This window comes from Podarcis erhardii, assembly GCF_964252035.2.
Source record: "Podarcis erhardii genome assembly, chromosome: 1".
In the NCBI taxonomy this organism is placed as follows: domain Eukaryota; kingdom Metazoa; phylum Chordata; class Lepidosauria; order Squamata; family Lacertidae; genus Podarcis; species Podarcis erhardii.
In genome coordinates this window covers 126,536,480-126,658,375 of record NC_138497.1, presented here as the reverse complement: position 1 = coordinate 126,658,375, position 121,896 = coordinate 126,536,480, and the positions used below count along the sequence as shown (strand labels likewise).

Genomic DNA, 121,896 nt, shown 5'->3' with positions numbered 1-121,896 from the left:
ATAAATCAGCTTTGTAGCACATGGTTTGAAGGTGGCCTGTTTCAAACAAGCCATAGCTTAAGCGCCTCATAGTTTGCTGGGTTCAGATGAGATCGTAAACTGCAGTTTATCAAAAACGAACACAAAGGCTTCCTCAGCTGCGCCAGAAGGGGAAAAGAGCACAGAAGCCCACGGCTAATTATTTCTACACTGTCTTTCAATCAATAATAAAACAGTTAAAGTGCCAATACAAAAAGAAAAAAACAGGACGAAAATTGCATCTTAAAAGTTCTGAAAGTAAGAAGGCCTTTGCTTGTTGCCAAATGGACAATTAAGTTGGTGAACCTCTGAGGAGAGCATTCCGTATACAGGGGAACCTCACTGAAATTGCCCATCTCATATGTCATGGGCACCTACACGATTGTTGCCAAATACTGCTTTAAAATCTTATGTTTAACCTTTCAAGTTCTTCACAAACTTCGTTAACAGCTGTGTTCTGGGGGGAAAGTGGGGTGTATTTTTAAAACCCTCTTATTGCAAATAGTTCCTAAAGTTTAAATGCATTTGTGTTGGATTCTTCTTCAACTGTTTGCTTCCAACATTTCTTTTAAATACTAAGCTTATTTATTCTCTTCATTTGTCTCCTTTCTCTATAAAACAATCCCTTTCAGTGTTTCATCTCTTCTAAGCATCTTTTTTAAAGTAGATATTCACTAAAGATGCGCATGTTCATTCTTATATCTGAAATAATTAAAAGAAATGAATGGAACAACAACAACAACAAACACTTTTGCCAAACTATAATATCATTCCATTTTATTAACTTGATAATTTTCAATACAAGAATGAATTAAAGATGTATGGTTATTTAGTGGAGTATCCAGGAAAGAGTTGTGGCAGAAATGATCTTGAAACATTTTGATGATAATTTCAGTTTTAAAAAGCTGACGTGATTCCTTTCAAAATTATTTTTCCATACAATTTAAAGACAATCATTGGCTTGGAAGCAGCAATGTTCTTGTGTGACCAATGGTGTCTTCTACTTGTCTAAGATCCAAGCTCCATTCCACGCCTCCAAATTTCTTCCAGTTCCTTCTCTCTGCAGTCAGCCTTGCGTTGCATCCCACACGATTGTGTGGCGTCTCTCATGCTCTACTTAACATGGTCGAAGTGACCTGGGGGAACAGGTCAACTTGTGGGGATATCAAATCAGTGTAATTTTGCAAATTTATATTGGGAGCGGGGGAGTTGGTATGAATGTTGATGGAATTGGGCATAGGCACAATCAGTTTGACTGATGTGTGTGTGACTCTGTTGATGAACCTACATGAAATGGTAATGAACACCTTTTGCACTAGTGGAAAACTGCACATGCGCTTTGACACTGATTTTGGGAGTGAACCGTTCATGTGTTCCATAACAGGCTTACTTCTACTGTATACATGAACATTCATTTTTTAAGATGTGCATACATTATACAAAATTTTGTACAATCTGTTACGACAAAACATTCATGCTCTCTTCGTACTGTATAGTGATACTTGTCATAAATTATACTGTTTTTATTTGAAAAGTGTCTTTCAACTGACCATATGCTGTTGTCTGAATATTATTGACTGTATTTCTACTTTGCTCAAGTGCTTTTAGGTGTCATAATGTACATTTTTTTGCCTTCAGTCTTTGCTCAGGTACTTTGTGTTGGAGCATTTGGGTGCTTTTCTTTTTCTCATATGTGGTATTTTGTGTCATGAGGAAATAAAATACCGAAAAGGAAAGAAGTGTGTTAACAGCATTGTTAAGCTATTTTATTTAGAAGATTCTATAGCACACCATAAACACAGCATCTAGTTGGTGAACACGGCACATTCATAAAACAGCATACAAATATTTAATCAGCATTTAGACAGTATTACACAGTAACAGATAATTGTGCCATGCAATACGATTGCATCTTACGTGTGTAACTTGCAATGTTTCAGCCATACATAGTTGAAGGCCGCTGGTTAAAATCTGACAAGTTAAATGCAAGCGAGGCATGGAGCTTTAAAGCTCTTTCTGTGCTGGGCAAACCTGGTGCAAAAATAGCTTTCAAGTTCTCTGCTTTGCTTGTGGGAGAACAAAGCCCTATTGGTGTGCAGGCTTACTTCCAGTTCACCTCTGCCAAAAAGGAACTAATTCCATTCCAGTTCAATGCATTAATGTGGTCCTCCACATTTTTTCACAGCCTTCAGTGTGTTACAAGCAGCTCTGCTAAACTATAAAATGTCAAGACGACCATGGGTCGGCAAACTAAGGCCCAGATCCGTTCCAATAGCCTTCTAAATCTGGCCTGCGGGCGGTCCGGGAATCGGCGTGGATCTGATCGTTTGGGCTGCACCAGCACGCGCGTTCTTTCCCTCGTGACGGTGGCACCTCCTCCCTCCCTCCCGGCTTCTCCCCACCCTGCGGAGGAAGGGGGCTGGGCTTTGATTGGTGCCAGCAGATACAATGTGTGCAGTGGGCATAGGGATTCGTTCATTTCCCCCCTTCAAAATATAGTCTGCCCCCCCCCCACAAGGTCTGAGGGACAGTGAACCGGCCCCCTGCTGAAAACGTTTGAGGATCCCTGAAGAAGACGGAGAAAACATCATTGCACACTTAGGGTGCTATTCACCTAATGAACTTCAGGTGTCCTAGGCAAGAATTTCTGTTTGTGCAATGCCCCCCCCCCCCGTCCAAAGCACCTATCATGCGTTCGTGCAAAGTATATAGAAGTACAGTGGTGCCCCGCAAGACGAATGCCTCGCAAGACGAAAAACTTGCTAGACGAAAGGGTTTTCCATTTTTTGAGGTGTTTCGCAAGACGAATTTCCCTATGGGCTTGCTTCGCAAGACAAAAACGTCTTGCGAGTCTCCCCCCTTTTTTTCCCTTTTTCTAAGCCGCTAATAGCCGCTAAGCCGCTAATAGCGCTAAGCCGCTAATGGCCGTGCTTCGCAAACGAAAAAAACGCTAGACGAAGAGACTCGACTCGCGGAACGAATTATTTTCGTCTTGCGAGGCACCACTGTAATGTTAAAATGTGTCCATCTTTACCGTTTGTGTCCCTAAAGGTAGGTAAAGGGACCCCTTTTACATCTTCAGTTTTCTCATTCAAACCTCTGAAATTAAAATGTTCCTTATTTCCCCCCCACAAAAAACACATCTGTATGATTGTATAATAAATCTCATCCTTTTTCCTGTTGACTATTACCTTGCTCCAAAATTGTGAAAGCCATATTTATGTTTTCTGTCTTCTACTGCTTTTTCAGTTACATTTTCTTTTTTTAAAAAAAACTATCCATATTTATTCTCGGACTATAAATTGATTCTCCAATATTGCCAGTCTGTTACCCAGTCTGTTTTCTGCTGCCTTAATCGTTGTGACGGTATCTTGCTTTAAAAAATAATTTTCAAAACTCTGAAATTCCCAAGAAATTAATTTCCTTGTATTTTCGCTAGTGTTAATCTGTTTCCATATCTCCTGTTACTTTTCAAATATGTCTTCTTGCCATCTTTATTTTTCCGGGGGAAACAAATCTGTTGTGTTGTTGCGTTCTCCTTCTACTCATTCCTTGCAGCAGTCAAGCCGAAAAACAGCAAATGTTGTCTGTCCCCTTTCTTTCACTTCTCGCACAGGAATGGTGGGGATGATAGCATTAATCAGCAAGGCAAGCAATGAAAATAAGGGGCAGGCGAAAACCCACACAGGGTCCTGGTTTACTCTTCTCAGCCCTGTGTGTCCCAGTCTCCTCCAGCCATTTCTTGAGGGCCACCTTCTAGTGGTCTGGACAGAAGCAGTAAAATGTGTCCCCCTTTCCCAGAGGGATGGTGGGATTACATTTACTCAGCCAGCAAGGTGATGAAAAATGCTGCCAGGAAGCCACATTGGAGCTGATGGGGCGGAAGGCAAGGAGCCCGACAGTAGGTGGCGCCAGAGCCAACGAAAGGCAGAGCCAGCTGATTCTAGTTTTGTCCCCATCCTCCACTACACGAAGTCCTACAGTGGCAACACAAAGGAGAAATAAGTTTCACAGGAAGTACCATCACTGGATTAAATGTACACAAGAAGACAGGCAGGTGGCTGCTGGCTAAGGGCAGACTGAGATTAGTTGGACAGTTCTTGCCCTAATAGACCAGCCGCCTCTGGGCCCCAACTGAGCATAAGAAGTGGATATCTGCCCCTCTTCTTTCCAGAGGGATGGTGGGGCTACCTGGATCCAGCAAGCAAGGGATGCTTTTTGTTTTGCCCCTATGCACATCAGGCTTTTTCCAGAAAGCAACTCTGAATGTGACCCAGGAGGAGGAAGAAGCAGCAGCAGCAGCAGCATCCAATATGCTAAAAGGTAAAGGTAAAGGGACCCCTGACCGTTAGGTCCAGTCGTGGCCGACTCTAGGGTTGCGGCACTCAGCTCATCTCGCTTTATTGGCTGAGGGAGCCGGCGTACAGCTTCCGGGTCATGTGGCCAGCATGACTAAGCCACTTCTGGCAAACCAGAGCAGCGCACGGAAACGCCGTTTACCTTCCCGCCGGAGCGGTACCTATTTATCTACTTGCACTATGATGTGCTTTCGAACTGCTAGGTTGGCAGGAGCAGGGACCGAGCAACGGGAGCTCACCTAGTCACAGGGATTCGAACCGCCGACCTTCTGATCGGCAAGTCCTAGGCTCTGTGGTTTAACCCACAGAATGCCCATCCTAGAGACTGGACGTTTGGACACCTCCCACAGAAGGGATGAAACACTCGCAAGCCAAAAGATGGGAGAGAAAAGTCTCACCTCTTCCCAAAAGGAAGCTGTTCCATCTGTCCAGAGGGAAGAAAATCCATCTCCATGGAGAATAGGGGAAATGTTGTTTTTTTCTTTTAAGGGAGCTCTGGAGATCCTGTGAAACCCAAAAGCTCTGGCCCCACATAGCCACCTGGAGAAAACATAAGGAAGAGGGAAAGGGGAAGGGAGAAAGGAAGAGGGGAGGGGGACAGAAAGTAGAGAGATGTGGGCGGTTGTTTTACAACTGTACGTAATCATCAAGATCCTCCATCAGCACGTCACCTGAGTGGAAACGAAGAGAAGGCAGATTGAATGATACCAGCTTCATTTGACTTAGGAAAATGTTTGGGAGGGGTCCGTATAGATCGTCAACATCATCCCAACCCTCCAAGGAGATCACAAGCAGTAAATTAGGTGGAGAGAGAATGATTGGCCCAAGGTCACCCACAGACTTGATTGGAGGTTTGAACCCGGCTCTCCTTGGTTCTAGTCCAAACCTCTAACCAGTTGGCCACCGTGGATTGGTGCTAAAATGTGGACGCGTCTGTTATGGGTTGATGTTAGCAGGCATGCATTTTTATGCACACTTTACCTGAGTGCATACCTTTTTGTACACATTGCGTGGTGTGATAGGAATTTTGAGGTCTTAGATATATGGTAATGTTCATAACCGCACATACATAGATCAGCACAGGAAGACCGACCTGAAGCCATTTTGATTCCTAAAATGAGCAAATGTTTTCTCTGCAAGGTCAAAGTGGAAAAGCCTCCCCATTGTCTTTTCCTTCACAAATCCTGTCTTAAGGGTATGTCTGTATTTGAATAGGGCGTGAGCCTGTGATCTGGCCCAGGAACTAAGTATTTATCGTTACAAAAGACTGGCCAGGCTCCCCAGGCAATCCAATCAAGTAACCTGCTAGACAGGAGATAAACAAGGACAGGAGAAAAACAACATTCAAATTTCTGTTTAGACCGCCTTTTCTGTGATGTAAGTATGATGTATCTGAGGGGTGGTCTTAGGTTATACCCCTTCTGTGATGTATGTATGATGTTTCTGGGGGTGGTCTTGATCTACAGGGTGGCAATTTCAAAAGTCTTTATAAGGCCTTGCAGCCATTTTTCTGGGTTCCTCCTCTCTCCTGCGGGTGAGGGGAGCACCCTGTTGCAACAGATCAATAAAGATCAAGCTTACTAGCTGCTTTTCTCTGGTTGGCCTCTGTTATTTTCTCCTACCAATAGGGAACCTATGTAAGGACTCTATATGGGCTCCTGGATACCCCATAAGGGAAAAGGGCAATTTTTATTTACAACAGTGGCTAGAAAATGGCACTGCAAAATTTGGAGAAACTGAATTTCAACTGTTTTGAAAAGTGTGAATTAAATAGATTCGCCTTTAATTGCACACCGAACCTAATTCCTCCTCTATCTGGCTCACACACAATACAACAATAAATGTAGGCAATTTGTGTCTTAAGAGACTGGTTGAAGCTATGGATAGTGGTCTTTTATAAGTAGATAATTACAGCTTGTAATTATTCCATATCTTTGGTAGTGTTCCCCGTAACTGGAAATAGACATTACCTTTGCTTGCAGAGAGGCTTTGTACCGCCACAGGCAACTCATTGCAAACTCGAAATTTGTGGAGCTGATGCCATATTTTTTTCTTTACTTGTTTTTCCTGGAGAGATTGAGGGGTGAGGGGAATCCCAAAACAGTCAGAAGTCTTTTTTTCACCATCATCCTGAAAGAAGACTTGTCCTTTATAATATACTTTTTCACAGAAAGCTTAATTTAGTAACTTACCTCCACATCCATTAGTTCTTCTGCATTCCCAAGGATAGAATAAACAAGGAGGATCCCTGCTTCGCTGACCCTCCGGTCCGGACTATAAATAGCTAACAAAGCTGTTCTTAGAAAGGATCTTCTTTGCTGTTCATTGAAGAACGTCCCAAACACCTAAAAGCAAAGAAACCAAAATGAAGCAATCTTTGGATTGCTGCATGTTCATTAAACGATCCCTGCTTCTTCTTTCCCCCTCTCTGTTATCACAACTTTGACATCCTTGAGACAGGATACTGTCATGATACTGTCAAGGACTGCATTGCAATTATATCTCCCAATGTGTCTCTTCACACAATTCTGCCAACAACCCCTTAAGCTGATCCTGGTATTTCCTGGAGGCAGAGAAGGGTAAAAGAAAACAACCCACATTTCTCAGGTGGAGCAAGAAATCTATCAGACACTTGAGTGGTTTCGTATTGAAAGGGGGGCTTCTAGCATCGAAGGGACACCTTTACCTCTCCAACTTTCATCATGTTTATGTATGAGAGCATCTTCTTCTCTTCTTGGTACCTTCTGCACCAGAGTTCTTCGGCATTATTCATGTGTATCCCTGACAGTAAGACACCAGGAGTTAAAAGCTTTGTCGTTCCATACTTAAAGGTTTGGGGCAGGGCTGGGGAATCTGAGAGCCTTCAAGTATTTTATATATATATATATAATTTTTATTAGTTTTTTTTAACATATCATTTTCAACAGTAAGTAAACATACTTTTACATCTTATTGAAATTTTTGACTTCCATCAATCCTGTCTGGAAATTTTCCAATCTAATCTCTCAGTATGCATTTCTTATCTTCCCTATTACATTTCAAACTCATAACCAATATCGCTATCTTTTTCTACTTTGTAACACTTCGTATATTTCTGCTTACAAAACTTCTTGTAGTCCTACTAGCGTAATTTGTTGATTACTGTTGCTCTCCAAATAATTCATATACTTCTTCCAATCTTCTGTAAATCTCTGGTCCTGCAGGTTTTGAATCCTTCCTGTCATTTTGTCCAATTCTGCATAGTCCATTAATTTCGTCTTCTTCAAGTATTGTTGAGCTACATGTTGCGACTGACCACTGGGCATGCTGGCTGGGGTTCCTGGGGATAGGACTCTTAACAATATCTGAAAGAGCCACAAGCTCCCCATTTCTGGGTTTAGGGCTTTTCAGACCTATAATTTATTCTGATGGCTTTGGAAACATTTTTTAGACTGGTGGGATTACCGTATTTTTCGCTCTATAACACGCACCTGACCATAACACGCACATAGTTTTTAGAGGAGGAAAACAAGAAAAAAATATTTGAAACGAAACAGTGGATGTATGATTTTTGTGGTTCATGCTGTGGCCACAGACATGTGATCTGACGGTGAGTTTGGGGTAGCCCAATGCAAAAATCCTGAGGATCCATGTGGATCCATGCTTTGTAACCACGTTTTTGCGCCATTGCGGCCCCATGAAACAGTGGGTGCGTGTGTTTTTTGGTGCAGGCTGTAGCCATGGATATGCTATGTGATCTGATGGTGAATTTGGGGTGACCTAGTGCAAAAATCCTGAGGATCCATGTGGATCCGTGCTTTGTAACCATGTTTTAAGTGGGGAGGGAAGGAAAAGAACTCAAGGGACAAGGAGCACGCGTGGGGGGTGTGGAGAAGGATGCTGCTGATAATGCAGGAGAGGCTCCTCTCCGGCTTTGCTCCTTTAGAACAAGCAGGCTCTGCGTCTCTCCCTCCTCCCCGGCAAGGAAACCATGATAGTAACCACTCTGAGACAAATCAAGAAAAATTGCGACCAACACTCTCCCCCAACAAGCGCAGTGAGGTCAAAACACTCACACAGAGAGAGAGAACTGGCCCTAAAGTCGCAGGGCGCTGGAAGTCGCAGGGGCGCTGGGGGAGTGAACGGGAAGCAAGAGAAGGAGAAGGAGCCCTCACACACACAGAGACACACAGAGTGTCAATTCTAAAGTCGGAGGGAGAGCGCAGGGGCGCAGGGAGAGTGAACGGGAAGCAGGAGGAGAAGGAGCCCTCTCACACACACACAGACACACAGAGTGTCAATTCTAAAGTCGGAGGGAGAGCGCAGGGGCACAGGGAGAGCGAAGGGGAAGCAGCAGGAGGAGAACGATAGCTCAAGCACACACACACAGACACACACACAGAGTGTCAATTCTAAAGTCGGAGGGAGAGCCAGGGAGAGTGAATGGGAAGCAGGAGGAGGAGAACGATAGCTCAAGCACACACACACACACAGCCCCTATAGTGGCTAATCCAAAATCGGACAGCAAAAAACTGCAGGCAGGGACAGAGAGCAGGGGGTTGTTTTAAAGCAGCCAACCCCGCTCTGCTTCTCTCCCTCCTCCCGGCTAGGCTGGCTGAAAAGCTTTGCTGCTACTTAGCAGCTCAGTGGGGAGGAGAGAAGAACATAGAGGACGGGGTTGTTTTAAAGCAGCCAAGCCCGCTCTGCTTCTCTCCCTCCTCCCCAGCTCGGCTCGCTGACAGGAGCCGCTTACACCCGCTTTGCTGTTTCAAAGCGAGCCAAGGACTGCTCACAACTGCAGCAGATTCCCCCGCCATCTGTAGGCATTCGCTCCATAACACGCACAGACATTTCCCCTTACTTTCTAGGAGGAAAAATCTGCGTGTTATGGAGCGAAATTTACGGTATATGTTAACGTCAGGTGGTTCCTTAAAATCCTTTTTTTATTGTATTGTATTTTTATGAGCAGTAGTCAACAAAGTAGTCCCATTAGAACAAGGATGTCTTGTTGCGCAACAGGACTTCCTCCCCTCTCTCTTTTTCCTGTACACCCCTTGTGCCCTCCCCAATCTCCTCTGGAGCATTAGGGAAGCCCTGAGAAAGAGATTTAGGGGGCACACAGGTAGAGGAGGTGAGGGAGTCCTGTAGAGCAGGCAGAAGACTCTGCCAGAGCACAACTACGTACTTTGGTGGATACCTGTTCTTACAATTTGTTCACCACCTTGGGTGCATTTGGTCAAGATTATAAGTATTTAAATGAATTAATGAAAATGAATTTAGTCCTTTCTGTTTCCTTTGGGTAATATTCTATAAAAAATTTTATGAAAATGTTTGCAGGATCCACCTTGAGAGTTCCCCCCACTAGGGAATTTCTCTGGCAACCTTGCTTCTCATTTTGGTATCAGCCTCTGAGGCAAGTCTCAAGAAATGAAGGTCAAATTCTGGCTTATATGGAGGAATGTCAAATGTTCTTGCATGCTGATCTCCCACCAGCTTTGCTCAAAGGGTGGGCTCTTTTACTGGTAAAGGGAAGAGTATAGCATTGTGAAATACAACTGAACAAGACAACAGCTTCTTCCTTGCCAGCTGAGTCAACTTTGCGGGAAATGCACCATTACCAGAGAGTCAACATGAGACTCAACTGATATTAATGGGAAAACACACTATGAACTGAGACCAGAAGTTCTAATCTTATTTCACTAGCGCGTAAAACTAAGGTGTTTAATGTATTCCATCATGTTTAAGCATGGAACTGCTGTTGCAGCTTTTCCAGCTTACTTGCCTTTCTGGTGCAGGAGCAGCTCATAGAGACGGAAGATACTCTCCCTGGCATGTCGGTTGACTGCTGCTTGGGGATCCCCAATACAAATTGCCAGCTCTGCCACATGGTGCCCCAGTTCTGGGAGTTTGCAGGTAGCCTAGCAAGAAGGAAAACCAGAGAGATCTTTGTCCCCCGCTTCTTTGTCGGATCCTCTCTGTCTTTAATGGGTACGCCTAGCCTCAAAATCGAAACCCTTCTCAGAAACTCTTAAAATAATACTTTGCATCTCCAAAATGGACAGACTAGGTCATAGCTGTCAACAGATTTGAAAATAAGGGACCAGCAGCCTCGAAAATAAGGGATCAGCAGCCAAAATAAGGGATTTTCCCAGCACAGGTATGTTCAACTTCTGAGCCCCTCCGAGACAAAGGCAGAAAGCCCAGCCAGCAGCCAAGCGAAGCCTCAAGCGGTGGTTCCCACAGCGCAGTAAACCAGCAAAGGGGATTCAGCAAGGAAAACCACCGTCACCTCTCCGCTGGGAAGCGCTGAGCAAAGGCGAGTCCCCAGGCAACGCGGCTGATTTGATCGGCACAAGGCATGCAAGCTCCACCCCCAGTCGTTCTTAGACTCCTTATTGGGTGAGCAACGCAGCCAAGCAACACAGTTGGCGCCTCCCTGGCTGGCAGGGAGGGAGGGAGGGAGAGGAGCTGCTTCCTTTGAAACCCGGGAAATTTAAGGGACATCATCAATAAGGGACAGCAGCGGGACATGGCGCTGGGATAAGGGATAAGGGATGGTTGACAGCTATGGACTAGGTTAGACAGATACTTCCAGAGAACATAGCCTCCTCTCTGTCCTTTGGATGGGACTCTGAGAAGATGGATGTAGGGCCTCTGTATATTTTGCCAGAACAGCAAATCCACACAGTTCAAGCCAAAAGAGGAACCCCAATGCACCTATCAACAACCTGGAATGCCAGGAACAACCCAGTGGTATGGATGGGAGCAGAGAGGTAAAAAGGTAAAGGACCCCGGGACAGTTAAGTCCAGTCAAATTTGATTATGGGGTGTGGCACCCATCTCCGCTTTCTGGCCAAGGGAGCCGGCGTTTGTCCACAGACAGCTTTCCGGGTCGTGGCCAGCAGGACTAAACCGCTTCTGGTGCAACGGAACACTGTGATGGAAACCAGAGCGCACAGAACCACCAATTACCTTCCCGCCACAGCAGTACCTATTTATCTACTTGCACTGGCGTGCTTTCAAATTGCTAGATTGGCAGGAGCTGGGACAGAGCAATGGGAACTCACCCCATTATGGGGATTCAAACTGCCGACCTTCTGATTGACAAGCTCAAGAGGCTTAGTGGTTTAGACCCCAGCGCCACCCGCATCCCTGCGAGATACGGGCTATCACTCAAAGGGACCCAAGAAGAGCATACTAGTTTCATGCAAACAAAGCCATTCCTAGCTGCCACCACCCCTTCTATTATTGGCTTTCCCCTCTCCTATTCCTCTAAGACTAAGATACTGAAAATAACATTCAGCTCTCAATATTAATTGGCTCTGGAGGGTGGGATAAATCTAAAAATCAGTTGTAGCGACAAAGACCAGCTCTCACATTTGCTCCCTAGAGCAAAAGGGGGCAGCATATGAGGTCACACTTACATCAAAATCTGGCATAAGGACAGCAAAACGTAGGAGCGCAGCACTGCTTTTGATAGCTCTGATTCTCTCCACTTTGTATTTCGAGTGTATCCAAAAATGGATGTGCTGCAGGAGGAAGCAACACCTCAGGAATATCGCACTGGTACAATGTCTCACGCAACCCTTTTGCTCAAAACAAAGGAAGCAGCAGTGATCCATAATCCAAAATCCACAAGCAGTGGGTTTTTTTGGTTTTGTTTTTAAGGTAAAGGTAAAGGGACCCCTGACCATTAGGTCCAGTCGTGGTCGACTCTGGGGTTGTGGTGCTCATCTCGCTTTATTGGTCAAGGGAGCCGGCGTATAGCTTCTGGGTCATGAGGCCAGCATGACTAAACCGCTTCTGGCGAAACCAGAGCAGCGCACGGAAACGCCGTTTACCTTCCCGCCGGAGCAGTACCTATTTATCTACTTGCACTTTGAGGTGCTTTCGAACTGCTAGGTTGGCAGGAGCAGGGACCGAGCAACGGGAGCTCAGCCCGTTGCGGGGATTCAAACCGCTGACCTTCTGATTGGCAAGTCCTAGGCTCTGGGGTTTAACCCACAGCGCCACCCAGTTTTGTTTTTAGGACCAACCAAAATGTCTCAAGATGGAAGATTGTGCATTTGACACATGAGTTCTCCTAGGATTAATTGTTCCTCTTCATAGATATGCCTTAGTTCAGGAATGGGCAGGAAGTAGATCAGGATCTACTGTTTTATCTCTGGACGATTTGTGGTGGACTTGCAATGCTTCGTGCCTGATGAACAATGTGGCATTTTAGCTTGGATGTACCCTATTAACATGAAATATACTCGGAATCCAGAGTGGATTTCATGCTCTTTATTCAGCTCATAGTGGTGAGGAGGAATGGAAGTTCCCCCAGGATGTCTGCTTTATATACATTATTTACACAATGGGCCCACATGATTGGCTAATTGCGGGATTCACCTGTAGGCCAATCAGGTTGCGGATTCACTTCCACCTGGAGCTGGATTGGGTGGCTTCTGAGGACCAATCAGACTGCTGCATTCTGAATCCTATTGTTCTAGGGCCAATCAGACTGCTGCATTTTGGATCCTATTCAACTCAGTACATAACACAGCATGTGGCCACATATGCCAGGGATAAGGCTTGGCAGAATCCTCGTAAACCCACTAATTTTCTGTGTTCAAGCATTTTTTTTTAAATAAATATTATAGGAGAGCAGCTATTTGGTTGCCCGAGGTGGGGCAGCAGATAGTGCTGTCCCACTCAGTCAAGGTAGAAAAGAACGAGTGCCCTTCCCTGGCAACAAAAATAGAATAATCTTAATTGTTAATTTAATGTGCCATTAAGGTAAGCCGGGGGATATGCCAAGAGCATTGATTTTGAGGAGATATGGAGGGTGTTTGTAGAATATGTACTGTTAAAACGGAAAGGGGTGTTGAAATTTTGAGAGGTGGGATAATTACAATGGAATGGTCTCTTAGGTGGGGTGCTCATTTTTATTCTCATTTATGTATGGTTATTACTTTGTGAAAATAAAATAATAATAAATAAATGAATAGAATAGAATAAAAATAAATTAAATGACTAACTATTCGTTGCCATTCTGTGAAGGCCAAAGCCAGCTGCCTGAGGCAGCTACTTCACTCTACCTAATGGCAGGGCCAGCTCTGCTAGGGTATAATCTCTGCACCCTGAAGCTTCACCACCGTTTGATTCTGTGAGTGCATGAGTGGCCCTGAGTGCCCAAGGGAGAAAATAATACCTCCTAATAGACTGGACTGGGAGATATTAGTCTACTTGGTTGTTTCTCCCCTGAATCTTTGTTTTGAAACCTGTCTTGGTTCAGTCAGTTATTCATGGGCCTGGAAATCACAATATTATGCCCAAACTCTGCCAACGGAGGAATGCATGGTGGGTGATTTTGCAGACCAAGTTGCTTAGGTTGCGATATCTCCCTGCCAGGCCTTCCTTTGCCGCAATTTCTCTTAGACACACTCAGTGGCGTAGCGTGGGGGGTGCAGGGGGGCCAGCCGCACCGGGCGCAACATTTGGGGGGGCGCGCGCTCGCAGCTCTCTGCCCCTACCTGGCTCACTCACTCTCTCTCACTGCAGTGCTGGCTGTCCGAATCCGATCTGAGCTGCCGGGTCGCCGCCCACTGTGGAGGGGGAGGGTGCCAGGCGTGCGGAGAGAGAGCGAGGGAGGGAGGGACTATCTGGGGGAGGGACAGTGCAGCGGCCACCCAGCGCAGTGCTGAGCGCGGGAGAGAACCACACCCGACCAGCCCAGGCAGCAGCAAGAAGAAGCTGGCAGCGGCGGCAGGTTAGGGGTTAGGGGTGCAAATTACTTGCCTTGCCCCGGGTGCTGACAACCCACGCTACGCCGCTGGACGCACTTACTTTTAAGATCCTCAGCAGATGCTTGGTGGTCGGATCCTCTGCTAATAATGACCTGAGCAGGATTTCGAGTGTCGCTGAAGTTGTTCTATACAGCGCCTGGAAGAAAAGGTAAATCCCTGCGTGAGAGCTGGATTTTCTCCCCCAAAAAACATGCCTGCAAATAGGCTTCATCCCAGAGCCGTTGAGGTCCGGCCATCAAAGGGAGAACCTCTCACTAGAAGTGGTTCCACAGATAACATGCTGTTATTGTTCAGCCCGGACACTGAGATCCAGGGCCGAGGGCCTTCTGGTGGTTCCCTCATTGCGAGAAGTGAGGTTACAGGGAACCAGACAGAGGGCCTTCTCGGTAGTGGCGCCCGCCCTGTGGAACGCCCTCCCTTCAGATGTGAAGGAAATAAGCAGCTATCTTCTCTTTAAAAGACATCTGAAGGCAGCCCTGTTTGGGGAGGTTTTTAATATTTAATGCTGTATTGTTTTTAACACTTGATTGGGAGCCGCCCAGAGTGGCTGGGGAAACTCAGCCAGATGGGCGGGGTATAAATAATAAATTATTATATTATTTATAACTATAACCAAGACCCTCTTTTTAGCCTCTTTGTGCCTTTTTGAGGGGCACAATACTTTGCCCACTGCACCCCGAGGGCAAACTACGAGGGATTCAAATAAGATAAGGAATCAGAGCACACATTTAAAGAAGACTGGACAATGTTTATTGAATTTTTGGCTGAAAACTGTGCCCATGTGAAAACGCTGGTAGTGTTAAGATAAATTCAACAGTGCAAATAAGTTTGATGAATGCAATATTGGAATACTGAATGGTTTGGATTATGTAAAATATGCAGGGATGTACCACGGAACCAAACTGAACCACGGAAGGAGAAGAAGGGAAGATGTTGATGTGAGATTGTTTAAAGAAGAAAGAATCCCTACCAGAGAGGAATGGCAAAACTGACCGGAAAACTCAGGGACCAAGACAACAAAAAGGATTTATTTACTGGGATTTTTTTAAAAATTTACTTAGGAGATCACTGCAAACAGATGAAAACATTACCATCATTTTAATCTCACTTGTACTGTAACAAATACTATGGACAATATGAACAGATATAAAATAAGACTGATATAATACGTAGTTGAAAATGTTGACATTAGGACCCATGGAGGGGATAGTGGGGGTTCGTGAGTTATATGGATACCTATTTGGTTTTGTTATAAATTTATATTTGTAAAATTAAATAAAAACGATTTCAAAAAAAAAAATGTTTATGGGAATATTTTAAAATGTAAATTAGAAAATTAATAAAATTTATTATTAAAAAATGAATAAGATAAGGAATCAAGTATGTATTTGACATAGTACTATAAAGGTAAAGGTAAAGGTACCCCTGACCGTTAGGTCCAGTCGTGGACGACTCTGGGGTTGCCTGCTCATCTCACTCTGTAGGCCGAGGGAGCCGGTGTTTGTCCGCAGACAGCTTCCGGGTCATGTGGCCAGCATGACTAAGCCGCTTCTGGCGAACCAGAAGTGAACCAGACAGAGGGCCTTCTCGGTAGTGGCGCCCTCCCTGTGGAACACCCTCCCTTCAGATGTGAAGGAAATAAGCAGCTATCCTATCTTTAAAAGACATCTGAAGGCAGCCCTGTTTAGGGAAGTTTTTAATATTTAACGCTGTACTGTTTTTAACACTTGATTGGGAGCCGCCCAGAGTGGCTGGGAAAACTCAGCCAGATGGGCGGGGTATAAATAATAAATTATTGTTGTTGTTGTTGTTGTTGTTGTTGTTGTTGTTGTTGTTGTTGTTGTTGTTGTTGTTGTTGTTGTTGTTGTTATTGAGTAACAACTGTGGGAACAACACACACTGCAGCCTATTCTGTTGGGTACAATAGAATGCTTCTTTCAAGTCTAATTTCAATAAGGGGCCGAGGAGATGACCCTGTGGGTACCAGGGAATGCCATGCTGGCCACCCCATGGTTCGTGGGTTCAACAAGAATTTACATACATAAGAGCATAAAAAGAACCTGCTGAATCAGGCCTATGGCCCATCTAGGCCAGTATCCTTGTGCTCACAGTGGCCAACCAGATGCCTGTGGGAACCAGGGAGCAGAACATGAGCACAAGTGCACTCTTCCCCTTTCCAGCAGTTGGTATTTGGAAGCATGGCAGCCTCCAACTGGGGAGGCAGAGCCATAAAGGTGGTGGCCCATCGCTGCCTACCTGTTTGGTGGCGTCCCCAGTCCCAAAGTCCATTGTGAAAACCCCATGCATAGCCAACCGCAAGACACACGACTCCAGTTCTGGATCAAGTGGAGGCTTGATTTTACTGGCGGGGTGGAGGAAAAAGGATTAGATTATGCACTGCCAGAATTTCCTAATCTCCCGCAGGGAGGCTCCTCCTGGGACTTGAGAAGCAGAGGACTTCAGATCCCAAATGCCAGGATGAGCACTGAGGATGGGAGGAGAACAGGCTCCCCTCCTTGGCCTTGGAGACTACCGTATTTTTCGCTCCATAAGACGCACCAGACCATAAGGCGCCCCTGGGTTTGGGAGGAGGAAAACAAGAAAAAATTATTCTGAATCCCAGAAGCCAGAACAGCAAGAGGGATCTGGCTTCTGGGATACCGTGTGGCTGTTCTGGATTCTAGGATAACCGTGCCAAGCCTCTTCAGGGCACCGGGATGAAGGCTCCCCCTGCCCGAAGAGGCTGCCTGTGGCTAAGGCAGAAGCCAGGACAGGCACGTCGCTGAAGGGGCGCTGCGCAGTTCTCTTTCTCTGTGCAGCACCTCTCCTTCGCAGGAGAGGCGCTGCACAGAGAGGGAGAGCTGCGCAGCACCCCTTCAGCGAAGCGGGAAGAGGAACAGAAGGGTCTCCTTCTGTTCCTCTTCCCACTTCACTGAACGGGCGTTGCGCAGCTCTCCCTCTCTGCACAGCGCCATTCGCTCCATAAGACGCACTCACATCTCCCCTTACCTTTTTAGGAGGAAAAAAGTGCGTCTTATGGAGTGAAAAATACAGTATATTTCCCAAGGTGTGGAGAAAACAAATGCCTTCTAAGATCTGTGTGGGCACTTCCAAGGGGAGTCAGTTGCTCCTTTCTGGAGCCTCAGAGTACCGGCCTCTCCACTTCTTCTTTCAACCATTTCTGTTTCGAAAGTCTTTGACCTATTGTATTCGATTGTCTGGGCTTCTCCCGGGCCGTTTACCGTGTTGCATCTGCTTTCCTGGAAATACATTATTTTCTACCCTCATTCATCACAAATACAACGGTCTTCGCACGCGCTAATTGCTTCTTAGTAGGATCAGGAATCCCTGGTCTTCAAGAGGCATACCTCAAGTTGTAAATGGCCACCATGCAGCACGGTAGAACTGATGTGGGCACAGAGTGAATCGGGAGTTTCTCCATCACCACCTGGAAGAGACCAAGGGCCAGAACAGAGCAGGTGAATGACCTCTTTCTACAGATTTCAATGGGGCACTTTCATCCCAAATGGTTTCGTCTAAGCTCTTTCTCATTCACGAGCCTGTTACCAGCATGCTCCCATATTGTCCCCGCACCTCTATCTTGTCTCACGATCCGTATTAGCCCAACAGGCAAGCATAAGCCTGCATTCCTTTCCGGCCATTTACCCAAGGCACGCATAAAACATCAGATGCTCCCTTTACAAAGAGGGTGCCTAGAATCTCCATCTCCTTTCCCTGGAAAATCTCCTGCCTGGCTCTAAGCCTGCCGTCGAGAATTCCTCATTTCCCGGCTTCCCTCTATGCATTTTAGTAGACTTAAGGATATAGAAACTCTCTCTGTTTCTCCTTTCCAACCATCTGATCTTTCATCTCCCTCCCTCCCTCCCTCCCTCCCTCCCTCCCTCCCTCCCTCATCAATGCAGGAATGCTGCTGAATAGGCTTAGAGTCACTGTAGGCCTCCCCACTTTTTAAATTCATTTAAATAACTTATACCCCATCTTTCTATCAAATTATTATCAAGGCAACTTAGAAGCAAAAGGAAATACCCCCACCCTCTCTCTCACACACATTTTGTCACCCACCCACCACTCATTTTATTTTTTCTTTTAAAATCATTTTTATTGATTTTCCAATAAAAACAGCCAATTAACATATCCATATCATAATTCATCCTTGATGAGTGAGAGAGAGGGCTGAATGGATGTCTAGCAACCCCCCTTCTAGGGCCCAAAGGGGGGGGGATTGTGTGGTCTCCGGGAAGGCTGATCGATCGCCAGATAACTTATATCTGTGGAATACAGTTCATTTACATTGCAATATTGCAAACAGTATGCTCAACAATTTACAGTAACAACAACAAGGTGGAAGTTACTACGCCATTAAATTTCAAACGAAAGGCTTGGACAACAGCCCGGAATAGAATGATTTAACAACTTGGGAGATGCTGAGTCATTAAACTTCAGACGAAAGACTTGGACAACAGCCTGGATTGGAAGATTGGAGTAATAAATAATAATAATAATAATAATAATAATAATAATAATAATAATAATAATAATTTATTATTTATAACCGCCCATCTGGCTGGGCCTCCATGAAGTCAGGAAAAGCTGCACTGGTAAATAGACAGCTGAAATAAATATATATACACAAATAAAGCTGTACTCAATGGATGAAAGGATATATGATTTCTGACATGATTGAGAATCACATAGCCAGGGACGGAGAACTTTAAAGTGTTAAGATCGGAATGTGGAAAATATGAAAACAACAAGAAGAGGCAGGAAGGAAGATATTGGAGATACACTTCAGAGGTCCAGACTATGGGAAGCCCGAAAAAAATTCATAATTAATAATTTGGACTGTAATTTGGTCATTTTTTTTTTAGTTTTTTTTTTTTAATTGGCTCATTTTCACCCCTCCTTTCTGGGATGGTTTTCAGAAACATGGCTGTGCTTTGCCTTGTTCTTCTTTGAATAGAAATGTCTTTGGGGAAGTCCTAGCTTTGTTTTCCCACCTTCAGAACTTGAGGGGAATGCTTCACTATCCAAACAAAGACTGGGCCAGCTCTGCCATGCCGATTAACTGTCTGTCCTCTGTCAGGAAGAGAGCCAAGAGCTGCACGGAGCAGAGGTTTCTCTGGCAGCCAACTCAATTTCCCCCAGCCACCTATTACCCCAGAAGGGCTTGTTGCTGAAACATGGGTTTCAGACACAGAGACAAATACAACTACAGAGAAATACAGAGACAAGGGAGTCCCAAGAAAGCTTAGCAAGGGGGTCCTCTGCAGAACACCTTGGGGAAGGAATTACAACTGCATGCTTGTAGGGTGTGGTGTTTTCAAGAGGATTTAGTGACCCTATTCCTAATGGTTTCATAGTCCTTCCACACTTGCCAGGTTTATTTCCACAGAACTAACCCCAAATCCAGACCTCGTGCCTCTCATCTGCTAGCTAGCTGCCACCTCCTGACTGGATTTCTGATGCTGCACCTCACTTACCACGACAGCCTCTGTTAATTCGTCTTTGGTGTACAGAAGTTTCAGTTTGTTCCGTCGTTTATGCTGTGTAGCGATGCATAAAGCGGAGATGGCGCTGAGGAAACTAATGTCCCCGTTCTCATCCTGTTTGCTCTGTAAGTTGAGAGAGAACCGGGGCTGTTAGGAGAGGGCATTATCAAGCCTTTCTTGATGTGTCCTAGACATCCTTCCTGGTTGGCTCGGAATGAGAACTGAACTGCAGAATTAGCCCACCTATTTCACAACTGCTCAGAGACGCTACAGAACTAGAAAAGTGATGAGCTCCAAAGAGAGCAACTGGGATCTTGCATTCCCACTTTGTAGCGAAAACAGTTCATTCCTTTTTTGATGGTTATAGCTACACAACCCTCCATGAGAAAGGAAATAAGTCCGTGTCACTGTGCATTCCTTGGGAGGCCAGATCTACTGCCACCTGAGGCAGTCGCCTCATCTTGCCTGCCGGGTGGGCCGGCCCTGTATCTTCCTATGTTTCGGCCCAGTGGAACTCCTGCTATGGCTAGATTTATTTTCTCCTGCATGGTGGATGCCCCACTGCTGCCTGGGATTCTTGACCTTCCTGCATGGGTCCAAGCCTGCCCCTGTGGAGCCTGCTCATCCTCCCTCCCTCTGTGCATCTCAGCAAACTCAGGGCTAGGTAAAAGCTCTCTCTTTCACTCATCCTCCCTCCTGCCCCATCTTTCTGGTCACTTCTCACCCAAACCCCCTATTCTCATCCTCTCTGGGTGTGGCTGTTTCACTCTCTCCCTTCTGGGAGAACCTTCAGTAAGGTGAATGTAATCTTGTAGAAGAAGAGCTTGGATTTGATATCCCACTTTATCACTACCCTTCAGGAGTCTCAAAGCGGCTAACAATCTCCTTTCCCTTCCTCCCCCACAACAAACACACTGTGAGGTGAGTGGGGCTGAGAGACTTCAAAGAAGTGTGACTGGCCCAAGGTCACCCAGCAGCTGCATGTGGAGGAGCGGAGACGCGAACCTGGTTCACCAGATTACAAGACTACCGCTCTTAACCACTACACCACACTGGCTATTGTATACTATTTCCTTTTAGCAAGTACTCCTTTCCTGGTTAAGTCCTCAGATCCCGGCTCCGTTTTCTGTCCCAAGACTCTACATTACTGGTGATGTGTTCGTGTTCATTTGGCCAAAACATGCTTGTTTCTGGGCCAGCTCTTCCAGACTTGACAACAGCCTGGCAAGGATATTACAGTAGGAGCTGCTACTAGCATCCAACTGAAGTCTCCCAAGCAGCTGCTATTTGTGAAGAACTCACTGCATGAACAAAGAAATAGGCTTCAGACATCTGTAGAATCATGTTTCCTAAGCAAGCGCATTAGTAGTACTATAGAAGTACCATGTGCAGGAAGCATCATGTGCTGAGGGGTTTTGTACCTTGTCTTCCTCCTCCATGCGCTTGAGGATGATGTTGACGGCATCACCATCTAGTTCAATGCTGTCATTCACATCCGACCCGTTGGAAGTAGATGAAAAGACAGAGGAGGTGGAGAAGTGGTTGAGGCTTGTTGATGTTGAATCTAGGAATTGAGAGAGGTAAACAGAGAACAGGAAGGCATATTAGTATCTCCTACCTTCTTATTAGTATCTCCTACCTTCTTGAAATGGGACATGGGTGGCGCTGTGGGTTAAACCACAGAGCCTAGGGCTTGCCGATCAGAAGGTCGGCGGTTCGAATCCCCGCGACGGAGTGAGCTCCTGTTGCTCGGCCCCTGCTCCTCCCAACCTAGCAGTTCGAAAGCACATCAAAGTGCAAGTAGATAAATAGGTATCGCTCTGGTGGGAAGGTAAACGGCGTTTCCGTGCGCTGCTCTGGTTCGCCAGAAGCGGTTTAGTCATGCTGACCACATGACCCAGAAGCTGTCTGCGGACAAACGCCGGCTCCCTCGGCCAATAAAGCGAGATGAGCGCCACAACCCGAGTCGTCCACGACTGGACCTAAGGATCAGGGGTCCCTTTACCTTTACCTTCTTGAAAGAGACCTAGCTTCTTCTCGTTGAATAATTTGCACATTCCTGACAACACCCTAAGCCTCTGGCATCTTCATAAAATCCTCCACCTCACCCACCCTAGGGATGGGTGAATCAATTTCAGTTTCTCTCAGTTTCTAATTTTTCTAATCCTAAATTAGGTTCCCCAAATTTCCACACCAGTTTGCAAATTTTGTTTTTAAAGTCCTTGGGGAAATTTGTTAACGTTATGGTGCAAATATCTCCTAATACAGTCGTACCTTGGGTCTCGGACAGAATGCGTTCCAGGAGTTTGTTAGACTTCCAGAACTGTTTGAAAACCAAGACGTGGCTTCCAATTGGCTGCAAGAGCATCCTGCAGCCAATAAGAAGCTGCAGAAGCCGCACCAGACGTTCAGTTTCCAAAAATCGTTTGAAAACCTGAACACTCACTTCTGGTTTTCGGTCGTTTGGGAGCTGAAACGTACAAGTTCCAAGGCGGCAACCAAGGTATGACTGTAGACACATCTTTTTAAAGGAAGTTACTGTAACACAATAGATTTGTATCTTATCTCCACTAATATATACATTTGTATACACACTTTATCCTAGTACATGCATTTTTGTACACTTTACTGCAAAATTCAGAGAAGTGTGAATTTCAAAAGATGGTTGTGTTCCAGTTCACATATTGTTTCAGATAAGTGTGAATTAGGTAATTCCATTTCTCTTCCAACCCTCTCCTCCCATGCAGAACCCCTCTCAAGAACCCTGGGCACCTCCTCACCTAAAACCGTGGACAAGCTCCTTGACTCTTGCTTAGTTTCCAGAACCTTACATTCTTGGGACCAGACCTTTTGGGTTCCACAGCAGCTCCAGAACGTGCTTAATTTATCCCAATTCCTCAGCGTGATAGAATTCTTTCTCCTGGACAGATGGAACCATTTCAGCTTGGGAAGGGAAGAGAACGCAACTTTGCCCACATTGCTTTCCTTATGGCTATAGAAATGTTCAAACCTCCGGTCCTGGGACTTGGCTTTCGATGAAGCTGCAGCATCTTGGCTGTCGCTTCCTCCTTTCCCCAGATCTTGCTTGGAGTTGCTCTTTGAAAACAACTTCTGCAGCTTTGACAGCCTAAAACAGAGTGGGAGAAGATAGGCAGTATCCTCGTACTCTACACACCTAGACTGAACCGGGGCCACATGTGCTTGCTATCATAGGCAAATAGGCTATCTTGTGAAGGAAGTGCTTGAAGGTCTAGAGCAGGGCAGCGGGGAGCTAATACATTGTTGGACTACAACTCCCATCATCCCTGGTCGTGCTGGCTGGGGATGATGGCAGTTGGAGTCCAACGACATCTGGAAGGCACTGTGGTGGTAACCATGGTTAGGATTATTGACTATTTGCTGTCGCTAGCTATGCTGTGCACAGAACCTGCATTGCCTGGGGAGAAAGGAGCTCCCCTCAGACTGCCCTAGACAAAGCTGGAACCAGAAGACAGAATCAGCTAAGAAATCCAACTTACATTTCCACCCCCCTCACACACTCAGTCACACACACACACTCTGTCTCAATATAGAAATGTTAGAAGCGGTCACAAAATGGCCAACAGAAGCATGAAGCTTCTCTCTTGCCAAATCACCTTTGCTCACCTGACACGTTCATGAGGCGTGTAGGGTGTGTCACAATGACCTTAGCAACCTAGCAACCGTGGCCATTGTTCCTCTGACATTACATTCATTGATACAGTGAGGGGGGGGGGAAAGTATTTGATCCCCTGCTAAAATTGCCCGTTTGCCCTCTGACAAAGAAATGACCGGTCCATAATTTTAATGGTAGGTTTATTGTAGCTGTGAGAGACAGAAGAACAACAGGAAAAACCCCAGAAACCCAGAAAACAAAAGTAAGAGTTTGATACACTGCTGTATGTATCAATATGGAGAACTGCAAGAAAGTTGAGAAAAGAAGAAAGGGGAAAGACAAGAAAAAACAAGAGGTAAAAAAGAAGGACTCCTGTTTCTCTATGAAATCTAATAAATGTTAATTAATTGACAAGCCACTATTTTCCCTAAATATACTACATATAGAAGCCTACATTTTGCTTATGGTTTTTATTTGCTTGACTTTAAATAAAGTAGAAATTCAGATTATACCCACCAAAGATCTGTGACTTGAATATAAATAAATTGCACCTCAGATATAGTAAATTGCTATGCGAATGAATGTTTTTAAACAGATATCACCCGTTTCATAATTAAGTTACAGTCCAGATGCCTTCTGACTATAAATCAAAACATCTCTGTCCAAATTGTTGAGTTTTACAATTCCATAAATTTTTGTGTGTGGTGACAAAACTCTTAACAGGAGAGCAGGGGTGCCAACTTTAATAAAATATGGGGGGGCCAGGCCATGTTCACATGACACCATGCATGCACACCATTTGAATGGCAGTGCCCATCAACTTTGGGGGGGCAGTCCCCTCAAATATTTTATAGGTGTGAAGCCCCTTGATCCCTAGAAGTTGACTCCTCTGCATGGGAGAAGCTTCCTGCCCTTGCACCGCGGCACAAAGGCGTGCTTATTTTTTGCCTTCACTCCAGATGCTTCAAGGACTTGGGCCGTGTAAAAGGTAACCATTTCAAATATGGTTGTTGCATAAAGTTATCTATTCCCCCCCCCCCAGGACAAGACACCAATACAACTCCTAGGTACACCTCTGTGCTTGGTTGCACTGTACCATTTTTTTTGAATTTTCTGTTCTACATTTTAGAACATTCATCTAAACTACCTTAAAATATTATTTATTATTAAAATTAATACCCACCCATCTGGCTGGGTTTCCCTAGCTACTCTCCTTCTCTTTCCATGGTTCATTTTGCATAACATAAATCTCAGCATATTTTATATAAACTAAACCACGGCCTGTGACATTTCTGCCCAGGTCAGGTCATTTCTGCCCAGGGGGAAAAAGGTGGCCATTCTCTTGGGGAAGGGGAAGAAATGGAGGCAGTGAGAGATTTTACTTTCTTGGGTTCCATGATCACTGCAGATGGTGACAGGAGTCACGAAATTAAAAGACGCCTGCTTCTTGGGAGAAAAGCAATGACAAACCTAGACAGCATCTCAAAATGCAGAGACATCACCTTGCTGACAAAGGTCTGTATAGTTAAAGCTATGGTTTTCCCAGTACAGTGGTACCTCGGCTTAAGTACTTAATTCGTTCCGGAGGTCTGTTCTTAACCTGAAACTGTTCTTAACCTGAAGCACCACTTTAGCTAATGGGGTCTCTTGCTGCTGCTGCACCGCCAGAGCACGATTTCTGTTCTCAGCCTGAAGCAAAGTTCTTAACCTGAGGCACTATTTCTGGGTTAGCGGAGTCTGTAACCTGAAGCGTATGTAACCCAAGGTACCACTGTAGTGATGTATGGAAGTGAGAACTGGACCATAAAGAAGGCTGATCGCCAAAGAATTGATGCTTTTGAATTCTGGTGCTGGAGGAGACTCTTGAGAGTCCCATGGACTGCAAGAAGAACAAACCTATCCATTCTTAAGGAAATCGGCCCTGAGTGCTCACTGGAAGGACAGATCCTGAAGCTGAGACTTCAACAAAGAGTCGGACACAACTAAACGACTAAACAACAATAGAGCTGTCCATGGCTTGGCCATCCTTGCCTCTCTATCCATATTGCCCTTTCACTCCTCCTCCTAGCCTTAGTAACTTGGTTGTCTCCTGCCCTCTGAAACAACAAGTCAGTGTGGTGTAGTGGTTAGAGTATCAGTCTAGGACCTGGGAGACCAGGGTTCAAATCCCAATGAAGATCAGTCAGTGAACTTGGGCCAGTCACTACCTCTTGGCTTAACCCTACCTCACGGGGTTGCTGTAAGGAGGGGAGGGGAGTGGAGAAGCATGTGTGTCACCTTAAACTCTTTGAAGGAAAGGTTGGGATATACAGCCACACCTTGGGTTGAAGTAGCTTCAGGTTAAGTATTTTTGGGTTGCGCTCCGTGGCAACCCGGAAGTAACAGAGCACGTTACTTCCGGGTTTTGGTGCTTCCGCGCATGCGCAGACGCTCAAAATGAGACTCCAATACTTTGGCCACCTCATGAGAAGAGAAGACTCCCCGGAAAAGACCCTGATGTTGGGAAAGATGGAGGGCACAAGCAGAAGGGGACGATAGAGGACATGATGGTTGGACGGTGTTCTCGAAGCTACCAGCATGAGTTTGACCAAACTGCGGGAGGCAGTGGAAGACAGGAGTGCCTGGTGTGCTCTGGTCCATGGGGTCACAAAGAGTCGGACACGACTAAACAACAACAACAAATTTAACTTTCATCCCACCATGAGTGGGGCCAAGAACTCAACCAGCAGAGCTGACTTAGAATAGATGGATGGCAACCCAGCCAGATCAGTGAGGTATTAATTCTTCTTCTTCTTCCCCTTCCTCCTCCTCTTCTTCTTCTTCTTCTTCTTCTTCTTCTTCTTCTTCTTCTTCACTGTCACTCTTAACCTCTACCAGCATTGATAGCCCTGTTTATGGCTGACTGTGGAGAAAAGGCGTTTTGCAAAAGTCTTCATAAGAGTAGCACGACTAAACAACAACAAAACCACGGCGTGTGACATTTCTGCCCAGGGGAAAAAGGTGGCCATTCTCTTCCAAACACCAAGCTTCAGTAATATAAACGTTGATCGCGATGTGCTACTGACGTCCCCATCCTCCCAGGGCAGAGAAAAGCTGCCCTCTTCTCTCTTCCTAGCGCAGGTTTACAGAACTGCGTGAAACGACGGCCCTTCACGTGCAGTAGTGGCGCATGCGCAGACAGTCGCCGGCGTCCTCCACGCTCCCGGCGTCCTTCCTTGTTTCAGCCCGGACTATTTTCAGTGCCGGACCGTTTGGTCCCTCGCATTAATAACTCCCCCAGCCTCCCCGCTCTTTGCGGAAACCAGGCTTTCTGGATTGTTGTTTCCTTCGCCCCTCGCTGCAAAAATGTCGGGGTTCAGCCCCGAACTTATCGAGTACCTGGAAGGGAAAATCTCCTTCGAGGAGTTTGAGAGGCGCAGGGAAGAGCGCAAAAGCCGAGAGAGGAAGGTGAGATTTCACGACACCCCCCCCCCCCGCCATCTGCAGCTGAGGAGAAAGAAAGGGGTCCATTACCTTCATGGCGCTCTCTTCTCGTGTTTTGGTTGGGGTGGGGTTTTTTTTTTTTTGGGCGGGGTGGACTCCTCCTTTCTACCCCCGAGTCCCCTCCCTCAGTATTTTCAGCTATCGTGGGAACTTTTAAAGTCACTCAAGGCAGACAGTGGTTTGCAAGCAAGTCTTGCAATAAAACCCAGCTAAAACACTGTCCCCCAAAAAACCGGGGGTGGGGGGAAAGGATGATGATGATGATGATTTTTGGTAAATTTATTTATATGTGGGTTTTTCAAATTAAATTTTTACTATCACAAATCAACATAAAATATAGAAACAATATTCCACATAATCTCCTGGACTTCCCTCTTCTGCTTTGTGGGTCCTATTGTTACTCATTTCCCCCTGCATCTTTTATAATGATCCATATCTTTTGCATCTCCCTTATGTCCAAAATTCACCATTAAACTGTAAGTGTTATTCCGTTCCCCCAAACGAATTTTGGCTGTTTACAATGGTTTTTAAGATAGATTATAAATTTCCCCAAAATGCATTGTACCCATCATAATTTTTTTAATTATCTGCATTACAGATACAAAGTTGCACACTTGTACTTTGGGATAACGACTCCTGTTTTTATACTGGCAATTACAGAGTGGTTTTCAAATCCCACTTCATCTGCTAGGAACACACATTGAAAGGATTAGTAAAATACACTCACTCACAGCTCTGATTGCATTAAGTGCCTTGATTACAACTACCTGCTTTTTGCCCAGCTACCCACCCCAATTGGGTGATTTAATTTGAAGTACCTTATTTATCTGACTGCAAGCAAGGTGATAGCTTTTGGGTTCTGGCTTTTTAGGATAATACAACTGAATAGTAGGGAAACCTTGATAAAAGGCACTGTTTATGATACTCTGTATTAAATGTAATACACAGGGTAATGGACTGTGCTGATTTGTTTGTTGCAACTGAGTCTTGCAGAAAGTGAGCCTCCAGTTTTTCCCAGCCTAAGTGGGCAATGTAGTTTTAAATTTTAAAATAGATAAAAAGTGGTAGCTGAACTGGCCTGCTGGGGGGGGGCGGGAATGAAAAGTAACTAGATATTCCCCTTACAGATATACATATGAATAGCATCATTCAATATGCTGAAAAGACAAAATATACAACACACTATCCAGAAGCAAATATAGTATTCTAGGATCAAAAACTTTTGGTTAAGAGGGGAGGCAATATGCTTACCAATTTATGCTTGTATCAAAGATAATGGACTGGATCTCAAGCATATGGGTTTTGTCTTGGAAACAGAAATCTGTGTGGCAAGTCTCATGTTATTTTTTTCACATAGATTTATGCAACTAGCTACACTAGTGTACACAGTGTTTTTTTCTAAAAAAAGTTTAGGGGTACTCTCATTTTCCTTCTTATATGGAAATACTGCCCCTCAATGAGGCCAAACTTGGATTCACAAAATGTTTAGGGGTATGCATGCCCCTGTGTCCCCCCAGAAAAAGCACTGAGTGTACAAGTTTTTAATGATATACAGTGGAGTAGAATAATGTGTGTTTAAAAATTTGTAGGGCTACATTCATACAACTGTCTTAAAGACTAGTGATACGTAAGCTTATATGATTTATTCTGGGGAGCAAAAAACCCCAGCAACTATACAATGAAAGAGGTGGGAAAGGGAAATGTGTATGTCTTACCCATATATATTTCCTGGAAGTAAAGGTACCCCTGCCCGTACGGGCCAGTCTTGCCAGACTCTAGGGTTGTGCGCTCATCTCACTCTATAGGCCGGGAGCCAGCGCTGTCCGTAGACACTTCCGGGTCACGTGGCCAGCGTGACAAGCTGCATCTGGCGAGCCAGCACAGCACACGGAACGCCGTTTACCTTCCCGCTAGTAAGCGGTCCCTATTTATCTACTTGCACCCGGGGGTGCTTTCGAACTGCTAGGTTGGCAGGTGCTGGGACCGAACGACGGGAACGCACCCCGCCCCGCTGCGGGGATTCGAACCGCCGACCATGTGATCAGCAAGTCCTAGGCGCTGAGGTTTTACCCACAGTGCCACCCGCGTCCCTTCCTGGAAGTAGTTCACTACAAATTTTTGTTCACAATTTCAATGGAAAAATTTATTCCAGTATGTGCAATGTATACCTTTGATAAATGAGTTTCAATTTAATCTTGAATAACATTCCCTGATTCAATTGTACAACAGCAAACCAAAGTCTAATTGCCCAAAATCAGTCCCATCGCCTATGCAGGTAAGTTGTTTTGGAACTGCAGTAATGTTATAAAGTTCATATTTTCTCTTCATCGCATTTTGCCGATCTTTACAGGATGGAGAAAATGCACTTACTGAAGAAAATGTAGAAGATCCTGACGCTCCTTCTACATCTGCACAAGGACCATCAGTTGGACCTCAGGGTCACAATGAAGCAGAAGGTACATGTTAAACGAAATGTTTAACTGGAAGGATTTAAAAATGCCATACCTGTTCAGTGGTAGCTTTTAGGTGTAACATTAAGCATTGTTAAGCAAAATATTGAGTGTGCAAGCTCTCCAGCTTTGCTTCTCCTTTAGGCAAGCAGGAAAACAAACCCAGGAGCAGCTTGCTTAAACCAATGTACCAGCCAGTACTTATGGTTTATTTTTCTCCAAGCAAATCATGATCCAAAGTCAAGGTTTGCTCTTGGCTTTCCTATAATGATTTGTGTGAGAGAAACAATGTTTGCTGGTACATGCTTTGTATACAAAAGCACCTAGGTTCAATCTCTGCTGTTCAGTGTGTAGTAGAGAATACTTCTACGGGAACCCTTAACCAACAACACTACAGCATTTGATGCTTCCAGACTATTCACTGATTTTCTTATAAGACTGGAGTGGGGGTAGGTCTTCTTAGGCATGCTTTCAGGTGCCAAGTTGCCTTTAGCTACTGGTGAAGAAGGCATTACTTGTTATTGACTATAGCCAAAAGTCTTCCATAGAACCAGATTGTTTGGAGATTCAGTCACAAAAGATCTTGTTACCGTACTTTTCTGTGTATAACACGCCCCCATGTATAAGACGCAATTTTCAGGACAAAAAATTAAGATTACCCAGAGTTTTTGAGCTTTTTTACGGAAGATTGCAGAGAGTTGTTGAGCCTTTTTTTTTGGGGGGGGGGGATTGCCAAAAATCACTCACTCACCCGCCTGGCCAACTCTAACCCTCACACACGTCGCAACAGCCTCCTAACATCTGTCACCTCGCCAGCAGAAGCAGCCTATTGCCCGCCCCTTGCTGCAGACACCAAAAACACGCAGCAGACCGTCTCCGGCTCACGGCATCAACCAATCCCATTTCCCCCCAGGCACTACCCTTGTATAAGACAACTCCCTATTTTAAATATAATTTTTCAGTAAAAAAAAAAACCCTAGTCTTATACACAGAAAAGTACGGTCCGTTTCATGAAATAGATATTTGTTGGTTCAATCACTGTTTCTACTAATTGGCTTCTCCATTATTTTCACAGACTTAGGAAATATATCAGTGGGCCCTCTGTAATTATTGAAAAGGTCTTAATGGCTCAGGCTGTATACAAATAATATTTTTCAAGCAAAGGGAGCAATTTCTTCTCAACTACTACCCATATTTCTATCCCTGGCGTGGTAGGACCTACACGAATGCAATGTGGCAATTTCCCCAAATACAGGCACTTCAAATAACTTCCACGAGTCTATGGAATTGATGGCAGCAGATTGTAGGAAGTGCCAGTTGCAGTCAATTTGTGCAACTTTTTTTTTTTAAAAAAAGAAAATGTTATTAAATAGGGAAAGATTGCTGAGAGGGGGAGGTAATTTTGCATGATTTCTCATTGTAGAACATTGTAACCTTTTCTCCCTCCCAACCAGAAGAGACATCGGATGGAGTCAGTAAATCTGTCCATCGAGTTTTTGCTTCTATGATGGGAGAGAATGAAGAGGAGGAAGAGGATGAGGAAGAAGAGGATGAAGATGAAGAGATCTCTGAACAGCCTACAGCGGGAGATGTTTTTGCCCTGGAGATGGTGCTTAACAGAGAGACGAAGAAAATGATGAAGGCAAGTGTTTTCAGACTGAAGAACCTCCCGGGGACTTGGCTATTGCTGAAATGCAGCGGTGAAAGTTACACTTTGAAAGTGATACTCCAATTCAGCGAGAAATGTCCTCAAGAGATGAAAGGGGGCTTCTCACACAACTGTTGCATATATTTTTGTTTTACTGGACATGTATTTTGATAGTCATTTCAGCTCCATTGAATTCATTCTGTATTCTGAGGGGAATTCTCATTTCTCCCCCCAAAGTTACTAATTGTTGCGTATGACTCAGGTGTGGTCAGGCCACAGTATCTAATATTAATTTCCCAATGAAAATTTTATCATATAACATCTCCCCTGAGCCTGATAGGTTCACGTTTTAAAAATTAAATGCTGATTGCAGGAGTCTGATTAAGGTGGGGCTGGTGGCGGTCAGAATCACCCTAAATTTTTGTTTCGTTTTCTGAGTAATTTGTGGCGTCAGCCCAAAATACCAGAATTTAATTAAGGGATACTCTTGGTTCATGCGCTATTCTTATTAGGAAAAAAAATAACTTACATACCATTGCAAGTTGCAACTTAATGCAAGTTGAACTCTAATGTCTAGTCGCCTTATTGATATAAAAAACTGTTAATCTTTTTACTAGGAAAAACGTCCCCGCAGTAAATTGCCCCGTGCCCTTAGAGGCCTGATGGGTGAAGCAAACATCAGGTTTGCTCGAGGCGAGCATGAAGAAGCCATTCTGATGTGCATGGAAATCATAAGACAAGGTATAGTTTGGGGAGGGGTGTTGAGTGATGTTTTTGAACTGGCGACAACTTGAAAGGACCAATGAAATAAATTTAATACATAAAGTGCAGTGTATATGAGTGTAAACATTAGCAGCAGATACAGTGGTACCTTGGCTTAAGAACAGATTAGTTTATGAACAACTTGGATTAAGAACACTGCAAACCCGGAAGTAGGTGTTTTGGTTTGTGAACTTTGCCTTGGAAGCACAACATGTTCCGCTTCCTGTTGAGTGTAAATTGAGTCCCCTGCTGCTATGGGAAAGCACGCCTTGGTTTAAGAATATTTTGGTTTAAGAATGGACTTCTGGAACGGATTAAGTTCGTAAACCAAGGTACCACTGTACTGTGTTTGAACATCTTTCTTTGTTTAGCATATATTGTATTGGCTTACCTAATTATATTAGTTAGGATCTAAGGAGATCGTCAGGACGCGGGTGGCGCTGTGGGTAAAACCTCAGTGCCTAGGACTTGCCGATCGTATGGTCGGCGGTTCGAATCCCCACGGTGGGGTGAGCTCCCATCTTTCGGTCCCAGCTCCTGCCCACCTAGCAGTTCGAAAGCACCCCTAAGTGCAAGTAGATAAATAGGTACCGCTTTATAGCGGGAAGGTAAACGGCGTTTCCGTGTGCTGCGCTGGTGCTGGTTCGCAAGAGCAGCTTCGTCACGCTGGCCATGTGACCCGGAAGTGTCTCCGGACAGCGCTCGCCCCCGGCCTCTTAAGTGAGATGGGCGCACAACCCTAGAGTCAGACATGATTGGCCCGTACCTTTACCTTTAAGGAGATCATCAGTAGCATGCTGTGAGCACCTACAGATAATCTAGGACTTTTCAATTTTATTTTCTGCCTATAGCTTCCTATATTTAATTGGATACCTTTCCCAGAGATTACCTTAAGAAGAAACTGAGTTTAAAACCTCTAGTTGGTGTGTGTGCATTTTTTTGGGTGGGGGCGAGTTTTCTGCACAACCTTATAAATTTTTAAATTGACTTTACACAGATTTCTTCTTATGTATGTTCTTTAGTCATATATTCTAGGATAAGAAACAGGAACTGACTTAGGTTGTCTTGCCATATTATTATGCACCAGTTTGTAGGCCCATCTGTGAACTACTTATTGTTAAATACATTTTTATCTGACCTTTCAACCCATATGGTCTTCAGATAGCTAACAAAACTTATTGAAACAAAATCACAATCTAAATAAAATCTGAAGAGACCGATAACTTTAAAACATTTCAAAAGGGAGCACAAAACAGCAAATTAAAATGTTGCTTTGAGATAAGGTAAACAACATATTTTCATCTGGTGCAAAAAAAGAGATAATAATGTCAGCAAACAGGTTTTGGAAATGGTCGTCACAGGTAATTAACCACTTCTTCTCAAGGCTGGGCAGCCAGAAGAGGAAATGCTGCAAAACAGCACCTGAGTATAACAGCACTTAACTCCTCAGGGCCTCGGATAATGATCTTAACAATTTGGCAGGTATATATATAAAAGACCTTCAGATACTTTCTGAGTCTCACACCTTGGCTTACAGGTCAAAACCAGCTCTTTGAATGGCATTCAGAAACAAATTAGTAGACAAGGAATGTTTGAGCAGCGGCAGAATATGCACAGTCCTGGTTGTATGTACTAATGTTATACAGAGAGATGAGTTTCTTTAATGTGCTAACAGGTTTCTGTTTTTGATCTGAGCAGCGCCTCTTGCTTATGAACCATTCTCAACCCTCGCCATGATTTATGAAGACCAAGGAGACATGGAGAAATCGTTGCAGTTTGAATTGATTGCCGCTCACTTAAACCCCAGCGACACTGAAGAGTGGGTTAGGCTAGCTGAAATGTCTCTTGAGCAAGACAATATTAAGCAGGCTATCTTCTGCTATGGAAAAGGTAAAGAAATGGATTTTTAAGAAATAGAACATCCTTTAGTTGCATTTTGTTTTCTGCTATTGATAGTTTTGCATTACTTACAACAGCAAGTTTATTAGCTGCTAGAATTTGGTTGTTGGCAGTGCTGTTGAAACTATTTTCACTTTGGATGATTCTCCCAGTCCCTCTCAAATCAGATTTCGGGTTGTGTGTGTTGGGCAGTGGGGGGGGGGGGGAATGCACAAGTGAGATCGGGGGGGGGGGGAGCTATGTCTCACAAGCAAGTCCTTTTCCAAGGCTTCTGCTGAGGGGTAAACCACACCCAATGTATTTATATGCAAGCTAGTTTAACAGCTTAGCTGGTTTAGCTAAAAAGTAACAAGACTTATCATCAAATCATTCCTTTTGGTGTTCTGATAAAATAACCCATGAGAGCTAATCCTTGATAGCAACTTCATAATTTCAAGAATTACTGACAGGCTGCATGATAGTTTGAAACCACAACGCATCTTCCCCAACGTTATACTGTATGCAACAATAATGTCTCACAACAAATATAACTGATCTGTAGAAAAGATTCTAAAACCTGAAAAAGGAGACAATGCATGTACTTTTGTAAATCAAGAAAATCTTTAATAAAATTATGTTTGTGTGTATATGATTTTCTTGATTTACAATATATAAAATAAACTTGACCATGTTGTAGTGGGTTAGCATTCTTCTATAAACCTTTATTTCAATTTTTTTAATGAAATACTGGGAGAAAGATGATTATAGTGATGCAAAGAGATGCAATATTACATGTGTGAGAAAGACAAACCACCTGCCATAAATTGCACTGGAGCCTAAGAACGTATTTTGCTGGTTCAGACAAATCTGTCTGCCAAACCTAGAATTCTGTTTCCAATGGAGACAAGTCCAGATGCCTTTGTGAGCTCACAGCATTTGATACATAGAGGTACAGCGCTTCTGAAAATCGGTGTTTCCACTTAGCAAATAATGGGAACAGTTTCCTCAGGCTGTAAAAATCTGATTTTGTGCCTGTTTGTCTTGGCAGAACAAAATAAAAGAAAAAAAAATTCCTTCCAGTAGGACCTTAAAGACCAACTAAGTTAGTTCTAGGTATGAGCTTTCGTGTACATGCACACTTCTTCAGATACACTGGAGTTGTTAATACTGTAGTAGTAGTAGTAGTAATAATAATAATACAATTGTTTTGTTATGTTAGTTTTGGTATTATCATAATTATTATAACATTATTGAATATAATAATGCCTCTTCTTATTTTTATAGCTCTGAAGTATGACCCTACCAATGTGCGTTACTTGTGGGAGCGATCAAGTCTCTATGAGCAGCTGGGAGAACATAAACTGGCGATGGATGGCTACAGACGCATTTTAAATCTTCTAACTCCCTTCGATGGGGATCGCTTTATGCATCTGGCTAGGGATATGGCAAAGTAAGCATTTAGTCAAACATTTTACAGCGTGCCGAGGCGAAATGTTGCATTGCTGCTGCTGTCCCAAGAATGTGTGTGCTTCTTGAGGCAAACAAGGGTGACCCCAGTTTTTGGGATTGAGACACACCAGGAAGGCAGGAAAGAGGTGAAGGAAGAAAATAGCACTTGATAATGTATAAATGACAAGAGGATGCAAGGGTGTTAGAACAGAATGGTTCTCTTTATTATTTACATGTCAGATTTATTGCACAATAGAACCCAAGGAATACATGAGATTCCCAGGTTGTCTCCCAGCCGGGCAGTGACCAGAGTTGGGCCGGCTTAGCTGACTGGGCCATGGGCCATAAAACCATGTTGTGATCCTTTGGCGTGGGGACAGTTTTATAGAAATGAGCTTTAAGGGAGACTGCTTTATACAGAAGGCTAATCGCACGCAAAAAGAAATGGATATTGCTGAAGTCATAACCATTAGATGGAAAATGGGCAGAAATTAGTGAAATGCCAACTTCTCAGCTCATCAGGAACCGCTCTAGACTGCTTGCAATAAAACTCCTGAGAGCCAGGGTGGCACTGGGGTCCCAGAGCATCTGGGGGTCAAGAGCTGAAACTTTCAGCCTGCCAGGAAGCTCAGTGGGCAATGCTGGACCTCTTGGTACATTTCAGCCCGAGCCTACCCCACAGGGTTGTACTGATGATAAAATAGGGGGTTAACAGCTTTGTTAGTTAATCAAATAATCTCAAGGCTAATTGCGTGTAAGCAAGATACATACATCGGAGAGGAATAAAAATGTGCTTTGCGGACCAGGAGCAGATGGTCAACACATTTCTTTTATTTTTATTTATTCAATTTATACACCTCCCTATAAGGGACGTGGGTGGTGCTGTGGGTTAAACCACAGAGCCTAGGACTTGCTGATCAGAAGATCGGCGGTTCGAATCCCCACGATGGGGTGAGCTCCCGTTGCTCGGTCCCTGCTCCTACCCACCTACCAGTTCGAAAGCACTTCAAAGTAGATAAAAAGCACTATTAAGTAGATAAATAGGTACCACTCCGGTGGGAAGGTAAACGGCGTTTCCGTGCGCTGCTCTGGTTCGCCAGAAGCGGCTTAGTCATGCTGGCCACATGACCCGGAAGCTGTACGCCGGCTCCCTCGGCCAATAAAGCGCGATGAGCGCCGCAACCCCAGAGTCGGCCACGACTGGACCTAATGGTCAGGGGTCCCTTTACCTACCTTTAGGGACACAAACGGTAAAGATGGACACATTTTAACATTACTTCCATATACTTTGCACGAACACATGATAGGTGTTTTGGACTGGGGGGGGCATTTTGCTTTACGGCTTGCCTAGAAAATTCTCTAATGGCTTTATATGTTTTCTTTTAATTTTTAAAACAAATTACAACCTGCATTTAACTATATTACCTTACTGCCGTTTCTCATAGGAGCTATTACGAGGCCAATGACATCACTGCTGCTATTGAGATAATGGAAGAAGCCTTTGGTAAACACCAGAACCTCGTATCCATGGAAGATGTCAATATAGCTGCCGAGCTGTATATCTCTAACAAACAGTATGACAAAGCCTTGGCCGTAAGCATGTTAAATTAATTTCCTGTAAGGGCTAGCTGTGTTAAGCACATTGGAAGGAGCAAACTTTATATCTGTCCTTGCATTTATACCCCACCTTTCTTTTGTCATGGGGTCCAAGGCAGCTAGGTGGGCCTCCCAGGTGGCCAAACTCATACTTTCATGGCTCCAGAAAATTGGTGGCCTTGCGTTCCTTCAGACCATACCCCCCTTTTTTAGGGTCTTGGGTCACATCCGCACCATACCTTTCAAGCACTATTATACAACAGTCATGGAGAATCCGGAGTACTATAATTTGTTAAGCATGCTGGGAATTGTAGTTCTGAGAGGTCAGCGCCCATAACAAACTACAGTTCCCAGGATTCTCCAGGATGGTTGAAGCAGTATAATAGTGCTTTATGCATATGATGTGTATGTACCTGACACTCGCCATCCAAGATGCTGGATAGCAAGCAATACATTAAACAATTAATGCAATGTCTCCAAAATAAAACCAATTTACTATTGTAACCTCCTGTACTGCCTTAACTCCTGACCATTCAAAACAGGCTGAACAAAAAGTGGTTGCGAAGCTTCCAGAATATTCTTGAGCTTTCGTAATTAGGCAGATGAAGGAGTTGTACAATAGTCAAGAGGAGCGCTTAACTTTGTGCCTTTGCTGGTGTTGGGAGAAATTTTTAAAAGGGTTGCTAGACTGGAGATATCCCTCCCAGAAACCCCAAAGGAAAAGAGGCAGGCTCCAAGTGAAATGATAGGCCTTTACTGAAATGCAAATGCACTCTGGGGCAGCCTCAAAAATAAAGAGGAAGGCTGCAGAGAACCATATCCAAAGCAACGTTTCTTATACACTTCCAGATCGCACACATGATTTCTGTTCACCAATCTTAACAGTTGCATCCCTGTGTCATCATCCTGAACCAGTCAAAATCATTTGGCTCTTCAGATCAGCCCTCATCATAATATATGATTACATATAATCTTCCTTTATTAAGACTCTGACTAATTTTCCTGTTCTTTAAACGTCTCCCTATATCCTTTTTCACCTGTATACAAAACAATTCAAGATAAATCACAATGGCCATACCTGGCTGATTCTCTCTTCATGCATACAATGGCCACCATAGATCATAACAGTTTATTCTTTTCAGAGTTCTGTGGAGGACATTCGCTGCATACAGTACCTAAAAACAGCTAGTTCTGTTCTGTGAAAGATAGGCAGGTGTAGGCCTGTTCAGTGTAGCTAGGCGATAGGCTCCAAAGAAAATGGAATGGTCAAAACGATAACAGTTTGACGAAATCTCTATTTGCTCCATCGTTGGCACACCGTTCTTGGCTGAGCTTAGGGAAGGTTGCTGTCCTTTAGTTACATTGAGCCTGAGCAGGGATCTAAGAACCATCTAAGACAGGAGTCAGCAACCTTTTTCAGCCGTGGGCCGGTCCACCGTCCCTTAGACCATGTGGTGGGCCAGACTATATTTTTTATGGGGGGGGGGCGCGGAAATGAACGAATTCCTATGCCCCACAAATAACCCAGAGATGCATTTTATAATAATAATAATTAATAATAAAAAATTATTTATACCCCGGCCTCCCCAGCCAAGGCTGGGCTCAGGGCGGCTAACAACCAATAATAAAAATGAGTTGAATGAATACAACTTAAAAACAAGATTAAAATACAACATAAATCATTAAAACAACTAAAATGCAGCCTCATCACAGGAGGAGAAAGGAAAAAGAAAGAGGGGGAGGGAATCAGGGAATCAAATTGACTCCAAGCCAAAGGCCAGGCGGAACAACTCTGTCTTACAGGTCCTGCGGAAAGAAATCAGATCCTGCAGGGCCCTAGTCTCATGAGGCAGAGCGTTCCACCAGGCTGGAGCCAGAGTTGAAAAGGCCCTGGCTCTGGTTGAAGCCAATCTAACTTCCTTAGGGCCCCAGGACCTCTAGAGTGTTGCTATATATAGACCTTAAGGTCCTCCGTGGGGCATACCAGGAGAGGCGGTCCCGTAGGTACGAGGGTCCTAGGCTGTGAAGGGCTTTAAAGGTCAAAACCAGCACCTTAAATCTGACCCTGTACTCCACCGGGAGCCAGTGGAGCTGGAAAAGCACTGGGTGAATATGCTCCCATGGCAGAGACCCCGTGAGGAGCCTCGCTGCAGCATTCTGCACCCGCTGGAGTTTCTGGGACAGCTTCAAGGGAAGAGCGAATTACAGTAGTCAAGCTTGGAGGTGACTGTCCCATGGATCACTGTGGCCAGGTTGGGGTGGGAAAGGTAAGGGACCAACTGCTTGATGTGGTGAAGGTGGAAAAATGTTGCCTTGGCTGTTGCTGTAACCTGCACCTGCATGGAAAGGGAGGCGTCAAGGATTACACCCAAACTCTTAACGGAAGGCAATGGCACTAATTGGGCCCCCGCAAGAGAAGGGAGTTGGTCCCTCAACCCCATACCATCCTGACCCAGCCAGAGGACCTCTGTCATCGAAGGATTTAGTTTCCTAAATTTATTTTAAATAAAAACACACATTCTACTCATGTAAAAACACGCGGATTCCCGGACCAGCCATGGGTCAGACCGAGAAGGTGATCGGGCCGCATCTGGCCCCTGGGCCTTAGGTTGCCTACCCCTGATCTTAAGATGTTCAAGGAAATGCATGGTATAGGCCTCCTTACTGCTATGTTTCTCCTGTAATCTCTGCCCTTGGTGGGGGGCAGAGAGGGGCAAGATTGCATAGCTCCAACATCTAACATTTCTTGATTTTGTGGTCATTTCAAACCGTGACTCCTCCACTTACGTTCTGAGTTGGTGTAGTCCTATGACAGGACTGTACCGTTAGTCGCTTCCAGCTGTGGTAGGCATCGTGGGGCAGTGCCACAGGGCCGCACTCCCAACTGTGGCATCACTTCTGCTTATAAGAGGGGAGGGGAGGGGCGGGTGGCAACTAGGATAGGGCTGTCTGGTTTATCCCTGGAACCACCACCCCCTTCCCATAGCTGTCAACTTACAAATTTGAAAATAAGGGACCAGCAGCCTCGAAAATAAGGGATCAGCAGCCAAAAGAAGGGATTTTCAGAGCACATGTATGTTCAATTTCTGAGCCCCTCCGAGCCAAAGGCAGAAAGCCCAGCCAGCAGCCAAACGAAGCCTCAAGCGGTGGTTCCCACAGTGCAGCAACCCGGCAAAGGGGATGCAGCAAGGAAAACCACCGTCACCTCTCCGCTGGGAAGCGCTGAGCAAAGGCGAGTCCCCAGGCAACATGGCCGATTTGATCGGCACAAGGCATGCAAGCTCCACCCCCAGTCGCTCTTAGACTCCTTATTGGGTGAGCAACGCAGCCAAGCAACACAGTTGGAGCCTCCCTCCTCCCTAGCCGGCGGGGAGGGAGGGAGAGGAGCTGCTTCCTTTGAAACCCGGGAAATTTAAGGGACAGCAGCAATAAGGGACAGCAGCGGGACACGGCGCTGGGATAAGGGACTTTCCTGCCAAATAAGGGACGGTTGACAGCTATGCCCCTTCCCCAAGCTCACTTACCCTTGTCCAGGTAAATTTCTGGTGGCCTTATTTTAAAAAGTGTCCCCCCCCCCATGCCTCCCACTGCCCCAGGAAAGCTGGTTTTATTTTCAAATGTCAATGATTGCTTTCTATTTTTTTAGGTCATTACAGATTTTTCAGGAATTGTACTAGAGAAGACAGAGGGACCAAACGATTCTTCAGAGAATCAAGGTACAGTACTAAGGTTATCGGTTCTTTCCGCAGTGAGCTGCACCAGTGGTACATAATCTCCCCAAGTATTCTGGTTTTCTGGTGTGACTTGGAAGATAATGTCATTAGATTCACAATGGCATTGTGTCGGTTCACATTTTGCCTTTATTTTTAAATGCCTTGGAAAACGAATGACTTGGCAGCACATCTGGAGCCAATGATGCCTCTGGCCACTCTTTCCATCTGCTAGATGAAGCATTGTTATTATTTGAGTAGGGGCGATGGCAATTGAATTGCAAGCCCAATTATGTTGTGGAGACATCCTGTTTATAGAGCAGTAGATCAGTCCCTTATAGCATTTGCAGGAAAGGAACTGTTGGTTGGTTGGTTTTCATTAGGAAATTTTATTTCAAGTGCCTTCAGTGACTTACCTACCCTTCTGGATTTCAGTGTCCTTCAGTTTCTGATATTTTCCTTTAACTAACTCAGTTGCTGCAAAACAGGCATCACAATTTACCAGCTAAATGTGAGGTCTGCTCCTGCACTGCCTTCAGATACAAAACCTTGCCTTAAGCGATTGGGATCCTGACTTTCAGCTGCCATGGGATGGCAGGATAGATAGAAAATCCAGTTAATAATCATGTTATTAATAACAAATTTGAACTGTTTCTCCCCTTCCCCTCCATCCCGAATCAGTGTTTTAACTGGACTTTGTCTTCTGTCATGTACTCTAAGAGCAAAATCATTTTTAAATTGGTTATTTAACAAAGCATATACAGTGGTACCTCGGGTTAAGTACTTAATTCGTTCCGGAGGTCTGTTCTTAACCTGAAACTGTTCTTAACCTGAAGCACCACTTTAGCTAATGGGGCCTCCCGCTGCCACTGCGCCGCCAGAGCACGATTTCTGTTCTCATCCTGAAGCAAAGTTCTTAACCTGAAGCACTATTTCTGGGTTAGCGGAAGCGTAACCTGAAGCGTATGTAACCTGAAGCGTATGTAACCTGAGGTACCACTGTATACTGCTTGGTTGTAGTAAAAGCTCCAAGTGAAGGATTGGAGTAATCTGGAAATATAACCTAGGTCCCACTTGTAAACGATACCATGCTGGTTAGAAAAAAACCCCTGCTGTTATCTTCTAGTTTCAGAAAAGGTTACCTGCTCCATACCTGAGGGTGTTCCCATAGACATCACGGTGAAACTTATGGTATGCTTGGTGCACCTGAATATTTTGGAGCCTCTCAATGTAAGTCCAAAAGTGAATGAAGAAAAACAGAGAGGTTTTCTTGGGAGTCAGTGAGATTCCAATGAAGTTACAGTAAAGACAGGGTTTTTTGTTTTTTTTTGCTTCTATAAAAATATGATCTGGGATCCAAGGAGCAGCTTGGGCAAATTGTACTAGCTGTGCGGACAGTTTCTCGTTTTAATGTTTCTCTGTAAAGGTTATCCTCTTGCCAAATCACAAATTGTTTTTCAATCTTCCTTTGTCATGGGGCATTCTGGGGCTGTAAACTTCTTTTAAAAAGAGGAGAGGTCTAAAGTCCATTTGAACTCATGAATTGGATTTTTAAAAAAATGATTTTTAAGGGATTTTTATTTTAAAAGGCGGGGGGTGGCGAGGTTCTGTTCCATGAGCTATAATAATGCATAGCCTTTATGGCTTTGTTATGTCAAGGGATATTAGCATGAGTGTTCTAGAATGTAAGCGATTCAGTTGACATTGGGAATATTTGCACCCTATGTGCTATGGCTCATTCCTAGTCCATCTATACAAGTCTAAGCCATAGAAATGTGGTCAAAGCCTATCATTCAACCTCTGACCCTCTTGCTGTTGTTGGAATCCAGCTCCTATTATTATTATTATTATTATTATTATTATTATTATTATTATTATTGATTTATTATTTATTTATATGCCGCCCTATACTCAGGAGTCTCAGGATGATTCACAGAATAAAATCAAAATATAAAACCATGAAATACATAATAAAAATAAAAACAACAACCCAATAGCTGCTCCCCCTGCTCCACACATTTTAAAAGGGCATAGGATGTAAATTAGGTCAACCAAAGGCCTGGTTAAAAAGGAAGGTTTTTGCCTGGCGCCTAAAGGTGTATAATGAAAGTGCCAGGCAAACTTCCCTGGGAAGAGCATTCCACAGACGGGGAGCCACTGCAGAGAAGGCCCCGTTCTCATGTTGCCGCCCTCCGGCCCTCTTGACCTTTGACCATGATGTCTGGGGGTGAAGGGAGCTTGTGTCCAACAACATTTGGGGGGAGCATAGGTCCCCTGGCTCAAATCCCCCTCTTCTAGTATCATGGTTTCCTCTACAAGGGTTCTTTGGAAAAGCTTGAAGGATGTATTTCAAAAAAAGTTACACTGGATAGTTTTCGCCACATGGGCGTTTTTGTCCATCTGATGGGTCGGATCCTACAGGAATCCACCATCTTGCGTATGGAAAATCTCTGGAGAAAAGCCTGCATCTTGCCATACCCTAAAGCAGGCGTAGGCAAACTCAGCCCTCCAGATCTTTTGAGACTACAACTCCCATCACCCCTAGCTAACAGGACCAGTGGTCAGGGATGATGGGCGTTGTAGTCCCAAAACATCTGGAGGGCCAAGTTTGCCTATGCCAGCCCTAAATCAGGGCTGTGGAACCTTTGTCTCTTCCGATGTTGTCAGACTCCAGTTCCCATAAGCCCCTGCTTTCATGGTAATAGTTAGGGATGATGGGAGTTGTAGTCTTGTAGCATCTGAAGGAACTAAAAGTTCCCAAGTCCTCCCTTAAATAGTTAGGGTCCTTTCATGACATTTTAAAAAATTAGTTGGTTTTTAGGAGAATGGGATGCTTCAATACATGGTTGGGATGTTTAGTCTGCATTTAATGATTTCAATTAGAAATCCAGTTAATCGATCATTTTATTATAATTTTTGTATCTGTTTACGATTAATGTTTTCGTTTTCATTTTTTTGTGCTTGATTTTTTTTTTGTTGTTCTGCCAGCTCCTATTGACCACACTAGTGGAGCAGAACCCCGAGGATATGGGAGATTTGTATCTCGATGTTGCAGAAGCCTTCCTTGATGTCGGAGAATACAATTCTGCACTCCCCCTTCTGAGTTCCCTGGTGTGCTCAGAAAGATACAATTTGGCGGTTGTTTGGCTCCGTCATGCAGGTAACAACGCTGCTAAAATTGCTAGAAAGCTCTTCTGACACGCTAGATGGGTCGCATTTCATAGTGGAAGATAAGGTGGATGGGTTTTTTGGGACCCTAATACTAGGAGTGCCAATTTCAGGGGTGGCAAGACTCACAGTGAGGCTGAAAGACCCCGTCCTGGATAGATTCAAGAGTCTCTTGCAGAAAAGCAATTTATTTAGGAGCATTCCTTTTAATACCTTATAATGATTACCGTATTTTTTGCTCTATAAGATTCACTTTTTCCCTCCTAAAAAGCAAGGGGAAATGTGTGCGTCTTATGGAGCGAGTGCAGGCTGCACAGCTATCCCAGAAGCCAGAACAGTGAGAGGGATCGCTGCTTTTGCTGTGCAGTGATCCCTCTTGCTGTTCTGGCTTCTGGGATTCAGAATATTTTTTTCTTGTTTTCCTCCTCCAAAAACTAGGTGCATCTTATGGTCTGGTGTGTCTTATAGAGCGAAAAATATGGTAGATTTTATGTATTTATTAATCCTTATATTTATATGCCACTGGTCTCCTAAAAATGCATCATAGCTGTTTACAACAGAATAAAAACATAAAACCAGAAAGTAAACTAATAAAAGCTAAAAAAACAAGCTAAGGTGCAAATCTGAATCGCATGTATGTTGGGAATGTAAGGAAACGAAAGGAAGATTTTTTCATATGTGGTGGGCATGCAAAATAGTTAAAGAGTATTGGGAAAGGATATATATTGAGATGACAAATGTTTTTAAAAAACATTTTCCCCCAAACCAGAGGCATTTCTTTTGGGAATGGTGCAGACGTCAGAAGTACCCATATGTCAGAAAAATTTATTCTTGTATGTAACGATAGCGGCTCGGATTTTGCTAGCCCCAAAATGGTGGGTGAGTGAGGACCCCAATAAGGAAGATTGGCAACTTAAAATGATAGAGTATGCAGAACTAGCAGGTCTAACAAATAAAATGAGAGAGCGAGAAGATCAAGTATATAAAGAGGAGTGGGAAATATTTGTGGAGTATTTGGAAAATAAATGTAAACAAGTGAAAACAAGGTAGCAGGACTAAGATCAATTCAACAGTGTAATGTAAATACAGGGAGAAATTGAATTAAATGGATACATAAGAATATACTCCTGCATATAAGAATATGCAGGAGTGGAGGGAAATACAGTGGTACCTCGGGTTAAGAACTTAATTCGTTCTGGAGGTCTGTTCTTAACCTGAAACTGTTCTTAACCTGAAGCACCACTTTAGCTAATGGGGCCTCCTGCTGGCACCGCGCCGCTGCTGCGCGATTTCTGTTCTCACCCTGAAGCAAAGTTCTTAACCCGAGGTACTTTTTCTGGGTTAGCAGAGTCTGTAACATGAAGCGCCTGTAACCTGAAGCGTCTGTAACCCGAGGTACCACTGTAAATAATAATTTACTATCTGGCTGGGTTGAGTGAGGCAGCAATTCTTTGCCTTTCTTTCCAGAGTGCTTGAAAGCCTTGGGCTACATCGATCGTGCGGCGGAGAGCTATGGCAGAGTTGTCGAACTCGCCCCTTTGCACCTAGATGCCAGGATCTCTCTTTCTACCCTTCAGCAGCAATTGGGCCGGCCTGAGAAAGCCCTGGAAGCACTCGAGCCCATGTATGACCCAGACACGCTGGCACAAGATGCCAACGCCGCTCAGCAAGTAAGCGTTGGTCTGTCCTTTGCCCGCCTGCCTGCCTGTCTCTTTCTTTATTTATCCTGTATACCTGAAGGTGTGTCTCCACCCCCATCGTTCAGCCCGGACACTGAGATCCAGGGCCGAGGGCCTTCTGGCGGTTCCCTCATTGCGAGAAGTGAGGTTACATGGAACCAGACAGAGGGCCTTCTCGGTAGTGGCGCCCACCCTGTGGAACACCCTCCCACCAGATGTGAAGGAAATAAGTAGCTATCTTCTTTTTAAAAGGCATCTGAAGGCAGCCCTGTTTAGGGAAGTTTTTAATATTTAATGCTGTATTGTTTTTAACACTCGATTGGAAGCCGTCCAGAGTGGCTGGGGCAACTCAGCCAGATTGGTGGGGTATAAATAATAAATTATTATTATTATTATTATTATTGCATTCCTATCTCAACCTTTTCTCCAAGGAGATCGGCTTGAGCTGCCTTTTGCATCTGCGCAGTCGCCACGCACCCAGCAGTTCAGCATCTCCATGTGGACAGACCAGCGCTTCAGCGCTGCATGAGATCTGTTCAGCCAGGCAGCCAGAAGCACACAAAAGGGAAAATTGTAGACATCTGTTCCTACTTCCTGCATTGACATTGAGATTGTGACTTGAGAATTCTGATCTAGGCAGTCAGGCATATTTTTGTGGTTTGCAGCCAACAGTCATTGCATCTCCTTATTAGGAACAGGGCAAAATACTAACCCTCTCCTTTCATTTTTACAATCCACCTTGCTGTCTCTTTTTGAAATGAAAGGTGGCAAAGAAATCCTTTTTTAAAAATAGTTTTTATTTGATTTTGCAGATATAAATTTATAACAAAACCAAATACATATCCATATAAAGAGATTTCTCTGAATCTCGAGTCTCTCCTCCCCCCAACCCCTCCATGGGTCCTCTTGTCAACGTTTTCAACTGCATATTATTTCATAGTTTATATTTTATATCTTTCCATATTGTCCATAGTACTTGTTATATTACAAGTGAGATTAAAATCCTGCTAATGTTTTCATCTGCTTACAGTGGTCTCCTAAGTAAATTATAAATTTCCCCCAGTAAATAAACCCTTTAAATAGTAGCAAATATTATGAGCTTTCTTGTTTACATTGCTCTTCTGCATTTAAATTATTTGGAAGATGCTGTGCTGTGTAATTCAGCTCTTTTCTTTACCATATGGATAAATGCAATAGCTGTTGCAAGTAAAAATATGCTTCTCTTTCTGGTCCCTAAGTCATTGGGGGATGGAAGGGGACAAACTTCTTTCTAATGCTAGTAGTCTATTGTTAATGTTTGTAAAGTACTAATAGATGGAAGAGAGGACTTTGTGCGATCTAACTTTTTCCATGTGGCGCTCAGGAACTGAAACTGCTGCTTCATCGTTCAACGCTGCTGTACTCTCAAGGCAACACATATGGCTACGTTGATTCGTTGCTCACCATGTTAGCCATGCTGTTAAAGGTAAGCGAATTATTGAATCTCCTCTTTCACATCTTGTCTAAAAAAACCCCTGCTAAGTACATGATATTAAGTGTTTATGGACATGATGACAACTGGGAAATTGCTATTATTATTTTTAAAAGAACGTGTGCTGTGTTTGGTGACCGCCTTATAGACATTACCCCTTGTTTGGGCCCAGTTTCTTTGGTTTCATGCAACAGGAACCTGTGGATAATGTTCAACTGTTGACAGCTATCTGATTCAATTACACCAGTTTTATTTGTTTTACATAAACCTTATTCGGCACCAGCAGACTTTTCAGCTTGAGTTTGGAATACTTTCACAAGTTAAAACGGTTGTCTGTACCTAGCCATGAAATTGACTGCAGCACGGTTATTCAACTAGCTTCCAATGTGCTCAACATCTTTAGACTCTCCTTGACTGTCTTCCAGGTTGCCATGAACCGAGCTCAGGTGTGTTTAATATCTAGTTCCAAGTCTGGCGAAAGGCACCTCTATCTTATTAAAGTGTCGAGGGATAAAATATCCGATAACGATGATCAGGAAACTACGAACTGTGATGCAAAAGGTAACAGCAGTGTGTGTTTGTGTGTTTTCGTTTTTAAAGAAGAGCTTTGTCCTAGAAAGCACTTTTGGCATGATAAAATTGCCTCTTGCCTCCTCCTTGTATTGTGAAGGTAGGGAATCCGACCTCTGATATATGAGGCTAGGCTATTTCTGTCCTGTAATGTTCTGATTCTGTGTTGGTCTGGAGTTTTGCAGAGGCCTACATCTTTTAAATTGTGCATGTTTGTCAAAGGTAAATTTCTGCTCTTCAATTGCAAGAATGGATAACTACCTGGTAGTTCTGTCAACTGGGTTGGATGCCATTATGAAGAAGGTTTTCTTCTTATTGACAAGCATGTTATGGAAACAATTGTCTATAGATTATTTCTGCCAACAGTAGGCTTGTCTCCTTCAGATAGTTTTATTTGTAGCTTTTATCGCCTTAGGTTTTATTTTTGTTTTCCGCCCTGAGATTTGTCATACTGAATGATGAGCTCTTGATGTTCTGAGTGGATTAAGATATTGCTTATAATTCTATTGCAGCAATATTTGTGGTGCTTACAAGCGTGCTGACGAAAGACGACTGGTGGAGCCTCCTTCTGAAGGCAATCTATGCTTTGTGCGATCTTTCTCGCTACAAGGAAGCAGAACTCCTAGTGGACTCCTCGCTGGAATACTATTCGTTCTACGACGACAGGCAGAAGCGTAAAGAACTGGAATACTTTGGTCTCTCGGCTGCAATCCTGGACAAGAATTTCCGAAAAGCTTACAATTACATCAGGTGAGTTGCTCCGAAGGGCTTCATTGGGCTGAAGGTTGACTGCATAAATAGCTCTGCCTGTCTGGCATGCATCTGAACCAGACTCTTGCATTGAGTGATTAAAGAACGATTCCTTTGGTCACTGTGTGCAGTCTGACTGGTGTTTGCTTCCTCCTTAGGCTAATGGTCATGGAACATGTCAACAAACCTCAGCTTTGGAATATCTTCAACCAAATCACCATGCACTCGCAAGATGTGCGGCATCATCGCTTCTGCCTTCGATTGATGCTGAAGAACCCTGACAATCATGCGCTCTGCGTCTTGAATGGCCACAATGCCTTCGTATCTGGTAGCTTTAAGCATGCTCTTGGTAAGAGAACATGAGTATTGCTTAAAACAAAACAAATTCCTTCCAGTAGCACCTTAAAGACCAACTAAGTCAGTTCTTGGTATGAGCTTTCGTGTGCATGCACACTTCTTCAGATACTGAAGAAGTGTGTATCTGAAGAAGTGTGCATGCACACGAAAGCTCATACCAAGAACTGACTTAGTTGGTCTTTAAGGTGCTACTGGAAGGAATTTGTTTTGTTTTGACTATGGCAGACCAACACGGCTACCTATCTGTAATTAGTATTGCTTGATAAACATCACAAATGCAAACTCTGATGAAAGTGTGTGATGTTGAACTTCTCCACCCTTGCTTTAGAATGCAGTGTTTCTCAAACTTGGTTCCCCAGACATGGTTGGACTACAACTCCCATCATCCACCCCTAGCTAACAGGGTTGATCAAAGTGGTCAGGGTTGATCGAAATTCTAGTTAAGGGGTCAGCAGACTTTTTCAGCAGGGGGCCGGTCCACTGTCCCTCTGACCTTGTGTGGGGCTGGACTATATTTTGATTTTTTTAAAGAAGAACAAATGCCTATGCCCCACGAATAACCCAGAGATGTATTTTAAATAAAAGCACACATTCTACTCATGTAAGAACACCAGGCAGGCCCCACAAATAACCCAGAGATGTATTTTAAATAAAAGCACACATTCTACTCATGTAAGAACACCAGGCAGGCCCCACAAATAACCCAGAGATGCATTTTAAATAAAAGGACACATTCTATTCATGTAAAAAAAGGCTGATTCTCGGACCATCCGCGGGCCGGATTTAGAAGGCGATGGGGCCTTCTAAACATTGCCTACCCATGTTCTAGTCCAACAAGAGCTGGGAACCCAGGTTTGAGAAAGAGTGGGCTTAGATAATGTCCTTGATTAGGACACTGGAAGCTCTGCAGAAGGCTGCATGTCTGTGGGTGTGCTCACAAAGCTCTTATCCACTCAGATCTGATGAGCATTGTCAAAACCGATTGCCTGTCAGGCAGATACCTGATAAACAAGACTCTAAACCAAAATAGCTTTTGCCATAATTAATCCGTTAGCCTTTTAAAGTGCCGCATGAGGCTGCGTGCTTTTGTTGCACAGCTGCCCCTCTGAGTAGAGGTGAAAGGTGATGCTGGTTTGCTTTCATCATTTAGCTAAATAATTGTTAATGGACATAGTGTAAATCGGAGCCTATATGTGTGTGAATATTTGTGAAGAATCTATAGGGAGTTTTTAGTAAGTAAAAAAGCATAGCAACTTATGGTCAGGAATGAAAAGGAATTTGCTGTTCGTAACTCACGAGCTGTGGAAGTTGAACCGTAAGCAGAATGCAGGCGTTTCCCCACTTCTGTGTGATCAGCACATGCACTCCCACTGACAACAATGCGTGTTGTTTTTGGAGCCAAAAGGGGGCAGGTGTGGAGGCAGAATGGGCGGCCGGGAACAGAACCCCTGCGTAAGTAGGGATTCCACTGAATCTGATGCTTGAAAAAACAGTGTAATCCACATATGTAAGAAATCCATGGGTTGGATTACAGAGCTGTTATGTTCCCGTTGCCATCTCCACCTCCTCCCTAGTAGGAGCTCTGCTGAAAAAGTTCCCCTGAAGGTCAGGGGTTCCTGCTGAATAGTGGGGTGGCGAAGGAAGATGGGGAAGAGGGGGTTCAGGCAAAGGCAACTTCAGTGAGCTGTGTTCTTTATGGAAGTATCCGAAAGCCTTTTTGTTAAGCATGTGGTTTTAATAAACAGTATTTCAAAGCCATTCGCTGTTTCATCCTAGGGCAGTACGTACAAGCTTTCCGTAGTAATCCCAACGAGCCTCTCTATAGCCTTTGTATAGGCCTGACTTTCATCCACATGGCCTCTCAGAAGTATGTGTTAAAAAGGCATGCGCTTATAGTCCAGGTGAGTTTATTTTTTTTGGATTTTTATCCCACTCTTCCTCTTTTGTAGCACATGCTTGCATAATAGCATGTTCTCATGCTATGATGTTTTATCGTGTTATTAATATTCTGTTGGGAGCTGCCCAGAGTGGCTGAGGAAACCCAGCCAGATGGGCAGGGTATAAATAATAAATTCTATCTATCTATCTATCTATCTATCTATCTATCTATCTATCTATCTATCATCTATCATCTATCATGTTGAGTGGCAAGGGTTGAAATGGGTCTTATTATGGTTTCCCCTGAGTGCAGCTTACTCTGAAGTCATTACTGATCATTTTGTTACAGTTTTACACACACGTATGGCTCTCTGTTTAAACACTTGGTTTGCTGTGGAGAATATATGGGTTAAGTACATTGTGGGCAAATAGCCTCAGACATTTTGTGTTGTTTCACCTCTATACCATTTTTCTACCACAGCTATGAGCTCCCAGAATGTATTTTCTGCTGGGATTTATCAAACAGACCTTTGCAACCATAGGTCTCTTAACACACAAATTGTACTGGAAGTACTAAAAACAAATGACTGTAGGCTTCGTTTTTCTTAACTACATAATAATTTTATTCTGCCTTTCCCCCATTCAAAACCAAAGCAGAATTTTCTTCCCTTATATTGATTTTATAACTCCTAAATGCCCTAAGATTAAGGCTGCAGTTCTATTTTCACTTCCTTGGGAATGAATCTCATTGAACTCAGTGGGGTTTTGAATATGTCAACAGAAACCTAACAAAATGTTGCTGCTGTTTAAGATTCCTAGCTTACTGCCTAAAGTCTAAGTTAACATATATAGAGATGGAATGCAATCCAGTCCCAGTGAAACACTTTTTAAGTCCCACTGATTTTTACTGGAGACGATTTGATGAATGTGAGCTTAACTCTCTCCCATTCCAGCTAACGAGAATGAAAATGTCTACGCCTTGACTGGATTGTATTCTACCTTTATACAGCTTGAAAACTATTTACCTGTTTGGATTTTTAGCCTTCTCTGAGTGGAATAGCTGACAGAACAAAATACTGTACATTATATCAAGTCTGTTCTACTGCTTGTCTGTCACCTTGGCAGAGGAGTGTGTATTTTGCCTTCTCTTGTGTTTTATTTAATCCAGTTCTCTTTGTTCCGTTGGTCTCTTACATTTGGATGTGGCTGGCCCACCCTTCTGGATTTAAGTCTGAAATCACAGCGATCAATCCCATTCTGGATGTAATTCTTCCAGCAGAATGAGCACTATTCACAGTGCTCATGGGGAACAAGATAGTTAGGCACTCTTGGCTTTCTTGGTTACAGGGATAGGCTGAGATTCTTAAGAGAAAATGGGCATGTTAAAAAAGAAGGGAGACTTTTTAAAAAATGGGCATGTTAAAAAAAGAGAAAATGAGCATGTTAAAAAAGAAGGGAGACTGGAGACTTGACAACTCAAGCATTGTCAAGTGAATTTGGCCTGGTAATTATCATTATGGTTTTAAAGAACTTTTTCATGAGTTTTATTCTCCTACATTGGAAGAAATAACGTTTTGCCAGGGTTTTTTGCTTCGTTTTCCCAAACAAATTGGGACTGCAAGTATAGTTATGTATTAAGATTTGGGGCAGGATGCAGAGAGAAGAAACATATGTATTGGAATTGCCACTTTGTGGGGTTTTTCCAAAAGACCCAGTAAGCAAACAAAATGATCAGAATGCAATGTAAGATGGACTACAGACAGAGCAGATAACATTGGGCAGGATCCAGGGTGAGGGGCTTGTGTTTTCTCTTCCTAGGGCCATAGTCAATCTGTTTTCTTCAACTCCTCATCCTTGTACTGTATGCTAGCATCTGACCAAGTCCTAGTTTTGAGAGTTGGGAGAATGGTGGACTTAAAAACCTGCTCATCCAGAGAGAATGGCCCTGGGAATCCTTTTGACTTCCATTGCAACCTGCTCTTGACTCTTTCAGATTATTTTAATCTTGGACAACATTTTTAAACAACATGGGAATGGCTGGTTTTAAAATTCCATTCTCATTCCAAGTACAGTCGTACCTTGGTTTTGTAACAGTTTAGTTCCTGAATGTTTTGGCTCCCGAACACTGCAAACCCAGTAGTGACTGTTCTGGTTTTGTGAACTATTTTTGGAAGCTGAACATCTGACGGGGCTTCCGATTGGCTTCAGGAGCTTCCTGCAGCCAACCAGAAGCCGTGCTTTGGTTTCCAAACATTTTGGAATTCAAAGACTTCTGGAATGGATTCTGTTCGACTTCCAAGGTACGACTGTATTCAAAGTGGGGGCAAGAAATCTTACTGGGGGCAAAGGCAGCTCTACATATGACTTACTGCTCCTTGTTTCTTAGAATTTCTGGTTTTCACACGAGACCTTTCTCCCTCTCCCACCTTGTACACAGGGCTTCTCGTTCCTCCAGCAATATCTGAGCCTCCGTGGTTCCTGCCAAGAATCTTTTTACAACTTAGGCCGTGGCCTTCATCAGTTGGGATTGGTACATTTGGCAATTCACTATTACCAGAAGGCACTGGAGCTTCCCCCTCTGGTCCTAGAGGTAATGTATGGAAATCTTAGCCCATTATAATTGAAACACAGACACTTGAGCCAGGCTTGCAAAGTGCAGGGTTCTCCATTAATGGTTTTAGCATGCTATGCTCCATTTCCTGACATTGTGGAAGGCCAAGGGAGGTAATCCAAAGTGGTACCGCTTTTAATAAGAGGTGTTAAAGATTTGCAAAATAAATAAATAAATTAGAAGCACAAAACGTAATTTTGGGTAGGTAGCTGGAAGGTTTCTTGCTGAAAAAGCAGGACAAATAGTGCAAAACACCAACAATAGAGCTTTTCTAGGAAGTGTGCTTACACTCCCCAGGCAGCTAAAAATGCTAACATCGCCAACCCCAAGAGACAGCAAGGTTGAGATTTGTGCCCAAGGGACTCCATTCGAAATGGGTTATCGATAAATTGTGCCCCTTGATGCATTTCATGACCAGGTCAGGCCTAGTTGCCTGATTGTATTAGAAAGTCATGACCATACCAAGCAAATGCTGGCAAATTCCATCTCTCTCTCTTTCTCTCTCTCTCTCCCCCCCCCCCCCCGCAGCACTGGCTTTAAAAACAGCACATAATTCTGATCATTAAGTCTTGCATAAACGTATGAGGAATTAAGACAATACCACCCTCCACAGACAGGAAATCTATTCTTGTATGCATTGAAAAGTTGACTTTTGCATCTCATGGAAGCTGCCCGGGCTTCAGTTTGTATGTTGCACTGCTTTGAGATGAGTAGACCACTAGTCCCATCTGAAGTGGCCTTAATGTTACTGCTGCTGGAAGGAAAGGAACAGTTGGCATTTCCTATGAAAAATCCTGTCCTTCCATTTCCCTAGCAGGTTGTGCACTAAGGAGGAGCTTGCTGCTTCAGAACGTACTTCATCCGCCACACAAAGACTCAGCTATGTTGCTGGGCTTTAAAAAATAATAAGTTTGACCATCTTGACACACAGTTTCAGAGTCATCCCAGGGGTTTGCCTGCGTATATAATAAACTTTATAATTTCTCGAGAAGTGTAGCAAATTCAAAATCTGTGTTAAAAGAGAGATGCCTACCACCACTTGCCTTCTGAAAGAGGATTGGAGACCTTTCAGAATGCGAGCTTTGGCAGGCTGGAATGTCTGCGATAAAACTGCTGGATTTTCAAAAAATCTAAGAGAGGTATTCTTGTATGCAACCGCAGCGGCTCGTATACTTGTGGCCAAGGGATGGAAAGATCATGAGGCTCCAAAAATAACAGATTGGCAAATCAAATTACAGGAATTGGTGGAGACGGCTCAATTGACTAGCAAACTCAGAGGAAACTCAAAGCAAAAATTTGCAGGAAAATGGGATGGTTATAGAAGTTATGTTCAAAAATACAATAATAGTTTTGACTCTGTGCTAGCATTCGAGTGATAAAGGAACTAAAAGGAAGTGGATAACAATTAAGGATTTATTATGTTTTCAGAATGTATTAGAAAAATTATATAGAAAGGTTTATTGTTTTGTGTACACTCAAATGTAAGATAAAATATATGCAAAGGGACTTGACAGGAAGTCAAAGTTGAAGAAAAGATTTTGGAAGATAAAAAGGGAAAAAATATTTACTTTCATTATTATCATTTTGTGTGTGGGTGTGGGTGTGTGCACATATGTGTGTTGTATGCAATGTTTGGGAGGAAATAAGACGGTAAATAACAAATAAACTAAATATTGATGTATGTAATTTTTATTTCTTAATTATATTTAGTGGTAGTATGGCTGTATTGTTTTTTGTAACATAAAATCATTCAATAAAAATTATTAAAAAAACAAACAAAACTGCTGGATTGTCATGTATGCAATATGTGACAAGTACCCCTTTTGTTGCGCTTGTTCAGGCAAGTTGTTTTTCTTCCCTCAACTAGGGAATAGAAGCAGACCAGACGGACTTGCGAAGGGATATTGCCTTCAATTTATCGCTCATCTACCAGAGCAGTGGAAATATTAGAATGGCTCGGAAAATGTTGTACACGTACGGAATTGTGTGAGGTGAAGGCCGGCATCAAAAACTAATTGAATGAAATCAGATGGATTACTTTCCTTGCTTTTGAGGAACCTGGTAATAGGCTGCTGCCTTTCATGGATCAGAGGCTTTGTGACACCGGGCAAACCTATGCTTAAAGATTTCTCCGGATTGGCTGAACGTGAAGCAGCCAAGTAGATGGTGCAAGTTTTCACAGAGAGGATCCTTGCTACGGATTGAGCAGATCTGAGACGTGACACTGACCCCAACCTGACAGGTGTGCTGGAACGTGCAGTGTTTTTTAACATACACATTGTGAACTGAGTAAGTCGCATATCTTAATAGCCAAGCATATGGAATTTGGGACATTTTGTTCAGGATGTGCAATTGGGAGAGAGCACGAGTAAACGAAATGTGCTAGATAACTCACCAGCAAAAAGGCTTCTACCTCTTCAGTGGAAGAAGATCAGCTGCCTGCTTTCAAGGATATACCCCATAATCGGGAATACCCCATAATCGACGAACCTAGCGAAACCTTTGGATCCTTTTTCTGTGTGTGTGTGTTTTGTCCAACAGTTCATTACTAAGGAGATTCTGAAGTTACTGTATTGTTTGTCTGCGCCCATGTGAACTTGTCTGTGAAATCTAACCATTTTTTTGCTTTTCTGAAACCGGAGAGACAGAGATGGTTTGAACTAAAGCGATACCTGCTCACCTTGAAGCAAGACCCATTGTGACTTATTTCTGAGCAGACATATATGGGATTGTGCTGTAAGGTGCTAACTCTACCAAGCCACTCTTGATTGCCAGTATACTGCAAAGAAGGATCCACCTAGTTACCCTTCAGAAACACAATCAACAAGGCAGCCCTGTGTATAGAAGTTTTTAATATTTGATGTCTTAATGTGTTTCAGTTTGTTGGAAGCTGCCCAGAGTGGCATATAAATAATATTATTATTATTAAGGGTATCTACAACCACTCGTATGCACAGGATTGCAGTCTTAAACTATCCTGTCACAAGCTCTTATTCCCTCTACCCTGTCCTTTGCATATATATATATATATATATATATATATATATATATATTGCTCTTATAAACAAGTTATTGGCTGCTTGACGCTGATTTAAAAAAAATTGTGGTTCCAGAAAGGAGTTAAGGCTTGTTTGATTAAATTTATACATTACTATATTTCCAACTGTCATTACTTCTCGTATACGAAACATGTCGTCCTACAGGTGAACTCACCTCATCTTCATGTATTACAGCTTAAAGAGGAAGAAGAGGTTGTTCAACAGGGAGAGAAACACAGACTGTTGTAGAAAACAAGAAGTATGCTTTAATTTTTAAATACACACACGCCCCTCCTCCCTACACACACACATCAGATTTATATATTACACGGTAGTGGTCAAAAACAAGAAGAAAGATACCAGAAGTACAGTACATTTTTGCCCATGATTTAGGGTGGCTCTGAGGCTAGCTCTGCTTGGTGCCCAAGCAACTGTTCCTAGCTGTGTGAATTTGTCACCTACCCCTTCCACTTTAAAGATTCTAGACTAGAGTAATCACTGTTTGCATAATATTTCATCACCAATGATATACTGGATTGTTTTGTGCCTTTGGGTTTGCCTTACCTAATAGTTAATGAGCAGAGCAAGGCACCCACAACCTCTTGATACTCAGGGAAGAGGATAAGGTTCAGTACATAGCAGGAATAGCCAACATAGTGCTGTTCAGATGTTTTAGGCTACAGCTCCCATTATTCCTGCCCTGTCGTCCATGCCGCCTGAGGCTGCTGTGGGTTCGAGCCCACCATCCTGACGACATCATATTTGCTCCCCCTGCAAGATATAGGTGCGGACTGTTACTGTCTGAGTAGTTATGTTAGAGGAAAAGCATTTTCAGCAAGCTCTGCACTTTTATAGCAGGAGATGATGTATGTTGAAGGGTAGCTTTGAGCGAGCACAAGTCCTATCCCATGGAACATGGCAAGCTGATGAAGGGAGACATAGACATTTCTGAAACCAGCATTGGTGCGTTTAAATAACCTACGGCACTGCCCCGTTTTAGGATTCAGCTCTGCTATTTTTCCAAAAGTCCCCAAGGCCTTTACCTACAGAGAAGCCTATCCTGTAGCCGTTACACCCTCTGGGCTGCTTGCGCATGTATTTGGCACAAGCTTGCCCCTCACTGTGTGCAGAGATGTAATTGCAGGGATTTAAAGACCCCAGGGGGAGGGTGGGGGGGCTGTAGAAACAGTTTTTTAATAAAACAGTTTGAAAGTTCCCCAGAGGCGTTATAAGAATCAGAAAGCTGAACCCAAAGATTTAGAGGATTCCTAGCTGCCAGTCAAGTTTGTGTGTGCATATATATATATATATACACTTTTTAAAAAGGACTTTTTCTTCATTCCTATAGAGCACAGCTAGTTCACACAGGAGCTCTTCCTCTGCTAGCTTCAGGAAGTATAGATGGATGCTCACATAATAGGTCCAGCCTTAGGCTCTGCCTAGGTATAGCATCACCGGCAGCCTGAGAAGTGGTGTTCACAGGTACAGGATTATACCTTGCAGCCTGGAACCTCCTGGCAAAGCAGCCCTTCACTTGTTCAGCTCACTTAGATATTTCCTCTTGATGAACTGCAGGTGGTTCTTGGTCTCCCAGCGCTTCAGGCATGCCTGAGAAGGAAGCTTGGTCGGCCTTTCCTGTTGACACATAGGATGCTTAGTCAGAGCAGCAAGTAACTCACAGAACATGCAAGAGAAAATATTGATGTAAGGCGAACCGATCAGCCTTTTGGATTGATAGGGCCAGGTCGTAACTCTTGGCTACGCCTAAAACACACACAAACCTCTAAGATCCACTAATCTAGTAAGCGGATGCCTTCATCTATCAGAGGAAAGTCAGTCCAGCAATAAATATCTGGAACAGCCAGATAATCTGTTAAGTTCAGAACAGAGGTGAGTTTTCAGTGAGGGACTGTCTCTCATGGAGGATGAAGGCTGAAGGGTTTGAGGAAGAAAGCTGATAAACGCTTCAACATTTACAATCCTTTGCATTTGTTATGATTATTCTTCCAATTAAGGTACCAACTTCCTTCCTCTTGGAAGCCTCTATGCCTCTGGAAGGCACATGAAATGAAGGACATTGGCAGCCCACCTCCACATTTAAGAAAGCTTCACCTGTTGGATTTCTTCCCCCAGACAGCTAGTAAAATGAGCCATGAGTAAAAAAAAGGGCGCTCGCTCATGAATTCTTCACACTGCCATTTTAAAAACGAACAAATCTTGAGGTCTCTTGGCACAAGCATAAAGATTGATTGCAACCATCTTTCATAGCGCATAAAACTGAATTTTTACAGGCACTCCCAGTGTACTACTGCTCTCAGCAGCAGCACAAACAAGGGAACAAACCATTAGCGAGCCTGTGCCATGACACCTTTTTTTTGTCTGCGGGAGGTGTGCCCTTACTGACCTCTTTCTCATGCTCCTCACAGAAGTATTCTCCAAGGTTCTTCTGCCTGTTTTTCACCAGTTCACGCTGCAGACTATCGAACTTAGACTTGAACCAGTGGTGAGCTTCCTCAAGGTTAGCAGTTATCTGCAGCGGGGAAGGCATTCAAACTCAGTTACATTCCAACCTCATGGTCCAGGGATCCTTTGAAACAAATCACCTTGTCAAAAGGTTTCTACATCTTTGAATGTCTTTCTGTAAAGACATCAGGCTAATTCATCATGAGGTGCCTTCCTTGTTCCCAGTCATCAGTACAAGTCTGATAAGGATCAGACATATATCGTACTCCCCAAAACGGGATCAGATCCCGTTTTGTATTATTGTTATATAAAGCAAAATAAATGCTTATCATCTTTTAAGGACCCCTCTTACTGTACCTACCGAGCTTGGCCTCTTAAATATCTTGCTTGCAACTTAATTAACAAAACAATAATATCATTTATGAAAGCAAGACCATTAAATAGGTTTTGTGAAAACCAGAGTGCACATTTGTGGACACATTACAATGTTAGCACGCAAATGCGTAACTAATATTTTGTAATGTTAAGGTTAGGCATGACTGGGTAAAGTGAATATAGTTGTATGTAGAGTAGCCTAGAATACAAGAAATTGTGCACCCACCCTTTGCACAGTAAGGATTTAACAGCAGTGCTGTAATCTGAGGCACAACTCTTAGGAATGTGTCACCTCCAGCTGATTTGCAACAACATTCATGCAAGTGTGTGTATATTTCATGTGAATTCCCCCTCACATGCTCAGAAGTCTCTACAGCTATCATACCGAACTCTCTTTTTCTTTGATACGGTTACACCTCTCGCTGCTCAGCTGCGATACTGTCGTGTTATACTGACACGGCAATCCCTCTCCCTCTCTGCTTTGATACTTACATGTTCTGACTCTTTGCTGGCTTCTTTCAATTTCTGCTCAGTCTCCTCTTTGCATTTCTTCAAGTGCCTGACTGTGTCTTCCAAAGCCTTGAATGTTACGGAAAAGTCAGAATGAAATCATTTGCCATTCTTCTGCAGAGCAATTTGCTCTTAGGTCTAGATGCCCCACACCCAACCTAGAAAACAGAAGCTCACTTCTATGGACCTCTTTGCTTCTTACGATGTACAGAGCTAGGGGCTGGGGAAGAGAGCAGATGATAGAGGCATGAGCAGCTGCTGCCATGGAGACAAATACCAAAGTGTGCTCAGCACCCACAAAGCGACTTCTGACATAAGGAGGAGGTGGTGTTGCTGCTGCTGCGGGCTCACGCCCCCAACAATCAGCCAGCCCCGCGTGATCAGGGGAATCCTCGGGCCGCGTCAGCACCAGAGCCAGCCAATCATCTGGCTCCGGGGGCGTGGCCTGGGTCATTAAAGGCTGGCGGGGCCCTGGGATCTCCCCTTTTCGTCCCAGCTGCAGATTCGGTTTCCCACCCACCCACCCTTTAGGTTTTCCTTCTGACCTTGCTTTGGACTTCGGTTGGTCGCCGTTAAGGGGCCTGGTAGGATTTTTTTCCACTTGGCGAATTAGCACTGGCCATTGGGTTTTTTTCTCGTAGCAAATCGTCACAACATCTCTTGGTTATGGCAGTTGGGCATTGGTAGGGGTATTATTATGTAGATGGGTCGGGGGGGAGGAGCGCCATCACCTCCCCCAAATATTTAAGGGTAATCCGGTAAAGGATTCTGGGGGGCGTTGCCTCGTCCGAAACCTATGGCGGCCAGGGCCTAAAGCACACCCCCTAGCGGTGACCCCTGGGGGGGGTTCCTAGTGATGTGCATCCCAGGGCCCCCCCTTTCCAGTTTTCATGCTAACAGGCTGTAGCCGGATAGTCTGATAGGACCAGTGCCTAAGCCAATACCACTCTTACCTGTAACCAATAAAGTTGTGGCCAATTTTTGCCCATTAACCTTAATCAATGGTGTCCCGTGTCTTTATTTATTCCAACTGGGGGGAGGCGGGAATCGCCATGCAACCCTTTAGCTGGGAGGCGCCGTGGCGCCATTACCTGACACTCTTCCTGAATCCGCTGCCTTTGCTTCTGTTCTGCGACCAGCTGGTTCTCAAGGTTTCTGTTTTCCGTTTCCATTGCTTGCTGATTTCGGGCTAGCTGCTGCATCTCGCCTTGCAGGGTTGTTAACTCAGCGACAAATTCTTTGATCCTAAGGGACTATGGCATGAAAAGAAATCAGATCCCGTGACCCCATGCACGCGTTTCAATCTGGTCTCCAGTCCCAGCTGCTGCACAGAAAAGAGATTCTACCTGCTCGTGGTTTTTCTTCTGGTACTGCTGCTTCATCTCTTCCATTTGCCTCAGCTCCGTTTCAATCTCCTGGAAATAAATCACAAAAGTGAATAGAGGAATGTCCCAAGAAAATGCCTTGCTTCCATGACAGAATGCAGTTATTAAGCGGCGCCTGCCTCTCTCCTGAAGTTTTGTTCTAATGCAATTCAACAACAGGAAGTACAGTGGTACCTCAGGTTACAGATGCTTCAAGTTACAGACACTTCAGGTTACAGCCTCCACTAACCCAGAAATAGTACCTCAGGTTAAGAACTTTGCTTCAGGATGAGAACAGAAATCGTGCTCCGGTGGCGCGGCAGCAGCAGGAGGCCCCATTAGCTAAAGTGGTGCTTCAGGTTAAGAAGAGTTTCAGGTTAAGAACCGACCTCCAGAACGAATTAAGTTCTTAACCCGAGGTACCACTGTATAGTTAAATCTCACTGGATTGTGCCCACAAATAGTAAGCCCAGGAGGGAGAGGCTATAGCACTGCCCTCCAAAATAAAGCAATGTTGCACAGCTGTCGTCTTGCTTCCCCTTGGACATAAAAAGTGGGACAGGGTGTTGGGCAGCAAACAGGGCTATGAAGCAAAGGCAGATCATGGGGACAGTCAACTAAAGGCCCAGGAATTTTAAGCGCTAGCATTGACGGCCCTAAGCAAATTCCTTGTTGCACCTAGGGCTGGGCAATATCTGGTTTTCAGCTTCGTGATATATCACCAGCTAAACATTGCGATATACAGTGGTACCTCAGGTTAAGTACCATATTTTCACTCTATAACACACACTCGACCATAACACGCACGTAGTTTTTAGAGGAGGAAAATCCGTAGGCATGCCACCCGTAGGCATTCCCTCCATAACACGCACAGTCATTTCCCCTTACTTTTTAGGAGGAAAAAAGTGAGTGTTATGGTGCAAAAAATACGGTACTTAATTCGTTCTGGAGGTGTGTACTTAACCTGAAACTGTTCTTAACCTGAAGCACCACTTTAGCTAATGGGGCCTCCTGCTGCCGCCGCACCGCTAGAACACAATTTCTGTTCTCATCCTGAAGCAAAGTTCTTAACCTGAAGCACTATTTCTGGGTTAGCGGAGTCTGTAACCTGAAGCGTATGTAACCTGAGGTACCACTGTACCGATATATCACAACATGTGAAATAAGGATGGAACTATGTAGAGGCATTGGCTGACTTCACAGTTTTTCCCACATCGCGATTTTTGCAAAACACACACATACATCTTGATTTGAAATACATTGCCAGGTCAAAAATTATGAAATCAGTGTCAGGGTATGGACTTCAAACGGGCTTGGGGCGATATATCAATATGGCACCCATCCCTAGATGCAACTTATCCTTAAATTTTCCTACTCCCTCAAAATCATTTGACAAGTGGTACCTGGTGAGAAAAGCAGGTAACAGTGCTCTACAGTAATGAGAGTAATGATGATCCATGTTTTATTACAGTGGTACCTTGGTTTACAACAGTAATCCGTTCCGGACGTCAGTTTAAACCAAAACAGGTTGTAACCCAAGGCGCGCTTTCGCCAATGGGGCCTCCAAAAATAATAATAATTGTTTCTCATCTAAAAAAAGGTTGCAAACCGCGACACACATTTCCGGGTTTGACATGTTTGTCATCCAATACAGTGGTGCCCCGCAAGACGAACGCCTCGCAAGACGGAAAACCCGCTAGACGAAAGGGTTTTCCGTTTTGGAGGCGCTTCGCAAAACGAATTTCCCTATGGGCTTGCTTCGCAAGACGAAAATGTCTTGCGAGTTCCTGCGGGGTTTTTTCCCTCCCCCCCCCTTTCCTAAGCCCTAAGCCGCTTATCAGCTGATCCGCTAAAAGCCGCTAAACCGCTAATAGCGCTAATCCGCTAAACTGTCAATGGGCTTGCTTCGCAAGACGAAAAAACCGCTATACGAAGAGCCTCACGGAACGGATTAATTTCGTCTTGCGAGGCACCACTGCATATGCAAACCAAGGTACCACTGTACTTAATACTTTTAATGCAGCAATTTCTAAAAATCCAGCCACAATTGCCTATCAAACCTGCTTCTATGGATGTGGAGCACACACCTTTTGCCTGTTTCCAAACAGCATATATAACTGAAAAAGCCAAACTCCTACCTCCCCGGCACTGATCCAATAGAAGACACTGACTTACCAGCTTTTAACTGTGCTGAAAATACAAATGAAACTTAAGAGATTACGTATCAGTGCAATTTAGCACTGTGTAGCGCAAACTGCGGGAGGCAGTGGAAGACAGGGGTGCCTGGCGTGCTCCGGTCCATGGGGTCACAAAGAGTCGGACACGACTAGACGACTAAACAACAACAAGCACTAATCTACTTTAGCAGGAGCCAGTTGGTTTGCAGTTGCAATGGAAACTTGGCTAAACACATTCTCCTCCCGGAACACAGTGAACAGGTCCCTTTGAAGTCTCCGTTTCAATTATCTATCTGGTATCAGTTTGATATTGGGGAGTGGAGAGGGCAACTTTCAAAATGGTAGATTGCAGGCTGTGTTAAAATCATTTGCCTCGGTCCTGTATACCTGAAGGAGCATCTCCACCCCCATCGTTCAGCCTGGACACTGAGATCCAGTGCCGAGGGCCTTCTGGCGGTTCCCTGATTGCGAGAAGTGAGGTTACAGGGAACCAGACAGAGGGCCTTCTCGGTAGTGGCACCCGCCCTGTGTGAAGGAAATAAGCAGCCATCCTATCTTTAAAATACATCTGAAGGCAGCCCTGTTCAGGGAAGTTTTTAATATTTAACGCTGTACTGTTTTTAACACTTGATTGGGAACTGCCCAGAGTGGCTGGGGAAACTCAGCCAGATGGGCGGAGTATAAATAAATTATTTTTTGCATGAAACACACACACACCCTCGCACACCGGCTCACCTTTATCCTTCCTGCATTTTGCGCATTGTTAGTCCTGGCATTGAAGTACTGCGTGATTAACGCTTTCTGTCTCTTCAGCTTCTCCTTCTGACTGGCCAGTGCTGCCTCCTGCTCGGCGACCTTTGCCCGCAGTTCCCTGTTAAGGCGTGACATTTCTCCAGATTTAGTGCAGGCCTCCTCCAGGGCTTTCTTCAGCTACAGGGCACCAAGAAAGGGCAAGTTCATGCTCACTTCAAGAAGAAGAAAAAAGGGGGCTCAACACTCACTTCTAAACGATGGTTCTGCTCCCATCACCCCAAGAGCTTTCCAGGTCTTGGTTTCCTATCCTGAAGGCCATTTGTCCAGGGCTTGTTGGTGGAAAGGGGGAATATTTTCAGCCCAGGGGCCACATGAGTAGGGCTAGAAGCAAACATGGGTGTGGCCAGAGGAGGCGGGACTTGGGTGAAGAGGTGTTGCCCAGGTAGAGTCACCAGATCATGGACAGCCATGTTTTTGATACATGGGTCTCAGGTTCCTCACCCCTGCCCTAGGGCTATTATTATTTCTTCAGAGTAAGACAAGTCCCTGGTTAAAACTCCGGGTAAACTGGATCAGGGTTTCCCAAACTCTGGTCTCCAGCTGTTTTTGGACTATAACTCCCATCATCCCTAGGTAGCAGGACCAGTGGTCAGGGATGATGGGAATTGTAGTCCAAAACCATCTGGAGACCCAAGTTTGGGGAACCCTGAGCTAGATGGACAAAAAGTCTGACCTAGTCTCAAAGCTGCTATCAATGTTCTTGTGATTTTAGCCAGCTGCAGCCTCATGAAAATTCACAGGGGTGCATATATCCATGGTGGAATTGAAAAGTGATGTCTGCCATCTGAACCTTGGTTGACACCTTTAGGTCAGTTCTGAATGAAAAAGCCACCCTAGGGAAAGAACCACACATTTTATCTTCCTCTATCAAGGTAAAGGTACCCCTGACCGTTAGGTCCAGTCGCAAACGACTCTGGGGTTGACGCGCTCATCTTGCTCTATAGGCCGAGGGAGCTGGCGTTTGTCCACAGACAGCTTCCGGGTCATATGGCTAGCATGACTAAGCCGCTTCTGGCGAACCAGAGCAGCACATGGAAATGCTGTTTACCTTCCCTCCAGAGCAGTACCTATTTATCTACTTACACTTTGATGTGCTTGCAAACTGCTAGGTGGGCAGGAGCTGGGACCAAACAATGGGAGCTCACCCTGTCGCAGGGATTCAAACCGCCGACCTTCTGATCGGCAAGCCCTAGGCTCTGTGGTTTAGACCACAGCGCCACCCGTGTCCCATCTTCCTCTATAAGGTAAAGGGCAAAGGTACCCCTGACCATTAGGTCCAGTCGTGAACGACTCTGCGGTTGCGGCGCTCATCTCGCTTTACTGTCCGAGGGAGCTGGCATACAGCTTCCGGGTCATGTGACCAGCATGACTAAGCCGCTTCTGGTGAACCAGAGCAGCGCACGGAAACGCCGTTTACCTTCCCGCCAGAGTGGTACCTATTTATCTACTTGCACTTTGATGTGCTTTCGAACTGATAGGTTGGCAGGAGCAGGGACCAAGCAATGGGAGCTCACCCCGTCGTCAGGATTTGAACCGCCGACCTTCCGATCGGCAAGTCCTAGGCTCTGTAGTTTAACCCACAGCGCCAACTGCGTCCCATCTTTCTCTATACACCCCCACAAAACCTAGAAAATAAAATAATTGGCTGTTAAGTCGGGGGGGGGGCAGTGCTTCTAATCATAGCCCTCTTTGCTTCCCTAGGAGCAATTTCCTTCCAAACATTTTGCTCATGGCTGTTTAAGCAGTGAGTTGCTTTACAAACCATGGATTAACCATGAGCTGTCTCACAAAAATTCCAACGAATAGCTTACTTCTCCAACTTTGTTTTGTTTTCCACCCGCTCTTTCATCACGTCTTAAGAGGCAATGCTGGGTTCTCACAATTCCAAGCCACAGTTCAAACAAGCCATGGTTAATAAGCCAACAGCAAACCGTGGCTTCGAGTTATGATTTTGTTGACAGTAAACAAACCAGTTATGTGTGAATACTGCCCAGCAGCCATGGTTTAACAAATGCTCAGCCACAGCTTAAAAAACAATAGTTTAGCATTATGTGCAAACTAGGCTTGAAGGACGTTAGCAAAAGAGGAAAAGAAAATCAGAGTCGTGGCACTTATGCTGAAATTAACTTATTATAGTAATACTGGACCTCAGCTAAGCACATTTATTTATTGAGAGTTGGAAACTCATATATATGGGAAAATATTCAGTTTCTGGGTAGGATAAAAGCTTTTCGTTCCTGGCATGTTTGTATTTTGTAAAAAATAAATAAAGGGAGAATGAAAGGAAGAACAATTCTAGGAGAATTAGAAAGAGAACACACAAAGAAAAACATCAATTTGGGTAAGAAGGTGGAAATAAGAGTGAAGGGAGAGGTACAACATATCGAGAGAGTATCAAAAGTTGAATGTGAGGGTGGGGAGAATGATCCATGATTTAAAGTTTGCTTGCTTGGAAGCCATTAACCATAGTTTTCCAGGTTCATACGTAACAGGAAGCAACGGCTAAGTGATGAATCCTGGCTTGTTCAGCTACTTGCCCAAAGGGAGCCCGTGCATATCCTGGCTTATGAAGCCAGGATTTTCACCGTAGCATTTACGTGCAACCGTGACCACCAAGAAAAACTCAAAACTCTTCCACCTCCTCACACCTCAGCCGATTCCTTTTGAGCAGCCTTCTTGGTTACTTCCCGCTCAGTCTGAAACTGTTTCTTCAGAGTCTCAAGGCGATCGGCATACAACTTTACTTCCAACTTGGTTTCCTCAATTAACTGGTCCCTTTAGCAAGGCAGAGGAAAATAGATTAACAGGAGGTCGCTCGCTTTTTCAGGAAAGTAAAGTCTGAAAACATGCAGCACTGATGCTTCCCAAATATAATAATAATAATAATAATAATAATAATATTTATACCCCACCCTTCCCGGTTCAAAAACTGGGCTCAGGGCAGCTAACAACAAATTTAAAACACTTTATTATAAAAGCAGCATAAAATACAGTATAAAAACATGAATAACAATAAAAATCAAAAATCAAAAATCAATAAGATAACCCCAGGGCTGAATTGCTCCTACTTGGGCAAGCGAGGAGGCCAGGGGAGAATTAGCTGTGGGGTCTCAGAGTGGGTGATCTTCATAAAAGGGGAGGGGGAGGGAAGAGAAGGGAAATAAAAGATCAGGCTGAATTCAAATTAAAGGCCAGGCAGAATAGCTCTGTCTTACAGGCCAGACGGAAGGAGGTTAAATCCTTTTTCTTCCCTTTGCAATTCATTCCCCATCGAGACTCTGGGTTCCTCAGACAAATTTCAAAGCTGCAGACTCCCTCTGCACATTTAGGGCCCTGGCTTGCCAAGTTGATGGCTTAGCAGGTAGCAAGTTTCTACTGCCTTAAAAGTCAGATCCGGACTTTCCGGCTGTTCAGACCGGAAAGGCAAAATCTCCTGCCTAGCTAAGTCTTACCTGCATTCCATTAGTTCCTGGCACTCGGCTTCTTTGCTTTCCAGTTCATCTCGAATAAGCATAAGCTTGCTTTGCAGAGCACTGTTGGTCTGCAAAGTTTGCTCTAAATTTTGGGCAAGTTTCTTGTTGTCTGCTTTGGAGGCCTCCAGAATTTTACAAAGAGCTTCCATCTTTTTAGGGGGAGAAAAAGCACAGGGTAGCAATGATTCTCTTTATGAAGCATACAGTTGTGAAACAACAATTTTATTCAGATGATTAAACAAACTTATGCAGCTGTCGCTACGAATCTTAATCTGGGAATGGCTTCATGGATGGGGGAAAAAACCCAGTAAAATGAACAGTCAGTTGCCAAATATACATTATGCTCAAAATAATTACACCAACTATTTACGGACAAATGAACTTTGTTCCTGCTTTGCAGGATGCAGTCCTTCCAGACAGGCCATCCACGCTGAAGGTATTGCTGGTTTTAGTCTTTGATAGCCACTGGAAGATGCTGATTTTTACCTTAAAGCTGTGTTGAGATTGCAAGGTCATTTTGCTGTGGCATTCCTCCAGCTCTGCCTCTAGCATCAGAATTCTTTGCTGGCTTTGGGTCCTGCAAAAGGAAGCAAGGAGACGATGCAAGAGAGAACAAACAAAGCAAAGGGCGATAGGGAAGCTTCCTCCATGGTTTTTTTTTTTATTCCATCAAAAAAGAGCCTCAACTATGATTGAATTAATTCCACTCTGCTCTTGAGGCGTACACAGTTGAAAGACTCCTTGAATATTCTCAGACAATGGTTTGGTTTGCACATAATGCTAAGCCGTGGTTTGCTTAGCAAACCACATTTTAACTACGAGTTGCCCCACAGACGATCCAACCATAGCTTGTTTCTTCAAAGTTTGAATTGTTTTCCAGCTGCTGCTTCCTCGTGCCTTTGTAGTTTGCCAAGCTTCCGAGGTGGGGAGAGACACCAAAGGCTAGGACTAACGCCGTAACACCAAGCCGTGGTTAAAGCAAACCAGGGTCCATACGTCAGCAACACACCAAGGCATCCGACTGTGGTTTCATGGTGCTGAACAAACATGTTAGGCTGCTGGGCAGGGTTCTCACACAGCACTAGGTTATGGTTTAATAAACTGTCATTTAGATAAGCAATGGCTTGTACTGTTTTGCTTTCAAAGCAAATACTTCTCATTTTACATAAAGCATCCAAATTAATTACTCCTGAATTTTCCAATGGCATCAGTACAAACAGCATTCAAGTTCCACCTTTTCCTTTTCCCTTTTCTTTTCTTCAAACGTATTGAGAGACCCCTTCCAGGTCTCTTGTCTTTCTTCCATTCATTTTCAGCCTAGTCAATGGTTATCATCATTCCCTCATTTGATGTTGATCTATCTGAAGTTAAGTACCTCTCTCACAATTTCTACCCACTCTGCAGCCAGTTTCTTATTTTTAAATGGAGACCATAAATCACACAGTGTTTCGGGGAAGACCATTCGTAAAAAAGCAGATAGTTTGAAATGATTCCCCCCAAAATGATTCCTTATATTATTGTCTGCAATTCTCATCTCCCCCCTTATATTATCCAACTCAGGTTTTTTTTTTTTAAGTTCCCACTAAATGTGTGTTTGAATGCCATACAAAGCAGGCAGCCAAGTTACCTGTCCTTCTTCAGCTCCGCCACCTCAGAATCCTTCCGTCCCAGCTCAGTCTGAATCTTCTCCAGAGCCACCTGCATTTTGTTATGAGAGCCCAACACATTCTCCAACATAGCTGTCACTTTGGCATTGTCTTCCTTCGACTCTTCCAGCTTGCGTCGCAGATTAGTCATCTGAAGTACGAAAGGGGAATGCGAAAGAAAGAGCAGGGGGTCTCAATCACAATTACTTGGGATGGTATTGGGTCACAAGCGACAGCAGAGGGCCTACTTTGCTTGCTGAAGGTCCCAGGTTCCGTTCCTGACATTTCTACTTCAAGGATATATCAGGTATCCTTGGCAAGACCTTTGAAACACTGGATGGCAAGACAAAGGCCAAACCCTGCCAGACAAAAATAGGGTAGGCAAGATGGACCAGTGGTGTGATTCTGTATAAATGCAGCTTTGTGGGCTCAGCAAACGAGACCTTTACAGTCGTTCCTTGGATCCCAAACGCCTTGCGAGTCAAACGTTTCGGCTCCCGAACGCCGCAAACCTGGAAGTAAGTGTTCCAGTTTATGAATGTTCTTTGGAACCCAAACGTCTGACGCGGCTTCCGATTGGCTGCAGGAGCTTCCTGCAGCCAATCGGAAGCCGCAATTTGAAAATCAAACGTTTCAGAAGTCGAACGGACTTCCAGAATGGATTTCGTTCGACTTCTGAGGGACCACTGTACTTTGGGCTCTGAGAACGTCACCTCAATCTCCTTCACCCCTGATAATAAGCATTTATAAAATGCCTTTCCTGAAAATTGAACTGTAGTGCAGAGCCAAAATCAATGGGAATGAGATTGGCAGCTGTGTGCTGTTTGTCAATGTTTGCATGGGTAAACATACAAATTGGTCAGATTTTCTCTTCCTTCCCCCTGTTTTATATAGAGATGTTTAATTTTTTAAAACTGGATTAGACTTATATCCCATTCTTCCTTCAAAAAGCTCCACCAAGCTCGCACAAAGTTTGCCAAAGTATTCTCTCATCCAGACACCAAAAAGGAGACCTACTTGGCTTTAACAACATTGACAGCACCGCTTCCCCTCAAATTATTGTTTGTGCTCCCGATTTTGTACCTTAGTACCTCACAGACCAATATGAAAAACAAAAATCAGGCCTCAACGGCCGAATCATTTCATTCATTCATTCCAGAGATTTCTATCCTGCCTTTCAAGACATACGTTTTCTCAAGGCAGCTCACAACAAATATAAAACAATTTTCAAACAGCAAACATCAATATCTAAACTATTAAAAACATTTTTTTCCTAAATAGCAAGCATCAATATCTAAACTACAGTAGTACCTCAGGTTACAAACACCTTGGGTTACAAACACTTCATGTTACAGACTCTGCTAACCCAAAAGTAGTACATCGGGTTAAGAACTTTACCTCAGGATGAGAACAGACCTCCGGAACGAATTAAGTTCGTAACCAGAAGTACCACTGTATTAAAAATTAACACAACAGCATCAATGAGATCAGCAAACCAATACAAGGAATGACAGAATGATTTAAAATTTAAAAATGATTTAAAACGAAGAGGATCGTTAATTGAAAATCCACCCATCTTCTCTCTAAACTGGCCCTGAGTATGATTGTATCCTCTTACACCATGTTGTTTTTTTACTTCTTAGATGGGGCCAACTCTATTAATGATTCCAATCTCTAATAATAATTCTTACTCAGAAATAAGACAAGGTTTCTATTTGGGGAATTAACACTTGAAAGGCATCCGTATCTCAGGATGGGAGTGACAGGTGATGCGGAGGAGAAATTTCAAAACAGACATTGTGGTAGGTTTGCTGCAACGAAGTCCGGACAAAGCTAAAGCACCCAAAGAACATTTGCTACCTTGTGTTTTTCTCTCTCTTCAGTTGCACTTATTTGCCCTTTGAGCTTCTGGTTCTCTCTCAGCGCTTCATCACGGGTTTTGACGGTCACAGAAAAATCGTCCTCTCTGCAGACAAGGGCAGACTGTGTCTTTTACAAAAACAGAGGGGGAAGGAAGGAGAAATGTGCTTCTAAGTGTCAAGAACTGGTTCAAAGTGTACAGAAAAGATTTTCAGAGCATTTGGGCCTCCTTGTCTTTTCAGCCCTGTAGATAAAAGTACAAGACAAATGGCCTGACCAGGCCCGTTAAAAACACTGATAGGGCTGCCATACAACCAGTAGTTTCTGAAATGCGGCGCTTCATCCTGGATCTTAGACAAGTCAATCAAAGAATCGCGTGCCCTGGTTTTTACTTTTTGAAATATGGCGACCCTAAACACTGACCAGCCCATTCTCCTACCTGGTAAAGGACCCTGGACGGTTAAGTCCAGTCAAAGGCGACTATGGGGTTGCGGCGCTCATCTCACTTTCAGGCCAAGGGAGCCGGCATTTGTCCACAGAGAGCTTTCCGGATCATGTGGCCAGCATGACTAAACCTCTTCTGGCACAACGGGACACCATGATGGAAAGCAGAGCGCACAAAAACACCATTTACCTTCCCGCTGCAGTGGTACCTATTTATCTACTTGCACTAGCATGCTTTCGAACTGCTAGGTTGGCAGGAGCTGGGACAGACCAATGGGAGCTCACCCCGTTGTGGGGATTCGAATCACCGACCTTCTGATCGGCAAGCCGAAGAGGCTTGGTGGTTTAGACCACAGTGCCACCCCTTGGTGGTTTAGACCACAGTGCCACCCACGTCACAATTTTCCAGGACCTCCATTTCCCCAGTTCATATTAGATCTAAGGCGCACACAGTACATCTTTTAACATACTGCCAGGTTTCTCAATTTGGATCGGACCTGGTTTGGGGAGATGGGGGAACTCATCCATCGAAACACAGTATTTCGTAAGTAACAATAGGATAGGTACACCGCTTCCCAAACCACTGGGGACACACTGAACGCAGAGTATACAGGAGTTATGTACACAGCCTCAGTTATTAGGTTTGGTTACATTTTATGCCTCTTAGACATTTTGTACATTTATGCATTTTATACATTTAGGGACGCAGGTGGCGCTGTGGGTTAAACCACAGAGCCTAGGACTTGCCGATCAGAAGGTCGGCGGTTCTAATCCCTGCGACGGGGTGAGCTCCCGTTGCTCAGCCCCAGCTCCTGCCAACCTAGCAGTTCGAAAGCACGTCAAAGTGCAAGTAGATAAATAGGTACCACTCTGGCGGGAAGGTAACCAGCGTTTTCGTGCGCTGCTCTGGTTCGCCAGAAGCGGCTTAGTCATGCTGGCCACATGACCTGGAAGCTGTACGCCGGCTCCCTCGGCCAATAAAGCGAGATGAATGCCGCAACCCTAGAGTCGGCCACGACTGGACCTAATGGTCAGGGGTCCCTTTACCTTTTATGCATTTTCAGGCTTGGCACTCACCCTCTGAAGATCTGTCCCCTCACTGGTTATATCCCACTCAGTTTCTAAGTCGATGGTATCTTTTTTAGTGTCCAGCTTTTCTTTCATGGCCTTTATAGCCTTGAAGAGAACCCTCGGAGAGGCAGGGGGACAATCCCCACACTCAGAGGCAGCCTCCCTTCCGGGCAGATCTATCATGAAACGAACTCTGCGCTCAGGGGAGCACGCAGTAGAAGGTCGCCCACGAAGTCCCTTGGTCTCACAGGCCAGGCATGATCTAAAACGCTCATTGGATTTCTGTGGCCAGCAATTCTCAGATGACTTTCTTTTTTGGAGAGGCATTTTTACTATAGCACTAGCTGCCCGAGCAGGGGAAACCAAGCAACTGGAGAAGGCAACGCGAGACGAAAACAGATGCCCCTAACGTCTAGCAACTTAATGGTTGGCAAGGGCTCCATTTGCAAATCCTGCCTCTCAGCCCAACGACGAGTCAATTTATAAGAGTTATTGCGTCACTGAGGGAGTCTAAAGGAAGCCATTTTAAACCTGTGCTTCTTGGTGGCTGTTTGAAGTTTAAATGCTCAACAACCCCTCCTATCCAAAGATAAATCAACATGTGTTCTCTCTGAAGTCACCAAGACATCACCCTGCTCTGTTTGTGATGTCACGAGGCCTAACCTCTGAGCTCAAAGTGTGACCCAAGCAGAGTAGAACAGCCCACCAATCCGGTTTCTTCCATTTAAATTAGGGGGAGGAGTTGCACAGACCGGTAAGTAGACCATAGCTGTCAACTTTCCCCTTTTCTTGCGAGGAATCCTATTCGGAATAAGGGAATTTCCCTTAAAAAAGGGAAGAGTTGACAGCTATGAAGTAGACCTGAAATCCATTCCTGATTCTGTGTTTTTAAAACTACCTCTACACCTAATATCTTTTTCGTTGTGTGCTTGGTTTAGACTCCTTGAGAGCATAGATACTCCTCTCCTGATCTTGTATCAACACCACTCACCTGATTACTTAGGAATTAACAACAATGGCGTACCTTACAATTTTCCTGGGTTGTATTAACCAAGTCCTGTGTGGGGCAGACTCACTGAAATTAATGAACCTAAGTTAGTTGTGCTCATTATCTTCAATAGGTCTATTGTGAGTAGGACTAGCTTTTAAAATCACCCTCTGTAATTGTTACACATGGACAAGCTGTGTTTGAGTGATTAATCTCACACCGTGTTTCTTCTTAAAATTTAACGTAAAGGTAAAGGGACCCCTGACCATTAGGCCCAGTCGTGGCCGACTCTGCAGTTGCGGCGCTCATCTCGCTTTATTGGCTGAGGGAGCCGGCGTACAGCTTCTGGGTCATGTGGCCAGCACGACTAAGCCGCTTCTGGCGAACCAGATCAGCGCACGGAAACACCATTTACCTTCCCGCCGGAGTGGTACCTATTTATCTACTTGCACTTTGACGTGCTTTCAAACTGCTAGGTTGGCAGGAGCAGGGACCAAGCAATGGGAGCTCACCCCGACGCGGGGATTCGAACCGCCAACCTTCTGATTGGCAAGTCCTAGGCTCTGTGGTTTAACCCACAGCGCCACCCCCGTCCCAAAAATTTAACATAGGCACATACATATTAACAGAACATAAGCCGAAGTGTCTCTACTTTCAGATATTGAGGTTTTCAAAATGGGGGGGGGGGGAGGAGAGGGTGCCAGTGACCTACCACTGCCTATGTTTATTTAAATATTGTGCATGGACTGAAGATTGTGCAGACATATTGCCTTCATCCTGAGCAGCACACAGGAACTAAATGTGGGACAGCCTGCCTGGGAGTTAATTTTGTCAAATCTGCTAATCAAATACTTTCTTTCCACTTGCTTCCCTTCAAGCCAGCACCAACCCTGAGATAATGATGATGATGATGACGACTACAATTTATTATCCACCACTTCGCCCTAAGGTCCCAGGGTGAATCGCAACAATTAGGATGCAACATTGCACAATGTTTAAAAGCAGTTTTGAGAAACTTAAAACTACAAAAATAATGTGGGTCCCATAAATATGCATCTGAAGTGTTGGGGGGATAACTGTGTACAATTGAAAACATGGGCAGCATTCAGATAAATTCAACAGTGTAAATAAGTTTTGATGGCAGAAACAATGGAATACTGAATGGTTTAGTTTATGTAAAATATGCAGGGATTTATTGCTATGCAAAATGAACCATGGAAAGAGAAGAAGGGAAGTTATTGATATTTTAAGGTTTCCTAAATGAATATTCTAAATTGTAAAACAGAAAATTTAATAAAAAATATTTTATGCACATACACACACACACAGCCTAGGGCTTGCCGATCAGAAGGTCGGCGGTTCGAATCCTGGTGACAGGGTGAGCTCCCGTTGTTCGGTCCCAGCTCTTGCCAACCTAGCAGTTCGAAAGCGCGTCAAAGTGCAAGTAGATAAATAGGTACCGCTCCGGTGGGAAGGTAAACAGCATTTCTGTAAGCTGCTCTGGTTCGCCAGAAGTGGCTTAGTCATGCTGGCCACATGACCCGAAAGCTGTACGCCGGCTCCCTCAGCCAATAAAGCGAGATGAGTGCCACAACCCGAGAGTCGGCCACGACTGGACCTAATGGTCAAGGGTCCCTTTACCCTTACACACACACACACACACACACACACACACACACACCTAAAGTGGGAAACAGCTTCTGGGCAGGAGGTTGTGTGTGTGTCAGAACAAGCTAACCACCCCCCCTCCCTTTGGCGCCACAGCCATCCTGGAGGCAGTAGCACCTCGCATTCAAGCGCTCTAGTCCTCATGACAACTCTGGCGTTGCCCAAGCAGGCCCAAGCCTTCCCTATGGAAAGCGACGAACCCTCAAAGCCATCTCTTTGGCCCAGAGACAACTGTGCAGGAAGAGAGTGGACTTGGAGGAAGGACAAGGTGGAAAGCCTTGTCTTCCTGGGCCGAGTTTCTCCCCTTCCCCCTGCAAAATTTCTTCACTTACTAGCCGTACCGAGAAATCATATATTCAGGTGAGGCTGAATATTAAGTCCCAGCACAGGTAATGCATTTCGAAAGCAGGCAGGCAGGCAGGCCTTACAACGCCAGAAGGATGATCTGAACAGCCACCGTTTATTCTTATTCTGTATATTAGTCAGAAAGAACAGAGTCCTTTGCTGTGGACCCTTTGCTGTCCAAAACATGAGGGTGTTAACTGAAAGGCATTGCCATTCTTCCAGTACCTGTTTTAGCTTTGCTTCCATCCTCTGCGTGTTGATCCTAATGGAGGCAAGTTCGGCATTCATCTGAAAAGTGAGGCAATCAAAAGCTGAAACGAGGCTCTTCAAAGACAGCTCGTTTCCACCAGCAATTTCTCCTGAGCTCTCTGTGTTCCATGCATCCATTAACGCCCATGGAATCTGGACACTGGCACAGAATTTAGTTTTTTTGAAAAACCGAATTACAGTGGTACCTTGGGTTACATAAGCTTCAGGTTACATACGCTTCAGGTTACAGACCCAGAAATAGTACCTCGGGTTAAGAACTTTGCTTCAGGATAAGAACAGAAATCATGCTCTGGCGGCACAGCGGCAGCAGGAGGCCCCATAAGCTAAAGTGGTGCTTCAGGTTAAGAACAGTTTCAGGTTAAGAACGGACCTCCGGAACGAATTAAGTACTTAACCCCAGGTACCACTGTATTCTAGTGACGCGGGTGGTGCTGTGGGTTAAACCACAGAACCTAGGACTTGCTGATCAGAAGGTCGTCGGTTTAAATCCCCGCGACGGGATGAGCTCCTGTTGCTCGGTCCCAGCTCCTGCTAACCTAGCAGTTCGAAGGCACGTCAAAGTGCAAGTAGATAAATCTGGCGGGAAGGTAAACGGTGTTTCCGTGTGCTGCTCTGGTTCGCCAGAAGCGGATTAGTCATGCTGGCCACATGACCTGGAAGCTGTACACAGGCTCCCTCAGCCAATAAAGCGAGATGAGCGCGGCAACCCCAGAGTCGGCCACGACTGGGCCTAATGGTCAGGGGTCCCTTTACCTTTTACCTTTACCACTGTATTGTTTTCCAATCCTAATGTTAGTGCAGAGTAGCTGCAAAATAGAATAACAATACCTGACCAATGCTCAGAAAGCTTGATTAAGACTTCTAGCACTCTGCTTCCAAATGCCAGGAAAGCCAAAATATTGCTGTTTCATGAATGTAGATAATATGTAATATGCACCAAGCATAATGGGCAGTATTCTACTATCAGTGCAAGGATTTCCATGAGCACTGTGGGACTCCCCACCCCTTCTCCTAAGTGCATCCTGCACCCTTCCCAAATCTGCTCTAAATTATTGGGCGGACCCCTAGGACAGATTTTGGGGGCACACAGGGGGGGGGGAGGAGGAGAGTGGGAAGCTCTGTTGCGCAAGCAGAAATCTTTGCGCCGACTTTCTGAGTACAGAATCTAATTATGTCATGGCACAAAGAGGAATTTCCCCAGCTTGTCCTTCAGCCCAGAAGACTGGCAACCCACACTGTATGTCAATATAACTGGATGGTACCTGGTTACACTTTGTCTCCAAGGCAGTGTTCAGCTTGCGAAGCCGGCTGTTTTCCGAGCGTGTGTCCTGGAGGGACTGCGCCTTTTCTTCCAGCTGCTTTACTCTGGTCTATGATAAACGAAAGATGACACGTGTTCCAGAGCCTTCTAAAATACGCGCCTGCGATCTGGAAACAGCAATGGCGTTTGCCAAACTCGGAGGAAAAAGGGGTCCAATAAAGGCACAATCTGGGTGGTATTTAAATACAGTGGTACCTTGGGTTAAGTACTTAATTAATTCCAGAGGTCCGTACTTAACCTGAAACTGTTCTTAACCTGAAGCACCACTTTAGCTAATGGGGCCTCCTGCTGCCACTGCGCCGCCGTCATCTTGTTCTTATCCTGAAGCAAAGTTCTTAACCTGAAGCACTAATTTTGGCTTAGCGGAGTGTGTAACCTGAAGCGTATGTAACCTGAAGCGTATGTAACCTGAGGTACCACTGTAAAACCCACACCGGCTGCTTACAGCTACTTTTCTGTGAGTTTGTGCAGGTGCCTTGTTTTCAACTGAGAAAAGCTCATTTATGAATGCTGTCCTAAAGATACTTACATGAAAGCTAAGACCCATTTAAATGAACGAGACATGCTTCCAAGTGAATGGGGTCTGATGCGATACTTGGCAGCTCCCTGTGACCCTGAAAATGTATGCTTCCTAGCTGGTCATTTATTTCTGTCTCCATCCTCGTCTTCCTGTCTAAATAGTCATAAAGACTCCAAAATGCAAGGCATCGTTTAAATCAGGCATAGGCAAACTCTGGCCCTCCAGATGTTTTGGAACTACAACTCCCATCATCCCTAGCTAACAGTGGTCAGGGATGATGGGAATTGTAGTCTCAAAACATCTGGAGGTCTGGAGTTTGCCTATGCCTGGTTTAAATTAAGACTCTTCCCTTTCCTTCTGCTTCTGTAAAGCCCTACCTGTTAATTTCTGATGCTGGGAGATGGGCAGCGTGTGTGGGGGGGGAATGTATATTATATATTTATACACACAAAAAACACCCCTAGGGGTTTCATTTTCACCCCCTGCATGCCACACCAGTGAGGCCGAGTTGTTGATTACTGGGGCCAGATGTCAGACAGCAATGTTCAAGGCCATGTTAAGGAGGAATGTGTGTATGTTGTTTGGGAGGAAGCAAGATCTGTTTTTCTCCGGCAAAGCGTTACTCAAGAGGTATCAGAAGGAAAAGTTTGAAGACTTGCGAACGACTATTATAGATAGATAGAAGAGGATTTACTCTACACTCGACTATTTTGAGGCCAGGCTATAACAATGCATAAAAAGGCATAGCAGAAATTGGTAACTGAACAGGTGGTGCGTAGGGAATGTATTTTGAAATGATAGTTGGAAAATTTTTGGGTTTTTTTGGAAGCAGCAAAGGAAGGAGGAAAATAGAGGGGACACCTGGGGTGGGAGGGAAGCCCAACTTTCAAATTTGTATTGAATTTGTATTGATTTGGTGACAATTTGTTAAAAATTATGGAACGTCAATAAAAATAACTGGCAAAAGGGGGGGGGGGGAATCTGGTTGCTTTGTTGTTTATAGGCACACTTGGAACTGAAAAAGAAAAAAAGAACATAGCGGAAGCCCAGTGCAGTCTGGCTGGAGCCAAAATCAAATTTCAGGCTCCCTTTGAAAGCTTGAGGGGTGCCTTGGGGGCAAGGTTCCCACTGATCCATCTCCAGATGCTATGTTAAACAAGTATCAAAAACCACATCAGAAGGACCAGTTGCTCCGTTTCTTACCACAGAAGCACCACCTGAGTTGGATTTTGCCAAAAAGTAGTTTACATGGTACTCCTGTAATGCTTTGAAGCAGGGCTGAGGAGCCTCCAGGTGCTGCTTAACACCCCATCAACCCCAGCTGGCATGGCTAATGGGCAGAGATGATGGGAGTTGTAGTCCACCACCATCGAGAGCCACAGACTCCCCCGCCCCCGATTTAAAGGGTCCCTGCGCACACCGCTTTCAAAATAACAAGCTCAAATGCATTCAGCATGATGGAGCCTTCTTTCCTTTTCCTTTCTTAAAAAATAATAATTTTATCTCGTAACAATACAAAGCTACCTCAGAGGTACGATCTGCCATTTTGCTTGGATGAAGAGCCTTTTTAATGATGCACACATGCACTTGCGAGTTCCCTCTCTGCAAATAATTGCTGTTTGGGTTTTAATTATTTACTTGTTCGTATCCTGTATTTCATTCTGTGAACCGCCCTGAGATCTTATGAAGAAGGGCAACAATGTTCTGCAGAGCCTGTAAGGAATTGACTCCAGTCACTCAACGCCACAGTAACATATGCGAATCCACCAATAATAAGCCCCCCGGGAGACAGTTAACTGGCAATTCTGCCTTCTGTCAGGAAAATGTGTGATTTAAGTAGCCAATTTTACGCTTCTAGCAAACCCTTCAGGAATGCCGAGTCCTGGACGTTCAGAGTTACTGTTTCCAAGAGCAACTGGTTGGGTCCAAGATGGCTGCCCTCTCATCCTCTTCCAAAATGCCTGCCAGTTCTCCTATTCAGAGTGCCCCCAGAAGCGCAAACGGGAGACGCCTCTCACTCAAGCTTTTTTATGCTTCTGAAGTTTGGTTAAGGTAAAAAGGTAGGACGGTTAAGTCCAGTCAGAGGCAGCTATGGGGTTTCGGCGCTCAAACTACAAGAAAGAAGATTCCACCTAAACATTAGGAAGAACTTCCTGACAGTAAGAGTTCGACAGTGGAATTTGCTGCCAAGGAGTGTGGTGGAGTCTCCTTCTTTGAAGGTCTTTAAGCAGAGGCTTGACAACCATATGTCAGGAGTGCTCTGATGGTGTTTCCTGCTTGGCAGGGGGTTGGACTCGATGGCCCTTGTGGTCTCTTCCAACTCTATGATTCTATATAAATTTAAATAATAATAATAATAATAATAATAATAATAATAATAATAATAATAAAAATCATACTAAACAGTGCCATTTTTCTAGAAAAAGAGGTGCCGGAACTCAACCTGAACGCCTCCCTTGTTCTCTTATAGAATGGCAATGGCGCTCCTTAATTCTTTAAGGAATACATCAAAATTTATGTGGAAAAAGTAGAATTTTTGACAGATATTGAGTGAATACAGAAAATGATTAGAGTGAAAGGAGAGTAAAGTCAAGATAGAAGAAGAGATTAAAGAAAAATAAAATAGCGTAACAAGAACGGCTGGAAGTCAAGTCGCTTGGTGGGTGTCCGTGTGGGGTAGGTGTGTAGGTAGGTTGATATGTACAGTAGAGGTAGGTATTATATAGGTATGTTTTATGTTATGAAAATAAGGTAGTGTGTTGTGTATGTGCATTGTGTAAATGTGTATGTATGTGTTTTATATCTTAATAAAATAAAATAAAAAAATAGAATGGCAATGGCGCCCACCTGAGAGGTGCCGGAACCGAATTCCGGTGAGTTCCGGCTGAAAAAAAGCCCTGATAAAGTACAAAAGCCTGAGAACTAAAACAAAACAGCCAAGTGGCCCTCAGCAATAAAACCACAGTTGGCCCCAGGATTTTGCTGCTCTTCTGCATAGTCATCACTCAGCTGCCTTTCAAAGAGACAAAAGGATGGCTGCATGATCAGCACTACTACAACTTGGGCTGTGTTAACACCAAAAGACTAAAGCTCTAGTCTTCTGATGCATTCTGCTCTTGAGTCCTTTTAAGCTGGGTGGGAGCAGGGCTGAGATAGTTGTTCATCCCCACCCAGGAAACAGCAGCACTGAAAAGAGCAAAGGTCTATCAGCAGGGAAGAACTGAGAGCCAGTGTGGTGTAGTGGTTAAGAGCGGTGGACTTGTAATCTGGTGAACCGGGTTCGCTTCCCTGCTCCTCCACATGCAGCTGCTGGGTGACCTTGGGCTAGTCACACTTCTCTGAAGTCTTTCAGCCCCACTCACCTCACAGAGTGTTTGTTGTGAGGGAGGAAGGGAAAGGAGAATGTTGGCCGCTTTGAGACTCCTTCGGGTAGTGATAAAGCAGATTATCAAATCCAAACTCTTCTTCTCTTCAGAGAAGGCGAACAGCCAATGGCTGGCCCTACTCCACAAGGCTGACATACCTGAAGTTTCCCTTTCTCATAAGCCAGTTTATTTTTGGTGTCCGTCAGCTCTTCCAGAACTTGCTTTACTTGCTGTTGGGCATGCTGGGGGAAGACAAAAGCAGAGGTCATTCTCATTCACTCACAAACACACACACACACACACACACACTCAAAAAGCATCTTAGTTTGAGGAGGTGCTTCTGGCGTGCTGCGATGGAGGAGGGCTGAATTCCATCACCGCCGTACGTTCCAGAATCAGAGGCTGAGATGGGAGTACCGTATTTTTCGCTCTATAGGACGCACTTTTTCCCCTTCAAAAATTAAGCGGGAATGTGTGTGCGTCCTATGGAGCGAATGCAGGCTCCTTGGCTTCAGCGATAGCAACGCAAAGCCTCCAAAGAGCAGAGGGAGCGCTCCTTCCGCACTCCTTGGCTTCGCGTTGTTTTTGCTGAAGCCTGGAGAGCGAGAGGGATAGCTACCTGAAGCCTCTGGAGCGCAGCACGAGTTCTCGCTGCACTCCGAAGGCTTCGGGTTCCTTTTGCTGAAGCTGGGAGAGCAAGACTCTCCTGGCTTCAGCAGAGAGGGAGAGCTGCGCAGTGCCCCTTCAGCCAAGCGGGAGGAGAAATGGAAGGGGCTCCGTTTCTCCTGCCGCTTCGCTGAAGGGGCACTGAGCAGAGAGGGGGAGAATTTTTTTCCCCTGTTCTCCCCCTCTAAAACAAGGTGCGTCCTATAGAGCGAAAAATACGGTAATCAGCCACCCTACACTCCCTGGGCTGGGGAGTGGCAGCTCATCTGCAGATCACCCAACACCTAGCCCCAAATTCAGAAGGAAGGAGGGGCTGGGGGGTGCTGGGACGTTTCTTCGCAACTCTCCAAAGTCGCCTCCATTTAGCAGCAAGCTTCCAATTCTTAAGATGAAAAATTGGACTTAAGTTTTGGACATGATCTGAGCGAAGGGGGAGAAACTACTCTGCTAATTAATTCAGCCACTGAGGTGCTAAAAAGGATTTGTTTTTTTTTTTTTTTTTAAATAATTTTTATTGGGTTTTTACATTTTATAACAACAGACACACACACAAAGACAAAGACAAACAAACACACAAATACAATTACATACCCTAAGTTTCTTTACCCACTTTCATTGACTTCCCCCCACCCCCTCCTCTTACATCCCAATTCCAAAATTAATTCAGCAAGTTCTTAACTAACCTCTTAAAGATATTCACATTGCTTTTAAAAATTAAAATCTTTTGTTTATCTGTATTCAACTATCCAATTCTCTTATAATCATTAATTTCTTTTTTTTTTTAAGGTCGATCTAACTTCCCCTTCACAAATTTTCCCTTTATTATATTAATTATAGGTCACATTGACCAAGTAAAACAAAACATAACATTTTATAATTCTATTCTCTCCCCCCCCTGCCCCGGTTTCTGTCCCTTCCTAGACAAATGTCCAGAAAACAAACAAAAAATATTTCTAGCCCGGATTCCTCACGTCCGAGGCGTCTGATTCTCTGTCAGTCCCTCTCTGCCAGCTATATTGGTAGTCCTCTTTGATGGTCCTAAGACCCCGAAGGAGTTCAGTCAGAGTCAGATCATATTTTCTTTCATTCAGAATGTTGAAGAGTGTTTGCTGCGAAAGACCATCTAGTTTTCCATACTCAAGAGAAAAGTCCCAATCATATTGCTTTGTTCTTTCTAGTTTTAATATTCCAAGTACTCCAGGGGCTTCTCTCTTCTTCTTTCTCATCTTTCGCAGGTCTGTAATCCAGAGGTCTTCTTGCTCATACTCTAACGCTGCAGATTTCTGGTTGATATTTTCCACTTGTAGTGTCTGAACTCCTTCTTTTTTCTCTGTCAATTCCAAAGGCATCTCTTCCTGCTCAGCTGCAGAATTTTTATCGTACATCTCCTTTGTGCATTCAGCAGAGTTGTTTGTTTCAGGATTCAAGGTCATAAAAACTTTACTCAGAGCCATACTCTGCTCCTGCAGGATTCCCACGAGAAAAAACATTTTTTCTATCTCCGCCAGTAATTTTCCCTCTGCAGCCATTGTAATGTCACTAATTCCCCCTAGGGGGCTTTCAGTTATTTAGTAGTCCTTTTCCAATAATCTGTTACTTTGTTATTATCAATACTTTGTTTCCAATCGCCTCAGTCCAAATGTATCAGCTTTAATTCCAAGAGTTATTAAATAGCAAAATTCTTTACTTTGTCCGCCCGTTTGACAGCTTCTTTAACAGCTGTCAAACTCCTTTCACTTCTTCCTCCGGGACCCAAATAGGACACTCCCGGGTTTTTTGGGGGGGATACACACAAAGTTCCAAATTCCCTTTCTCTCCAGCACAAAAATCTTGTTCTATCAAATTTGTGAGAAACTTTTAAATCATCAAAACAGTATTCATTCCGCCTTAATTCTCCGTTCCTTGCTTTGAAACGTCTATAAGTAGAGGGGGTGCGGACTTCCCTTTAACACATCCCCCGATCGTGCCGAATTCACAGGATAAAATTTTTAAAGTCCAAATTCCACTACTCACGGGTCCTTTGTTATCCAGTCCAAATTTTGGGAAGAAAGTCAGCGCTCTCCGGCCATGGCTTGCGGCTTCGCTCTACTGAGGTAGCGGTCTACTCTCAGCACCACGCCACTCTCCGTACCCTCTCCGCAGCCTTTAAAAAGGCTCTTCGTGGGTCGGGGAGGGCGCTTAAGGTGCCCACCGAGTCACCAAGTCCGCAGGCTTCCGCGCCTGCGGTTTCTGAGGGTCCCCGTGTCGCCGGCACGGCAAGACCCGTCCTCAGCAGAGCCGATTCCCTCCGGAGCTCGGAGGGAATCCGCCATTAGCCGTTCGCGCTAACCCGGAAGTCGAGGTGCTAAAAAGGATTTGAACGGAAAAAGGATTAACATCTACGTAGACTTGGTATGTTGGAATTGAAAGGGGGGTGGGTGAGCCTCCTTTGTTATTATATTTCGTTTTGCTATGTTATATGGCAAAACCCTCCTCTGAAAGAACCAACTGCCCGATTATTTATAGCAAGCGAGACTGGAGAGGTGGTGTATTTGGTGATATAATATGACTCTAATGATCATTAACTGTGTGGAAATAACAATTATTCAAAAGTGGAAAGCCAAGTTCAAAGTATTTGTCTGCAGATAGATTTGGAAGAGGACAAAGAGTTTCCCCAACTTTGATTTGGAGAATGACTGGAGAGACGCCAAAAAAAAACTTTGGAAGTTTGCCTGGAATTAGAATCGGAATGACACAGCTCCAATTAACCGAGCGGCCATGACCGGAAGTACCGTATTTTTTGCTCTACAAGACTCACTTTTTCCCTCCTAAAAAGTAAGGGGAAATGTGTGTGCATCTTATGGAGTGAATGCCGGCTGCACAGCTATCCCAGAAGCCAGAACAGCAAGAGGGATTGCTGCTTTCACTGCGTAGCGATCCCTCTTGCTGTTCTGGCTTCTGAGATTCAGAATATTTTTTTTCTTGTTTTCCTCCTACAAAAACTAGGTGCGTCTTGTGGTCTGGTGTGTCTTATAGAGCGAAAAATACGGTAGATCAGCTTGTAGAATTAAATGTGGATCCTTAGGGGTATAGGTGCCTTTTAATATCTTACTTAATATTTGCATTCCCAGTTTTATATGGCAAAACCTTCCCTGCACAGGTAAACCATTTGAAGGACAGCTGTTCTCAAAAGCATTGGGGCAGATGCCTTGATTTGATTTTATCTGGACTGACTTGGCTCCTGCCCGAGGTGAGAAGATTTTTGGACTGGCTTGGTGGAAACATCATTTTGTGAAGAGATAGCGTGAACATACAGAGGGAACTCTGGACGTAAATTTCACACAGAATATATTGTTTCATTTTATCTCGCTTGTTTGATAAACTCAGAGACTGTGAAAAGTAATGAGGATTAACATCGGAATGATTTATGGGAACTATCACGAAAATTATGAAAGCAGTAGAAGTATGAGATGATCAGACCTCCCCTCTCAGAAAATGGGAAGATACCTCCAATTTTTTTTATAATTTGGCATAATATTTGGACTGTTTGATTATAATATGTATAATTTGGAATATTTAATATGGTTTGATTGGATTGTTAAAGTGGAAAATTTAATAAATAGTATTTTTTTTAACAAGCATCTTAGTCTTTGTTTAGTCAGGCCCAGTATTTCCACCCCCCCCCCTTGAATGGAAGAAAAACACGTGTTTCAGGAGCTTTCAGTTGTGTATTTCAGTAGCCAAGAGGAGAGATGCAGAGATCATACTCTCCGACTCAATCAGTAGGAAAGTTGAGCCTCAGTATGACTTGACTATCCAGAGGATTTCAAGGACAGAAAGCCTTTTTGAAATATAGGCAGGATGAAAGCAGGGGACATCAGAACATACAGTCTGCGCAATAGGGAGGTCAAACACATGGGATGAGCAGCCAAACGGCCCATTCAAGAGATGCCCAGGAATTTATTTCCACCAGAAATGTTGATTCCACTTGAACGCAACAGTGGACTATCTGCTCCACCTCTTAAAAACATAAAGTCCCCTGTTTTGTTTTCATGCTATACCCACTGATGTCTGCATTGCTCATTTAGAAGGAATGAATGGAAGAAGAAGCCAAGGCTGTGGTGTGCAACAGCAGCAACCATTACCTGGTCATTCTCTTTCCCTTTCAAAAAGGGAATCCTAACTGTAGCATTGTTTTTGTACATGGAGTTTTCTTGGCAGGGATACTGGGGTGGCTTGCCGGTTCGTGCTCCAGTGAGAGCTGGACCATAAAAAAGGCCGATCGTCGAAGAATTGATGCTTTTGAATTATGGTGCTGGAGGAGACTCTTGAGAGTCCCATGGACTGCAAGAAGATCAAACCTATCCTGAAGCTGAGGCTCCAATACTTTGGCCACCTCATGAGAAGAGAAGACTCCCTGGAAAAGACCCTGATGTTGGGAAAGATGGAGGGCACAAAGAGAAGGGGACGACAAAGGACGAGGTGGTTGGACAGTGTTCTTGAAGCTACCAGCATGAGTTTGACCAAACTGCAAGAGGCAGTGGAAGACAGGAGTACCTGTCGTGCTCTGGTCCATGGGGTCACGAAGAGTCGGACACGACTAAACGACTAAACAACAACAACAACTGTAGCATTGTTCAATAATTTGTGAGCAGCCTGGTCAAGAGCCATCTAAAGGGCCACTTCCTGGGCCTGGTAAGAGCCCTCAGATCTCAAGTTCTGATTCTCTTGCTGGGCAGAGATGGAGAAACCAAGATCTTCCTTGTGGTCCGCCATCACGGTGGAACACTTGAAATAACGGAAGCAAGCCAAATGAAACCGGCCATTTGCCTTAGGTCAGGAGCAGCCAGTGTCGGGTGCGCCTTGCAGATGTTGTGGGACTACAATTCCCATCAATCCCAGCCAGTATTATGGTCAATGGTCAGGGATGATGGGAGCTGTAGTCCACCAACATCTGGGGCCACCAACATCTGGGCTGTCTGTCCCACCTTAACTAATTAAAGATATATTGAACATGGATGTTAAAGATTGGTTTCCCAAAGAAACAACAAAACTCTTAGCACATTGGTTCTGTGTTGCTTACTATTCGTTCTTTTTACAGATTACTTTTCTTTTTTTAAAGGAGAAGCTTGTTCTAATATTATGAAAATATTATGAAATTATTTCTGCTGAGACTGAAAATTACATGTTGGTGTTCCAAGGCAGCTTCCCGCTCCATTAATTTCTTGTTTTCTTCTTCCAACACCTTCATGGTATCTTTGAGAGGACCGATTTCCAACTTGAAAAAAAGAAAGGAAATTGCCATTATTTGCTTGCTTCTTTATTTCACCAGGCGAATTCAAGGCAGCTCACAAAAAGAGTCTTATCTACTCACACTGGCGTGCTTTCGAACTGCTAGGTTGGCAGGAGCAGGGACAGAGCAACAGGAGCTCCCCCCGTCGCGGGGATTCGAACCGCCGACCTTTCAATCAGCAAGCCCAAGAGGCTCAGTGGTTTAGTCCACAGTGCCACCTGCGTCCCAGTTGCTGGTACACCACCAACAAAGGCTGTTGATGTCCCAAGCCAAGTGAGGTCACATATGGCTTTGTATTCATTTTAACTTCAGTTATTCTAACTGAATTTATTTAGAAGAACCGTACTGGATCCAGAACCGACCACTACAATCCAGTTAATTCTGATGCATCCCCAATACCAACAGAGTGTAAACCAGTCTTGTCGGCAGCTGTGGTATGAATGACCACCATACCTTGTGTTCTGTTAGTTCCGCTTCCAATCTTTTGTTCTCTTCCGTTATTTCATGTATTGTTTTCTGCATCTGCCACCAAGGATTAAAAAACAGCTCCATCATCAACCTCACCAAAGGAGGATCCAAGCTGTTCTATTTTACCTCCCTAGGTATTTGAGAGAGAGAAAATAAACTTACCAAACCCCAGACTGCCAGCTTTTAACTCTGTTCCTAACATTTCCTTTTATTCCTCATTGCTCCGCTATTGATCTACACACACGATCCATTTGCCTGCACTTCCTCCCTGGAGGACGGTGGGCTCCCCTCGCACTTTTACAAAATAATCTTGAATTGGTGGAATTAAATATGTTGCCCTCCCATCAAGGGTTGTTTACCAATATGCTTGAAGCCCCAAAAAGGTTAACAAGAAAAACCGTCATGTGCTCATCACACATTCCACAACCAAATACACACAGCAACCTAGCTCTACTGGCTAATAATAATAATAAAAAATAAATTTTATTTATATGCCGCCCTCCCTGGCCAGAACTGGGCTCAGGACGGCTAACATCAAAATATACAATACATTAAGACATTAATGCAGAATGCTTCTTTCTGGCCTAATTTCAGGTGGTGGGGGGGAGTGGGGGACACGACCCTGCGGGGGTGTCAGGGAAAGCCTCTGCAGACACACCTGTGGGTCCCAGGTGGGCAATCAATAACTCTGATGTATTTTTTTGAAATTAAAAGCAACTTTTTTTAAAAAAGATACTAATGTAGAAATTTCCCTAAGCCTTTGAAACAGCTATGATGAAAGGGTACATTTGGCAAAAAGCTAGCTTTTTAGTTAAGAAAGGACAGTAACAAGGAAGGGCATATTACTGGCCAGGAACAGAGACCTTTGTGCAAATGAAACACACGATTCGTGTATCTTTAATGACCTGTCAAATTCATGTCAATCTTCATTTCCCAGGGGTGGGGCGACTCCCAGATATCATTGACAGTTCATAAACTGATGTGCTAAATATACCAGTTCTTTGTGCTGCTTTCAGCGACAGGCTGCACAAAATTGAGTTAATATAATAATAATAATAAGAAGAACAATAATTATAATAAATATAATACTAATTTATTATTTATACCCTGCCCATCTGGCTGGGCTTCCCCAGCCACTCTGGGCAGCTTCCAACAAAATATTAAAATACTGTAATACATCAAACATTGAAAGCTTCCCTAAACAGGGCTGCCTTCAGATGTCTTCCAAAAGTCTGGTAGTTGTTGTTCTCTTTGACATCTGGTGGGAGGGCGTTCCACAGGGAGGGCGCCACTACCGAGAAGGCCCTCTGCCTGGTTCCCTGTAACTTGGCTTCTCGCAGTGAGGGAACCGCCAGAAGGCCCTCGGCTCTGGACCTCAGTGTCCGGGCTGAACGATGGGGGTGGAGACGCTCCTTCAGATATACTGGACCGAGGCCATTTAGGGATTAAAGGTCAGCACCAACAATTTGAATTGTTCTCGGAAACGTACTGGGAGCCAATGTAGGTCTTTCAAGACCGGTGTTATGTGGTCTCGGCGTTATATGGTCTCGGAGTTAGTACAGAAATGTCCCCCTCTCCGTTATAAACCATAGCATTCTGTGGCAGTACATCTTGGTCCTTGTAGGCTGCTATTGGAGGAATGCCACACATTTCTCTAAAGAGTGTTTAATGCTCAAACAGACATTTAATATAATGGCTTGTCACCAACCAAGAGTGGGGCCACTGAGATTAAACAGACCTAAGTCAGTCCCCATTAAATTCAGCGGGTTTACTCTAGGTAACACTAGGATGCAACCCAGTATTTTAAAAATAAGAACATGGCAAATGTGGATGGTACCTGTTCCTCTAGCCTCTCCTTCTCCTTCAGCAGAGAGTCCCTCTCCTGCAGAGCTGCCTCCAGTTCGCTTCGCATCCTGGCAACTGTGGACTCCAGAAGCTCCTTTTGAGCGGTTGTGGTCTCCTGGAGTTCAGATGCTTCATGTCCGCAGGCAGCGTGCGCTACACGCAAGGCTTCTCTGTGGAGCAAAGCAGCAAACACAAATGCATCACACACCTTTAAAGGTGACCTGGAAACTACAACTAATCCAGAATGTGGCAGCTAGACTGGCGACTGGGAGTGGCCACCGAGACCACATAACACCGGTCCTGAAATTCCTACATTGGCTCCTGGTACGTTTCCGAGCACAATTCAAAGTGCTGGTGTTGACCTTTAAAGCCCTAAACGGCCTCGGCCCAGTATACCTGAAGGAGCGTCTCCACCCCATCATTCAGCCCAGACACTGAGGTCCAGCGCCGAGGGCCTTCTGGCGGTTCCCTCACTGCGAGAAGTGAGGTTACAGGGAACCAAGCAGAGGGCCTTCTTGGTAGTGGCACCCACCCCTTCAGATATCAAGGAGAGAAATAATTATCTGACTTTTAGAAGACATCTGAAGGCAGCCCTATACTGGGAAGTTTTTAATGTTTGGCATTTTATTGTGCTTTTAACATTCTGTTGAGGGCCACCCAGAGTGCCTGGAGAAACCCAGCCAGATGGGCGGGGATAAATAATAAATTACTATTATTATTATTATTATTATTACTTCTGCAACCTTCAAAAGCAGCCAAAGGCCTCACATTTCAGACAGCAGATGTATGCCACAGAATGAGACGCCTTGCATTTAAGAATTTAAGACTGAAGTAGAGCTTGTATTAAGATTTTATATACCGTATTTTTCGCTCCATATGATGCACCTAGTTTTTTGGGGGGAAATAAAGAAAAAAAAATTATTTCCTCCCCAGGTGCTGGGCTGGGGCGGGGAAAGCCCGAGCTTCCCCCGACCCCAGCCCCCAGAACAGGCTGCTATCCGCAAGCCGTGGGAGAGCTGTGCGACTTTACGCAGCTCTCCCACGGCTGGCGGAGAGCTGCGCGAAGCCCAAAGCCTGGGGGCGTGCCGAGCTCAGCGCGCCCCAAGCTTCTGGGTGCAGGCAAGCTCTCCACTAGCCGTGGGAGAGCTGCGCAACTTCGCGCAGGTCTCCCATGGCTAGCGGAGAGCTTCCTGAAGCCTGGAGAGCGAGAGGGGTCGGTGCGCACCGACCCCCCTCGTCTCCAAGCTTCAGCGAAAGCCTGCATTCACCCCATAGGACGCACACACATTTCCCCTTCATTTTTTGGGGGGGAAAAGTGTGTCCTATGGGGCGGAAAATATGGTACATACACACACATCCACACACACATGAATATGACATAAAAGGAAGCCAGGCCACACATAGGAAAGCAATACTTTGGCTCTCACATCTCTCTCTGGAGCTGAGCTTTTTCATTCTGCACAATCTGCAGTTCCGCTGTAATACTGGCCCGGGCAGCATCCAGAATCAAGTCTTGCTCTTGCAGCTTCTGATTGATTTTATCCTGCTCCACCTAAAAAAGAAAGGAGGAATTATGAAGGCGTTTATAATGATAAAATGAAGACCCAATGTTTTCAGCGTGAAAATCTTTTTTTTTTTAAATAATATTTATTACTTTTAAAACTTACAAAAAAGAAAGAGAAGAAAAAAGACAAAAAGAAAAAAACAAGGAAAAAAACAATACAATACAATATATAAACAATACAAAACACAACATTGACACATTGACCTAAACAAAACAAAACAAAAGCAATTTAAAAACATACATTATACCATTTCAGTACTCTATCTTTCATACCCTTGTTTCATCGACCTCCTCTCACCTCCCTTTTTGTATTCCACTTCTATTAATTGTTTCAGCAATTCCTTTCCATCTTTCACTATTTTCTGTCATACAAATATCTTAACTTATTTTTACCCTTATTTTCCATTAATACTATAATGCTTATTTATGCTTAACTCCTTATAACATTTCTACTAAAGCCATAAGATTTCATTCCAACATTCTAACACTCAGTAATTTTACAATATTTCTATTTCTAAAAATAAACTTTAACGTTTTCAGCGTGAAAATCTTGGTTGTGAAGAGCTGGAAGAGCCGCTCACTGCTTTGCAGGCCTCTTTCCACCTGGCCTGAGAGGGCAGGGCCCAGACTGACTCCAGCTACAAAAGCAGCGGCTGGTGAAGAGGCCAGACCACCTTGGCTGCTTCTTAGTGCAGACTCAGGCTATTGAGCTTCCACAGTGTTGCCTCCAGATGTTTTGAGACTACAGTTCCCAGCATCCCTGACCACTGGTCCTGCTAGCTAGGGATCATGGGAGTTGTAGTCCGACAAATTCTGGCAACCTAAGTTTGAGGAAACACCGTGTACCACGAAGCCCACTTGACATATTATAAAATATTATTGGGTACAAAGGTATGTCAGGAGGGGGGGAAACTGAGGAGAACGGGCTTGCCTCCCACAATTCTTTGCTCCTACCTTTGTCACATGCTCAGAGATAGAACCCAACCCAGACAACCCCTCACCAACCTATGGAAATTGTGTACGGCATACACATCGCAGATCAATAGGAGGGTTTCTGAAAAGCGCGTGAAAATGGCTCCACACCTTTAGGGCGGCCTGGTGATCCGAGATGAGTTGAGCGTTCTCCACGGTAACACGTCGAAGGGTGTCATTCATTTCTGCACACTGTTGGGTCAACTGCTCATTCAGCGCCTTGAGGAAGGACACAAGAGTCACAAGAAGTGTCTATCGATTCATTTTCCCCAGCTTTCTTCCTTAAGAATATATGGTAAAATATTGCTCAAAAAAAGATATGCTAATATGCCTAAATTAAAATGTAAAGTATCTGAGGGAAGGTAAATTAGCAAGGAAAGATAATAAGAATATATAGAAGATTTGAGGAGATTGTAAATGCAAAGATAAGTGTAATCTCAGAATGTAGAGGAAATCGAGTGGGGGCAGAGGGATGCGGGGGGTGGGAACAACAAAATAATATTAGGTTTGATTGATGGATAAATGGGGTGGGGGTGGAGAGGATGTGGTGATGGCTTTGGTTTATTTATATTGTGATGTAATATGGATAAAAACAGTAAAATATTGTATTGGAAATTAATAATAATAATAATAATAATAATAATAATAATAGGGGATTCTATGGGCCTTAGGAAGCTAGGTCCTACAGCCAATGTCAGGCAGGATTCAACTTGTTCTGGTTTTGTCTTCATGCTCCTCGCTGCCAAGTTCAACAAGGGCAAAACTGAGACTAAACAGGAGGTTGTAGGAGTAGCACCGCATTTGCCCTCAAGGAAAGACCTCGACCAGACATTCCTGGGTGACTGTTCCCCAGCCTCTAGTTCTTCAGCACCCATATTCCACACACATACAAAATGGCACATGCAAAATTTACCCAGACCTTGGCAAAGCAATCTCTCTTTTCTGCTAGGCATGATTTTGAAACGAGTCCTTAAAAAAATAAAACAAAATCCCATTACTTGGACTTTTTCTGCCACCTCTCGCAGAGAGGCTATTTCTGATCGCAGCTGCGTGTTCTCCTCGTGTTCCCTGCTCAGAGACAGCCGTGCAGCCTAAAGGAAAAGAAGAGAAAAGAAAGGATTCCCTGGGGGAAAATGCTTCAAACACGCAAAGCATTGCAGGTAGTTCAACCAAGTGTGTCAATACAGTGGTGCCTCGCAAGACGAAAAGAATCTGTTCCGCGAGTCTCTACGTCTTGCGGTTTTTTCGTCTTGCGAAGCAAGCCCATTAGCGGCTTAGCGCTATTAGCGGCTTAGTGGATCAGCTGATAAGCGGCTTAGCGGCTTAGAAAAAGGGGGGGGGGACCCCGCAGGAACTCGCAAGACATTTTCGTCTTGTGAAGCAAGCCCATAGGAAATTCATTTTGCGAAGCACCTCCAAAACGGAAAACTCTTTCGTCTAGCGAGTTTTCCGTCTTGCGAGACATTCGTCTTGCGGGGCACCACTGTACATCCCGTTTTTCCATCTCATTTTTCATGTAATGGGGCAGTCCTGTTAAATTAGTACAGCTCTTGAATAATTAGCCTCATGCCCTTGCTGTATCAGCTGCACATACCTGAAATGTAGATATATATGGGGTCAAGACATTAAGGGGGGGGGGAATCCTGCCGAGTTCCAAAATTCCTGTTTTTAAACTTACTTTCCCTTCTTTACTGAGCCTGGAGATGGTATTCTCTCGGGATTCTAGAACAGAACCCACAAAAAGAAAGAGTCACCGGATTTTGAAATTATTAATCAAAATGCTAACCATCATCACTTAGATGTTGGGTTTTTTTCCAAATCAAAATACCAAATATAGAAATCTGCTACAGAAACTGCTGCGCCGGGCTCTTTTTTTTCCTAGAATACTGTTTCGGACTGACAAGCAAGGACAAATATTAAGATAGATGACTTTCCTTATGGTAGACCTAAGAAAGGGTTAGCTCAGGGGTCAGCAAACTAAGGCCCGGGGGCCAGATCAGGCCCAATTGCCTTCAGGATCTGGCCTGCGGACTGTCCGTGGACTGGCGTGGGGATTCTGTTCGTTTGGGCTGCGCCATTCCCCCCCCGCGCCATTCCATTTCCCCCCCCCCTCCCTCACACACACCGTGGCGGCACCACCTCCCTCCCTCCTCCTGGCTTCTCCCCGCCCTGCCTAGAGGAGGAAAGGGGGTGGGCTGAGCCGGCTGAGCGCCATTTTAAGCAGCCCCTCTCCGGAGCCAGCCATCTCGCGCCGCTCATCTTCCCTCTGCCGCCGCCACCCTGGTGCTCCTGTGGGCCAGAGAGCGGAGAGGACGAGCTTGCTTTGCCTACCCACGAGAAGCAGCGGTGGCAGCAGCTCCAGGGAAGGTAAGCGCAGCGGCTGGGAGTGGGGAGGAGGACTACTTGCCCCCCTCACCTCTTCTTCCAGTGGACTGGCCCGCGGCTAAATTTTTTTGCCAACCCCTGGATTAGCTGCTGAAACCTTATGCAGGCTAACGTGCAAATACTTTCCATTGGACTCAGAGGGAATCCCTTCTGAGTAAGATCTACAGGGCTGGGCTGTGGACTGTTAATGCTTTCACACAAGCCAAAGCGGTACAGTGGTACCTCAGGTTACATACGCTTCAGGTTACAGACTCCGCTCACCCAGAAATAGTGCTTCAGGTTTAGAACTTTGCTTCAGGATGAGAACAGAAATCATGCTCCGGCGGCGTGGCAGCAGCAGGAGGCCCCATTAGCTAAAGTGGTGCTTCAGGTTAAGAACAGTTTCAGGTTAAGAACGGACCTCTGGAACAAATTAAGTACTTAACCCGAGGTACCACTGTAGTTTGTGTCTTCCATTTTTTTAATAAAGAGGTCTTTAAACTCATATAATGAACCTGGTGAGACTAATTCTGTTGCATTCTATGACAGCACTGCGGTTTATCATGTAAAAGATTACCTGGCCCTGTTAAGTGTTGATGACAGTAAGTTACTGCAGATGAAACCGATCATCTGTAATTTTTTGTTGTTGAAATGTCCCAATAGCTATGCAGCCAGCAAAAAAAAAAAAAAAATCCCTCAAAGCTCAATCAGTTCTCTTTTCAGCATCTCCAACAATCACTACATAATCCTTAGGAGTCGGCTGCATAGCCACTTGCTACGTTTTGTGTCATCGCTAAATATTTTTGTTCTCATTCAGTTTGTCAATGCCTATCCCACTATTATTGCAGTTACTTCACTCCAATGTTAATGTTTGTTTTAGTTGGTGCTGACCTTTAAAGCCCTCAACAGCCTCGGCCCAGTATACCTGAAGGAGCATCTCGACCCCCATCGTTCAGCGCGGACCCTGAGGTCCAGCTCTGAGGGCCTTCTGGCGGTTCCCTCACTGCAAGAAGTAAGGTTACATGGAACCAGACAGAGGGCCTTCTCGGTAGTGGCACCCACTCCGTGGAATGCCCTCCCAGCAGATGTCAAGGAAATAAACAACTACTGTATCTGACGTTTAGAAGACATCTGAAGGCAGCCCTGTTTAGGGAAGTTTTTAATGACTGATGTTTTAATGTATTTTTAATCTTTCGTTGGAAGCCACCCAGATGGGCGGGGTATAAGTAATCAATTTATTATTATTATTCACATTTATAGGCCATCCTATGTTTAGGCTCCAGACCTGCTAAGACATACTTTTCTATTTCGTCAAGCAGGATGGAAAGACATCCAAAAGGCCCATTCTTAAGACTTGAGCTGGTCTCACAGTCCTTTCACATGGGAGCAGATTTAATACCAGGCAGAGCTTACACACTGCAATGGTTTTTAGCGAGTCACTTCACACATTAAACTGCCGATTGTCACAGGTGGAGCGCATGAAGAAGAAGAGTTTGGATTTGGTATCCTGCTTTATCACTACCCAAAGGAGTCTCAAAGCTCCCCCACAACAAACACTCTGTGAGGTGAGTGGGGCTGAGAGACTTCAGAGAAGCATGACTAGCCCAAGGTCACCCAGCAGCTGCAGGTGGAGGAGCGGAAACGCGAACCCGGTTCACCAGATTACGAGTCCACCACTCTTAACCACTACACCACACTGGCTCTCATGGAGTGTGTACTAGTCTTAAGGCATGAAGAAGATCCAAAAATACTTGCATACCTAGATCAGATTTAAGCTGTGCGCACTGCTGTTCCAGCTGAAGAGCTCTCTTTTCCTCCCTCTGCAGCCTTTCCCGAGATATCTCAATATCTTGGCGGAGGTTGTTACAGTCCTCTTGCAGAATGTGAACCTGTAAAGGCATCCACATAACACATTCAGTAATTTCTTCTTAAAAATAAAAATAAAAATTAACTCTCAACAAAGCCTTTCATTGAGCTAGACAGCTGAAGAATGAACAAGCTATAGCTGTACTGTTTGCAACCAAAAGTTTTATTTTTAAAATTTCATTTATTTGGTTTTTCAAATTACAGTTTTACAATCCCAGCGTACAAGATAAAAACAAGATTCCTTAGAATCTCCTGGAGTTCCCTCCTCCCCTTTGTGGGTCCTATTGTTAGTCATTCTCTCCTGCATCTTTTGCGATAATCCAAATATTTTACATCTCCATTTTGTCCAAAACTCACCATTAAACTACAAGTGTTATTCCAATCCTGCTAACAATTTTAACTGTTTACAATGGTCTTTAAGATAAGTTATAAATTCCCCCCACTCCTTATTAAAATTTTGGTCTTCCTGATTTCTACTTCTTCCAGCCATTTTTTGCCATTTCGGCAAAGTTGTTTTTAATATTGCTTTTAATACTGTAACCTGCCATGGGGCCTTATAGTGAAGGGAAGGTAATAAACAATTTCACACCCTTAATCTCCCCTCCCGCACAGACCCTTAAGGCTCAAGGAGAGAACACTGGAAATCATGGACTGTGATTCAGTGGCGGAGGCCATCTTTTGCATGCAAAAAATACCAGATTCAACCCCATGCAACTTCAAAAAGGGCTGAAAAAGAACCCAGCATGAATCTGCACAGAGTGCCTACCAGTAAAGACTACTGATACTACTACTACTACTACTACTAATAATAATAATTTATTACTTATACCCCACCCATCTTGGTTACAGGGAACCAGGCAGAGGGCCTTCTTGGTAGTGGCACCTGCCCTGTGGAACGCCCTCCCACCAGATGTCAAAGAGAAAAACAACTACCAGACTTTTATAAGACATCTGAAGGCAGACCTGTTTAGGGAAGCTTTTAATGTTTAACGGACTACTGTATTTTATTATTTTGTTGGAAGCTGCCCAGAGTTGCTGGGGAAGCCCAGCCAAATGGGCAGGGTATAAATAAATAAATAATAATAATAATAATAATAATAATAATTCCATTTACCAGTATGCAAGAATATGTATATATTCTTGCCTGCACAGTAGGGGACAGTCATGCAGTAAGTCTGGAGAAAAGTTGTAGACCTTCCTTTTTAAAATGTGTATTATTATTATTACTATAATACTAAAGACTTGCTATATTATTATTATTATTACAGTGGTACCTCGGGTTACATACGCTTCACGTTACATATGCTTCAGGTTACAGACTCCGCTAACCCAGAAATAGTACCTCGGGTTAAGAACTTTGCTTCAGGATGAGAACAGAAATTGTGCAGCGGCAGCGGGAGGCCCCATTAGCTAAAGTGGTGCTTCAGGTTAAGACCAGTTTCAGGTTAAGAACGGACCTCTGGAACGAATTAAGTACGTAACCAGAGGTACCACTGCATTAATTAATTTTTTACACCTCCCCATACCTGCAGGTCACAGGGCGATTCACTACATAGAATCACAATATTAAAAACACAAAATACTAATAAAAAACAAGAAGAATCCAATAATCCCCCCCCAGCACATTTTAAAAAGGCATTTGATGTCAATCAGCCAAAGGTCTGGTTAAAGAGGAACCGTTTTTTGCCTGGCACCTAAATGAAGGCCCCAGCCAAGCCTCCCTGCCGTAGGAGGAGGAGCAGCATTTTGATACTTAAATCTGCTGCGGAAGGGGAGATTGTTGGTTTGCTTCTGTATTTATTATGTATTTATTATGTATTTATTATATTGTAATTACCGTATTTTTTGCTCTATAAGACTCACTTTTTCCCTCCTAAAAAGTAAGGGGAAATGTGTGTATGTCTTATGGAGTGAATGCAGGCTGCGCAGCTATCCCAGAAGCTAGAACAGTGAGAGGGATTGCTGCTTTCACTGCGCAGCGATCCCTCTTGCTGTTCTGGCTTCTGAGATTCAGAATATTTTTTTTCTTGTTTTCCTCCTCCAAAAACTAGGTGTGTCTTGTGGTCTGTTACGTCTTATAGAGCGAAAAATACGGTATATGTTGCAAACCACCCTGAGATCTACCGGTATAGGGAGGTATGCAAACTTAATCGATTAATTAATAATATGAATAGTATGCTGTGGAAACAATAGTCTGTCAATAGCCTGCAAAACTGTATTGTCCTGGTGGAATCCTAAAACGAGAAGGGACGCTTCACCCACCTGCTTCCTTTCGTTTTCCACCGTCGCTTCCATTTCATGCATCCGATAAAGAAGGACTGCTTGGGATTCTTCCAAGGACTGCCGCCTGCTGGACTCCTTAGACAGCTTCTCTGTCAGCTGCAAGCGACAAACCAGGCGTTTGGATAACCAGTTCCGTTTCAAACCAGGGCAACAAGCGTGTGAAACTCTATGCTTCTCTTTCTAGGATAAGCAACTTGCTTGGCATTGGAAGGGAGCACTGGAAACGCGAGCCTGAGGGCCACACTGCGTGCAATTGTCTCTACAGTAGTACCTCGGAAGTCAAACAGAGTCCACTTGACTACCGAAAATGTTTGGAAACCAAGGCGCAGCTTCCGATTGCCCGCAGGAGCTTCCTGCAGCCAATCAGAAGCTGCGGAAGTCGCGCAGGACGTTGGGGTTCCAAAGAACGTTTGCAAACCGGAACGCTCCGGGTTTGCGGCATTCGGGAGCCAAAACGTTCGAGTTGCAAGGCGTTCGGGATCCAAGGTACAGCTCTATTTGCCTATCGCAACGTGGGCGACAGCAGAACAGTCTTAGCAAATACAGTGGTACCTCAGGTTACCTACGCTTCAGGTTACAGACTCTGCTAACCCAGAAATATTACCTCAGGTTAAGAACTTTGTGTTGTGTATTGAGTCAAAGGATTTTATATCTGTATTATTATTGTCTGTATTTGCATTAGGGTAAAGTGACTGCCTTTTGGTTCCAGAGGGTACAGCTACTATTGGTTCATTTAAGCTGCTGTATTTGGATCCTCTGTCTTATTGGTTGCCTCCAAAAGGCAGGACTGTGATTGCCTGATATTGTTCTCTCCAAAATGTATCCTTTCTAGCTAGTTCCCTGTCCCTATAAATGTAGCTCTCCCCTCCTCAAGTCTTAGTCTTGTTGCGTTAATAAAGAAGTGTTACTAGAGAACTGTCTCCAGCATATTATGTCAAGAGAGCTGAAATCACAGACCCCACGTCACAACACTTTGCTTCAGGATGAGAACAGAAATCGTGCTCCAGCGGCACGGTGACAGCAGGAGGCCCCATTAGCTAAAGTGGTGCTTCAAATTAAGAACAGTTTCAGCTTAAGAACAGACCTCCAGAACGAATTAAGTACGTAACCAGAGGTACCACTGTATTCTACACCTGTCCATAGCTTGAAACAGTTTCATCTCAAATATTCAAAACACGCGCTGGCCTTCGAAATGGAAGCAACCTCTCCAGGCAGAGAGGCACCTCATGGAGAATGTTCTGAGCATTGCCAAAAGATTTATTTCCTTGTTTCAATTGCCATGCGTTCTTGATTTTTTAGGGAGCTCATCTTCTTCACTCCCCCCCCCCCCCGCGGTAACCCAAATACCCTTCTGTCCTTACCTCTTGAAGTTTACGGTTCATCTTATTTTTCGCTGCCCTCAACTCATCTGCAGCAACCGTTACATCTCTCTGCAAAAACCAACAGCAGGACATGGGTGGGCTGGATGTGCAAATGTTTTTGGTTGTTTTCAAAGCTGGGCTCTTTGTAACGCATCCCGATTGCTCTTCAACTGATCTGCATTTCCAACACACTTTTCTGACACTTGATGTGGCAGTAAACAACTTTCGCAGCGCTCTGAGCCTGGTGTCTTAAGCCACATCATCAGACAGCTTAGAAATGGGGAAGACAGTTATCAGACTACACTTCCCTCTACCCCCCAAGTTTATAATATATATATATACAGTGGTGCCTCGCAAGACGAAAAGAATCCGTTCCGCGACTCTCTTCGTCTAGCGGTTTTTTCGTCTTGCGAAGCAAGCCCATTGACGGCTTAGCGGATTAGCGCTATTAGCGGTTTAGTGGCTTATCGGCTTAGCGGATTAGAAAAAGGGGGGGGGGAGGGGAAAAAAACCGCAGGAACTCGCAAGACATTTTCGTCTTGTGAAGCAAGCCCATAGGAAATTCGTTTTGCGAAGTGCCTCCAAAACGGAAAACTCTTTCGTCTAGTGAGTTTTCCGTCTTGCGAGGCATTCGTCTTGCGGGGCACCACTGTAAGTCTGAGTATAGTAAAGGTAAAGGGACCCCTGACCATTAGGTCCAGTTGTGACCGACTCTGGGGTTACAGCACTCATCTTGCTTCATTGGCCGAAGGAGCCGGCGTACAGCTTCCAGGTCATGTGGCCAGCATGACTAAGCCGCTTCTGGCAAACCAGAGCAGCGCACAGAAATGCCATTTACCTTCCCGCCGGAGCAGTCCCTATTTATCTACTTGCACTTTGATGTGCTTTCGAACTGCTAGGTTGGCAGGAGGAGGACCGAGCAACGGGAGCTCACCCTGTCACGGGGATTCGAACCGCTGGCCTTCTGATCGGCAAATCCTAGGCTCTGTGGTTTAACCCACAGCACCACCCGTGTCCCTATGTTTAACATTAAGGGCAATTCCCTTGCCCCCCCCCCAAAAAAATTTGGAACTAGAATGAAGTCTAGCTCCCCGGAAAATAAAATAGGATTAATAATTGGTGTTGTGTGTTGTGTGATAAGAGGAGCTAACCCAGAATGCTGTTTAAGAGAGGAAGCCTACCTTCCTAGTAACAGCTAGCACGTTTGCAAAGCTAAGCAGGGACTGGTATGGTTGCAATACTGGATGGGGGACCACATGTTGAGATTCCTGTATTGCAGGGGGTTAGACTAGATGATTCTCGGGCTCTCTTCCAACTGCAGAATGTCCGCCCCCCATCCTTTCCATATAAGCAACCAAACCGATAAGACCGTGAGTTCTGCAATCTACCCTCCGGTCCAGCTGCTGCCGTATGATTTCTAGCCCATTTTGAGAGATACAGCAAAATAATAGCACCTCTCAATCGTTCCCATTTTTGGTCTAAGACGCACGTCTAAACCTTACAGCATATTAACATTTAGCAATCTTTTCGAAGTCCGCAGCATAACAACAGTGATCTACAAAACGGCAGATCTGTTAACAGCAGGGTGGATAAAAATCAATTATTTTTTTAAAATAATAATACTAAAAAAAATCAGATTTTTAAAAATTTAAATTGGATTTTAAAGGATTTGTTTTATGTTTTCCATGTGTGCTAAAACTCAGTCTGGTTTTTTTTTTTTTTTAACGTTTAACCACATCAGTTAGCAAACATGGATACCTATGATATGATGTGGTTTTTTTTAGTTAAATAGTTTGTTTAAAGTGTTATTAAGGAAATGATTATTTTTCTCCTTCCAATAAAGTACAGCAGAAAAGTTGTCCAAATATAAACAGTTAACTTATTAAACCTCACAATGATTTCATAATTATCTGTCTATGTATTTCTAATAGCATAACCAAATCAGTACTTTTTGATATGACTGTAAAAACTACTCTGAAAATTTATTATTCCAAAAATGAAACCTTCATCTGGTTGGAAATATTAAGATTATACCAGCAAGAATAAGCCTTTCAGTAAAAAAAGAGAGATTTAAATCAAGTCTTACTGACTAGTTTCAAATCAAATCTACCAGTTAACAGACTAGACCAGGTTTCCTCAACCTTGGCCCTCCAGATGTTTTTGGCCTACAACTCCCATGATCCCTAGCTAGCAGGACCAGTGGTCAGGGATGATGGGAACTGTAGTCCCAAAACATCTGGAGGCCCAAGGTTGAGGAAGCCTGGACTAGATCACCACAAGTTTCAGTACCTTTGTGGCAGTTGCAATCTCCAGAGCGGCGCTCAGCTTTTGAACTTGACCTCTGGCTTTTTCCTCCTCTTCCCGGGACTCCCTCAGCTGCTGACATAGCACCCTTCCCTCCATCTGAAGCACCTTCAGTTCTCCGATGTGCTCCTCCTGTATCGCGTTCAGGCGCTGCTCTAAATTGGCTGCAAGACAGCAAGGCAGAAAGAGAGGTGCATTGCAATGAGCCCGGCTTCTCAGGCTTCCGAGAGCAGACACCATGTTAAAGGTTTCTTTGCCCGATTTGAAATGTGAAGTAGGCTTCAATGCCGCACCCAAAAATGGTTCAGAGCAAAGGTGGGAGACTGATGGCCTGCCGTTTGGAACCAGCCAGTAGGAGTGGCCACCAAGACCATCTAACACCGGTCCTGAAAGACCTACATTGGCTCCCAGTACGTTTCCGAGCACAATTCAAAGTGTTGGTGCTGAGCTTTAAAGCCCTAAACTGCCTCAGCCCAGTATACCTGAAGGAATCAGCCTTCTTTATGGTCCAGCTCTCACTTCCATACATCACTACTGGGAAACCATAACTTTAACTATACGGATACTATATGGATTCATGGGTAGGCAAACTTAAGGGCCGGGGGCCGGATCCAGCCCAATCACCTTCTCAGTTCAGTCCATGGACGGTCCAGGAATCAAAGTGTTTTTACATAAGTACAATATGCCCTTTCATTTAAAATGCATCTCTGGGTTATTTGTGGGGCATAGGAATTCATTCATTCATTTTTTTCAGAATAAAGTCTGGCCCCCACAAGGTCTGAGGGATAGTGGACTGGCCCCCTGCTGAAACAGTTTGCTGACCCCTGCGTTAGATAAAGAAGGCTGATTGCCGAAGAATTGATGCTTTTGAATTATGGTGCTGGAGGAGACTCTTGAGAGTCCCATGGACTGCAAGAAGATCAAACCTATCCATTCTTAAGGAAATCAGCCCTGAGTGCTCACTGGAAGGACAGATCCTGAAGCTGAGGCTCCAGTACTTTGGCCACCTCATGAGAAGAGAGGACTCCCTGGAAAAGACCCTGATGTTGCGAAAGATGGAGGGCACAAGGAGAAGGGGACGACAGAGGACAAGATGGTTGGATGGTGTTCTCAAAGCTACCAGCATGAGTTTGAGCAAACTGCGGGAGGCAGTGGAAGACAGGAGTGCCTGGCGTGCTCTGGTTCATGGGGTCACGAAGAGTCGGACACGACTAAACAACAACCCATGAATCTAACATCATTGCATGCACCAGCCTTTGGTTCCCACCCTCTGAAGTTACCTGCATGCTTTGGGTTCAGCTCTTTTTCCGTCTGCAGCCGGAACATACTCAACTTCATGGTTTGCACAACGCTTTCGAGCCGGCACATCCGATTCACGAGAGTTTCGCAGGTCTGCCACAGCGTGTCCTTTGCTCCGCCAAATGCCGTTCTGGCACGGACGGGGCTGATGGTCTGGTGGCCTTCAGAGTTCTCCGTGGGTTTCGAAGGGAAGAGTTCCATGCTGGAAGAAACAAGATGCCCATTCATTGCTGCGATTCCACATGTGCATATAATATGCTTGGTATTATGCGCACATTATCTGCCTGCATGGCTGCAACCTGGAACACAGCTAAGAGGCAAAACCCATTTCTCGCTGCAAAGTGCGTAGGACAGGGGTCCCTGAATTCACCTCCTTCCCTTTTTGCCATACAAGTGAACTGTGGAAAATCCCACAGTTGGGGACTACAGTTACTCATCACCCCTAAAACGTGGGTGTAGACCCCATCAAGTAAAACAATAGAAATACTTACCTAACCGACCAATCAGGTCGGTTCTCCCCGCCAAAACAAAAGTTCTGCCCCTCCCCAACAAAAATCCTGGCTACGCCCATGCCCTGAAAGAAGATAATCTACCCTCACCAACAGGGAACCCATGGAAGATGTACATACACAGAGAGGTCCCTCATTTGGATACAAAGCTCAACTTCGGTTTAGCATCACAGGCCAAAGTGTCACAGGCTCAACTGCTTCCTCGCCATCACCTCCAGCTTCCAGCACAGCCACAAAGAGGAGATCAGAGACTTTCTCCTCTGTTTTTAATTACAGCAGTTTATTATTATATCCAAACATGGTAAAACTGTGGTTAGTCTCAGCTATGGTTTCTTGAAACAAGCCAACTCTTACAGGTTATGGCAGGAGTCACCACGTCCAGGTACGTGTGGATTCCAACTCCCATCAGCACCAGGCAGCATGGCCAATGGCCAGGGATGATGGGAGTTGTAGTCCAGCAACATCACCAATGCACTAGGGCAGTTTCCCAAACTTGGGTCTCCAGCCGTTTTTGGACTACAATTGCCATCATCCCTGACCCGTGGTCCTACTAGCTAGAGATGATGGGAGTTGTAGTCCAAAAGCAGCTGGAGCCTCAAGTTTGGGAAACCCTGCATTAGCGTTTCTCAAACTTGGATCCCCGACTGTTGTTCGACTACAACTCCCATCATCCCTAGCTGGCAAGACCACTGGTGGGCACACTTGCCAGTGATCAATTAAGCAAAGGCATTTGATTAGCAGCCCCTGTCTGCTACTTAGCCTCTTAATGCCTATGGAAGTAGGAAAGATGTATTTACTTCTTCACACATGACTTCTCCATCTTGGCTTTATTTCTGTTAAATAAATCATGACACAGTATAATATGTCATGTGTTGTTGTTTTTGTTCATCTGAGGTTGCATTTACCTAATTTTAAGACCTGCTAAGTAACAAATAGGGACGTGGGTGGCACTGTGGGTTAAACCACAGAGCCTAGGACTTGCCGATCAGAAGGTCGGCGGTTCGAATCCCCGCGACGGGGTGAGCTCCCGTTGCTCTGTCCCAGCTCCTGTCAACCTAGCAGTTCGAAAGCAGGTCAAAAGTGCAAGTAGATAAATAGGTACCGCTCTGGCGGGAAGGTAAACGGCGTTTCCGTGCGCTGCTCTGGTTCGCCAGAAGCGGCTTAGTCATGCTGGCCACATGACCTGGAAGCTGCATGCTGGCTCCCTTGGCCAATAAAGCGATATGAGCGCCGCAACCCCAGAGTCGGCCACGACCGGACCTAATGGTCGGGGGTCCCTTTACCTTTAAGTAACAAATGATTGCGATTCTGTCCCGATATGTAAACCCACAGAATTCAAATAATTCACTTTATTTTTCCCCATGACTGTAAATAAAAATGTCTGATCTTTATGTCAATACCTCATTCACTTCAGTGCCCTTCATCTGCAACAAAACTTAACTACATCGACTCAAAACAATACGGTATTGTTTCAGAAGACTGATTAAAATCAGAATACATTAACTTCTTAATAACTTGGATGCTGGTAGCAAAGGCCAGTCAGACGTTCAGAGAGAGAGAGAGAGAGAGATCACACAAATAAAGGAAAATGCAGAATGAAGGTTGCAGTCCTATGTTTACATCCCTGGAAATTACCGTGGAACTTACTTCCATGTAAACATTCATACATTTGTGCTTCAAAGCATTTATTTTGACTATACCTTTGTCCATCAATGCCCAGCGTATGCAGTTCCTTCAAAAGCGCATTTGTCTGCTCTTCAACTACTTTCATCCTCTGGTTCAGCACCACAAAGGTTTCAGGAGCTGTTGAATGGACACTCACTGGGAAGATTATTGGCCTTGCCATCACGGTCTCAGCATTCAACATTTAACTGCAAACAAAGTCAGAGATACCTCTTGATCAACCAATGAAAAGAGGGAGAAGCAGAACTACAAAAAAAAAAAAAAAAGAGAGAGAGAGAGAGAGAGAGAGAGGGAGAACCGAGTCAATGAGATTAAAAGGTAAAGGGACCCCTGACCATTAGGCCCAGTCGCGGCCAACTCTGGGGTTGCGGCGCTCATCTCACTTTACTGGCCGAGGTACAGCTTCCGGGTCACGTGGCCAGCATGACTAAGCCGCTTCTGGTGAACCAGAGCAGCGCACGGAAACTCCGTTTACCTTCCCGCCGGAGTGGTACCTATTTATCTACTTGCACTTTGACGTGCTTTCGAACTGCTAGGTGGGCAGGAGCAGGGACTGAGCAACGGGAGCTTACCCTGTCGCGGGGATTCGAACTGCCGACCTTCTGATCAGCAAGTCCTAGGCTCTGTGGTTTAACCCACAGCGCCACCCGCATCCCGTCAATGAGATTACTCCATCCCTAATAGGGCCCAGAGGATTATCTATGCCATGGCTTACCCTTAAGAGTCCTGGTAATTTTGAATCTGGTGAAGATGCTAAAAATTCTCTATTTAAAATCCCAGTCTCCACTTTCACAAAATGAATGGTCTCTCCAAACTAGAACTGATTGGCAGTAGATGGAGCATAATGAACCAAAGAAAGGACTTCCGATAACATGCAATTAATTTAAACCAGTGGCTGTGATTTGGAACACCTGCTGCAGAAGCAGCGCACCTTCCATTTATCAGAGGAATGGGACAGGCTTCGTGGCAGACTTTTCGTCTGCTGACAGCTCCCCCCCCCCACCTTTCAATCCCAGATGTTTCCACTGAAAAGGACTAGTTAAGCAGGTGGCAATGCCTCTAAGTGAGTGAGTGAGTGACACTTCAAGTCAAAGCAGACAATACAGCTGAAACATCCTGGGTGTTCAAAGGCAGCTTCACATGTTCCTTACGAAACAGATCCCAGGGAGAAACAACTGAGTGGAAGTCAGGTGCTATCACCTTCATGCCTTTGCTTTTAGGGTTCCAGGGCCACCTGGTTGGCCCCTGTTTGCAGGCAGAAGCAATATCAGGAAGAAACATCACGGACAGAATAATTGCCAAACACAGGAAGAATAAGGTTATAGATTGCGTGCCACACTTGTAGTTCCATAAATCATTTAATGCGTCAATAAGAATGGAAGTTGTTAATATTGCAGTTGTTGTATAAGGGATTGATATCTTGACTTTAGTGTAATTGAAACTAATAAGATTTTGGAATGCAGAATGAAGAAAACAATCAAAGCATCCATTCTAGCACGCGGAGTGGGGGGGGGGCACCTGAACTATATAATTTGATATCCAAATGATTGGTATTAGTAATTGTATTATAATTTGGCATTGTTATAATGAGGCTATTATTGGACTGTAATTGAAAACTAATAAGAATTATCATTTTCAATCCATCCCAGTGATATCATTTCCCCCTGTGTTCTTCCAACCATTCCCTGCAGCCAAGACTCCAACCCACCGACCCCTCTCTCTTCCTAGTGACCCTCTCTATTCTTTTGGTGTACAGTATATAATTTAGTTTTGAAAAAAATACTATTAATATAAACTTGAAAACATGGGTGTAGCCAGGATTGGGGGGGGGGGCAGAACTGAGCTATCTGCAACAAGATTGGTCAGTTAGTTATTTTTATTTATTTACTTGATTGCGGAGGGGGTGCAGCTGCCCCCACCCCCCACCCCTTAGCTACACCCATGCTTACAAAACCCATATTGCCAAGATGCAGAAACAACAAAACCATCACTTAAGAAGTGAAAGCGGTCACCGTTTTCAAATCCCCAAGACTTGCTGCAAAAGGCCAATACAAATCATAACAAAACAGATAACCTCACCTATCTCTAATCCCCACCCCTTAATTAAATTACCATTATTATTATTATTATTATTATTATTAGCAAGCCCTAAGCAGCGCACCCAGTGTGCTGGTGCCTGGCTATTTTGTGCCCTAGGGGAGACTAACTTATTTGCACTCACCTCAACCTGGAGCTGGGGGGGGGGGGGGAGAATAAAAAAAAATGCTAACTTCCATTTCCAAAAAAACCCAGAAGCGATAGGATTCTTGGAAATCTAAAAGCAAAAAAATCACCAGTTGGTTTTTTAAAAACATAGAGCAAAAGCTAATCTGTATAGAAACGGTGCCCCTCAACGGTCAATAAACGAGGTCTGCGTCCCAGATGGCCTAATTGATGGATTATTGATTAATGATCGCACCGGCTCCGAGATGTGCAGCTGATCCTCCTTTTCCTCGCCCTGCAGACTCCGGATCCACTTCACTTTCTTCCTTCTTTGCAACTTACCTCCTTCCCTAGAGGCGGCGGGATGCGCCCCGGCTCTCTCTCTCCCCGGCTGCCTCCGGAGCGCAGCGGCCGCGGACCCCTCCTCCTCTCCGCCCCGCGCCGCTGCGCGCGGAATATGTTTCCATGGAGCTCCTCCCCGGCTTCAAACCGACATGCTTTGCCCCAAAGGGGCGGCCACTTTCGCTGCATTATGGGACTTGTAGTCCCCCCCTTTCCCAACGTAGCAGGATCTTAAAAGGGAAATGATTGCGCGCGGGGATCAAGTTCAATGCAAACCAAAACACCGCCTTGGTGCAGAGGAGCGCACCGGGATGGGTCGTTTCTGGGTGTGCGCGTTTTTGTTTTTTGTCGCTGCAGCTCTTGCTGGATTTCAGAAAGTGTTGTTTCCTATCTGTCTGTTTCTCTGCCTGGAACTCAAGAGCTGATGGTCGCCCACGGTAAATATGTGGTGGGCTCATGTTGTTGTTGTTGTTTAGTCGTTTAGTCGTGTCCGACTCTTCGTGACCCCCTGGACCAGAGCACGCCAGGTACTCCTGTCCTCCACTGCCTCCCGCAGTGTAATGGTTATAAGGGGTTGCTCGTGCGTAAGTTGCTGCCACTCCTGGCTAGGTAGCCTGGTTAAACCTTTTCTGGCTGGACAGCCCTTCACTTCGTGGCTGTTCAGTCGCTAGCAGAATCCGTCAGTCGGCGTTTCTTAAATTTCTTCCAGCAAAGAAGTTCTTTGACGCCAAGTCTACGCCTACTTTCCCTGTGCGGAAGTCTTCTGCGCAGGGTGGGTGTGGGTAGCAGAGGACCCGTGCTCTCCCCGCTGGTCTCCAGCGAAGAGTCCTGGAGCCCCCTCGCCGATTCTCCCCTCTGCCCCCCTTTATCCCTGGTGTTACGCTGATTTCCTTCCCCAGCCGATGAGCTCCCTCTCTCCCTGCTGGGCCCCTCTCCAGCATGGCTTGGGAGCCTTGCCTCCACCTCTGGCTCCGATGTCAGTTCCCTGACACACAGTTTGGTCAAACTCATGCTGGTAGCTTCGAGAACACTGTCCAACCATCTTGTCCTGTCATCCCCTTCTCCTTGTGCCCTCCACCTTTCCCAGCATCAGGGTCTTTCCCAGGGAGTCTTCTCTTCTCATGAGGTGGCCAAAGTATTGGAGCCTCAGCTTCAGGATGTGTCCTTCCAGTGAGCACTCCGGGCTATACCCCTCCAACATTTCTCCGATGTTGGGATGTCCTAAGGAAAAGCGGGACATTCTGGGATCAGATTAGAAACTGGGACGGCTTCTATAAATCCGGGACTGTCCCTAGAAAAAAGGGACACTTGGATGGTCTGTGATAAGAGCTGTAGTCAAGTAGCATCTGGAGGGCTACAGGTTGCCTGCCACTATTTAAAGGGTTGTCAGATAACAGATAACACATGAATTTGGCAGTGGAAGACAGGAGTACCTGGCGTGCTCTGGTCCATGGGGTCACGACGAGTCGGACACGACTAAACGACTAAACAACAACAACAACAAATGGAGTTATGGGATCCCTAAGACAAGGAGAAAAGAAAGTATACAACCTTTTGAAGAAATCTGAAGGCAGTCCTGTTTCGGGAAGTTTTTAAAAAATGTTTTATTATATGTGTTGGAAGCCACCCAGAGTGACTGGGGGCAACCCAGTCAGATATGGGTGGGGTATAAATAAAATTATTATTATTATTATTAAATAGGAAGTGTTGTGTATTGAGTCAGATGATTTTGTATCTGTATTATTATTGTCTGTATTTGCATTAGGGTAAAGTAACTGCCTTTTGGTTCCAGAGGGTACAGCTACTATTGGTTCATTTAAGCTGCTGTATTTGGATCCTCTGTCTTAATGGTTTCCTCCAAAAGGCAGGACTGTGATTGCCTGATATTGTTCCCTCCAAAATGTATCCTTTCTAGCTAGTTCCCTGTCCCTATAAATGTAGCTCTCCCCTCCTCAAGTCTCAGTCTTGTTGCTTTAATAAAGAAGTGTTACTAGAGAACTGTCTCCAGCATATTATGTCAAGAGAGCAGAAATCACAAACTCCACGCTACAACAGGAAGTCCCTATTTTAATAGGGACCCCCGGGTATAGGCGGTATGTAAATTCAAATAATAATAATAATAAAAATAATAATTCAGAGAAATGTTGGAAGGTATGCTATTATTCCTAGCCAGGGCTGGCCCAAGACATTTTGGCACCTGAGGGGAACCACAAAATGGTGTTCCCCCTCCTCAAGAGATCAGGAACGAGAAGGGGAAGAAATATCTATCTTGGGATCTGCTGCCTCTGTGGATTCTGCCACCTGGCTGGAGGTCATCCCATTCCTAGCCATGCTGGCTGGAGGTCATCCCTGCACTGCTCACTTGCAGTCAACTGCAACACTGTTGTGAGCAGGAGCTTTGCCTTCCGAAAAACCAGCCCTCCATTTCAGGAGAAAGAGACAGAAGACGTCTTATTATTGACATACATTCACCTCCCTTGCTGCTGGTCTCTCTTGAGGATATAACATGTTCCTGGTCAATCTGAGTACTGTGAACGTTAAGAGTTGAAAATTATTTTTCAATGAGGATCTTTACAGATGCTCTTTAGATGGCAGGAGAGAGCAATCAGAACTGGGAGGAAAAGCTACGGATTACAATATGCTGACTATATTTCTCCATGTATGGTAGCTTGACATTAATATGGGGGAGTGGAATTAAGGATATCTCTAAAGTGATACTTGGAAATTTGAAGCGTTGATAAAAAGCCTTCTGTTTCACCCACTAAACCTTTCACGGGAGAATTTGCAACAGTTTGGCACCATTTTTGAGTGAATTGGAGAATTTCAGATTTTTGCTGAAATTGTGACCCCGGGGCTTAGAAATTTTTTTTTCACAGGTTAAGTTGTCGAGGGCTGATTTCATTTCCTATGATAAAAAGCCTTCTGTTTCCACCGCCAAACCTTTCAGGGGAGAATTTGCAACAGTTTGGCACCATTTTTGAGTGAATTGGAGAATTTCAGATTTTGCTGAAATTGTGACCCCGGGGCTTAGAAATTTTTTTTCCCCACAGGTTTTGTCTTCAAGGGCTGATTTCATTTCCTATAAAAAAAAAGCCTTCTGATTCCACTGCCAAACCTTTCAGGGGAGAATTTGCAACAGTTTGGCACCATTTTTGAGTGAATTGGAGACTTTCAGATTTTTGCTGAAATTGTGACCCCGGGGCTTACAATTTTTTTTTCCCACAGGTGTTGTCTTCGCGGGCTGATTTCATTTCCTATGATAAAAAGGCTTCTGTTTCCACCGCCAAACCTTTCAGGGTAGAATTTGCAACAGTTTGGCACCATTTTTGAGTGAATTGGAGAATTTCAGATTTTTGCTGAAATTGTGACCCCCGGGGCTTAGAAATTTTTTCCCCCACAGGTTTTGTCTTCGAGGGCTGATTTCATTTCCTATGATAAAAAGCCTTCTGTTTCCACCGCCAAACCTTTCAGGGGAGAATTTGCAAGAGTTTGGCACCATTTTTGTGCGAATTGGAGAATTTCAGATTTTTGCTGAAATTGTGACCCGAGGCTTAGAAAATTTTTTTTCACAGGTGTTGTCTTCGAGGGCTGATTTCATTTCCTATGATAAAAAGCCTTCTGTTTCCACCGGCAAACCTTTCAGGGGAGAATTTGCAACAGTTTGGCACCATTTTTGAGTGAATTGGAGAATTTCAGATTTGTGCTGAAATTGTGACCCCGGGGCTTAGAAATTTTTTTTTTCACAGGTTAAGTTGTCGAGGGCTGATTTCATTTCCTATGATAAAAAGCCTTCTGTTTCCACGGCCAAACCTTTCAGGGGAGAATTTGCAACAGTTTGGCACCATTTTTGAGTGAATTGGAGAATTTCAAATTTTTGCTGAAATTGTGATCCCGGGGCTTAGAAATTATTTTTTCAACAGGTTTTGTCTTCGAGGGCTGATTTCATTTCCTATGATAAAAAGCCTTCTGTTTCCACGGCCAAACCTTTCAGGGGAGAATTTGCAACCGTTTGGCACAATTTTTGAGTGAATTGGAGAATTTCAGATTTTTGCTGAAATTGTGACCCCGTGGCTTAGAAATGTTTTTTTTCACAGGTGTTGTGTTCGAGGGCTGATTTCATTTCCCATGACAAAAAGCCTTCTGTTTCCACGGCCAAACCTTTCAGGGGAGAATTTGCAACAGTTTGGCACCATTTTTGAGTGAATTGGAGAATTTCAAATTTTTGCTGAAATTGTGACCCCGGGGCTTAGAATTTTTTTTTTCACAGGTGTTGTCTTCAAGGGCTGATTTCATTTCCTATGATAAAAAGCCTTCTGTTTCCACCGGCAAACCTTTCAGGGGAGAATTTGCAACCGTTTGGCACCATTTTTGAGTGAATTGGAGAATTTCAGATTTTTGCTGAAATTGTGACCCCGGGGCTTAGAAATTTTTTTTTCACAGGTTTTGTTTTCGAGGGCAGATTTCTTGGCCAATGATAAAAAGGCTTCTGTTTCCACCGCCAAACCTGTAAGGGGAGATTTGACGACAGTTTGGCACCGTTTTTGAGTGAATTGGAGAATTTCAGATTTTTGCTGAAATTGTGACCCCGGGGCTTAGAATTTTTTTTTTCACAGGTTTTGTCTTCGAGGGCTGATTTCATTTCCTATGATAAAAAGCCTTCTGTTTCCACCGGCAAACCTTTCAGGGGAGAATTTGCAAGAGTTTGGCACCATTTTTGTGCGAATTGGAGAATTTCAGATTTTTGCTGAAATTGTGACCCGGGGCTTAGAAATTTTTTTTTCACAGGTGTTGTCTTTGAGGGCTGATTTCATTTCCTATGATAAAAAGCCTTCTGTTTCCACCGGCAAACCTTTCAGGGGAGAATTTGCAAGAGTTTGGCACCATTTTTGAGTGAATTGGAGAATTTCAGATTTTTGCTGAAATTGTGACCCCGGGGCTTAGAAATTTTTTTTTTCACAGGTTAAGTTGTCGAGGGCTGATTTCTCGGCCTATGATAAAAAGCCTTCTGTTTCCACCGCCAAACCTTTCAGGGGAGAATTTGCAAGAGTTTGGCACCATTTTTGTGCGAATTGGAGAATTTCAGATTTTTGCTGAAATTGTGACCCGGGGCTTAGAATTTTTTTTTTCACAGGTGTTGTCTTCAAGGGCTGATTTCATTTCCTATGATAAAAAGCCTTCTGTTTCCACCGCCAAACCTTTCAGGGGAGAATTTGCAAGAGTCTGGCACCATTTTTGAGTGAATTGGAGAATTTCAGATTTTTGCTGAAATTGTGACCCCGGGGCTTAGAATTTTTTTTTTCACAGGTTTTGTCTTCGAGGGCTGATTTCATTTCCTATGATAAAAAGCCTTCTGTTTCCACCGCCAAACCTTTCAGGGGAGATTTGGCGACAGTTTGGCACCGTTTTTGAGTGAATTGGAGAATTTCAGATTTTTGCTGAAATTGTGACCCCGGGGCTTAGAAATTTTTTTTTTCACAGGTTAAGTTGTCGAGGGCTGATTTCTTGACCTATGATAAAAAGGCTTCTGTTTCCACCGCCAAACCTTTCAGGGGAGAATTTGCAAGAGTCTGGCACCATTTTTGAGTGAATTGGAGAATTTCAGATTTTTGCTGAAATTGAGACCCCGGGGCTTAGAAATGTTTTTTTTCACAGGTGTTGTGTTCGAGGGCTGATTTCATTTCCCATGACAAAAAGCCTTCTGTTTCCACGGCCAAACTTTTCAGGGGAGAATTTGCAACAGTTTGGCACCATTTTTGAGTGAATTGGAGAATTTCAGATTTTTGCTGAAATTGTGACCCCGGGGCTTAGAAATTTTTTTTTCACAGGTGTTGTCTTCGAGGGCTGATTTCATTTCCTATGATAAAAAGCCTTCTGTTTCCACCGCCAAACCTTTCAGGGGAGAATTTGCAACAGTTTGGCACCATTTTTGAGTGAATTGGAGAATTTCAGATTTTTGCTGAAATTGTGACCCCGGGGCTTAGAATTTTTTTTCCCCACAGGTTTTGTCTTCGAGGGCTGATTTCATTTCCTATGATAAAAAGCCTTCTGTTTCCATGGAGAAACCTTTCAGGGGAGAATTTGCAAGAGTTTGGCACCATTTTTGAGTGAATTGGAGAATTTCAGATTTTTGCTGAAATTGTTACCCCGGGGCTTAGAATTTTCTTTTTTTCACAGGTTAAGTTGTCGAGGGCTGATTTCTCGGCCTATGATAAAAAGCCTTCTGTTTCCACGGCCAAACCTTTCAGGGGAGAATTTGCAAGAGTTTGGCACCATTTTTGAGTGAATTGGAGAATTTCAGATTTTTGCTGAAATTGTGACCCCGGGGCTTAGAAATTTTTTTTCCACAGGTGTTGTCTTCGAGGGCTGATTTCATTTCCTATGATAAAAAGCCTTCTGTTTCCACGGCCAAACCTTTCAGGGGAGAATTTGCAACCGTTTGGCACCATTTTTGAGTGAATTGGAGAATTTCAGATTTTTGCTGAAATTGTGACCCCGGGGCTTAGAAATTTTTTCCCCCACAGGTTTTGTCTTCGAGGGCTGATTTCATTTCCTATGATAAAAAGCCTTCTGTTTCCACCGCCAAACCTGTCAGGGGAGATTTGGCGACAGTTTGGCACCGTTTTTGAGTGAATTGGATAATTTCAGATTTTTGCTGAAATTGTGACCCCGGGGCTTAGAATTTTTTTTTTTCACAGGTTAAGTTGTCGAGGGCTGATTTCTTGACCTATGATAAAAAGGCTTCTGTTTCCACCGCCAAACCTTTCAGGGGAGAATTTGCAAGAGTCTGGCACCATTTTTGAGTGAATTGGAGAATTTCAGATTTTTGCTGAAATTGTGACCCCGGGGCTTAGAAATGTTTTTTTTACAGGTGTTGTGTTCGAGGGCTGATTTCATTTCCCATGATAAAAAGCCTTCTGTTTCCACGGCCAAACTTTTCAGGGGAGAATTTGCAACCGTTTGGCACCATTTTTGAGTGAATTGGAGAATTTCAGATTTTTGCTGAAATTGTGACCCCGGGGCTTAGAATTTTTTTTCTTCACAGGTGTAGTCTTCGAGGGCTGATTTCATTTCCTATGATAAAAAGCCTTCTGTTTCCACGGCCAAACCTTTCAGGGGAGAATTTGCAACAGTTTGGCACCATTTTTGAGTGAATTGGAGAATTTCAGATTTTTGCTGAAATTGTTACCCCGGGGCTTAGAATTTTCTTTTTTTCACAGGTTAAGTTGTCGAGGGCTGATTTCTCGGCCTATGATAAAAAGCCTTCTGTTTCCACGGCCAAACCTTTCAGGGGAGAATTTGCAAGAGTTTGGCACCATTTTTGAGTGAATTGGAGAATTTCAGATTTTTGCTGAAATTGTGACCCCGGGGCTTAGAAATTTTTTCCCCCACAGGTTTTGTCTTCGAGGGCTGATTTCATTTCCTATGATAAAAAGCCTTCTGTTTCCACCGCCAAACCTGTCAGGGGAGATTTGGCGACAGTTTGGCACCGTTTTTGAGTGAATTGGAGAATTTCAGTTTTTGCTGAAATTGTGACCCCGGGGCTTAGAATTTTTTTTTTTCACAGGTTAAGTTGTCGAGGGCTGATTTCTTGACCTATGATAAAAAGGCTTCTGTTTCCACCGCCAAACCTTTCAGGGGAGAATTTGCAAGAGTCTGGCACCATTTTTGAGTGAATTGGAGAATTTCAGATTTTTGCTGAAATTGTGACCCCGGGGCTTAGAATTTTTTTCCCCCACAGGTTTTGTCTTCGAGGGCTGACTTCATTTCCTATGATAAAAAGCCTTCTGTTTCCACGGCCAAACCTTTCAGGGGAGAATTTGCAAGAGTTTGGCACCATTTTTGAGTGAATTGGAGAATTTCAGATTTTTGCTGAAATTGTGACCCCGGGGCCTAGAATTTTTTTTTTTCACAGGTTTTGTCTTCGAGGGCTGACTTCATTTCCTATGATAAAAAGCCTTCTGTTTCCACGGCCAAACCTTTCAGGGGGGAATTTGCAACAGTTTGGCACGATTTTTGAGTGAATTGGAGAATTTCAAATTTTTGCTGAAATTGTGATCCCGGGGCTTAGAAATTATTTTTTCAACAGGTTTTGTCTTTGAGGGCTGATTTCATTTCCGATGATAAAAAGGTTTCTGTTTCCACCGCCAAACCTTTCAGGGGAGAATTTGCAACAGTTTGGCACCATTTTTGAGTGAATTGGAGAATTTCAGATTTTTGCTGAAATTGTGACCCCGGGGCTTAGTAAAATTTTCCCCCACAGGTTTTGTCTTCGATGGCTGATTTCATTTCCTATGATAAAAAGCCTTCTGTTTCCACCGCCAAACCTTTCAGGGGAGAATTTGCAACCGTTTGGCACCATTTTTGAATGAATTGGAGAATTTCAGATTTTTGCTGAAATTGTGACCCCGGGGCTTACAAATTTTTTCCCCCACAGGTTTTGTCTTCGAGGGCTGATTTCTCGGCCTATGATAAAAAGCCTTTTGTTTCCACCACCAAACCTTTCAGGGGAGAATTTGCAAGAGTTTGGCACCATTTTTGAGTGAATTGGAGAATTTCAGATTTTTGCTGAAATTGTTACCCCTGGGCTTAGAAATTTTTTTTTTCACAGGTGTTGTCTTCGAGGGCTGATTTCTTGACCTATGATAAAAAGGCTTCTGTTTCCACCGCCGAACCTTTCAGGGGAGAATTTGCAAGATTTTGGCACCATTTTTGAGTGAATTGGAGAATTTCAGATTTTTGCTGAAATTGAGACCCCGGGGGCTTAGAAATGTTTTTTTTCACAGGTGTTGTGTTCGAGGGCTGATTTCATTTCCCATGATAAAAAGCCTTCTGTTTCCACGGCCAAACTTTTCAGGGGAGAATTTGCAAGAGTTTGGCACCATTTTTGAGTGAATTGGAGAATTTCAGATTTTTGCTGAAATTGTGACCCGGGGCTTAGAATTTTTTTTTTCACAGGTGTTGTCTTCAAGGGCTGATTTCATTTCCTATGATAAAAAGCCTTCTGTTTCCACCGCCAAACCTTTCAGGGGAGAATTTGCAAGAGTCTGGCACCATTTTTGAGTGAATTGGAGAATTTCAGATTTTTGCTGAAATTGTGACCCCGGGGCTTAGAATTTTCTTTTTTTCACAGCTTAAGTTGTCGAGGGCTCATTTCTTGGCCTATGATAAAAAGGTTTCTGTTTCCACCGCCAAACCTTTCAGGGGAGAATTTGCAACAGTTTGGCACCATTTTTGAGTAAATTGGAGAATTTCAGATTTTTGCTGAAATTGTGACCCCGGGGCTTAGAAATTTTTTTCCCCACAGGTTAAGTTGTCGAGGGCTGATTTCTCAGCCTATGATAAAAAGGCTTATGTTTCCACGGCCAAACCTTTCAGGGGAGAATTTGCAACAGTTTGGCACCATTTTTGAGTAAATTGGAGAATTTCAGATTTTTGCTGAAATTGTGACCCCGGGGCTTAGAAATTTTTTTCCCCACAGGTTTTGTCTTCGAGGGCTGATTTCTCGGCCTATGATAAAAAGCCTTCTGTTTCCACGGCCAAACCTTTCAGGGGAGAATTTGCAAGAGTTTGGCACCATTTTTGAGTGAATTGGAGAATTTCAGATTTTTGCTGAAATTGTGACCCCGGGGCTTAGAAATTTTTTTTTTAACGGGTGTTGTCTTTGAGGGCTGATTTCTCGGCCTATGATAAAAAGGCTTATGTTTCCATGGCCAAACCTTTCAGGGGAGAATTTGCAACAGTTTGGCACCATTTTTGAGTGAATTGGAGAATCTCAGATTTTTGCTGAAATTGTGACCCCGGGGCTTAGAAATGTTTTTTTTCACAGGTGTTGTCTTCGAGGGCTGATTTCATTTCCTATCATAAAAAGGCTTCTGTTTCCACGGCCAAACCTGTCAGGGGAGATTTGACGACAGTTTGGCACCGTTTTTGAGTGAATTGGAGAATTTCAGATTTGTGCTGAAATTGTGACCCCGGGGCTTAGAAATTTTTTTCCCCACAGGTTAAGTTGTCGAGGGCTGATTTATCGGCCTATTATAAAAAGGCTTATGTTTCCACCGCCAAACGTTTCAGGGGAGAATTTGCAACAGTTTGGCACCATTTTTGAGTGAATTGGAGAATCTCAGATTTTTGCTGAAATTGTGACCCCGGTGGCTTAGAATTTTTTTTTTTCACAGGTTTTGTTTTCGAGGGCTGATTTCATTTCCTATGATAAAAAGCCTTCTGTTTACACCGCCAAACCTTTCAGGGGAGAATTTGCAACAGTTTGGCACCATTTTTGAGTGAATTGGAGAATTTCAGATTTTTGCTGAAATTGTGACCCCGGGGCTTAGAATTTTTTTTTTTCACAGGTTAAGTTGTCGAGGGCTGATTTCATTTCCTATGATAAAAAGGCTTCTGTTTCCACCGCCAAACCTTTCAGGGGAGAATTTGCAACAGTTTGGCACCATTTTTGAGTGAATTGGAGAATTTCAGATTTTTGCTGAAATTGTGACCCCGGGGCTTAGAATTTTTTTTTTTCACAGGTGTTGTCTTCGAGGGCTGATTTCATTTCCTATGATAAAAAGGCTTCTGTTTCCACGGCCAAACCTTTCAGGGGATAATTTGCAACAGTTTGGCACCATTTTTGATTCAATTGGAGAATGTCAGATTTTTGCTGAAATTGTGACCCTGGGGCTTAGAAAAATTTTTTTTCACAGGTGTTGTCTTCGAGGGCTGATTTCATTTCCTATGATAAAAAGCCTTCTGTTTCCACGGCCAAACCTTTCAGGGGAGAATTTGCAACCGTTTGGCACCATTTTTGAGTGAATTGGAGAATTTCAGATTTTTGCTGAAATTGTGACCCCGGGGCTTACAAATTTTTTTCCCCCACAGCTTTTGTCTTCGAGGGCTGATTTCTCGGCCTATGATAAAAAGCCTTCTGTTTCCACGCCCAAACCTTTCAGGGGAGAATTTGCAAGAGTTTGGCACCAATTTTGAGTGAATTGGAGAATTTCAGATTTTTGCTGAAATTGTGACACCGGGGCTTAGAAATTTTTATTTCACAGGTGTTGTCTATGAGTGCTGATTTCATTTCCTATGATAAAAAGCCTTCTGTTTCCACGGCCAAACCTTTCAGGGGAGAATTTGCAAGAGTTTGGCACCATTTTTGAGTGAATTGGAGAATCTCAGATTTTTGCTGAAATTGTGACCCCGGGGCTTAGAAATTTTTTTCCCAAAAGGTTTTGTTTTCGAGGGTAGATTTCTTGGCCTATGATAAAAAGGCTTCTGTTTCCACCGCCAAACCTGTCAGGGGAGATTTGACGACAGTTTGGCACCGTTTTTGAGTGAATTGGAGAATTTCAGATTTTTGCTGAAATTGGGACCCCGGGGCTTACAATTTTTTTTTTCACAGGTGTTGTCTTCGAGGGCTGAATACTTGGCCTATGATAAAAAGGTTTCTGTTTCCACCGCCAAACCTTTCAGGGGAGAATTTGCAACAGTTTGGCACCATTTTTGAGTGAATTGGAGAATTTCAGATTTTTGCTGAAATTGTGACCCCGGGGCTTAGAAATTTTTTTCCCCACAGGTTTTGTCTTCGAGGGCTGATTTCATTTCCTATGATAAAAAGCCTTCTGTTTCCACCGCCAAACCTTTCAGGGGAGAATTTGCAAGAGTTTGGCACCATTTTTGAGTGAATTGGAGAATTTCAGATTTTTGCTGAAATTGTGACCCCGGGGCTTAGAAATTTTTTTTCCAACAGGTTTTGTTTTCTTGGGCAGATTTCTTGGCCTATGATAAAAAGGCTGCTGTTTCCACCGCCAAACCTGTTAGGGGAGATTTGACGACAGTTTGGCACCGTTTTTGAGTGAATTGGAGAATTTCAGATTTTTGCTGAAATTGTGACCCCGGGGCTTACAATTTTTTTTTTCCACAGGTGTTGTCTTCGAGGGCTGATTTCATTTCCTATGATAAAAAGGCTTCTGTTTCCACCGGCAAACCTTTCAGGGGAGAATTTGCAACAGTTTGGCACCATTTTTGAGTGAATTGGAGAATTTCAGATTTTTGCTGAAATTGTGACCCCGGGGCTTAGAAATTTTTTTCCCCACACGTTAAGTTGTCGAGGGCTGATTTCTCGGCCTATGATAAAAAGGCTTATGTTTCCACGGCCAAACCTTTCAGGGGAGAATTTGCAACAGTTTGGCACCATTTTTGAGTGAATTGGAGAATTTCAGATTTTTGCTGAAATTGTGACCCCGGGGCTTAGAAAATTTTTTTTTAACAGGTGTTGTCTTTGAGGGCTGATTTCTCGGCCTATGATAAAAAGGCTTATGTTTCCACGGCCAAACCTTTCAGGGGAGAATTTGCAACAGTTTGGCACCATTTTTGAGTGAATTGGAGAATGTCAGATTTTTGCTGAAATTGTGACCCCGGGGCTTAGAAATTTTTTTCCAACAGGTTTTGTTTTCGAGGGCAGATTTCTTGGCCTATGATAAAAAGGCTTCTGTTTCCACCGCCAAACCTGTCAGGGGAGATTTGACGACAGTTTGGCACCGTTTTTGAGTGAATTGGAGAATTTCAGATTTGTGCTGAAATTGTGACCCCGGGGCTTAGAAATTTTTTCCCCACAGGTTAAGTTGTCGAGGGCTGATTTCTCGGCCTATTATAAAAAGGCTTATGTTTCCACCGCCAAACCTTTCAGGGGAGAATTTGCAACAGTTTGGCACCATTTTTGAGTGAATTGGAGAATCTCAGATTTTTGCTGAAATTGCGACCCCGGTGGCTTAGAATTTTTTTTTTCACAGGTTTTGTTTTCGAGGGCAGATTTCTTGGCCTATGATAAAAAGGCTTCTGTTTCCACCGCCAAACCTGTAAGGGGAGATTTGACGACAGTTTGGCACCGTTTTTGAGTGAATTGGAGAATTTCAGATTTTTGCTGAAATTGTGACCCCGGGGCTTACATTTTTTTCCCCCCCCACAGCTTTTGTCTTCGAGGGCTGATTTCATTTCCTATGATAAAAAGCCTTCTGTTTCCACGGCCAAACCTTTCAGGGGAGAATTTGCAAGAGTTTGGCACCATTTTTGAGTGAATAGGAGAATTTCAGATTTTTGCTGAAATTGTGACCCCGGGGCTTACAAATTTTTTTCCCCCACAGGTTTTGTCTTCGAGGGTTGATTTCATTTCCTATGATAAAAAGCCTTCTGTTTCCACTGCTAAACCTTTCAGGGGAGAATTTGCAACAGTTTGGCACCATTTTTGAGTGAATTGGAGAATTTCAGATTTTAGCTGAAATTGTGACCCCGGGGCTTAGAAATGTTTTTTTTCACAGGTGTTGTCTTCGAGGGCTGATTTCATTTCCTATGATAAAAAGGCTTCTGTTTCCACGGCCAAACCTGTCAGGGGAGATTTGACGACAGTTTGGCACCGTTTTTGAGTGAATTGGAGAATTTCAGATTTGTGCTGAAATTGTGACCCCGGGGCTTAGAAATTTTTTTCCCCACAGGTTAAGTTGTCGAGGGCTGATTTCTCGGCCTATTATAAAAAGGCTTATGTTTCCACCGCCAAACGTTTCAGGGGAGATTTTGCAACAGTTTGGCACCATTTTTGAGTGAATTGGAGAATCTCAGATTTTTGCTGAAATTGTGACCCCGGTGGCTTAGAATTTTTTTTTTTCACAGGTTTTGTTTTCGAGGGCAGATTTCTTGGCCTATGATAAAAAGGCTTCTGTTTCCACCGCCAAACCTGTAAGGGGAGATTTGACGACAGTTTGGCACCGTTTTTGAGTGAATTGGAGAATTTCAGATTTTTGCTGAAATTGTGACCCCGGGGCTTACAAATTTTTTTTTTCACAGGTGTTGTCTTCGAGGGCTGATTTCTTGACCTATGATAAAAAGGCTTCTGTTTCCACCGCCGAACCTTTCAGGGGAGAATTTGCAAGAGTTTGGCACCATTTTTGAGTGAATTGGAGAATCTCAGATTTTTGCTGAAATTGAGACCCCGGGGCTTAGAAATGTTTTTTTTCACAGGTTTTGTCTTCGAGGGCTGATTTCATTTCCCATGATAAAAAGCCTTCTGTTTCCACGGCCAAACTTTTCAGGGGAGAATTTGCAAGAGTTTGGCACCATTTTTGAGTGAATTGGAGAATTTCAGATTTTTGCTGAAATTGTGACCCCGGGGCTTAGAATTTTCTTTTTTTCACAGGTTAAGTTGTCGAGGGCTCATTTCTTGGCCTATGATAAAAAGGTTTCTGTTTCCACCGCCAAACCTTTCAGGGGAGAATTTGCAACAGTTTGGCACCATTTTTGAGTGAATTGGAGAATTTCAGATTTTTGCTGAAATTGTGACCCCGGGGCTTAGAAATTTTTTTCCCCACAGGTTAAGTTGTCGAGGGCTGATTTCTCAGCCTATGATAAAAAGGCTTATGTTTCCACGGCCAAACCTTTCAGAGGAGAATTTGCAA

The 121,896-nt window shown here is 44.2% G+C and overlaps 3 protein-coding genes and 1 long non-coding RNA gene across 9 annotated transcripts; 2 read left to right on the top strand and 2 right to left on the bottom strand.

Moving 5' to 3' along the window:
* The first annotated feature begins 3,025 nt into the window (after window positions 1–3,025).
* LOC309336038 lies at window positions 3,026–3,281 on the top strand. Its single transcript, XR_014153870.1, has 2 exons — window positions 3,026–3,059; window positions 3,101–3,281. It is a non-coding gene; the product is annotated as an uncharacterized lncRNA (long non-coding RNA).
* A 7-nt stretch (window positions 3,282–3,288) lies between these two features.
* LOC309334872 (maestro heat-like repeat-containing protein family member 7) lies at window positions 3,289–23,648 on the bottom strand. 4 transcript variants are annotated; one of them, XM_081849546.1, is made up of 12 exons: window positions 22,664–23,648; window positions 22,434–22,573; window positions 21,075–21,217; window positions 19,645–19,776; window positions 17,512–17,591; window positions 16,400–16,505; window positions 14,184–14,279; window positions 11,780–11,884; window positions 6,569–6,721; window positions 6,347–6,443; window positions 4,775–4,916; window positions 3,289–3,995 (listed from the first exon to the last, which is right to left on the bottom strand). In XM_081849546.1, exons 3-11 carry the CDS (start codon window positions 21,090–21,092, stop codon window positions 4,861–4,863), a joined length of 843 nt encoding a protein of 280 aa, XP_081705672.1. In that variant the 5' UTR covers window positions 21,093–21,217; window positions 22,434–22,573; window positions 22,664–23,648; the 3' UTR covers window positions 3,289–3,995; window positions 4,775–4,860. The 4 variants fall into 4 exon arrangements, with proteins under 4 accessions (XP_081705672.1, XP_081705671.1, XP_081705673.1 ...); XM_081849545.1 differs by having other exon boundaries at window positions 22,434–23,648; XM_081849547.1 differs by lacking the exon at window positions 3,289–3,995 and having other exon boundaries at window positions 4,914–5,047; window positions 22,434–23,648.
* Window positions 23,649–26,525: 2,877 nt separating this feature from the next.
* On the top strand, window positions 26,526–55,439 carry GTF3C3 (general transcription factor IIIC subunit 3). Its single transcript, XM_081869913.1, has 18 exons — window positions 26,526–26,734; window positions 29,121–29,226; window positions 30,675–30,862; window positions 31,486–31,609; window positions 33,329–33,520; window positions 34,793–34,958; window positions 36,403–36,550; window positions 40,200–40,269; window positions 41,390–41,493; window positions 43,252–43,423; window positions 44,899–45,101; window positions 46,474–46,575; window positions 47,007–47,142; window positions 47,664–47,901; window positions 48,060–48,250; window positions 50,035–50,159; window positions 52,574–52,726; window positions 54,615–55,439. The coding sequence occupies exons 1-18, from the start codon at window positions 26,633–26,635 to the stop codon at window positions 54,735–54,737; spliced, it is 2,643 nt and encodes an 880-aa protein (XP_081726039.1). The 5' UTR covers window positions 26,526–26,632; the 3' UTR covers window positions 54,738–55,439.
* A 404-nt stretch (window positions 55,440–55,843) lies between these two features.
* CCDC150 (coiled-coil domain containing 150) lies at window positions 55,844–107,556 on the bottom strand. 3 transcript variants are annotated; one of them, XM_081862826.1, is made up of 28 exons: window positions 104,932–105,128; window positions 102,704–102,924; window positions 101,409–101,587; window positions 99,120–99,188; window positions 97,738–97,854; window positions 95,369–95,498; window positions 92,924–92,967; window positions 92,244–92,336; window positions 91,357–91,464; window positions 90,137–90,261; window positions 88,702–88,879; window positions 86,850–86,918; window positions 86,289–86,381; window positions 80,617–80,700; window positions 76,515–76,622; window positions 75,208–75,270; window positions 70,467–70,595; window positions 68,588–68,757; window positions 67,447–67,537; window positions 66,940–67,109; window positions 66,136–66,262; window positions 63,410–63,604; window positions 60,480–60,548; window positions 60,225–60,386; window positions 59,116–59,202; window positions 58,190–58,315; window positions 57,282–57,420; window positions 55,844–56,025 (listed from the first exon to the last, which is right to left on the bottom strand). In XM_081862826.1, the coding sequence occupies exons 1-27, from the start codon at window positions 105,096–105,098 to the stop codon at window positions 57,316–57,318; spliced, it is 3,279 nt and encodes a 1,092-aa protein (XP_081718952.1). In that variant the 5' UTR covers window positions 105,099–105,128; the 3' UTR covers window positions 55,844–56,025; window positions 57,282–57,315. The 3 variants fall into 3 exon arrangements, with proteins under 3 accessions (XP_081718952.1, XP_081718951.1, XP_081718950.1); XM_081862825.1 differs by having other exon boundaries at window positions 55,844–55,980; XM_081862824.1 differs by lacking the exon at window positions 55,844–56,025 and adding an exon at window positions 107,459–107,556 and having other exon boundaries at window positions 56,029–57,420; window positions 104,932–105,102.
* Between the last annotated feature and the right edge of the window lie 14,340 nt (window positions 107,557–121,896).

What these genes read in the sequence shown, in the direction of transcription:
- GTF3C3 (XM_081869913.1), top strand. Translation starts at nt 26,633, where the DNA reads ATGTCGGGGTTCAGCCCCGAACTTATCGAGTACCTGGAAGGGAAAATC. An exon ending in GGGTCACAATGAAGCAGAAG is followed by an intron (nt 29,227 to 30,674) that starts GTACATGTTAAA and finishes CCTCCCAACCAG; the next exon opens with AAGAGACATCGGATGGAGTC. An exon ending in CGATTCTTCAGAGAATCAAG is followed by an intron (nt 40,270 to 41,389) that starts GTACAGTACTAA and finishes GTTATCTTCTAG; the next exon opens with TTTCAGAAAAGGTTACCTGC.
- CCDC150 (XM_081862824.1), bottom strand. Translation starts at nt 105,098, where the DNA reads ATGTTGAATGCTGAGACCGTGATGGCAAGGCCAATAATCTTCCCAGTG. An exon ending in TGAACCGTAAACTTCAAGAG is followed by an intron (nt 97,855 to 99,119) that starts GTAAGGACAGAA and finishes TGTCGCTTGCAG; the next exon opens with CTGACAGAGAAGCTGTCTAA. An exon ending in CCAGCAAAGAGTCAGAACAT is followed by an intron (nt 58,316 to 59,115) that starts GTAAGTATCAAA and finishes TCCCCGCTGCAG; the next exon opens with ATAACTGCTAACCTTGAGGA.
- LOC309334872 (XM_081849545.1), bottom strand. An exon ending in AATTAACAGAGGCTGTCGTG is followed by an intron (nt 17,592 to 19,644) that starts GTAAGTGAGGTG and finishes GGTCTCTTCCAG; the next exon opens with GTGGTGATGGAGAAACTCCC. An exon ending in AAGAACTAATGGATGTGGAG is followed by an intron (nt 6,444 to 6,568) that starts GTAAGTTACTAA and finishes CAATCTCTCCAG; the next exon opens with GAAAAACAAGTAAAGAAAAA.